Raw genomic sequence first — 115,471 nt, 5'->3', positions numbered from 1 at the left:
CACACACTCTCTCCTCAAACCATAGACAACTCGCCTACACCATAACCACTCCTCCGTCGCTTTGAAACTCTAGAAGGAAGCTATTTCTAGGGTTTGTTGAAAGCTGATCGCGTTCGTTTGCAGATTGTTTTCTCCATTACAAATTTGATATCTGTAAGTCTTGTGCCGTTATGATTTTTTTGTTGAATGGAAAGCCCCATGTTAGGTTCTTGTTAGATTTGTTGTTGTTTATACTCGTTTTATGTATTTTCTCCAATGAATATCGAACAAGTACTTTTCTTTTTAAAATAGTACATGATGATTTTTGATATATGGACTCCTTCGTTGATCAATTCAGGGTTTTTGGTTTTGGAATTTCCAAAATTGAAATCTTTATGTTGTTTGCTGAATTGTCGAATTTCAAATTTTTGATTTGTTAGATATACAATCTGATTAATCAATTATCCACTCCTTTTTGTTGAATGAAAGCCTCATGTTAGGTTATTAGATTTGTTGTTGTTTTTACTTGTTTTGTGCATTTTTTCATTGGACCAGGGCTTTTATTTTTGATATATTATATGATGATTTTTGATAAATGGGATCTTTCGTTGATGGCTTTTTGGTTTTGGAGTTTTTAAAATTGAAATCTTTATGCTGTTTGCTGGATTGTCTAATTTCATATTTTGATTTGTTAGATAATCTGATTAATCAATTATTTACTCTTATGTAATTGATTTTTACTCTCTTTTTCAATATTATAATTGTTATTGTATTTTGTTTAAAGTCATAGCTGATTTTTGCACAAACATAAAGGTATATATGTGTGTGTCTATATACACCTCGTGTATATACATATGCTATCATTGTATATATAAGCACATAATTTATATAGTTTGCAATGTTGTTCTCTGCCTCCACGGGCAAAACCTATCATAAGAATTTTTTTTGGCTATATAGACCGAAAGCACTAACAATAACACCCAATGCCAAACTCGTTTACTAAATCGATATAATTCTACACACAATAAGATACCAAGCAATTTTTACTAGTTAAGAATGCATCACAATTGAATTCAGGTGCACTTTGAGTCTTTCACACACTTCCTTCTCCCATTTGTTGTAGCTGGCTACAAAGGCCCTTCAGTTCCTTTTGATCTGGTAAAGGAAAAACTTGATATTATATAGAATTTGAAACATAAATAAAAGATTTGCAGGGATATAATATAAGTTATATAAAAAGTTGGTTTAGGTTACAATGTTATATGTTGTTATGGACTATTTTCCTACTATATAAAATATCAGTAGGTTCATAGCCAAATTGAAATAGTTGTCATAGCCAAATTAGGTTTAATTTTAGGTTCATTTTTTTTCACAGACCCTTGCTTTGATTTGGCATATTGAAAACTATCAATGAAACTTTCTCAATCATCAACAAAGTAGGGAAAGGCATTCACGCCGGATCAAAATATAGCAATTTGCAATGCTTGGTTCAGCATCACCCAAGATCCAATTGTTGGCAACTCGTAATCACAAAGTAAGTTTTGGAATCGGATATTCTAAAATTATCTTGATCACAACAACGACGAAAATGGTAGAATTCTATCCAATCTCGTTGGGGCATAATCATGAAGTGTTGCGGTAAATATAGTGGGTGCCTCAGACAAATTGAAAATAGGCAACAAAGTGTAATCAATGAAACAGATAAGGTGAGATTTCTACTTTTCTTGTTAGTTGTAATTTTAATATTTATACATCTAATTTCGTTTCATATCATTTTCTAGGTTTTTCAAGGAAAAAGTTTGTATTATGCAAATGAGAAAAAATATTTTTCTTTGGATCACTGTTGGGTGATCTTGGAACATGCCATTAAGTGGGAAGATTGGAGATCCTTCAAAAAGCCAAAGTCTCCTACAATGACCCCATATTCCTCTTCCCCATTTTCCTCTTCCGCATCCCAAATTCCCGAGACGCCCATTTTTCTTAATTTCGATCAAGATCCAACCGAAAAATTTGTTGACTCCCCAAGAACCAAAATGCCTAGTGGAAGGAAAGCTGTAAAAGAAGCACGTAGGAAAAACAAGATAGCAGATACTTTAGACACTCGTTTTTGTGATTTGATGGAAAAATTTAACGAAAATACAACTAAGGGTAGAATGAAGAAGTTCGAAATAGAAGAAAGAAAAGTTAAAGTAATTGAGCAAATGTATCAAATGGGACAAGAAGAGAAAGAAACCAAGGAAAAAGAGAGAGATGATAAGATTATGATGATGGACCTTTCCAACATGGACCCTCAGGCGAAAGTTTATTACTAGCGGCGCAAGAATGAGATTCTTGCCAAACTACAAGCACGCTTAACAAACTTTGATTATTATGCTCCTCTTCTCCCATTTCCACCATGAAGGACATGTGAAGATGTGATACACTTTTGTAACTAGTTGTCGCCGTTTTGTGTAAATGGGCTGTCAAAAACAAATCTTCGGATTTGGAGGGGATGTGTGGCCCTCTTTAGTATTCCTTTTGTGTAAATCAGAATTGTTTAGTGTTCATTTTGTATAAATCAGAATGGTTTAGTGTTCCTTTATTTCAGTCAGGGAAAAAAAAATAGTTAAGTCAGCTATGTTTAGTGTTCCTTTTGTCTAAATCAGAGCGGTTTATTTTGTTTTTTAATAATAATATAATCAAATATATAATACATATATATATATTCCTGAAAAAAAAATTAAAAATATATATATCATTTTGTTTTATCTCTCTTTTTTTCTTTATTTTTTTTGGGTCCTTTTTTGACAAGATATTTTAGATTTTTGCTTCTTTTTAATTATGTTTAATTTTAGTTTCCTTCTAATATCTACAACTTGACTTAGAATGTGACTAATATTAATATTACTGATGCAAATATGAATGATGGGAATGGTAGTTGAAAAAGAATAGTGGTTGTGTCAAAAAATAGCATTTTGCATGAAATGCACCATTGGAGTAGAATAGCTAAAATGTAGCATTTTGATACTGTAGCACCTGTCAAAATATAGATTTGACATGCGAAAATGGCTTTTACCATTAGAGATGCTCTGAAGGCGTGCATAATTTTGCACAACATGATCATTGAAAATGAGCATGATGACTCTTTAGATGACGAGTATGATGCACCCGAAATAGTGCATCCAATTGAAGTGCCGCGGGAGCCGACAGCCTTGTTTTCTGAGTTCCTCGCTTGTCATGGTATGATTTGATCTTCTGCAATCCATCACAGACTCCGCAATGATCTTATTGAAACATTTGTGATCATGACAAGTAGAGACTTGAAGAAGTGTGTTTCAGATGTCTTTTGTTTGGATCCTTGATTTATTAGTATGTGTGTTTTGTACACTAGGTAGTGTACAAGTGAGTTTGTATTTTTTTTTTATTATTATTATTTTTTTGTGAGTGTTTGTATTTTATTTAGCTTGTTTGCCTTATTAAAAATAAATAAAAATATTTGGCTTATTTAAACCTTTTCATTTGTCAAGTTCCATCATATTTTTATTTTTACTAATTTTATCTTTAAATTCTTATAGGATAATGCTTTATTTGAACTCTTGTTCTTCTTTCTCTTCTTCAGAGAACTAGGAGCAGAATCAAAATTTAAAATAGCAGTTAGTTGAGTGTAGGCTCTCATTTTCTCAGTAAAAAAAAAAAGAAAGACTCAAATTTTGAATTCTCATTCTTTTCCTCTCTTAAACACTTTCAAAGCAATCAAATAAGCCTAATTAGCCAAACCAAAAACAAAAATCAACACCATTAAAGATCATTATCACCATTTTTCAAGATTACTCCTATAGGTTTCAAGATTACACTGAATGGAAATTCTTTTTCTATAAAATCATGTGAGGTGGTATAAAAAAAGGTTTTTCCATATGTATGCACTGGAACATTGAACAGGAAATCATGCATATCCTTAAAAAAAAAAAAAAAAAAAAAAAAAAAAAAAAAAAAAAAAAAAAACAACCCATGGCATGCTTTAAGTAAAAATTGAGCTGCCTTAAAACATTGAACAGAAAATCATGTATATCCTACAAAGGAACACTAAACAACTGAAAGAGCATCCCTCTTTATAGCTGAAGACAACCAAGAGGGCCACACATCCCCTCCAAATCCAAAGATTTGTTTTTGACAGCTCGTTTATACAAAAGATCAGCAACTAACTACAAAAGTGAAATCACATCTTCAATGATAATAGCAGCATGATCAGAGTTGGGGATCAATTACATCACTGATTTACAGTCCCCCTCAAAATCTACCTTTATATAAACCCAACTAAATACAAGATTAATAACTTCTTGAAGAGCAAGGGCTTCAGTAGTCTCAACTTCACGTGTCCTTCATGGTGGAGATGGGGGAAGAGGAACATAATAATCAAAGTTTGTTGAGCGTGCTTGTAGTTTGGCAAGAATTTCATCCTTGCGCAGCTGGTAATAAACTTTCCCTTGATGGTCCATGTTGGAAAAGTCAATCATTATAATCTTGTCATCTCTTTCTTTTTTCTTTGGCTTCTTTCTTTTCTTGCTCCCTTTGATTCATTTGCTCCATTACTTTAACTTTTCTTTCTTCTATTTCAAACTTCTTCATTCTACTCTCAGTTGTATTTTAGTTAAATTTTTCCATCAAATCACAAAAACGAGTGTCTGAAGTATCTACTATCTTGTTTTTCCTACGTGCTTCTTTTGCAGCTTTCCTTCCACTAGGCCTTTTGGTTCTTAGGGAGTCAAATTTTTCAGGTCGATCTTGATCGGAATCGAGAGAAATAGGCGTCGCAGGAATTTGGGATGCAGAAAAGGAAAATGGGGAAGAGGAATATGGGGTCATTGCAGGACATTTTGGCTTTTTGGAGGATCCCCAATCTTTCCACTTAATGGCATGTTCCAAGATCGCTCAACAGTGATCCAAAGAAAAATGTTTCTTCTCATTTGCATAATACAAACTTTTTGCTTGAAAAATCTAGAAAATGATATAAAACAAAATTAGATGTATAAAAATTAAAATTACAACTAACAAGAAAAGTAGAAATCTCACCTTATCTGTTTCATTGATTCCACTTTGTTGCCTATTTTTAATTTGTCTGAGGCACCCACTATATTTACCGTAACACTTCATGATTATGCCCCAACGAGATTGGATAGAAACTTGTGTTCTACCATTTTCGTCGTTGCTATGATCAAGATAATTTGGAATATCCGATTCCAAAACTTACTTTATAAGTGCGAGTTACCAACAATTGGATCTTGGGTGATGCTCAACCAAGCATTGCAAATTGCTATATCTTGATTCGGCGTGAATGCCTTTCCCCGCTTTGTTGATGATTGAGAGACTTCCATTGATAGTTATCAATATGCCAAATCAAAGCAAGGGATTTGTGAACAAAAATAAACCTAAAATTAAACCTAATTTGGCTATTATAACTATTTCAATTTCCTTTATGTTTTTAGGAAGGAGAAGATTGAGGGATTGTGGCAAAGTTATCCCAAGAAAAGTGGTCCCAAAACTGCAAAAGATATTATATCTCAAAATTATACAGTAGTTTTTTTAGAATTTGCAGTATATATGATTGACGTATTTCAGATTTCTATAAAAATTATTCACATGAATTCAAGTACGAGTTGGGTGCTTGTCTGATGCCTAGATCTTATGAGACCAGAAGACTGGTAATAATTAGTAGGGTCCAAAAAATTGTGTATGGAGTATCAAGAACATATAATTATTTGTGGGTGAGTTATATATAAATGGGTTTACTTAACTAAATAAAATAAAATAAGTTAACCGGGAAATTTTTTTCTAAAAATGTATGAAGAATTATAAAAATTGCCTAGTATGTGCCTAAGTGATCCTTGTCACAATTATAGCAAATACAAAGGTAAAACATAAAACTAAATCTTTTTTAAAAAAATACATTCACATAATGGATGCTACTGAAAAGTCATTAAAACAAACAGAGAAAGAACTAACTAGAGTACATCGTTACAGAAAGAATTTCCTTAATGTATCTAAAAGGAACTTTAGCAGTGATATTAAATAAGTGTGAATATTCAACAAGCTACATTAATGTGAATGACATAGTTGTTTTCCTACTTTTTCTATGCAATTCACAACAAATTAAACCATCAAAACTATAAAATTATTCTATTCCATGTCTTTATAATTCCTAATGAACTAAAATTCAAATATATAGGTGTTTTGGGATATGCCGCATAATTAAACAGAAAACATACTACTTTCTTTACATTGATCAATATGATTTGATACTTAATTTTTTGGTAAGCAAGTACGATGAAAACAATATGCTCCAAATTTCAGGCCCCCTAAAAAAAGGTGCAAGATAACAAGAGACAAAGTATCAACTAATATTATATTATCCCCAAACATCTGAATTATTGAAAATTACCTGCTGCAGATATTCTTCAACGCTTGTTGCCTCGGCAGGGAAGACATCCTCGAATGTCGTCTACAAGAAGCAAACAGAAAATGAGGACAAATAGTAAACATTAATGCACAGAGGACAAATTAAAAAGGGAAGAAGAAAAACAAACAAAAAAAACTTGTTCCTAGCATAAAAACTTAACATCTTCCTAATATCAAGCAAATTCAAAAACCCAATTCACCCAAATTTTCCCTCACGTATATTGCGATCATTTTAAAAAATAATAATATTAATGAATTAATTTTTCCATATATGTAAGCATTAATTGAGTAACTGAGTAACACAGAATCACTCCAACACAAAAAAGAAAAAGTATCTGAAAGAGAGCAAGTTTGGTGTGACACATATATACAGGTTGCCCATTTTCTTCTCTTTCTGTTGCACACAAAAATTAGATTAAGCTCCACATCTCTATCTACACACATATAGGGGAAGAGAAAATACTGGATGTCCCTTTTCTTCTCTTTCTATCACTGGTCACCGGTTTCTTCCCTTTCTATTCCTGCCGTTTTCTTCTCTCTCTCTGTTGCCCTAGAGAAATGGGAGCGAAATAGGAGTCGGTCCCTTCTATTTCTGTAGCCCTAGAGAAATAGCAATTGTTGTACTTTTCATGTACCACAACACTAATATTTATCAAAAAATATTTATATATGTACCACAACACTAGTAACCTATTTAACATAGTCTATAAATGTGAAGTATCAATAAAGGTCTAACAATAATGTATTTTCCAAGACAATTCATATAATCATTCATTTAAAGTAATACATGTATGTATAAACATAAATTAGCAGGAAATATCAGAAATACATTTAATGAGATCAAAATGTCAAATATATATAAACACTGTTAAACAATCCATTAAATATAATAATCATCATTGATTACATTCAAGACCCATTCTTTCAACATGTCCCATAAATGTCTTGGGTAGTAGTCCATTCGTTAATGGATCTGTAATCATAAGTTGTGTGCTTATATGTTAAATAAACACTCGTTGTTTCTAAACATTTTCTTTAATGATAAAATATTTCAACTTTATGTATTTAACAACTTTAGAATACCTATCATTTTTTCATGCAAGAATATCGACAATTGCGGGATAAATTTTCAGCAACCGAAAAAGGGTACCCATAACTCCTAATCCTGAAATAAATTTTGAAACCATAAATCATGAATTGTAACCTCGAAGCGTACTACAAATTCACTCTCCATAATAGACAAAGTAATAATAAAATACTTTGCACTTTTTCATTCATCCAGCCAAAAGGAACAAATAACCAATTGTGGATTAATTATCCACATATATATATATATATTTTTAAAAAATGTCTCTTTTAAGTGTGAGATTATCCTTTACCAACCTGCGTATTTATCAAATTTTGTAAAAAAATATATTATCTACCCCAATAATAAAGGATTACATTCAATTTCAAAGTAATTACTGGCATACATACATATTAACACATAAAATTAGTAAAAGATCACGTTTAATTTAAGAGTTAATTACCAAAATACACACTAATATACACATAAAGTAGTAAAGGGACATTCATTTTTGAAGGACATTCATTTTTGAATTTAAGTTGTAAAAGGGTCATATTCAATTTCGAATTTAATCACCAAGTTACTAAGGGCCCTAAGTTTGAATAGGCTAATTAAGGAGAGTATGGATTCGTGTAATCTAACTGGACCTAATGTTATTTTATTTTATTATTATTATTATTATTTGGGGCATATCACATGGGCCTGAAAATTTTGAGGCCCTCTAAGTGTTGAGGCCAAGGTGACTGCCTTGGTTGGGCCAGGCCGGCCTTGCCCACAGGCTACATATCTTATCTCCATCTCTTATATCGCACCTTTAGCCCACCGCTGGTTGGTTCTATTATCATAAAGCTGCTTCAAAATTGGCTTGATTTCAAGACGTAGAATCTATGTTGAATCACCATTTAGCGGGGCATCAAATCAAGTATAAGTATAACCAATTTCTAAAATACCACTTCCTCGTGAGTGAATTTATCTTGAATCGGAATCTTTTGGCTCAACTTTATCCCAGTTTTGCCGAGGGAGCAACCCGTTTTGTTGGTTGGATCACACCCTGTTCATCCTCTGGCATCACACTCTGTTCATCCTCTGGCGTTAAATAACGTGCGACAAAATTCATAAAAATTTAATAAGCAAACCCTTAGCCCCTTGCTTGTCGTCACAGCAACTCGAAAGATTACTTGCAACCACTCAAGCGCCTTGTACAGGTATTTATGGCGATGGAGAAAAATAGAGGTGGCCGACGATAAGGAAGAATAAGGAAGAACAATGTGAGAGAGAGAATCAGATTAAGGCTTCCGGATAGAGTAGTGAGAGAGAATCAGACTAAGTTTGATTTGGATCCAATACCCGAATAACCTCTCAAATATTTTATTTTTTATAATTGAAACATATCTAATCAAAGAAGGTAAAGCAGCAAAATGAAAGATACACTTCTCTTTTAAATTTTAATGATTTATTATAACAATTTTGTTTTTCAGGCCAAATCCTCCAACGTTTTCTTCAATACTAATATTGAATTACAAACATACCTATCTCAACCCCTTTTATTTTATTATTATTTTTTCATACCATATTTTATTGATTAGAGTGGAGGGTTCAAGTCCTCACAAGAGCAAAGTGAGTTGTGACTGTAAAAAAAAAAAAAAATAATAATCACTAATTTGTGAGAAGATAACAAACTTGTGTAGGGTAATTATTAATCCATTGGGTGTATTCCAAATGCAATAACAAAGTGACTTGCAAGTTGCAACTACTTTCATGGTTAAATACTACATGCTAACAAATCTCATGGAGTAATACTGCCAACAATGCCAAGTTACCTAAGAAATCATCGATAATGTATCTCGAGAACTATAATGCATCTCATGCAAATTTATCAAAAGCCGAATGCATGAATTTAATAAATGCCAGAATAAATAAGAGATAATTTAACTTATAGGGCATATAATCCCAACAATATTAACACACTTCACTTGCATCTGACTTGATGGTTACTACAAGTACAAACTAGGCTAGAAGACTTTGGCGCGACTCCTCGTCTTGCTGATTAAAACATAGATAAGACATGTCTCTGAGGCATTAGAGAGATTCCAGCAAAATTATCTCAAAGGCCATCAGCAGTTATTTTCTCTATGTATATGCATCAAAATTTAACCTCCTATAGAACATGATTTTATAAGCTGTGAATTGCCGTTTTTGGTACCGAGACGAATGTATGAATTTAGTGCAGTTCAAAAAATACAACACAGCGCCAGCTATCTGTATAGCATGAAGTACATAGAAATTATTCTTGTCACACACAATTCTTAGAATAGCTGTAAAAGGACATTATCTTTATAGCCAGCTTATTGATATGTGCTTCAACTTCTGGTTTCTCGAGGTGAGTTTCTGACTAGCCTATCAGGAAGAAACACAGGAAAGTCTGAATCTGCACGAGTCTTCGTTCCGGCACATGTATTTATTTGTTGAAAATACATAAATATAAACTACGTCGAGACAAGCTTTTTAACAGCATATTCTCACAATTTTGCTATTTGCTGACTGAAAGTCGGGTCAATGCAAACAACTACCTATAAGATTTTTTTCATCAAAACAATAATGTATTAGAAGAAAAACACAACAAATATATAAGAGTAAGAACATCCATGTTACATGGACTCTTCAAAAGTAGGTGAAGTACTCGTCTCGGACACACAATACTCGGACATGGGTATATATATGTGCCTGACACTTTTGGTTGGGCATGCACTTCAAAAATATATTCAATTGTTAAAATTTGTTTTATTATTTTTTAAAAATAAGTGAAATGCCTATATTGATGATTATGCACCAAACAGAAATTATTTTCTTCTAAAAAATAAATTAATTTAGCAGGATCCATGTGCCCTGTTTGAGGAGATGACACATATGACACTTGAATTCATACACGCACCAGACACAAATACCCGAGCCCATGTAACATAAAAGAACAAAAGGAGATATGATAGCCATGTCCAATATGTCACCTTGCCAATACTTTTGCCAGAATGGAGATACTCAACTGCATCTGCAACAGAATGAAGGCCGAGAAACCTTTTTGGGTCAATAGCAACCTGTTATATATACATGAGCAGGTTAGATATTCTAATATTGTATAAAGCCCAAGAAACTTTTTACTAGGAAAGATGACTAAAATGTAGTTGATTGGTGTCTGAGCAAATAAAGGAAGACAAAAATCTGTCTTCTTGAAAAATACAAGGTTTCTGCGCAATTTTATGTTTTACTAATTCACGATGAATTCTGTTTCATATTTACCTAATTGAGCTTGAGTAGCACGAAAGTATTTTGAAAAAGGGGACACACATTACCGTGGTATTAAATTAATGAGCCATACTATGAAAATTTGGGAGAGAGTGATTGAACAATGCCTAAGACAAGAGTCTGAAGTGTCAGAAAATTAATTTGGAATCATGCCGAAAAGGTCAACAATGAAGGCTATTTACTTATTGAGAAGACTAATGGAAAGATATAGAGAGAAGAAGAAAGATCTCCATATGGTTTTATTGATTTAGAGAAAGCCATTGATAGGATACCATGAGATCCAATATGGACGGTTTTAGAAAAGAAAGGAGTCAAATAAATTATATTGACAAAATAAAGGATATGTATTATGTTTGTGTGACTATAGTTAGACAATTGTAGAAGAAACAAGTGAATTTCTAATAACTATAGGATTACATCAAGGGTCGGCATTAAGCCCATACCTTTTTGCCTTAATTAAGGATGAGCTAACAAGACAAATTCAAGATGAGATTTCATGGTGTATGTTATTTGCTGATGGTATTGCTTTAATCAATGAGACAAGAGAAGGGGCAAGGTCAAATTGGAGGTTTAGGGGGAAGCTCTAGAATTAAAAGGGTTTAAGATAAGGAAAAAAATAAAGTGAATTTATGGAGTATAACTTTAGTAAGTCTAAAAATACAAATGAGGACGTGGGGAAGATCGAGAATCAAGAGGTGCAAAAAGGTGCACATTTTATTATTTAGGCTTAATTATTCATAATGAAGAGAAATTGAAGATGATGTTAATCATGGAACAAAAGGCATGATGGGCTAAATGGAGGAGTTCATCTAATATATTGTGTGACCGGTGTATCCCTTAAGATTGAAAGGGACTTGGAACAACTATTAGACCAGCCATACCTTATGGGACATAATGTTGGGCAGTTAGGAACAACATATGCTTTAAAGTGAGTGTGGCAGAAATGAGAATGTTGAGATGGATGTTAAGTAAGACTAGAGAGGATATAATTAGAAATGATCACATTTGTGAGATGGTTGGATTAGCACCAATTGAACATAAAATGAGAAAATTGGTTAAAATGGTTTGGACATGTACAATGAAGGCCTTTAAGTGTGCCAGTAAGGAAGAGTGACATAGTTCACATTGAGAGTCATACTAAGAAAGGAGGAAGACCAAAGTTAACGTGGGTAGAGCACGTAAATATGATAACATGTGGTTTGACTCAGGCCATGGCCTTAGATAGAGCTGAATGGAAAAGTACAATTCATGTAGCTGACACCAAGTAGTTGGGAAAAAAAGATTTGGCTTTTATTGTTGTTATTTAACTAATTGACATATTTGAAGAAATCAAGAAATGAACACGGCCATTTATTCTCTCCTTAAATTGTTCAAATGATATGAGGATTAATTTAAATCTAGTGTTATTTTTATACACCCTCAAAACTTTATGCAAAATTTGTCCTTTGCCAATTCAATTGTTAGATTATATACCTCTATCATGTTTGTCAATACCAAGTCAATATCTTATCAAGTATTTTATCCATGAATTCATATTTTTTCACTAAAAAATTATAAATAAACTCTAATTTTAAAATATTTTGATGAGGAAAGTTTCCAATTGATTTGAAGGTCCGATGCATGAAGGATGACAAGAATATTCAATTCAACATTAATTTGCCAAATGACGGAACTTAATGAATGATTGCATTCAATTTAATTGGGCGCGCGCGCGCGCGTATATATATATATATATATATATATATATATATATATATATATAATGATAAGATAACGAAATCAACTATTTGAAATTAGAGATACTTTAAATTTAAGTGGTATATATACATATAACTATATTTAGACTAGGATAAGAGAGTAGGACAGATGTTAGAATTGAGTTTCTTCAAAAACAACAGCAGCAACAACAATAATTATAAGAATAATAATAGCAATAACAATAACAACAACAAGAATAACAACTACAATAACAATAATAATTGTTAACTACCATCTACTCTAAAAGCTTAAGCTATTAGAGAGGGGTGTAACTTTAATATTTATTCCTCTAACATGTCACCTTACGTGTGGCCTTCTTTTGGTCCAACATGTGTTCCAAATTTAATTATCTTGGTGCAGGACATTATCTGCTCTGATACCACATTAACCACAATCTACTCTTAAAGCTTAAATTGTTAGAGATGGTGTAATTTTAATACTCAAATCCTCAAAAAATACACCAACAACAACAACCAAGCCTTTTCCCAATTATTTGGGAATGGGATTGGCTATACATGAATCCTATGTTTCCATTCCGCTCTATTTAAGGCCCTATGCTAGAGAGTACTCGAAACAAAAACAAAACCAAAAACAAAGGAGAGGGGGCTTCTAGAGAGAGGAATTCTTTTTTGATTTCACCTTCGAGGGCTGCAAGTACAAGAATTTATTTTGGGTTCGAATTTGAGGCAGGAGAAACACACTTTTCTTGTGCATAATATTTAAGTATGCCAATCATATTTTTTGTTCTTTTCTCCATATATATATATTTTTATTTCATTATAATAGGCTTATTGCATTCACATGGACAGTTTTCCTTGATTTTATATTATGCTTTTTATGAAAGAGTGTACTTATTGTGTTGTTCTCAAGTTTGAATGATGTCCCAAATTGAGGTGAAATTATTCATTGCAACCGTTGTGACGATGATGCGGTGCAACGGACGGCTACAAACACTCTACCAAAGCACATATATCAGCTTTTTGGTTCTATTGTAGGTCCACTTTGCTTTGGTGGAGTCTTTGTAGTCGTCTATTGCACCACGTCATCATTGCAACAGTTGCAATGAATAATTTCTCCAAATTGAGGGGAAAAAATGAAATTGAAATTGAGTCATGTAATTCGATTGAATATTGGCAGAATGCTTTAGAGTGATGGAATGTTGAGTGGTTGGAATGCCCACCACCTTTATGGGGGCACTAATTAGGGTGTCAACAATCCAGGAGTTAAGATAACTCAAACTGCATTGAGGTTGGAATCAGGACATGATATCATGTTTTTATAATTGAAATTAGCTTCAAACTATGCTGTGACTCATGAAATTTTTGTGTCACAACTCATTCATGATGCAAACTTGGCAGTTGGTGCTGGTGATTCCTTGTGTATTTGGATTTTGGACTAATGCTTTTATTTAAACGGTCACGTTTCATGAAAAAGTGACCTGCGACGCTCATATTCTTTATATCAAGTACAACAGAGAGAGGTGACTTCTTATTTTTCTTTCCTGGTTATTGATCTCTGTTGGAGAATATCTTATCATAGGCTAAAATCACTCCTATGATATTCTCATATCAAGATTCTGTCAAGGAGTAATTTAAGGAATGGTTCCTATAATAATATTCTCCAACAATCTCATTCTATTATTTTTCAGATTATGGCAAGGAGGCTATGAATGAAAAAATCCCCACTTGTCTCGACGATGACTTGACTCTATTCATCAATGTTGTTAACAACCATCTACTATAAACGCTTATGCACGTGTGGCCTCTCTTTTGGTCCAACACGTGTCTCAATTTTAATAATCAGGGTGATGTGAGGTTTGGACATAAGACCTTGCCTGCTTTAATAACATGTTCACAACCATCTACTCTAAAAGCTTAAGTAGTTAGAGAGGGTGTAACTTTTTATTTTTCCTAGTTGGTACTCACACACACCCCTCCAAGGAATTGTTTACCCAAAATTCTCTTCTTCTTTCCCAAAATTCTTTTTTGTACACTCTTTCGAAGAGGAGGGAAGAGGTTCGGATGTGGGTAAAAGGTGTGTGTGAGTGTTCTTGGCAATGAAAAAAAAAAAAGGAAGTAAATTTGCCTAAAGGGCAAATCGCCATCTCAGCTGTTTCCTTTATGACCTTTTCTTCTAATAGTTGGAGCTGTAGCCTGGCCAGCCTTAGAGGTTAGCAACATTATGCCAAGTATAACAGAAACCATGATTCAGGTTATTCACGCAAATCCAATGAATACCAGGTATAGATCAAACAGCTTCTGCTTATGAATCATATCAAATTAAATCAAATACAAGCATAATTTTGAATTTGACAACAAGTAGCAGCAAAATTGAACCAAAGTCGAGATTGAAATTAAGGAATTTCTCCAAAGATATTTCTAAACAGATTAAATAACAGGCTCAAGGGTAAACAGTGCATCTTTATTCTTATTGGAAAGAAATGCAAGCAGACAGATTTGACTGGTATTTAAAATAACAATAATTGTGGCAGAAACATCTTAGATTAGGAACAAACATTTACTAAAACAAACAAAAGAAAAAAAAAATACTCTTAATTATATAGGAAAATAAATATATTGATGAAATGATGTGGGTAGATGTATTACCTTAAGCTTTCCCAAGGAAAAAAGATGAAAAAGCCTGTCAAGATGCTGTTGCCATAGTTGACTATATTGTACCAAGAAAAAGCCAGCCTGAAAAGTATTATAGAAGCAGAAAAAGTTCCAATATCAAGTGTTTAAAGTTTTAAACCTCAAACAGAATTCATTGAAGACTGGCAACAGATTATTAACTAATGATTTAGGTGCATGGAGAGAGACTTGCGTTTAGGAGATATACGATATGTAATAGAACTAAACAGACTCTGAAAGACTGCAGCACATTATTAAATGATATCGGCTTTTTGAGTAGTGGACGCAGTATTAAACTGGATTCCCAATTGTTGCAAAATGGGTCTATTTAGCAGAAGCAACCATTAGTTCTTGCAAAGGGGAGGAATGTAGACCACTTCATCAACTTGAGGCATGGGCTGCAAAGGAGCAGACTGAAGAGGAGGTGCCGCATGTTGAGTTTGAAGAGCAGCAACCAAAGCTTAGAGTTAGTTTCTGAGCATTCCCACATCTTTAGTGAGTGAGTAAAAAGGGAGCCTGACTTGGAACTTCTTTGTTAGCCATGTCTCTGTTTCTTTGGAGATTTCTTGTGAGAATGGGACTATGAACTACTTGCGCTTGTCTCCGTCGAGCAATGGTGAAGAAGTAACCTGAAATTTATAGGGATTTTGCAGGGAAAATAAATGTAAAAAAAGAGTAACTTCGGGCAACTTGTAGATTGCCTACTATGAGAATTCTTCAAAAACTTTAAGCTCTTCCTCTCCAACACCAAGCTTTAGGACTTCTCTTCAATGGCTTCAACACCCCCAACTCTTTGTTCCTATGACTTTGTATGGGCTAGAATCCACAAGCTTTGGAAGAGTGAGCTCCAAAGAAGTCATAGAGAGAGAGAGAGACTAGGTCTTTCAAATGATGCATAAACCACACATATATATAGAGGGGGAGAGAGGGTGGACTGCCACACCACCCCCCCACCCCCCCAAACCCCTCCTCGTCTCATCCAACTTCCTTGCTTGCTCTCCAAGATAGACTAGGAATCGGATCTAGTTGGGCCTATCCAAAACTTGGTTCCAGTGGGCTTCTTAAAGGATTAGTCAATCCTTGACCCAACTAATTAGCCCATTAATTATTTTTCATTCCACTAAATAGAAATAGTTGCACTCCGAGTGATGAATAATGATATAATTGCCACAAGTGTTGAAATACAAGTTTGCCCCTCTATGCTAAATTATGATATTGGACAATTAATCCAATCACTGAATGAAATAGCATAGTAACATCTTGAGAATATATGCTCCAATGCCAATAAGTAATGATTACCCAAAATACTCAGATTTTAGAGCCTTGGGTCAACTGAAGTAAATCAAAGCAACCACTAACCAAAACAAGAGTCCATTGCTCTCCCAGGTTTAAGAGTTGAAAGATTCTTTATACAGAAGAGCTTACTCAAATGAATTTCTCTATGAGGTTCAGAGTGTCTGCTTCATCTTTTGAGGAGTTCTCTATGAGTTCCTCAGTATTGCTGCCGGTTCTTCTCCTAGAGCTAAGTTCTGTAGGAATGCTTTTGCTGCTATTATTTGGAATTTTTGGAAGGAAAGGAATTCAAGACTGCATGATGGACTGTATAGGGAGGCGAATCAGATTGCTATGGCTTCGGTCTTTGAGGCTGCTCTTGGCCTTGATTTCTGTCCATGACATTGTTGCCTTATGTTAGTCTTGCCTAATCTGTGTGGCATTTTTTTTATTTCATTTTTGCATTGGAAGTGGTTCCTTTTCGTGTTCCCTTCCTTATTTTGATGTAGTGGGAGGATATGCCTCTCCCGCCTCCTATTGTACTATAACCTTTGTTATTATATAAAATCCGCCCCATTCAGGGAAAAAAAAAAGTTCCTACTCAAATGGGATTCTAGATCACTAGCACCCACTTTGTCACTGCAAGTGAATACTACATCACCAACATACATTGCAAGAATAATACAACTATCACTATTCCATTCAACCACTGAATAATCTGGCATTTTGCACCTAATTCATAGGCAACAACTACAGCACAAAACCTCTTGAATGGTCTCTCCAACAGTAATACAAAAATAATAGAAAGTAAGTGCTTAAGCCAAGAATAATTCATTATCCATCATAGTCATCCTTATTTCATGGATTGAACAGTAATATCTTATCTGAAAGTACAATTTACTGCAAATAAATATATAATCTCCAACCATTACAGAGTGATACTTATTTCATGGATTGAAAAGTAGTACCTTATCTGAAATTACAATTAATTGTAAAATAAAGATATAATCTCCAGTAAAAATTATAATGAGTTTAAATATCTATCATAAACGTAAAATGGATAAAATGCTAGCCTATTACAGCACCAAATCAATTGAAAATAGTTAACATACCACAGTTTGGCTTTTTGCTAGAAGCTTCTCACATATCCCAGTATAATTTAATGGCTTCCATCCCTCCTCTCCTTGATACTGAAACACAAATTATTCGGTTCACCAATGGCAGGTCAAAGTTATAAATTGGGAAGCAAGCACACGCAACAAAAAGCAAACTGATGTATTGAATTAATATATAATTCTTTGATTTTCAAATTTTTCGTCGAATTTAGACTTCGGAATCAATAGGATAATTGCATATTTATAACAAAACACATTATCACAAGAGCGATCTTCAAACTTTGATGTGCATCCTCAATACTTGCGGTAAAAAATGTAGAACATGAGCAATTCTTTAAAAGTTGCGCGCAAGTTCTTTAATTCATAAATGAATATGGAATAAAATTATTGATATTCATGCAGAAAACCTAGCAGTTAAGTTGCTTAATAAAGATCCATCTGACATCGTGATCTTGCAAATACGCAAGTAATAAGGAAGTGATTTGATTCAAACTGAGGGTAAGAAGAAGATAAAGAAAGATGTTGAATGTGGTAACATGATGACACAATAACAATAGAGGTCTATAACTTTTTGAATGACATGTCCACAAATAGAGTGCAACATTGAGAAAGGATCTCCTCAGACCAACAAATAGGTGGCACTAATACATAGATTTTTTATGATATTAAAACCTTGGTTACATAACCACATAATGTCAAGCAATTGCCTAATATGCATGAAAATTTGAAAGCAGTAATAAGAGATGCTTTTCATATTTTGGTCTTAGAAATATGGTCCTGGATAGAGTTCAATGGTAAAACAGATTCTTGCATAGATTCCCAAGTGTGGAAGGATTTAAATATTAAAAGTTACACCCTCTCTAAGAGCTTAAGCTTTTGGAGTAGATGGTGGGAACATGGTATCAGAGCCAAAAATCTCGATTTCAAACCTCACCGTCACCCAAATTAAAAAATTAAAACACATGTTGCACCAAAAAGAAGACCACATGTGAGGGAGCATATGGAAGGATTTAAATATTAAAATTACACCATCACTAACAACTTAAACTTTTGGAGTAGATGGTGGTTAACACCAAACATTAGGGTTTTTGTGAACTTCAAATTTTTGTTAGATTCTGATAATGCACAAGTGGCATTACCTCACAGGACCTAACGAGAGTTTGAAATCTTGGATATTGTTGAAATATCTTTATTATTGTTATTATTTTTATTATTTTTATTAGCTGTTTTTAGCCTTTTATTAGATGTTTTATATAAGATCCCTATAATCATGGGACCACGTAGATAAGATCCCTGTAATCATTGGATCCCGTAGATAAGATCCCCATAATCATGGGATTACGTAGATTTTGGCATATTTTATGTCTTTCTTTGATTTGGTTTCCTTTCCTTGAACCATCTTCTTGTATATAAATATAGATATTGGCTCTCGGTTTGAGTAAGCCAAAATCCAAAATTTCTTCTTTTTGGTATTAGAGCAAAACAAAAACCTTCGCCTCCCCATCTTCCTCCCCAATGCTGCCACCTTCTCTCTCCCTCTCTCCATTTTCCCTCACCTCCGATGTACCTCCATCTCCTCCCAACCCTTGTGCCGGACCCCTCGAGTAACCCTCTGTTTTTAACTCCTTTTTTAGGAGAATTCCATTAGTTAAATATATATATATATATATATTATTTTTTTTTAATGATCCAAGGGTCCTTCTGGTGTTTTTTTTTTTTTCTTTCTGGGTTGCCGGTGTTTGTTCGGCAACATATTTGGAGGAAAGCGCCGATTTTTCCGGCCTTGTTTTTCTCTTTCCTCTTTCTTTGACGTGTGGACCAGCCTTAGTTTGGTACTATGAGTGATTCTAGTAGCCAAAAGGACACTTAATCTTCGGGCTGTGGCCGCACTGCCGCAGTAGTCAATACTATTGGTGGGTATTCTACTCCACAGATTGATGTCCCTCCTGCTTCAACTCCTCTTAGACCATCTTTTCAGGACTTCAAACAATTACAGTCCCAGATTGGTCAGCATCAGGAGCAGTTCGGAGCCTTATCTACCAGGGCCGACTCTTCTACTGCCACGACTACTATAGCTACAGGTACTCCTTCTGCTTGTCATGTTAAAGCGGGAAACCTACTTGGGTTCTGGATTTTGGAGCCAATGATCACATAACTGGTGAGTTGTCATTATTTTCTACTCCTACTCCCGTTACCCGTGTTAATCAGGTTGTTAGTCTAGCCGATGGGTCAACCACTATTCGTAGCAAAGGAAATGTTCATCTATCCCCTGATATTATTTTGCCTCTGTTCTTTATGTTTCTAACTTTGCACTTAATCTTCTATCTGTTAGCAAACTTGCCAAATCACTAAACTGTGTAGTGATTTTCTTTCCTCATTACTGTGTTTTAAAGGACATGTGTTCGAAGAGGATTTTTGGCAGGGGATATAAGCATGATGGCCTCTACTACTTTAGGGATCCTCCACTGACACCTCCTCCACTTGCTTCAAGCCTTCAAGCCTTTGTTCTTTCAGTTTCCAGGTCTTAGGAATTTTCTTTTCAGACTTTTTATGGCATGCTTGCCTTGGGTATGTAAACTTTCAGTATTTATGTCTACTTTTCCCTTCATTAATAACGGCTTATAAGGATAGTAAGTTTCAATGTGAGATTTGTGAGCTTTCTAAACATACTAGAACCAATTATATTTCTCATATGCATCGTGCACCTAGTATGTTTGATCTTATACATATTGATGTGTGGGGTCCTTCTCCTGTTATTGCCTTTTTGGGGCATCGTTATTATGTCACATTTTGTTTAATTTTGGATGCGGAAATAAGAAATGCAAATAGGAAAAGGGAAGAGAGAAATATAAAAAATATAGGCATATACATGGTTCGGCATTAAGGCCTACATCCATGGACAAAGAGTCACTAAGGGCTACATTTTTATTATTCAGATCTGTATATTGCTCGAGTACAAAGAGCCTATATATAGGCATGGTAAATATAAGAATATATGGAAGGTGTACAATAGTCAAATGAGGCACCATGATTGGTGGAGGATTTTGTTCCACCGTTACATAGAAATATTTATAATTGGAAGGAAATTGACCGGATCACTATGATTGATGGAGAATTTTGCTCCACAATTATATAGAAATATTTATATATTTCAACACTCCCACACAAGTTGGAGCATGAATATCATGAATGCCCAACTTGCTAAAGAAACGCCCTGAAAGATGATGAGAAGTTGTCTGGAACAAAGCCAGGAAATTGACCAGATCTTGCCGGCCAAGGAAAATAAACTAGAACTCGCTGGGAAAAATAGCCGGAACTAAGTCGGGAAAAGGCCGGAACAACACCGGTAAAAGACCAGAACAACGCCAGGAAATGACCGGAACAATGCCGGGAATAGCCGGAACAACATCGGGAAATGGCCGGAACAAAGCCGGGAAATGGCCGGAACTAAGCCGAGAAAAGGCTGGAACGTTGCCGGTAAAAAGCCGGAACAACGCCGGGAAATGGCCGGAAAAAGCCGAAACTACGCCAGGAAAGAAATGTGAAGACATAGAGAATATGATCCATAATAATAATTCCAATTCTCCCCCTCAAATTCTAAATGGGTTTACAAGAACAACTTGGCTCTGATACCATGTTAAATTTTGGATGCAGAAATAAGAAATGCAATTAGGAAAAAGGGAAGAGAGAAATATGGAAAACACAGGCATATACATGATTCGGTATTAAGGCTTACATCCATGAACAAAGAGCCACTAAGGGTTACATTTTTATTATTCAGATCTGTATATTGCTCGAGTATAAAGAGCCTATATATAGGCATGGTAAATATAAGAATATAAGGAAGGTGTACAATAGTCGAAGGAGGCACCATGATTGGTGGAGAATTTTGCTCCACAATTATATAGAAATATTTATATATTTCAACACATTCATTGATGATTATTCCCGTCACAAATGGGTATATATACTTAAAAAGAAATCTAAAATTTTTCCCTTGTCCACTCAATTCCTCCAAATGATCAAAACTTAATATAAAACTGTTTTTAGGAATATTAGGTCTGACAATGGTCGTGAATATGTTTCCAATGAGTTTCGGTCTCAACTTAACCAACAGGGTATTCTTCATCAGCTTACTTGCCCATATACCCCTGAATAGAATGGTGTTGTAGAGCGTAAAAACCGCTAACTAATGTCAGTTGTTCGATGTCTTTTAAGTGGTATGAATGTGCAAAAGTCATACTGGCACATGGCGGTTCTTATAGCTACTTTTCGCATTAATCATATCCCTAGTAAAGTCTTAAATGGTAAGGCCCCCTTACAAGTGCTTCAGCCTGATATTACTCTTTTTTCCATCATGCCTCGGGTATTTGGATGTACATGTTTTGTTCAGAATCGTAGCCCTTCTCGTACTGCACTTGATGATAAGGCCATTAAATGTATCTTTTTAGGATACTCTTCCATGTCAAAAGGTTGCCGGTGTTATGATCCAGTAAACAAACATATGTATCACTCTCTTGATGTCACCTTTCATGAGCATACCCCTTTTTATGGTTTTAACACTATCTTGCAGGAAACTTCTACTCTCGATCAAGAGGCTTCTCCTCTTACTCAACCTTTTCCTATTTTTCAAGAAGAGCTTTCTTTTGTGGTTTCCTTACCCCCTTTGCAAGTCTATTCACGCCGCCCTCGTGCTCCGCCACCACTGCCTTCATCCTCCTCAGAGTCAGGTTCAAGTACATCTCTTTCTCCTTTACATTGCCCTGACCTTGTTCCTATTCCTGAGTCTCGGTATCCCACTCGGGACCGCAAACCCCCTGCTTAATTTGGATTCGCTTATAGTACTGATCATCCTATTTCGCAGTATATCTCTTATGATGTTGGGTCTTATGGAGCCTTTCTAGGTAAACTTGATTCCATTTCTATTCCCAGAAAGTTGTCTGAGGCTCTTCGGAATTCCAATTGGATGTCTGCTATGAAGGTAGAAATGGATGCTTTGCAGCATAATGAAACGTGGGAGCTTGGTGGCCAAAGGGTTTACTCAGATTCCTGGCAAAGACTTTAATGATACCTTCGCTCTAGTGGCTAAATTGACCTCAGTTCGTTTGCTTGTCTGCTTGGCTGCCTCTTACAATTAGCCTCTTCATCAGCTTGATATGAAGAATGCTTTTCTTAACAGTGATCTTCTTGAGACTATTTACATGGATCCTCCACCTGGTTTTCGGGCTGAGGGGGAGTACGCTGGAAAGGTCTGTCGATTGCGAAAGTCTTTGTATGGATTCAAAACAATCTCCGAGAGCTTGGTTCAGTCACTTCAGCGATGTAATTCTATCCATGGAGTTTGTTAAATGCCATTCTGACCATAAATGTTTTATCCACCGTTCCTCCACTGGTCGATGTATCATTCTGCTTGTTTATGGTGATGATATCATTACTATTGGCAATGACATCCCTGGGATTACTCAAGTAAAGCTTCAATTGGTTAAAGCTTTTGATGTGAAAGACCTTGGGCAGCTCAGATATTTCTTAGGAATTGAGGTTACTAGATCTAAGAAGGGTATCTCCTTATCGTAAAGGAAGTATGTCTTTGGATCTTCTTCGAGACACGGGTATGCTTGGGTGTAAACCTGCTTCTACTCCTATGGTTCCTATTATGAAGATCTCAGCTAAGTTTGGAGATCTCCTTTCTGGTCCCTCGCAATATCAGCGCTTGGTAGGAAGATTGATTTATCTTACCAATGCCCGTCTTGATTTGGCTTTTGCGGTTAGTGTTGTGAGCCAAGTTTTTGCATGCTCCTCGTATAGCTCATATGGATGCGGTATATCATATTCTTAGATATCTCAAGTCCTGTCTTGGACTTGAAATATTTTATTCTTCTAACAAGCAGGTTGGGGGCTATCCTGTTTCAGTAATGCAGACTATATTGGGTCCAAGACTGACAGATGTTCCACATCTGGCTTCTGTACTTTCTATGGAGACCATCTTATATCCAGGAAAAGTAAGAAACAACCTGTAGTTTGGAGATCTTCAGCAGAGGCTGAGTATCGTGCCATGGCTCAAGGTACTTGTGAGATTCTTTGGCTTCGATCTTTCTTGGAGGAGCTAGGGCTAGGTGAAAAACAGTCCTCATACTTGTTTTGTGATAATAAGTCAGCCATCATGCTTGCTTCAGATTCTGTTCTTCCCGAGAGGACTAAACATATAAAGGTGAATATTCATTTTATCAGAGAAAAGGTTAATTTGGGAATTATCAAGCCGTGCTTTGTTCGTTCCTCTAATTAGTTAGCCGATTTGTTTATCAAATCTGTTGGTCCATCTTTGCTTCATTCCTCGATTACCAAGCTAGGCTTGATTGATATCTTCACTCCAGCTTGAGGGGTAGTGTTGAAATATCTTTATTATTATTATTAATTTTATTTTTATTAGTTGTTTTTAGCCTTTTATAAGGTGTTTTATGTAAGATCCCCGTAATCATGGGATCCTGTAGATAAGATCTCCGTAATCATGAGATCCCGTAGATAAAATCCTCACAATCATGGGATCACGTAAATTTTGGCATATTTTCTATCTTTCTTTGCTTTGGTTTCCTTTCTTTATACCCTTATTCTTGTATATAAATATAGATCTTGGCTCTCAGTTTGAGTAAGCCAAAACCCAAAATTTCTTCTTTTGATATAAACTATCAAGTAACTGCCAATCTTCATGATATTTACTGAAATAGTATTGATGGATATCATGAAATATCATTTATCTCCTTCAATACTCTTATAGCACATAAAATATGACAGTAATCCTGCATTCCACTAAAAAGGGTAGCAACTGGCAACTCCCAATTTATTTTGAACTTCCATTATTTAGTTTTTAATTGATTTTAGTGAAATGGTAAAAAAAGAGATTAAAAAAAAGAGTATCCTACAATTAATCCAATAGATCTATATGTAGGATGGCAGAAACAAGTTGCACAAAAAGATATTGGAATGACAATTCAGTTTTCCATGTTATGCAGGGAAGTAAATAAATAGATCCATACCAGAGGTCCATAGCTACTTATATCTTAAAATTATTCAATATGTTAACCACCCCCCCCAAAAAAAAGAAAAAAATCCCTTATAAGGGTGATCCATTAAAAAAGTTATCAAATGCAAACTGAGGATTATGATTGGTTCTTTTATTTTATTTTATTTTATTAGTAAGATAAGATTGTATTAGAAAAACGTTCAAAAGGGGAACGTATCCAAAAAGAAGCTACACAAGCCAAAAAGGCATTAGACTCTCAAAGAGTCCAAAACTCTACCATCTCCCCTATAGATTTACAATTTCTCCCCAAAACCCAACCGAAAAAAAAAAAAAAAAGCGAACAAAGAATAGAGAACTTCAATGCTCCAATACGAGTTTCCTTGCCATCAAAGGATCTACTATTCCTTATTGTCCATAAGCACCACCAAACACACAGAGGAGGTACCCTCCAAAAGCCGCGGACTTTGGCATCCACTGTACATCCTCTCCAAGCCTCAATCAAGATGATCAACTGCCTCCTCATCTCTCTTGCACATACAACACCAATTAACGACAATTTGTTTTCTTCGTCGCAGGTTGTCCAGAGTAAGGATCTTCCCTAGAACAACTGTCCATGCAAGAAAAGCCACCTCGAGGGGGGCCTGGGACTGCCATGCCACACAGCCTTCCATGAAAAAGAAGGTCCTGGACCATTCGTGAGGCACCTGTAGAGCAACCGCACCTCAAATCTCCCCTGCAGGGAGGAACCCAAACACAAAAATCAGCCTTCTCCCTTAATCTCCTTATGGTAAAGCAACTACAAGAACCCAAAAACATCACCCTACTTCGAATCCTGAAAATGCCTAAAAACTGAACATCCTAGGATGTCCTCCCGCTATCAAGCCGGTAGTAATCAACCACCAAGGCATCTCTATCGCGGCAATCCTAAAGAGGCTGGGATAAGTGCTAGCCAAAGAGTGATTCCCACACCAAATGTCCTTCCAGCATCGGATACCCCTGCCATCTCCTACTTTGAATGTGATGTGTTGAGAAAAATCATCCCACCCCTTCCAAAAACGCCAACTCCACCTGGGATCCTCACCTCCATGGAACACCAACCTCTCCTTAACTCACCATATCTGTAAACAATCACCATTCTCCAAAGTTTGTCTCTCTCCTCCCCAACAACAACAAAATAACCACTTTCCCAAAAGGGCTTTATTGAAAGGCTCCAGTCAACTAATGCCCAAACCTCCCAACTATATTCGTCTACAAACTTGGTCCCAACAAACCAAATGGTACTTAAACTCCTCCAAACCACCCCAAAGGAAATTCAGTTGAAGCTGCTAAATCCACCTAGCCACAGAATAAGGAATCTAAAAAAGAGAGAGAAAATAGGTAAGGAGGCTCGATAACGTGCTCTTCATCAAAATAACCCTCTCGTCTTCCGATAAATATTACTTCTTCCATCCTGCCAACTTCTTTTCAAACCTCTCCACCACGGGATCCCATCCACACACTTTCCTCGAAGGCGCCCCCAAAGGCAACCCTAGATACGAAATGGGCTGTCAAGCACCGACACGGCAGTGAAAGTCCTCGTACCGGTGTCGGACACGTGTCCGACACCCTTTTGAGCGTGTCCTGATTTTTAATTTTTTTTTTAATATATTGGATACGGAGCGACACGCCGGAGGACACGCCAGAGAGGAACAAGATGCAGAGGGTCGCGCTGGAGGACACGCCGGAGAGGAAGGAGATGAAGAGGAATATTGACGTGCGATGAAGATCTGTATAACAGTTGATGTGGGTATATGTCGAAATCATATATATATGATTATATATATATCAATTAAAAGAGAAAAGATTGTAAAGAAATAGCATGGATGAGAAAGGCCGCCAAAAGAAGGAAGCAGAGGCTCATAAACCAGTGAGATGAAGAGCTAAGGAAGGATTAAGATGGTGTGATGCAGAGGCATAGAGATCGCATCTTATTAGCGGACATACCGAGGCCAAAAAGACACGCTTCTTTAGGATCTGTTTGGCAACAAATAATGTGTTTTGTTGAATATATATATATATATATATATATATATATAGTATGCTAATGTAATTTAGGCCAAGAATCTTTAAAAAAATATATAATCTATGTGCCTAAACTAATTTAAATGTGTTTGGTTTATTATAAATATATAAGAAATTAAGCAAAAGTTAAGTTTTTTATAGATAATAAAAAATAATATTATTATTTTATTGCCGTATCCTTACCATATCCGTGTCCTATTTTTTTCAAATTTGCCGTATTGCCGTATCCGTGTTGTATCGTACCAGTGTCTTGTGTCCGTGTCCGTGCTTCATAGGAAATGGGAAAAGAGCCAACTCCGCACCCCAGAGTATCTGCAAGGGAGGAAATCTCAGGGACCTCCCTAACCGAAACCATGAGACTCTTCCACATATTCAGTTTCAAGCCTGCTTGAAACCATATCAAAACACATCTCAAATATCTCAACTGAGACTTATCAGCATCATAAAAAACTAAGGTATCATCAGCAAAAAACAGATGGGAAATCTCCAACTGTCTAGGCAAGACCTTCCTTACCATGAAACCTCTTAACATCCTCTCCAATCCATCCCGATTCGAAACATTAATCGAATCAAACTATAGGCCTCCAAGCAAAGGTCTCTAACTAGAGGTCTTCGTGAAGAACTTCTAAAAGAAAAATCAATTCCCCTACACACCTCCACCTTAGACAACACCTACCTATCGACCCTGATCCTGCCAATGTGATAACCTCTTCGATGGGCATTCGTGAGCCTATGAAATGCCTTTGTGTTTTTGTCACTCTCTTTAAGCCACAAGGCTCGAGATTTTTGTCTCCCAGAGATCTCCTCTGAAATAGCAATCTCAACAATCACTCTTCCCTCCTGCGTTTCAACGCCTCCTCAAGGTTCCCCAAACCCTGTAACTATTCAATCTCAACAATCTCCACCAAAGCTTTATTCTTCGTCGACTCCAAATTCTCGAAAATCCCCTTATTCCACCTCTTAATGTATTCCTTTAAAAGATGCAACTTCCCTACAATATTAAAGCTCGTATTGCCACTCACTTCATAGATCTGCCACTAAGAAGACACCTCTCCTTGAATCCTTCAACCCGAAGTCACGTGTTCTCAAATCTAAAAGGAGAACTCCTCCACAAACCATAACAATCCAACATAATCGGAATATGATCCAAAGTGGGTCTAGCCATTGCCACTTGAACCACATCCGAGAAACTCTCCTCCCAATCTCCATATAAGAGGAATCTAACAAGACGAGACAAAGTAGAAGAGTATCTAACACTGGACCACCTGAAAGAAGCTCCCACAAATGTTAAGTCAATTAAATGGGAATCATCAATAAGTCAAAAAATTGCTCCGTAGCCGGGGTCCACCTTCCTCCTGCTGACCTTTCCATCGGAGACCGAGTAAACATTGAAGTCTCTGCTAACACATCAAGGAAAAGGCCATCTACCCCAAACAGAGCCAAGCTCCTCCCAGAACAAATGACGCTCTCCATCCTTAACGAGGCCAAAAACACCAGAAAAAACCCAATGAAAGCCATCCTCCTCCATGGAGAATTTACCGAACACACAAAATGTCCTTATCCACATCTCCAGCTTGGACACCCATCCCTGTCCCACGTTGAGAGAATCCCTCCCGAAGAACCAATAGCATCCATCACTATCCAATCCACAAATCTCCCTCCCCAAAGACTCCCAACGACCCTCTTAGACATCGAGGCAAGCTTCATCTCCTCAAGACACACCCAGTGTTGTTAAAGGCGCGCCTAGGCTCGAGGCGCATGTCTATCGCTTGTTGTCATCCCAAACTCACTGATGTTTACTAGGTGCGCGCCTCGGTTGCTCCTCGTCCTATTTGTCAGGCGCGCCTCACTATTTTTTTTTTTTTTAAAATGATTATTCTATTTCTTAAGCCAAAAAAGGTACTTTTGGCAACTTAATAAAGTAATAAGAAAGCCTAAGCTTATGAGAGAAGGAACTTTTGTTCAAAAGAATAAACAAATAAGAAAGCCCAAGAGTCAAAAGTGTCAACCTAACATAGAAAGAGTGAGACTGTGAGACCAACGACAAAGCCCTAGTTGTAGAGACGAACGATGAGGCCATGCCAGTTCTTTCTTCTCCTCCTCTACTTCTCTCCCCTCTCATCTTTTCTTACTACTCTCTCTTCGTCTAGTTCTCTTCTCTCCGTCTTTTTCTTTTTTTTTTTAGGCTCTGTTTTTTTCTCCTTTTTCTTCACACTTTCTTTCTCTTCTCATCTACTTCTCTCACTTCATCTACTTTTTTTGTCTCTGCGTCTTTTTTTTTTGGGGCTATGTGTTTTTTTCCTTTTCTTGTTAACAGTTTTTTTTGTTTTGTTTTGTTAATAGATTTACTTTTTGTGCTCTGTTTTTCCATTCAAAAAAACAAATTCTGTTTTGCCTTTCAAGAAAACAAATGTGTTATGTTTGCTTATATAGTTGATGGATTTACCTTTTTTATATTTGATATTAATTTTTAAAATATTGATATGACTTATGAGATATGAATACTTTTATGGTAATTTAAAATTTCAATTGTGCGCCTTACTTCACTCAGGCGCGCGCCTAGGCTCCAAAGGACCTCTAGCGCCTTAGTGCGCCTTTAATAACACTGGACAACCCCCCCCCCCCCCCCCCCCCCCGGGCGGGGGGGGGCGAATCGCAATCGCACCACTTTCTCTTCTCTAGGTCATTTAGAGCACAAAAATTCCATGAAATGATGCGGAACATCATGGATGCACTAAAGAGTTCACCTTCCCCCTTCTACCTCTCCCTCCCCCCTCCACTCATCCCTTCGTAGTCAATATAAGAGATGAGAGTCCTAATCTCCGTCTCCCCTTTCTCCAAAGAGGTCTTTCTCTTTCCATCCACCTTCCAACTATTATTAATTGAATGAAAAAAAACCCACAACCTTATCACCCTCACCTTGTAAAGACTCTCCAACAAGGTTGCCCATTGGTGCAACATTCTCCTCCAACACCTCTTCCTATTGACCCCACCCTCCCCTCTCTCATCAAGAGAAACCTCCCCCTCTCTTCCCCTGATCCCATCATTGCCAAAGGAACAAGTAACAGTTATCCAAGTCTTTGCATCCTCCTTACGGCACAAAATCCCTGTCCCCACCTACAGCGTCACCAGGCACCCCTTCCCAATCAAAAACAAATGTTGATGGACCAATGCAAGCCACAGGAGTGCAAAAAGCTCCTTCTGAGTCGTCGTCATTCTCAATTGATCCAGCATCCACATAATTGTTCAACCCTTTCAATACCTTGTGTAAGCAAAGTTCTTTGACCAAAACAGAGAGTTTCATCACATTATATGAGTCGAACATCTCGTCCACCACACACCATAATCTCATTAACATCATCGTTGGTAAGAGAATCACCAGCAATGCATTCTAGGGCCCCTTTACATCTTAAATAATCTGACACCTCCCCACTTTCCTCCTCCGAACAGCCTTCAGTTACCCCTTCATTAACTGGTGATAGTGTTTGAACATCCGGTACCAAACCCACATCCATATCCCTCACTGAACTCCTCAACACCCCACAAGAAGGAGAAGTAGAAGAAGATGGTATAGAGTGAGAAGAAAATTGATCGGGTAAAAAAGGAGGCTTGCCAGGAACATGAGCAGCCCTACTTAGTTTGACCCACTTTGTTTCTCCTTTGAGTGCAGCGTCTGCCACGGGAAAACTTGCGAAGTTTCAGAAAAAATTAGCCATGGTCCCTCATTCTTCTCAAAGCAAGAATCCATCCTCAGTGTCTCTATATCTTCAGACTCAGAAAAATTGCTTTGCCGCTTGGACAGACTCTTCTGGTTCTTATAAACACGCTTTTGGGCCTGTAAGATGGATGGACCACGAAGGACTGGATCATTCTCCATGGCTTCCTGATAGGGCCATCACTTGACCCAATAAGAGAGACCTTACGAGAATTATTTGGGCCCCAACTAACCGCTCTGGACTGTGAACAAAAAATTGGGCCTTTAAAAACATCTTCAGACGTAGGCCCAACTCTTTTATGAAAGTCCAATTTTGACCCATTGAGAGAAGGCCCACAATCCACATATTTGAATTTTAAAGCCCCATCATGTGACTTCCCACCTGCAAAGCTAGCTATCTCCCACTTTAAACGGGAAAGCTTCCGATGCTTGATGCATGTAGTCTCCTTTTTGCTTCTTCCCACACTCTCCTCCCGCGCGTGAAAGTCCATTCATCCTTGTCCTTGACAACGATCATTCCTCTGAAACTTCGAATTGTGCTTTCCTCTACGCTCGTTGCGTCTCAACCACTCTTTTTCCGATATCAGCTTGTTTTCGTCCCTTCCGAACAAAGATTCAGGTTTAGGCACAAGAGAAGGTGCAATTTCTTCCATCAGCGCGACCTTGCCACCCATTTGTCTTCCACTATGATGTACACCGGAATCACCCCACCGTCGGCAACTGTGAGAACAACCCTCCCAGTATCAACAATCTCATACGACTCAACATCACGTAGCTTCCACACAAGTCGCCGATTGCTTCGAAAAGTTTCTGGCACCAGAGATGCAGAGGAAGACAATAAAGGATGATCCACCTTTTCTACTCTTCTTCTTCAGTCTCGAGCACCCAACTCTGAAACATTAGACATCAATGAACAACTTTGCTTCGCTTCACCCCAGACATTCTTTTGCAGATTTCAGCACCCTCTGTGCTTCGTTTTCCGAAGGCAATCTGAACAGGAGAAGACCGTCGGGCAGAGTAGAAACCCTAACCCAACTCAAAACCTTTCATATCTTCGTAGCCCATTCTTGGATTCTTTTAAGACCGCCCACATCTCTGTCAAATCTCCCAACCAAGCATGATTTCAGCACAGCCTCTCGAATCGTTGTGTTATGGTTGTCAACCCTAAACACATGCCCTTTGCTTGTCGCCATACTTTCAACCTCACCATTAACGGTAACACCTGGGAGTCTTGCCACATCCAGGAACGACCGCTTCTCACCCTCGAAATCTTTCATGGCTTCCATGAACAGATAAAGAAGCAAACCAGAAAAGAAAAAGAAATAGAGATCAGAGGACGCTGGAGTAGAGGACTCCGGCGTCTGAGAGTACACAGAGACGATTAGGAATAGAGAGAGAGCATTTTTTGGGGTTTCTTATGATTGGATCTGTTGAATCAGAATTTTATCTGACAATTGGATGCATAAACAACAGCAACTCCAATATTGAATATGAAACTAACTATGAATATATTAGGATGTAATTTACTTTTGACACACTGTTGTGAGAAGGCTTCATTGACTTGTAAAGAACTAAAGCTATTTTGTAAATAGGTAAAATTGTGTATAAAGATGAAGATTTATATGTAAAATTAGATCTGATCTTGATCAGATTTAATCAACATATTTCTAAAATTCATTCCACTGTAATGGAGTTGGGATTTGAAATAGCCACCTTAATTCCAATTACCAGATAGAATTAGAAACATTGTTTAACCCACGCACAACCAGAGTGATGCTAGAATTTATTTGCATTAAAAAAGACCAAGAAATAACACTGATAGACTAACATTGAAGATGACTGCAGTCGTGATGACAACTTAGAATGGAAATTCTCATACAAGATGCAAACTTAAATTTGATGCCTCTATCTAAAATGATCACAAACTTATCAGGGGCTTAGCTTAAGTGGTATCTCCTCCTCCTTCCAAAGGGGAGGTTGAGGGGTTGAGTCCCCAGCGAGACAATAATGGGCGTGTGTGTGTGTGACTTACTACCCAGGAGAAAGACCCAAAAAAAAAAAAAAAAAAAAAAAAACAAAACAAATCACTTATGAAATTATGAAAGGAAACAAACCAACAATAACACAACTATAGTGGAATATATCATTCATATTAGAAGCCCAAAAACCTGAGAAATCATCCCAATCACAACTAATCGCCCATAAACTGCCAATGCATTCAAGCACAAATCAAACATTTCACCACCAACAGACTCATATATGATATCAACACCTTTAGGGAACTCCTTCTTTAGAACCTGAAAAAAGAAAAAATTAAAATTTTAATTATGAGAAACTATATGGGAAAAAAATTGAATTTATCGCAGAGTTCATTGGGCAACTAAGACAATGGAGCATCCACTTTAACGTTTAAACAAGAAATTGGATAAACAAATAGAAAATAGAAGGTAAATGTAGATCTTTCACTAGACTTTTTTGTAGTATATGACAGTCATTAGAAGGCATGATCAAATAGAAAATCTAACTCATGTCAAGCCCATGCCATAAAATCAAATTGGAAATTTGACAGAAGCAAGTGCAAGATAAGAATCATATAGTCCTGCAAAATGTCCATGTCATATTATGGGAACACTACTAGACATATTATGGTATCATTGGAATAAATCAATAGAAAACTGTCACGCTTAAAATCAGAGTATTCTGGAGAGTAAATTAAAGCATATTAATAAAGGATTTTTTTTTTTTTTTCCTTTTTTTTTTAAAAAAAAAGAAATAAAGTGAGACTTCACTTATCCAATTTTGAATTTACTGTAACATAAAGAAATTCTAAAACGAGCCAAACTCCAGGTTCCAGCTTGTAACCTTTGTGACGTTGTGGCACGAATTTTGTTTCGGCCTGGGTCGTGTTGTGACTCGGTTTTGACCCGAAATGACCCGTTTTTATCTTGCAAGTCATGGACCCTGTTTAGTTCTCTCTTGTAGCTCGGGTATATAAGGGCGTTTAGGGTTTGGAGTGGGATAATGAGAGAACACTGAAAATCTCAGAAAAGAAAGTGGGAGAGAGAGCTAGGGGGTTTGGGACCTGAAAAATCTCCTGATTTTCGCATAGTGAAATCTTTTACCGGATCTTCATCGTGGACGTGGGCGTTGCTGAACCACGTAAATCTTTGTGTTCTTTGTGTGTGGCATATCTACTTTTCTGTCATGATTCTTGATTGTATTTTTGGTTCACGGTCTTTGTAGAAGAAACCTTTTTACTGAAATCAGTTCTAAACCTCGCAGTCATCATTGCCTGTCGCAATGGTAAAAGCTTGGACTGCCAAGCGTGAGGTCGTGGGTTCAAGTAATAGAGAAGCTACTCTGTGCAACATAACATCAAACGTTAGGTCTCTCTCTAGTCTTTCACTCCCAATACTGTAGATGGGACATAGACTGGGTAATGCACTTTAGTTCTGAACTTCACAAGGATCTCTCCAATTAATTGAGAGAGAGAGAGAGAGAGAGAGAGAGAGGTGTTGAACGCTGAAAGTCCAGTAAACTGAGGATCTCAAGCAGGGTGGATGAGTGAACTAGGTCTACGCCAGCATTAGCTATTATCTTTGTAGGATAAGGTGGTTTGTATGCAATAAAAAGAAAAGGGGTTCTGCAAAAGTTCAGCACACAAATGCAACCCTTCTTCAATAATTAATAACCAATGCAAATCACAATTGAGTTGTGATTCCCCAGGCAAATGACAGGAACCATACCCACACAAGGCTACATGATACGAAGACGTTGTAGGCCCCCTTTACTTCCACATAATTCTCAGAAAAAAAAAGACCATTCTGAACAAGAACATGATATTACATACACAGGATACCAAAAGTGAATATTCAGAAGTCCAATATGGAAAAGCTGTACTCCCATATAACATGCTTATCATGTGAAAATATCATAGACAAATCCTTGTGCAGGAAAACATCGTATAATGATGAGGAAAAGGGACAAGTGGTCAAACAGACCAAATATCATTATTTACTGTGTTAAAAATGATAAAAAAAACCTTATAAAGGCTTAGTCAGGAAAAAGGGACAATATGTGGGATTTGTTACGACAAACGCAGCGAACCAAGCAACAATTACAAAACACGACAGAAAAATAAACACACCACACAAAGAACACAAATATTTATACGTGGTTCAGCAAAGCCTACGTCCACGGTGGAGATTCAGTGAAAGCCTTCACCATGTGTAAAATCGAAAATTACAAGTTTCAGCCCTTCACTCTCTCTGTGTACGATTTTCAGTGTCTCTTGATGATCACACTCCAAATCCTAAGCACCCTTGTATATCAGGCTACAAGTGAGTACTAATTAGGGTCTACGACCCATGAGCAAAAACGGATCAAAAATTTTCCTTGGGGGGCAAGCCCTTGAACTAGTCGCAACGCGACCTGGCACCAAATTCGGGCCACAACATCACAGGATTATAAGGTACTATTAATTGAATCGAACTGAAGTAACAATAAAATAAGCATGTCCAAAATCAGCTTTAATTGAGCACACACAAAATATATTATCTTTCTAAGTTTAAATCAGGAAAAAGGACAACTACGTCATCAAAGATTTCCGTGAACTTCACAGTACCCATAGGTTTAACAGGCTGAAGTAGAGAGAACTCTATGTTCCTTTTTACATGTTTTAATTGTTAGAATTTTGACGGCCAAAATATTTATCTGAAATTTAAATATTATATTTTGAGGTGCCAATGAACATCTAAACACATCAAGAAAGCCGCAAAGCAAATAGAATCTATCTCAAGAGCTGGATTCACTTCTGCAGTCCTCCCCTCTCGGTCCGAAGAGAAGAGAGAGGAGACGAGCAGAAAATAGAGCAGAATAAAACAAGAGGATTGCTACACATACAGTTTTGATATCTTCCGCTTTATAGTCTATGACTCGATCAACTCCCAGATCTCTCAAAAGTTTAGCCTTTTCACCACCTCCACAAGTTGCAACCACTTTATTTCCAGCTATCTTTGCAAGCTGCACTTACCACGGTTCAAATTAGCAGAGTTCTCATCATAAATATGAGAGATTTGGAAAAAGAAAAAAAGAGAAAATTTTATGTTCAACCAAACATGACATGATTATATGAATAACACATAGAAAGAGAATTCTTAGGGGAAATATTGAACCCAAAATTGAGCCCCCATCCTCCTGATGGTGCCATCTAGCTCACTTGTATTGTCTTTATGTGGCTACCCGAGACCTGCGCTAGAATTTTGCCTCTGCGACGTATGTGTAGACCACTAGTAATGGGAAAAGCCAAACCCCATCATGTAGCCCACTGTTGCCTTTGGACCAGAGTAAATAAATAAATAAATAAGGAACAAGAAAAAGGTGAAACTACCATCAGCAGGATTTCCAGGACAATGTGCAATTCCGTTAATTGTTGCCAGTTCTGTGATGCAAGCACATTAGATATTGCTTGTCTGCAATCTTTATATATTAGAAAGTATAATTTGTTTCCACTTTCAACTTCAACAATAAGTAGATTGCAATCTAATTAGCCAGTGGATGACTTGCATGCTATTTTTTTTCCCTTTTCTATGTACTAATTCTAATTAGATTGTTTTTTCCCCAAAACCGGCAATGGTAGGAGCCTCATGCACTGGGCTAACCCATCCATTTTTCTTTTGTCTGTGCATACCACCAAGTTAGAGACAGCCAACTTGACTTTGACTAAAACTATTTGGTGGAAGAAAAGGATCAACGGTCATCTCATCATCAATTCCTAGATCAAGTTAAGTTATGATATGACCAACACTTGGCGTCTCATTGTGCAATCACGACAGGCTAGTGCATAAATGAATCATCAATGCGAGACTTTTAAGGAAACATATTACCCAAGGAATTGATCTCTATGCCAGTGAGTTCAAAATTATTAGGGTAGTCCAAGATTTAACCATGACAAAAGAACATATTGGTCAAACAAGAACAGAAGGTGTCAAAAGCGCTCAACAAAAAGACTGGAGTTACGGCTCATGGGGGGAAAGCATCCAGCAACTAAGGACCCAACAAGACTCGACCTGATTGCAGTACAAAAAAGTTTGAATAGGACAGGCTTAGGCCTCAAAGGTGGGATTAGTTCTAACACAACTGGACTTGACCAAGGAATCCATAAATGTGTTGTGCCATCCTTTCCCCATGGTAGAATGTAATATCTTTGTGTTGGCAACTTTTTTCCCTAGGTAAATCTAGTGTTTTCAAATTTTGAATGACATAAGTCGTGCATTGCAGCTTTTAATTATATTTATTGGTCAAAGTGTGTCTCGGTGAGTCAAACTGAGTGAAGCAAGAAGTTCAGATCTTCAAAACTGCAATGCGAAGGTAAGAAGATCTACAACAACATTTAAACTCACATCAAGGATGAACGCACTTAGACTTGGGTGAAAATGTTTTTAAACACAATTTTTAATTTTTTATGCTTTTAAGGACATTAAAAGAGTTTCTGAAAATATCACATTTAAAATGAATTTTGAATGGTGCAAGAGTGTTGCAATGGGAATTGCATTGGGACAACTTGTCCGGTAAGGTGTAAAGTTTTCTGAGAAAATGCACTGGTAGAATTTTTACATGCACCAGTACAGAGTGCTTTATAAAAGGTTAAATGTTTTCCAAATATTGCATAAGTTATTTTTCCAACAGTACAACTTACTCCACTAAGTTTTGCATCAGTACAGCTTATCTTTACACCGGCACAACTTTATGCAGGGTTTGCAAAGTAGTCTTTCCACTAGGAATATGCACAAATTTCCTAATCAGTTTCTAAATCTTTATGCATATCCCTGAGCATTTTGCACCAAGATATACAGTTTTTAACACTAGGGTTGCATGGAAAAACATAAGATACTAAAGAAGTTTTTCAAATATGCTCTTTTTTTCTCTAAGTTTATTAAACCAAGTGAGACGTGAGTTTTAACTTGGTTCTTCCCAAGTATTTTTCCTTTAATTCACTTACACACACGTGTATGGAGTTGAATTCTTTATTTTTGTATTTTGATATACCTAATCATGGATTTGTGAGAATAATGAAGAAGTTGCACTTCATAACCACTCTACAACAACTTGCAGAGACTTACACTCGTTTTGGGTGTAGCATATAATGAATGAAGAAGAGAAGTTGATCGTTGGGTGGTGATCATGTTGATGCAGATAGCAGTGGGCTTGTGGGCCTGGGATAGGAGTTTAGACTGACTGTAACATTGTAAGTCGGAGTAAATCAACAACTAGTGATTCTATGATTGGTTTTCCTGGGATGAATATCTCATAGTATTTCTTGTTTGGGTTTTCCACAAAAATATTTGATGTCTTGAAATTCTCTCTCTACTTTACTACTTTATATATCTGCATATTACTGTGTGGTTGATGGCTTAAAGTCCAAAATTGGCAATACTCAAGTAAATTTGGTGGGGGGGATTGTGGGGATATTTTTAAATTTTCATATTTACAAAATGAAATATACGAACCAGGTAGGGGTTATTGTTTCATAAGTAAAATTTCCATCTTGCCCAGGGAAAAAAATGAAATATAACAGAGTTGAGGGAGTTAAATGCCTTTGTCTTTGCTTTTAAGCATTAAAGCCAAGAGTGCGAAAAAGTGGTAAAAAGTAGATGGCATAATTTCACAGGCATATAAGCTGAACATAGATGGTGATTTTTAAGCACAGTACTCCCTAGGTAGTTACATGGTGTGAATATTAATTTGCCAAAGCACAAATGATTACGTAACTCGTGGGTAATGCTGGTACAATTGTAAATGATACATTATGTGTATAATTACATGGGATTACATTTGAGGATGAAATCAATTCTGAGAATGCATTGAACATGTTTAATGTTGATCGGATCAACTGCTTTGGAAACCTGCTAAAGAATTAGAAGGTTTTAAACCCAATAAAAAGTAATTACATGAGACCAAGGTGGAAATAAAATGTATTAGGATAAATTCAACTAAAAAGGTATAATTAAAGGGCTAATTATAATTTATTTGAAGTTAACTAAGTATAATTCTTGAATAACAAAATCTTAACAGCAATAACAGAAATTGAGAATAATCTACATACAGTTGAGATTATGTTGGACTGTCTAAGAGAGTCGGTGTGTCATACGACCTCCTTAAATTAGTCTGAACCACTTGAGATAGCAACTATACATTTGCACTGCTTATTAGGTGAGAGTCGAAGGAAAAGTCTGAGACTGACCTTGCGATGATTACCATGCTGGAGACATGGTCCAGGACCTACCTATTTGGGAGTGTATGATTGCATATTGATGACAAGAAAGACTAAGGTTACTCCAATCAATGTCGGAGACTAGATTTCTGAAGGAAAATTTAGAAAAATCCTGAAGAATTGTTTAGAAACTGATAACATCTCAAATTATACTGATTACAGCAGACAAGAGGGTTGTTCCATTTATAATAAAACTATTAATGACGTTTCACTTCTCTAAACTGACTTTTAGGCTCCCCACAGGGCATTAATAACAACTTCTACTATTCCCATGACATCCTCAGATTTCCCATACCGTAATTACTACTTAATAAACTTTAACTAGACATTTTTCAAGACACTAATGAGTAGACACTTTCTGAAACACCATAAATTATTTGCATCAAAAATAAAAATAACAATTAGTTAGATATTAATTATTATATGAAATCGGCAGTGACAATATATGAAACTTGATTAAGCAACTTGAGATAAGTTAAACTTGATTAGTATGCCTTTTATGAAATGCTTTTATATATGGAAAATAGGATAAGAATCTAAGATCAATTTGCTGAGCAATGAATCTGTGAGGAGTTTTTTGATGAGCTTGTGGGCTGACCCCTCTATACCTTTTCTGGTACTCATTGATTGGCATGGGATAGAGAGAGATGTGATGGACCAAAGCTCTATTCTAGAGATTGTTTCTTTGAGTGAGTTTTATTTGAGTGGCTTTTGTAGTACCATGCAACGAATACTAGTTAGTATTTATTTGGTTTATGTTAGTTTATATTGTGGACATGATTTTTGAGATGACGTCACTAGGGGCGATTTCACCATACTAGGGGCAATTTTGGGAGATTAGGTTTAGGGCTTGTTCTTGGCTGTGTATATGCTATGGGATGAAGTCCTTTCTTGAGGTTGCACGGCTGCCGAGGATTTCATTGGGGGGGAGTGTTAAGGCAGCAATCCCTCATCGAGGGCCATCATTGTATCTGGAAGAGGCGTAGTTGAAGGGAGAAGATTGATGTGGTTGTCCTGCTTGGTCGGACGTTTTGATAAAGAGGTTGGAGGTTGTGATTAAATTGAGGAGTGGGTGGCAAGGGCGTGGAATATGTCGTGTGGGGTGGGTGTGACGCCATTGTCGGACTCTCTTCTTCTGTTCAGGTTCCCATCTCCGGCGGAGGCGCAAAGGGTGTTGAAGGAAGGACGGCGACAATGGGGATCTGTTACACTGAGGATTGATGTATGGTCTTTAGGGTCGGTTGTTGTGATGTGCTCAAGGACAGAGGGCTTAAGCGAATTCGGCTGTTAGGGCTTCCGTTGCATCTCTAGTGTCAGGCACTTTTTGTTGAAGTGGGAGATTTATGTGGTGGATTTGTCAGTGCGGAGGCGGATGAAACGAGGGATGCTGAAAATGTCAGGATTACAGTGAAGGTTGGAACAAATTGCCCAAAATTTTTGTTTATACACAATAATAGGTTCTGCCACTGTAATGTTTCCAATTTTTATCATTTTCCATTTTCTGGAATTTTTTTATTTTTCGAAGGTATTTTCGTCTTTTATCGTTTTGCGTGTCGGACATCGTGGGGTGTGCCGGGTATATCAGAGTATTGATTGGGACATTTCCTTGGGTTCAGGACTCTTGGAAATACATTGGTTGCCATTTCGGCATTTTTCTGTTTTCAAGCAGGGAGGTCTGAGGTGGGACCCGCTATCGGGGTTGTTGTACACGGGGGTTGTGTCATGGGTCCACTGCATTTCATGCGTTGTTAATTTTGTGCATAAATTAATTGTTCAATATACTTATGTGTGGTTATGATTTAATTTGGGTATATATATATATATATATATATATATATATATATATATATATTATTGTAAAAGTAAGATTTCATTTATGTATGACCCGCCAATGATGCCTTAGCCATTATAATGGCCTTAAGGCCATTTTCTGGCCTTTGTATTTCTCTCTCTCCAGCTAATCTCTCTCCCTCTTTTTCTTATTTCCTTTTTCTTATTTTCTTTTCTACTAGCTTCAAAGCTTGATCCCTCTTTTGTCTTTGAGAATTGGGTTTAGCCACTTAAGGCAAAGTTGGAGAGCTCGTTGAGGCCGTCGTTTTGATCGGAGCCAATCTCCATTTGGCCACCAATTGGGAATTCAAAAATTGGGCATTTTTAGGGCTTTTTCACCAATTTGAGGTACGGGTGCTCTAATTCACAATTTCTTGGATTTCTTGTGAATTTTCCCTTTAATTTGACTCTAAGCATGCCTAATTTTAATTTTCTTGATTATGTTTGTTGTGGTTGTTGGTATTTAAGGTGATAAAGGCATGCTATGTGTTAAGTGAGCCTATAAATATGATTAAATTCTTTGTGGTGAAGAAGCATGCTTAGTGTTGATGTATTATATGGCCTATGATTTTAAATTGCTATAAAAAGTGATGTTGTAGTTATGAAAATAAATAATTTTATTTTATGCCTTGTGTATTTAAGTTGTTGGATTTGCGAATTGAAAGTATGTAAAATGCAATGATTTAGAAATATGAGAATGTGATATTGTGTGGAAATTCATGTTTTAAACATGCTTGAATGATGTGGATGATATGTATGAAATTTCTATATTGTCATGGCATTAAAGGATTTGCATAATTCATGCATTACCATTGGGAAAGAAAAGGGAAAAGTTGTTTTGAAAGCAAATGAAATTTTTTTTGAGAAAAATGTTTTAAAATAATGGTTTGTGAAAAACCCGGACGCCTAGGAGGTGCCTAGTGATCCGCGGCGTTAATGTGGTCTAGAAGGGACTAGGGAGAGACCCTAGCGTGGTTGAACTACCTAGGCCGGATACAACGCCTTGGAGTTGCCTTGTGGTCGTGGATAGTTAGCCAATCCTCCTCTCGTGACGCCTTAGAGTCGCCTTGGGTCGGATTGCACTAACGGTTTGGAAAGGTGAAACGGTATTATTTCGGAAATGGGGAGCGACATTGCATGGCATGGAATTTCATTAGCATATATTGCACACTTGGTAGTCGGATGACTTGTATACGTACTTGTTGATGTTATTATTGTTTTACTTGCTTCCCGAGGCATGATCCCGTTCACTTTTACTCTATTCTTATGTGGATTCACAAGGTCCTAAGAGGTGTGTCATAGACACTTCCTACTGAGCGGTTGGCTCACCCCATTTTATTATTAACATTTTTCAAGATACGGAAAGGAAGTGGCGGACGATGCTCCTCCATTGGTTTTGATGGGTTAGTGGACTGTTTGGACATACTTTGTAGCTATGATCTCATTTTATTATTATTATTTATTTATTTATTTATTTTCTTAGTTGAGACTCACACACACGGCCTCCACTGAGGTTTGAACCTCTGACCTCCCTTTGGAAAGTAGGAGCTTTGTACCACTAGGCCACAGGCCACAGGCCTGTTGGTTTATTATTATTATTATTTTTTATAAACCCTAGGATGACACGTATATTATGTATTAACATAGGAAAGGACGTTAGTGTCCTTAGTTGACCTTGGGTTCGGGTAAGGACCCGGTTAGCGATTCGGATCCTTGGGTTCGGGTCGTTACAGTTACAGAGTTTCGATTTGGGAAGAGGTATTGCCACAACTTGTTCCCACAACAGAAAGCTTAGAAGGCAATGATGGGGCTCATCTTATGACAGAGGAAGAGTGGTTCCAGATTCTTAGTTAAGGAGAGAAAAGGGGTGATTGAAATTCAAGAATGGTTAAAGGAAAGGGAGAGACAGAGAGCAGTGAGATGTGTGGGAGGAAGACGATGGGGGAGTCACGCGCCAGACAGGAGCGTTCGGAAGGAGTGGAGTAAGGATCCACTTGGAGAGTGTAGAGGAGCTTAACCAGATCGCATGCCCTTATCTTCAGCTGATGGGGTTGGGGATAAGGTTAGGTGGGCACGTGACCAAGATGCCATCTTCAAATGGGCTGGGGAAGGTGGTGGTTTGGGCCAGAGGTTGGTAGGGCAGGCTCAAGCTGAGCCCATGGTGAGAAGGAAGTTTGGGTTGAGGCCATCCAATGGGTGGACGGGCTAGGTGAGGGATGGAGAGAGGTACAGAGATGGGCTTACTCATGTGGGCCGAAAAAGAAGTTTGAATGATATGGGCTAGCTGTATGGGCCAAGGTTTGGGGGAGTGGGGGTGAAGTCAGATGGGCTACCTGGGGTTAATGAGTGTGGGCCTGTGGGGAGGTTCGTAGTGACGGGCTTGTTTGGAAAGGGGTGGCATTCATTATCAGTACTTTTTCAGTTTGAGGAAGATGGTTCGAAGTGGCGTTTTTCGGGAGTATATGGGCCTGTAGGTGATGTGGAGTGTAGAGAGATGTGGGAGGAACCGGGTACCATTAGAAGCAGATGGGGGGGTCCATGGTGTGTTGGGGGGGATTTTAATGCTGTCTTTAACACGAGTGAGAGATCTTCTAGGGGTGCGTGGGATGGAGCAATGGCTGACTTTTCTGAGTTTGTGGAAGCTAACAGGTTGTTGGATCTTCCCATGGTGGGAGGCGCATTTACATGGTCGAGTGGGCCGGATCCTCCTTTTTCTAGGCTGCATAGATTTCTAATTTCAGTGAAGATGGAGGAGAAATTTCCGGATGTGTCACAAGTGGCGTGTGTGCGGGCAATCTCTGATCATATTCCTATTTTGCTTGATTGTGGAGGGATTAGAGAGGTAAAACCCCTTTTAGATTTGAAAACATGTGGCTACGAGTGGATGACTTCAAACAAAGGGTTATGAACTGGTGGAGTGCTGATGATGTTAGAGGTAATCCAAGCTTTCAATTGGCAACTAAACTGAGATACTTAAAGGGAGGCATTAAGGTTTGGAACAAGGATGTGTTTGGTAAGTTGGAGTGGAGGAAAAATCAGCTACTTTTGGAAATTTCAGAGTTGGGTTGGAAGGAAGGTGCTGAGGGGATTTCAGTGTTGGAAAGGAGTAGAAGGGAGGAGTGCAAGGCTGAGTTTGAAGAGATTGCAGTGATGGAGGAAGTTTCATTGAGACAGAAGTCGAGAGCCCTGTGGCTTAAAGAAGGTGACTGAAATACTCAGTTTTTTTTACCGATTAGCTCATACTCATAGAAGAGGGAACAGCATTGGGAGGATAAGTTTTGATGGTGTCATGGCTGAAACTGAAGAGGAGATCCGGATAGGGTTTGTGGCATTTTATTAGGCGCTGTTCACAGAGTCTGTCTCTTGGAGGCCGGGGTAGGATGATATTGAGTTTGATACAATTTCTGATAAGGATAGAGTGGGTTTGGAGAGGCCGTTTGGGGAGTAGGAAGTGCTGGAAGCTCTTAGGAGCTGTGACGGAGATAAAGCTCCAGGGCCGGATGGGTTTACAATTGCGTTCTTCCAAAAGAATTGGGAGGTGGTGAGAGCAGATGTGATGAGAGTAATGCATGCTTTTTTCGAGGAATGTTGTTTTGAGAAGAGTTTGAATGCCACTTTCATTACTCTTATACCTAAGAAGGGTGGAGCGATTGAAGCTAAGGATTTCAGACCAATTAGTTTGGTGGGCTCTGTTTATAAGATTATTGCGAAGATTCTGGCTATTAGGTTAAGTGTTGGATGGGCATTTCGGAGTCTCAAAATGCGTTTGTTAGAGGAAGGCAAATTCTCAACCCGGTTCTTATTGCTAGTGAATGTATTGATACAAGAGTCAACAGTGGTGATCCAGGGATTGTGTGTAAATTGGGCATAAAAAAAGCATATGACCATGTGAATTGGGTTTTCTTATTGTATGTGTTGGAGAGGATGGGGTTTGGAACCAAATGGAGGGGGTGGATTCATCAATGTATTTCGACGGCTCGGTTTTCTATCTTAGTGAATGGGTCACCGGCAGGCTTCTTTACAAGTTCAAGAGGTTTATTGTAATGGAAGCCTTTAGTAGACTCATGAAAAGGGCAGACATACTGGGCTTTATTCAAGGTTTTTCGGTGGGGCGTGTGCTAAATCAGATTGTTACATCTCACTTGCTGTTTGCTGACGACACTATTGTTTTTTGTGATGCGAGTGTTACTCAAGTGAGACACTTGAGGTGTGTTTTGGCCTGTTTTCAAGTGGTTTTGGGGCTGAAGATTAATATTAGTAAGAGCGTGATGGTTTCAGTAGGGGATGTGGATCATATTCATGAGTTGGCAGCTATTTTGGGTTGCGGAGTGGAGGCTTTTCCATTTTCTTATTTGGGGCTGCCATTGGGTGCTTCCACGAGGAGAGTTGCCATTTGGGATCCAGTGGTGGAACGTTTTCATAAGAGATTATTTGGGTGGAAGAAGCAATACTTGTCGAAAGGGGGTAAACTTACATTGCTGAAGAGTACCCTTTCTAATCTACCTACATATTTCATGTCTTTGTTTCCAATCCATAGAACAATGATTAGTAGACTTAATAAGATTCAGGGGAACTTTTTGTGGGGGGGTGTAGGGGAGGAGTTTAAGTACCACCTTGTGAAATGGGAGAAAGTGTGCACCCCGATACAAAGAGGAGGCTTGGGGCTTCGCAGGTTGGAAATGTTTAACAAAGCTCTGTTAGGGAAATGGCTATGGAGATTTGGGTGCGAAAGGTCCGTGCTTTGGAGGCGTGTGATTGCTTGTCGGTTTGGGGAAGAGGAGGGAGGTTGGATGTCTAGAGGTGTGTCTTCATCAGCAGGTATGGGTTCATGGAAAGGTATTAGGAGGGGTTGGGAACTTGGGATGACTTCTCTAAGCGGATACGGTTTAGAGTTAGGAATGGTCGTTATGTGAGGTTTTGGACGGGTGTTTGGTGTGGGGAAGTGGTGTTGGCTTGTAGATTTCCTAGACTCTTTAGGATGGTTGAGGAGAAGCATGCGGTGGTGGCAGATTATTTTAGGCTAGAGAATGGGAGAGCTAGTTGGGATGTGAAATTTCGTAGAAATTTTAATGATTGGGAGTTGTTGTAGTTTACCGATTTAATGGGATTAATTTATAGTCAAGTGGTGGAGGGGGAAGGAAGGGATGAGATGGTGTGGATGGGGGATTCTAGAGGGGTGTTTAAGGTGAGGCTGTTTTATCAAAGTCTTACGAATTCGATAAGCAACGGTTTCCCTGGAAGGCTGTATGAAGGACTTCAGCTCCTCTGAAGGTGGCTTTTTTCACATGGACAGCAGTACTTGGCAGCATTATTACTCTTGACAATGTCAGAAAAAGATGCCAAATTACAGTTAATTGTTGTTGTATGTGTAAGAAGGCGGGAGAGTCGGTTAATCATCTATTGCTGCACTGTAAAGTGGCAGCAGATGTTTGGAGTTTGGTCCTGAATGTTTTAGGGGTAGACTGGGTGGTGTCAAGTAACACGATGGATGTGTTAAGAGGCTTGGCGAGGGAGACAAGTGGGAAGTTGGGTTAGGAAGGCGTGGAGGGTTCCACCGCTTTGTATTTGGTGGGGGTTGTGGCACGAGCGGAACAGGAGATCTTTCGAGGGAAAGGAGTCGCCGGTGTAGGTTATTAAGGCGAATATTTTGCATTCTCTTTGTTCTTGGGTTAATGGGAAAAATTGTCCATCTATAGATAGCTTTTTGGATTTTGTTGACAACTTATCATCATTGTAATGGCACATTTTGCGTATTTTGTTTGCTTTGTTAAGGGTTCGCTCCCCTCTGAGCGCTTTTGTTAATATATTTTTACTTATCAAAAATAATAATAATAATAATAATAATATTGTGGACATGATTTATTGGAATTTTTTTGTCAATTGATGAAATTCTTATTTGGATTTATTTTAGGTGGTTATTGATGTTGGAATAGAGCACCAAGTTTAGGTACATAGACTAGATGTTTCACTGTTTAAATTGGGGGTGTGACATCTTGTGTATTGGGCAATACATTACAAATAAGCAATCAGAAACTACCATAAAAAAGTTCTATTAATATTTAGAAAATAAACCTGGACTGCAAACTGTCCAGTCCCTCCTGCAGCAGCAGTGACGAGGACTACTTCTCCAGAAACCATTTGTGCTGCCTACAAGTTCCCAAAAAACCACGTTGTCAACCAACTATTATGTCCGATTGACACAGCATTTATGAAGCATATAGTGGAAAAAGCCAGATTTTTGTTGATAATAATGAAAGAGTCAAGATCAGAAAATACCACAACTGACAATATCTTGAACAAGTCCGATTTCTTTTAAAAAAAGTAATAAACCTTTTCTAGGGCAATTGATGCAGTAAGTCCAGATGTAAGCATGGCAACAACTTCAGGATCTGGTCTGGCAACAGGAAGTATGTGCTTTGAGGGAACCTAAATTATACAAAAGCCATAATAGATAAATTTAATAGTCCAGTGAATTATGATTAACTAGCAAATGGATATTGTGAACAAGGAAAATAAAAAGACAAAGCAAACTTTGTAAAAGACAAGAACCAGTATTTTTTATGTAGTGTACCATCGTGAATTCAGCATAACTTCCGAAAGTCATTAGTGCAACAGGAGTTCCAACTTTCAAGTTATCAACAGAATCGCCCACTGAAGCAATAATTCCAACAGCCTGAAATATAAGGAGAATGATTTAATGGGCAGAAAAAAGAAAAAAAAAAAAGAAAAGAAAAGAAAAAAAAACAGAGAGAGAGAGGGAGAGAGAAATTAATAATGATCACGAGAATTGATAAAATATAGTTCACCCGAATATTACAAAAATCATTTCAACTGAAATGTAAGAAAATATTCTGCACTAAAATTGCACACTAGTGCAAAAAATTATCAAAATTGCAAGTCGAACAAACTGCCCTGAAACTCATGTACTTTAAGTAGGCTTCTGACAAACATTTAAAAGTTCCAGAAGCAATGCTGATCAAAAGTTCACCATATGGTGACTACAGAATGCAAGATTAACTACAAATTTCTACAAGTAATATCCGCATCATGACACCATGTCACTCAAATTAGTATTTTCTCCTCACCTCGAAACCAGCATCAAATGGAAGAAGGGAGCCAAGGTCTTTGTTGTTGCCACTGAAATAACGTCCCGAACTAAAATTTACCTGTGCACAAAATGCTCATTATAGTAAACATTTTAAACTGAGAACAAATATGCTGGTCACCCTAGGAAGATGTTAATTCTTTCCGCTTGGATCACAAACCAATCTAGGTTGACCAGGCAATGGAAGCTCACGTCAGTAACAAAATGGTAAAAATATGCAAGGACAGATGCATGCAAAAATTTTGCACATAAAAAACAATTAATGAAAAAAGATAAATAAATAAAAAAGAAATACATGAACTTTGGGATCCTTTCTAATTCCATATTCTTCCCCCCAATTTATTTTCTCAAATTAGTTGCTATTTCTGCACATTCAGACTTTCCTCATCAAAAATTTAAAAATAAGTAAATAAACATTCACCTTCCTGCTGAGCTTTAAAGACTTCATAATCAAGTTGTCAATGCAACAATGTAAGCCGTGTGGTCAAAATGATTTTTATTTTATATTCATAGGTGGCTAGCTATAGTTGAGCCAAAAAAAATACGAGGGGATAAAGAGGAAGAGGGAGATATAACCAAGAAATGGGCTGCTTCAAGTTCAGACAATTATCTATAACAATGCAAAAGGCATACATTTCACCTCCAAATGGGAATCATTTCAACTCTTTTTGTGGTGGAGGTACCCAAAAGTAGGGAGAAAAATTGAATTCCATTAAACAGCTAGCAGCTTAAATATAAATTTGACTTCATTGAGAATCATATCAAAAATAGGAACTAAGAGTAACTTTAAATTAAATTCTGTTGAAGATTTACTGTTATTGGAGGAATCAGTGGAGGAAAATCCTCCAGTATTGATGTTGTTTCTTATTATTGAAGATTTATTGTTACTCGAGGAATTAGTGGAGAAAAATCTCACAGTATTGATGTTGTTTCCTATTTTCTCTCTTCCATTCTCATCACTTATTCTCCTATATAGAGAGAGTATAATAAAAGTGATGTAGCCATTTGGGTTTTGTGTGCCGTGGATGTAAGCCCTAGTGGTTGATCCACGTACGTCCTTGATTTGTGTTCTTCATACTTTATTTCTTTATTCAATTTTTAAATGGTATCAACGCAGGTTTATCATACCCTACTCTATACTCTACTCATCTCGAATCTTCGGATCAATTTGTCTCGGATCAACCCGTCTCAAATCTCCAAATCAACTCGTCTTGGATCTTTGAATAAACTGGTTTCATACTCTCGACAACTTCATATTTAGTTTCAAGTTGGATACTTGAGTTAAAATCTCCGTGTACCAACTTGAGGGGGGTGTTGGAGAATATCATAGGAGTGATTATAGCTTATGATAGAATATTGATTAGAGCAATTTATGGGATTGATTTTAGGAATCCTCCATCAATGTATTTTCCATATTTATCAATTGTATTCTTATAAATAGAGGTGCTAATTGTAAAAAAATATTAAGAGAGAATATAAAAAAAAATGATTTAGCCCTTTGGGCTTTGTGCGTTGTGTTCTTCATGTTTAATTTCTCTCTTCAATTTTTATTTCTTTCAACATGGTATCAGAGCAAGCAAGGTTTTGTGTTCATTTCTCTTTTCATCATAGCCATTTTTGGTTCTTGTCTTCGAATCCATTAATTTTACTGAGGTCGTCTTCTTACACATCTTCATCAATTGAGGCTACTGCTACTAGTCTTGAATCTTTGGATCCATTTTTATTGAGGTCATCTTATTGTACCTCTTCATCATTTGCACTTGCTGCTACTCGTCATCTCAGTGGCAAGTTGGGCATTTATGCCATTCATGCTCCAACTTGAGGGGGAGTGTTGAAGATTTACTGTTATTGGAGAAATCAGTGAAGGAAAATCCTCCAGTATTGATGTTGTTTCCTATTATTGAAGATTTATTGTTACCGGAGGAATTAGTGGAGAAAAATCTTCCAGTATTGATGTTGTTTCCTATTATTGAAGATTTATTGTTACTAGAGGAATTAGCGAAGAAAAATCTTTAGTATCGATGTCATTTCCTATTTTCTATCTCTTTCCATTCTCATCACTTCGTCTCCTATATAGAGGAGCCTCCACCATCGTATTGAGTAAAAAAAAAAAAGAGGGTATAATAAAAGTGATGTAGCCCTTTGGTCTTTGGGTGTCATTGATGTAAACCCTATTGGCTGAACCACGTATATCCTTGCCTCGCGTCCTTCATACTTTATTTCTTTATTCAATTTTAACAAATTCAAATTTCCTATAAGTTAAAAGTAACTTTATGGAGAAAGAATACAGTACAACCCCTCTAACTACCATCTACCTTGCACATAGGCAATCAAAAGGCCCCCCAATTACAATTGATTAATAAGAATGGGTTGTTCTGCACATACTTAAGGGTCCACATTGCTGTGGCTAGGATATCTATTCTGTCACTCAGTCAATCATCCAGCTACACCACTCAATTTAATCTAGTTTTATGCGGTTGATCAAAAAACAATACATTTTTTGAGATATTCAAGATACACGAAAGTGAACAAGATGTATGCAAATTCCAACAATCTATATTACTTCCAACAATAGAAAGAAATGAAAATCAATTCCAAGGGGAGCAACAAACTTACATCACTAGCATTAACACCAGCGTAAATGATCTTCACAAGGACATGATCTGGTTTAATTGGTAATCTCAATGGCATGCGCACTATGCTGGTAGCACTGCGGAACTTATGACTCATGGTGTGAACAACTCTAGTAAACAAAAATCAGTGTCAAGAAACATATTGGGACAATCAATTGACTTCTGAATAAACATGAACAATTGACAAGAGTAAATGCATTAAGTAGAAGAAGAAGCTGGCATAGATGCGTTCTTAAAAAATGATTGGGGTAGTTTCATGGGAATGAATAAATATGGAGAAAGTGAACAGGAGAAAAGGGAAGTATATGCTGAAGAAAAATATATTAGCTATGTATACAGCAAGACAGTGTAGCTTAGAATGAGTATTTTAAGAGCTTGTCGCAAAACTGACAGTGTAATGAACCATAAATCAGGGAAATGTAAACTGTTCACAAATTCTGGCTCCAATTCTCACTAAAAACAAATTTTATTTTTAAAAAAACAAAATTATCAAATTACTATTTTATTAAACAATAAAAACCTCCCAATCGAAAAGAAATTAGTGAAGCAAAAATCCAGAAACATATTGTGAAGTTGTGGCCTGATTTGGTGTCGGGCGACCCATTTTTGACTCGACGACTCGGAAAATTTTTGACCCATTTTTTCTTATAGGTCGTGGACCCTGTTTAGCACTCTCTTGTAGTCCGATATATAGAGGGCGTTTAGGGTTTGGAGTGGGATATTGAAATACCGAAAATAGCAGAAAAGAGAGTGAAAGCAAGAGCTAGGGTTTGGGGGCTGAAACTTGTAATCTCCAGATTTTCGCATAGTGAATTCTGGATCTTCACCGTTGACGTAGGCTTTGCCGAACTAAGTAAATCTTAGTGTTCTTTGTGTGTGGCATGTTTATTTTCTGTCGTGTTTCTTGATTGTTTCTCGGGCTAGCTCCATTTGTCATAACACATATCATTCAATTAGCTAACTCAACTAGAAGTATATCATTTGGTAGCAAGACATAATTAGTTATCTTTTACCTTCTCTTAGAGGTGAAATTTGATCAAACAGAACTTAAAGTAAGAGGCCAGGAGCCCCATGACGAGGTCATGGGATACGCAGAGAATTTTTTTATTTAAAAATAAATAAATAAATACATAAAAACTACTAAGAAGGGATAATAATTCTACAGTTGTTACACCATCTATTCCTATATGCTTTTAAAGCTGAAGAACCAAGAACCCAGCCCAATTATCTATTTCACTGTCAAATATTCTATTTTTACAATGTCACAAACTAGATCTAAAAGGGCATAAATACATCTTGTTAACAAATTTAACGGTGCAAAATAAACTACTAGATAGCATGTAATGAACAAAGTAAAAGATGCAATCACATCAAATAACACAACGATTTACATGGAATAGAAACACAGGACCATAGGCCAGGCAAATTCGATCAACTATAGAACAAGATATTTATGTTGATTATTTTAGTGTAAATATGCTGGAAAATTTCATTCCAAACCTTTCGAGTTGTATATTTTTATTTTTGAGTGAACGCGTTTGAAGGATGATGATACTCAAGTCAACTCAAGCCCAGCTGAATGAAGCCACACACTCAGGTAAAAGGTAATTATGTGTGTGAGGAAACAAAAATCTTTTTTGAGCTTATATATTCATTTTTCGAAGGGTTTCAAAAAACTTTGTTTGGTTAAAAGCTGATATTTTTATTGTTTTATAAAACTGGACAGAGAGTTCAATTTGCTGATATATTGGTTTATATAGACAGGTACTTAAGTCTAGTAGCCCCTATGCACCAGCACATCAGGAGGCAGCAAGCACAATATAATGGCACATTGGTCGTATGCACCAGTGCTTTGAGTTCGAAATTGTGTTGAACTTATAGTCTCAGGTCAAGTTAAATTTGGATTGCTATAGAACTTTGGGAAACGTGTTCCAATGATTTCTAAAGTCTTTTTCAATCAGAATTGACTCTCAGAAACCTATATGAACTTGTTTTTCAATATTGATGAATGAGAGTTGCATTTATTGAATACAAACAATATTTTTGAGAAAAAGTTGTTTCTCTTTAGCATTGTGCTATTTCACTCTCTTTCACACAGTGCTAAATTGTGTGTGAATTTTCATCAGATCGTAGCCATTACGCAAAATTCAGATTCATCATTTCATCAGAATCAATAGAAAACATTCACTAAAGAACAGATTGCTTTTAAGTCCACTAATGAAGGGGATCATAACATGATTGTGTTTGCATTGGAGTTGGAGAGCACTGAGCATTGGAGATAAAGCAATGGGAAGTGCTTTTGAAAGTACTGGGGTAAGAAACTTGAAACGTTCTGAAAGTAACTGCAATCCGTTGTACTCTTTTAACATCTTTCTATTTTTACTGTAATTGTTTTTATTTGCTTGATTGTGTGATTGATTAACAAAGGACTGAATAGATTAATTAAAATCAAGCAACTGAGCAAAAAGGACCAATTCATCCCCTCCCCCCCTCAGTCATTCAGAACAAGAATCTAATATGGTTTAAAATCATCTTCTACAAGTGCGCCACTCTCAATATAACCCTATGTATCATACTTTAAAACTCATATAACCACACAATTACCTCTGATCTAAACTCATGCTAGACATTCTATCTCAAACTCTATTGTCGTGATTAACGAAGTGGTTCACTAACACAATCCGGTTCTCAAACCATGATAAAACTACATTTCTAGCTGTCCTTCCAGGTTGCTGCTGTCTGATTTAAGTTTGATGAATATTGAAGATGAAAAGCAGCTCCAAAATTATTGCGCAACCATATGCAAAAAGTATGTTGAATAAAATGATGTATGCACTAAAAAAGATTTTTAACCCTGAAACACACAATGTGCATGCGTACACATATATATACATTATTCCAACTAAAGATTTAAAAAGAATTAGGCTGTTCTGGTTTTTTTTTTTTTTTTGATAAGTAAGATTTTATTAAAAACGCTCAAAAGGGGAGCGGAACCCAAAGAAACAAAAGGGCCAAAGGGCGCTTTAGACCTTCAGAGAGGCCAAAAAAATAATAATCTCCTCCGTAGATCTATAATCTCTCCCTGAAACCCAACAAAAAAGAGTAGAAATAACAGAGAACTTAAGCATAGAAACAAGCTTCTTTTTTCCATCAAAATATCTCCTATTTCTCTCGAGCCAAATACACCACCAAATACAAAGCGGCGTAGCCCTCCAAGCATCACGAATGGAAGCCCCCACAAAGACGCCTCTCCACTGGAGATTGGTGATAGCAATCCCTCTAAATTGGAAAAGGCATGAGAACCGAGGCCACCGGGTTAATGATCATTAAAACCACATGTTTAGCACCGTTTTCCTCACTCTCATATTCTTTTTTTAGGTAGGTAACCAATAACTGCCCCATGTGGGGCCTGAATCGCTCACCTTCCCTTTGGGAGGAAAGATAATACCACCTTGGTTGATGGCTAGGTGGTACATTGCCTAAATGATTACAAAATAGAGTAACTTTCTGAAAAATATTCCTTTTTTATTTCAATATTTGCAAAACCATCTAATTACCATTACCACCCTAAGATCCGGGCATCACATGAACACCACATAGCGAAAAAGTCCTCGCAGAAGGTAATCGATCTTCACTTATCAAAAATAAATAAATAAGTAAAAAAAGAAAAAAAAAAAAAAAAGAAACATGATTGACCAAAATGCCAATAAGTTTTGCACAAGCTACACGAATTATGAACCATTTAGCTTCAAGAAATTATGTTGTCAATCCTCAAATTCTGCAGATATAATGCTACATGAACCCTGCCTAGAGGGGTCCAAAAATTTACAGTTCTATTTAGAATTTATCAGAAAATTCTGTTGACATGTAATTCTGTTTAAATTTACATGTAATGAAAGACATACGTAACTTGTAATCATCATAGATCACATTAATTTTTTTTTTGATAAATAAAAGAATATTATTAAAAGACGCTTAAGAGGGGAGCGAATCCCAAGGAAATACAAAAGAGCACAAAGGCCTCAAGCCTTCAAAGAGGCCAAAAAATCAACAATTTCCTCCAACGATCTATGATCTCTCCCTGAAACCCAACAAAAAAGAGTGGAAATAATCGAGAATTTAAGCACCGAAATCAACACCGCCTTTCCTTCAAAGTATCTCCTATTCCTGTCAAGCCAAATACACCACCACACACAAAACGGCGTAGCTCTCACGCATCCTGACTGAGAGCCCCCACATGGCAACCTCTCCACATCTCAATCAACTCTCTAGTAGATCCTGGCATAACCCAATAAAACCCAAATAAGCCAAGCATCAAATCCCAACACTCTCTAGCCAAAGAGCATGAATAAGAAGGTGATCCACAAATTCCTCATCACGAAGACATATATAACAATGATTGACCACCACCTGGCTTCTCCTTCTGAAATTATCCTGGGTTAAGATCCTACCCAGAACCGAAGTCCACACAAAGAAAGCTACTTTGAGAGGAGCCTTAGAACACCAAACAGACTTCCAAGGAAAACGAACTCCAGGATCAAAAGAGAGGCACTTGAAGAAAGACCTCACCTCAAAACGCCCCTTGGAGTTTGCGACCCAAGACCAACAATCCGAATCCTCCACCACAATCCTCTGGCGATATATCATTTACACATGTTTTCTTTGTTCATTCTAAAGGGTCTAGTTATTTTGCAGACAACTTTAAGTTCACAGTTCACCAAGTATCCTATAATGAGTTCAGCACCAGCATTTTTCTTATTTACCTCAACATAGTCCAAAAAGCATGAAGGCCATTATCAAATGCTATTTCTACTTATACTGGTGCTAGGAGGAGAATACTAGAAACAAAACTAACTTTTGGCACATTATTATTTTACACAAGTAGCTACACTTAGATTCAAATATTGTGATCACAATAGTCAGCTTGAGGTTTTACCATTGTAGCATACAATGGCCCCTATACTTGGAAAATCATTAATAAGAAGGCCTTAAATTATGTTTCTAATTATGCCGGCGCTCTCAAAATCATCTCCTCATTTCATCTATATTCCGCTCTTTTCCCAGGCTCTTCAGGATTGCCATTGATAGACATGCCTTGGATTGCCATTGATAGACATGCCTTGGTTGCCGACTGTTATCGGCTTGATAGTGGAAGGATTACATGGGATGTGCGATTTCGGCGACATTTCCAAGATTGGGAGATGGATGATGTGTATGGACTTTTGAATCTTTCGTATAGGCAGGAGCTGGACGACAGAGGCCCCGACTCCAAGTGTTGGGTGCCTTCTTCTCAGGGAAGGTTTGAGGTTCGTTCTTTGTTCCTTTGTCTTTCCGGCTTCTTCGGGTCTAACTTCCCTTGGAAGACAGTGTGGCACTCAAAGGCTCATCTCAAAGTGGCTTTTTTTGTTTGGACTGCAGTTTGGGGCAAGATTATGACGATGGATAATCTAAGAAGGAGAAGACAGGTTAATTGGTGTTGTATGTGTAATAGGGACGGGGAGTCGGTGGATCATCTTCTCTTGCATTGCCCTGTGGCTTACGACCGTTGGAGCCTTATTTTTGGTTTGTTCGGCATCCATTGGGTCATGCCTCGACCTTCAAGGAGCTTGTTTGACGCTTGGAAAGGCTGTCTTGTGGGAGCCCATGCTCGGGATTTTTGGTGGTTGGTTCCGTTTTGTGTTTGGTGGTGTGTTTGGAAGGAGTGGAATATAAGATCTTTCGCCAGAGAGGAATCTTCCATTGGGACTTCGAAATTTCATATTATTAGTTCTTTTTTTAGTTGGGTTACGGGGAGAAATAGTAAATCTATAGAGGAGATTGTTGAGTTTTTGGGTTCCTTGGGTCCGTAGGACTTTTTCTTTGGCTTCGGCCTTGTATAGTGCCCGGTGTTGATCATAAGGGTTTATTCAAGGACAATCTAGATGTTTTGATGATAACAAACCATTAATTGTATTTAAGGACTAATGTTTACATTGAGTGTTATATAGATTATTCACATTCAAAGAATGACCTTAATGAAACTATAAAGATCATTCCAAGTATTCCATTATTCAAGATCACATCAATGAAAGAAATGGATACAAAGAAGAGTTGAAATTGCAAGAAACCATATGCAAAGTCCATCCAAAGATAGCTTGGACTACAATGAGCAAAAAAGCAACTCAAAGGAAGGAAGAAAGAATGAATACCTCAAAGCCTAAAGATCATTGACAAAACATGAAGAAAGGGGTAGATAGGATGGTGAGTGTTTAGGATTCAATGTCAAAATATTTATGAATCCATTTGAAGCTCGTCTCTATACGACCATGCATATCATATCATCATCCACATGCTCCTATATACATTAGCAATAGACCATGCACTTTATTCACATATAATTGACATATGAAATCTTTGCTAAAGAATGAGTTAGTTCAAGCTTGTATAAGCTTTGAAAGAACTCAACACTTAAGCTAAAATGCTAGGACCATGCACATCAATTACATCATTCACTTTAGTCTATAGAAAGTAGAGTCTAAGGCTTAGAACTTAATTACTCATCTCTAAAGCCTCAGTAAAGGACATTAGGACCCTAGTATGCACTTGATGAAAAGCTGTCTTTCTGGCTAAGTATGAAAAATGGCTAAGTATGAAAAATGGATTTTTGAAATAATAGTTATTTCAAAATAATTTTTCCCGGTAATTACTCCTTACACTTCAAATAGCCTAAACTAATTTTATGCGATTTTTCATCAATTCTACATAAGGATTCATTTTTACGAAAACTGTCGGAAATCCAAATTTGTACTAAAACAGAATTTTCACATTTTGATTTAGTTGGATTTCAATTTTCTTATATTTTTTATTGAATCCAAATGGGAGGTACTTCCTTATTTACATTGTAAACTTAAAGTAAATGGACATATAAATATTGTATGGACATTTACTTTAATGTTTTCAATATAAATAAGCTGTGTGCAGATGTCCTGCACTAAAAGTCCTATGCATAAGCTATCATCTGTCAAAACTGTCATTGCACTAGGTTTCACGTCGACCGGTTCTAACTTCACGTCGACCGGTATCTAGGCAGTACTGAATTTCAGGAACATAACTTTCACATCGACCGATTTGTACAGACGTCGACCAGTTTCTACTACGCATCGACTAGTTCCTGTCGAATCTGCAGATTTCAAACTGCAACGGCTCTTTGACCCTTTGACTTCATGGGACTTTACCATTATGCCCCCAAACGGCTATATTCTTCAATGGGGCTATAAATACACAATGTTTGGACATTGTAGGTATGCAAAAGAGCCAACAATTGAGAGACCTCATTAGGCATCAAAGAGAGCTTTTGTTCTCACATTTTCTCTTCATCTCTCTCATTCATTCATATACTATACTTGAGAGATTCAACCAAGGATTCAAAGAGCTTTTGCTCTATTCTATACTTGAAAGATCCTATTGAGTTCATAAGAGATTTTATTCTTCACTTATATCATCCTCTCTCATTCATATCATTCATAGAGTTTAAGCTTCACTTATATTCATCAGTACTCTAATTGTGAGCTAAAATTTTTACATCTATCTTTGACAGATTTCTTGTACTTCATTGTTCTTGTTACTATCTATTGTAAGGGTTGGTTTGACCCATCGGGTTGGTGTGACCCAAAGGAAGACTAAGGGAAGGTTGTTCTCTTAGCAAGGTGAAGCAAGGAGTTGCTTTATGTAAAGGTTTGCTCTCCACCCATAAGCAGAAGCCATAGTGGATTGGGAAGTCTCAAGAAGAGTCTTGAGCCGAGGAGTAGGAGTTTCCGAACCTCACAAAAACTGCCGTGTTATAGTTTGCAATTTCTCTTCCCTTATCTCTCTTATAATTGTGCTATTTAGTTACTTATTTCATATCTTTATAATTGCACAATTGTGTTAAGTACTTTGCTTGAAATTGCTTTTCTATATTGCGAAAATTGTCCATTGTTTGTCATTGACTCTATTCACCCTCCCTCTAGAGTCAATACTTGGGTAACACCCGGGATGCGTTCCCCTTTTGAATGCTTTCTAATATACTCTTATTTATCTCAAAAAAAAAAAAAAAAAAAAAAACCCTCGACTAAAACTTTCTTTTCCCAGGCAAAGGAAACAAGATCCTGCAACAAAATTTAGTACCACGTTGGTCCAAGAATATCCTAATGAAGTGTACCACTGTGCCCACTGTTCTAAATTGTTGCAGAGATTTTTCTGGTTAACATAAGTAAATTAAGCCATTACATTCATTCAATAAGCCAAAAGAACATGTGAATCCAACTCATAGCAATAAAAGTAAACAATTCTTCATCATAGTCTCACTAACTTAAATAATTATAGGCAATTATTGCAAGTTAATTCACAGAAAAACTTGTACTAAAATGTCCTACAACTGAATCATGAATTTGACAGATTTTACTCACAACTTTTCAAAGCTCTCAGGAATTTGGAGATTTAATGAAAATAGGAACGAAGATCGTCTCGCTTTTGAAGAATGCACCAAATATTTTGCTTCTTCCAACGGAGATGGCCAATACTCCATTCCCCTTCGCTTAGTGATCCATAAACATGATCCAGCTTTACTCTCATCACTGATAAGCTGAAAAGCCCCTGAAAAAATAATGATTAGACCATCCAAATTAGATAATATAGGTTCAGGTTGACTGACAATAAATATTTAATTGAAGTTTCACTAAAATCATGAAATATTAGTTGAAGTATGAAATTCGGGCTGCTAGACAGGGAGATAAGATTATTTAGAAATTCTATTCACTTATGCTCTCACAGAGCCTTCAGGACCGAGTTCAAATGAGTTGTAATATACATACAGAGAAGAACAGAGATTAGCTTAGGTTTTAATAGCTTTTAGAGATGACTTTGAGGGTCTTCGTAGCTCTATTCTTCATCTTAGTCCACTTCTTTCCTTTGATTCGGTGGTTAATGAAATGTTGGCTGAAGAAGTTTGTCTCAAAGCTGCCCCAGGAAAAAGACTTTTCCCGTTACCTAGTCAGACTGTCATAGTTGTCCCATCTAAGCCTCATGCTAGTACACAGAGCAGGCAACGTGCTAGAATTGGTATTGGTGAGTGTAGCTTTGGTCGATGGAAGGGTCACTGGAAGGCTTAGTGCCCTAAATTAATAAATAAAGCAATTCATGTACAACAACAGCAATCTTCAAAGAAAAAGGATCACTACACTCAGCACTTGCACCATCAAGGGATGTGTCATCTTCACCCACTCTCACATTGTCTTTGATTACTGAGCAGTTGCAGAAGCTTCTTTCCACCAATCAACCGAATGCTCTTACAGTCTCTCCCTTTGTAGGTTTGTCTTCTTCAACTTCTTCAGGTATATCTCGGACAACATGGGTTTTTGACTAAGGTGCCACGCACCATATGACAAGCATTTTTCTTTGTTCATATCGACTTTCTCTCCTCCATCATCTATTTCAATTTTGGTTGTCAAATAATTAATAGTATCTCTAGTCAGATTGAGGCAGTCAATAGCGTCTTGAAAAGTGCTTAGTCAAAGACTATTAAATAGTAATAATGGTATGAGAAGTCTGAAAATGTCATGGGAATAGTAGGAGTTGTCTATAATGCTCTTTGGATAGCCTAAAAGCAAGTCTAGGAAAAAGTTAGTGTTAATAATTTTGAGAAATTTTCAGAGTATAAACAGTTCTTCAGGCTTTTCCCAGCTTTCCCTTTAGAAATCTAGGCTCCAACAGTGATTGGAGTAACCCTACTCTTTCTTACTGTTGTAAGAAGACTTCTGTGTGTTTGTGTGACTTGTCTTTTTCTGTTTGCTTCAATAGCACACCATGTCATCGGCTGGGGTTGGGACAATTATTTCTCTTCATTGGTCTCTTTCGGGTGTCTTATTGCTTTCTTAAACTTACCTTGAAATTAATTTTTGTTAGTCAATTGTTTGATTCTGGATATTATATTCATTTCTCATCGACCAGTTGTGTTGCAGGATCCTCATTCCAGAAAGTTGACTGGGACAATCCAAAGAGAGGGTGGATTGTAAAGGAGCTCCTTGTTCCAGCTATAGTGGCTTCCTCTGTTGACTTGTCTTCTTTTCTCTTGAGTCCTCAGTCATCTACCTTTTATTCCTGGCATTCCTGTATTGGACATATTTCAAGTTCTTGTTTGCAGTATTTAGTCTCTACTGGTGTTCTGCATAACTTGCATAGTCTTACTTCTATGGCACCCTTTATGTGTAAGTGGAGCTCCATGTTCCAGCTATAGCTGCTTCCTCTGTTGACTTGTCTTCTTTTCGCCCGAGCACTCAGTCATCTACTTTTTATCTAAAGCATTCTTGTATTGGACATATATATATATATATATATATATATATATATATATATAATATTACATATATATATATCCGGTTTAGTGTTCTGGTTCATAATTCAGATTTGTGAAGTTTTTTTTTTTTTTTTTTTTTCCCCTAAATAGATACGTCGAGTTTTCTAATTAGGGACCGGTTCGGGTTGGGCTTCAAGTTGCCCTACACAATAAGCGTGGTCCAAAATGAAATCGGGTTCTTACTTTTCAACCCAAGCCCGGATAGAAATGCAATTTACACAGCCCAAGCCCGAAAATTTTCAGGCTGAGCTTGGGTTCGTCTCACCCAAGTTGCAGTCCCATACTAAAGAATAGAAAAAAATAGATTGTGCATACAATTTTTCAATTGTACAATTGAAAAGATGAGAACACAAAAAGTAAATAAAGCCCAAAGGCTAAGGGCCTGTTTGATATCACTATTCAGCGCTTAACATAGAACACGGTAAGCAAATTTTTAAAATTAGTGTGTTTGATAACATTTAGGTTACCACTTAAAATATTAAACAAGCCAAAATTTTAAGCGACACGGAACTTGCTTAACGCTTATCGTAGAAGACGGTAAGTGATTTTAGGCTTTAAAATATTTTGTTAATGACAATGTTACCCTCAAATATTATATTTTTAGGTTCTCCATCACTTGTTCTACTCTTGAAATTAAACGTATTGATGCTACTCTTGAAATTAAATGTATTGATGGACTTTCTATTTCCACTTTGCATTTCTATTCCCTTCCGATGGAGTTTTACTTTTAGTTTACTCAATTTCTCAAATGTTTCACTGTACTTTTCTTCTCAAATAATGTAAATATAAATAATATTCAACAAAATATAAATAAATAAATATATATATATATATACATATATATACTCTGCATGGTTCACTTAAGTTTATAAACAACAATCATGTAATGAAACCCTAACACCATTGTTATGGTGCAATTTTACTATATAAATAAAAATCGAATGATTTGTGTATGAATCCTAATCTCCTTCTCATAAATATTTCATTTTCATAAGTTATTCATTTTACATGTTGATTTTGAAATTTTTATGATAAGTTTTGACATTAATATCCATTGTTAAATTGATATATTTCTTTGGTGAAATTCATTATTTTACATATATGTTTATGTTTTAATATGGTATCTTTTATAATAATATTATGTGTAGAAGATATTCAAGGCAAAAATGTAATACATACAACATTCAGATTTCAGCTTTTGCATTAAACAATCTTAACGAATTCATCGCTTAAAATTAATACTATATCAAACAAGTTTACAAGTTAATATATTCAGCACTTAAAATTTCAGCGCTTAAAATTCAGTACTTGAAATTTTCAGTGCTTAATTTTCAGTTTTATCAAACAACACCTAACTAACTAAAAGAAAACGAAAATACACTACTACCCTTAAACATAAATAAGAAATATCTCTAACACAGACTAAGGGCAGACCTTAAATGGATCTAACAATCGAAGTGCCCTGTCCTTTTATCATTATTATTTTTGTTAAGGAAAGTTCCAAAAACAAGTTTATGCACTTGAAAAGGAATTTTTTAAAATCAAAACATGAAATGTCTGAAACCCTAATTGAATGAATGCGTAAAAACATGAACCCATTAAGGTGAGCGCGTATGAGTGTTGGATTTATCTTATTGCCCTTGATTGTAGCTTTAATTTCCAAATATACCGTTGGATAAGGTGTAACCACCTAACTTTTAAATCAACTATGTAAAAGTTAAAATAAAAGTATATATTCAAACTTTTGTAACGAAATTAGACAATCGAGGTCCTATTGACCTGATAGAATGTTAACAACCATCTACTCCAAAAACTTAAGCTGTTAGAGAAGGTGTAACTTTAATATTAAAATCCTTCAACACACCCCCTCATGTGTGGCCTTCTTTTGGTCCAACACATGTTTTTCAATTTTTAATTAGGGTGACCATGAGGTTTGACCTCGAGACCTTTGGCTCTGATACCATGTTAACAACCATCTACTCCAAAAGCTTGAGCTGTTAGAGAGGTTGAAACTTTAATATTAAAATCCTCCAACATAGAACGCGACCAAGTGAAACTTACTGAATTGGAGTTCCATTTTCAATTCAAACTCTCTTAACCCAATTCCTATGCCAATGACACACTCGGTGTTAAAGAGACCATGTTGATTCGATGGAGACTACTCGGTGAGCTTTCTAAATGGTTAGAAATACATGTGGGCTTAGAGATACACAAATACAAGATTCTGCCCATGTATGCAGGAACTTGGAGTGCAACTTGCTTGACAAAGATGTTAGTGCATGTACATATATGACCCACAATTTTTGAAATACTTCTTTCACAAACATGAAACAACAACTTTATATATATATATATATATATAGATGCAATAAGATAGATATCGTTAATACAACTCAGAGTGAACTTTTCCTTAATTAGGGGCATGATTACTGCTTTCATATTTTACACATGATGTATTTACCCAGACACACAATAGGTCCAGATTCATTTCTTGCACTGCATTCACCTACTACCTTCACCTAACAATTTCCTTATTTTATGTTGTTGAGAACATTATATATACCCATTGAAATCATCCTTTGGTATACGAAATAATATACAGTCAATTCTTCTCTCTCTAAAATTTAGCTTTCAACTTTCTACAATAGACATTGCTGTATAAAGGCCTTGCCAAAAAAAATGTAGAATAAAGACTTGAAATAAAAATGTACCTTTCACCACCATTTCCATGGGCACATAGCCCCCCATCAGATTAATAAATTTAGAACCCACTTTCGAGGCCAAATCAGTTTGAACAAACTGCAGGCAGAATAGTAAGTACATCAACAATAACAAAATACTGTTTCCGGCTTTGTGCAGTATCTTAATTGAGAAAAGCAGTAACAGATGCTTCGATTAGCATATAAAAGCTGTGAGTCATGTACAGGAAAACATATTGGAATAAGCTGCTACTAAAAGAGTATCAAATGAAATTGTGTGACTGCTAAACAAGCAAGAATGCCCTTGCATATTATAGTCAATACACGTACATTAAGCTAAAACTTCTAACATATACCAGAAGAAATTATAAGCAAGAAAAGGGGCGTGGAACCACTGTTAAAAGTTAAAAAATATGAGCGTTGCTAACAATACTGTTAGCATATATGATACCACGATTTATGGAATGACTTACCATAATAGCAGAGATTTGACTATGCAATAGAATATGTTGTGATTTGATTTTTTTTTTTTTTTTTATAAGTAAAATTTTATTAAAAACGCTCAAAAGGGGAGCGAAGCCCAGAGAAACAAAAGGAAAACAAAAGGGCCAAAGGGCGCCTTAGACCTTCAGAGAGGCCAAGAAAACAATAATTTCCTCCATAGAACTATAATCTCTCCCTAAAACCCAACAAAAAAGAGTAGAAATGACAGAGAACTTAAGCATAGAAACAGGTTTTTTTTTTCCGTCAAAATATCTCCTATTTCTCTCAAGCCAAATACACCACCAGATACAAAGCGGCGTAACCCTCCAAGCGTCCCTAATGCCAGCCCCAACAGAGACGCCTCTCCAAGCCTCAATCAACCCTCTAGAGGAAGAAGGCATGGCCCAATGGACCCCAAATATCGAAGCATCAAATCCCAACAATCTCTAGCCATGCTGCAATGTAAAAGGAGGTGATCAGTAGATTCCTCATTACATAAACACATGTAACAGTGATTGACCACCATCTGATTCCTCCTCCTCAGATTATCCTGGGTTAAAATCTTACCTAGAACAGAAGTCCAAGCAAAAAAGGCGACCTTGCGGAGAGCCTTGGACCGCCAAATAGACTTCCAAGGGAAAGGATCTCCATGACCAACTGAAAGACATCTGAAAAAGGACCTAACCTCAAAACGGCCATGCGGTTAGGAATCCAGAACCACCAATCCGATTCCCCAAAAGAAATCACTTAGCTATACAACAGCTCCAGAAAACGAGAAACATCCTCGATCTCCCAATCCTGAAAATGCCTCCTGAACTAAACATCCCAAGACAGTCTCCCGTTATCAAGATGATAACAATCAACAACCATGGCCTGTCGATGAGAAGCAATCCTGTAGAGCCGTGAGAACGCTAGAGCAAGAGGGAGTTCCCCACACCAGAGATCCTTCCAAAAACTGATCCTCCTTCCATCTTTAATACGAAAACGAACATGCTTGCAAAAGTCATCCCAACCTCTCCGAATGAAATGCCAAACTCCCACCCCCCTTGGACCACGCATCACCAGAGAGCACCACCCACCACGACTTTCCCCATATTTGCTAGCAATAACTTTCCTCCATAACCAATGCCTCTCGATCCCAAACCTCCAAAGCCATTTACCAAGGAGAGCCTTATTAAAAGGCAACAACCTCCGAAACCCTAAGCCTCCAAACCGAATTAGACGGCACACTTGATCCCACCGAACCAAATGAAACTTGAACTCTTCTCCTTTCCCTCCCCAAAGAAAATTGCACTGCAATCTTTCAATTCTCTCAGCCACTGAAAAAGGAATCTGAAACAGAGATAAGAAGTATGTAGGAAGGCTAGAAAGGGTGCTCTTAATCAGGGTAACCCGACCCCCCTTGGACAGGTACTGCTTTTTCCAACCCGCCAACCTCCTCTCGACTCTGTCCACAACCGGATCCCAGCTCCCCACGCATCTCGAAGGGGCACCCAAAAGTAATCCTAAATAAGAAATGGGAAAAGAGCCAGTGCAACATCCGAGGATCTGAGCAAACAACTCAATTTCTGGAACATCCCCAATAGGCACGAGAAGACTCTTACCAACATTAACCTTAAGGCCAGACACAACTTGAAACCAAATCAGAACGCATCTCAAAAACCTTAGATGGGACGCTTCCGCATCACAAAACACAATAGTGTCATCTGCAAACATCAAATGAGAAACCTTCAATTAACTAGCAGCATCCCTACCCACCCGAAAGCCTCTCAAAGAACCCAACTCCACAGCCCTCTTCAGCAATCTGCTAAGAGCCTCCATCACAAAAAGGAATAGGAAAGGGGAAAGTGGATCCCCTTGTCTAAAGCCCCTCGAGCTAGAGAAGAAACCTATCAGCACTTCATTCACAAGGACAGAGAAACGAGCGCTAGAGATGCAAAAAAGAATCCATCTCCTCCACCGCCCACCAAAACCCATCCTCTCTAAAAGGTAGAGAAGGAAACTCCAGCTCACATGATCGTATGCCTTTTCAATATCTAGCTTGCAAAGAACACCCAGAACACCACTGCTCAAGCGGGAATATGAGCATGTACTCTTTTTATCTATAAATATTAGAGCTTTGAATGAGTAATTCATCTCATCAAGTCTTTACATAATTCTCTCCTTTTTCTTCTTTTTATATTTCTACTTGGTATCAGAGCCAACACCTTTCCACACCTTTCAGCAGCCTTGCTACTTGTGCGACAGCCACCTTAGGCTGTTTGTGACATCGTGTGACGTTGCCTACACATGTTTTTCTGTGTTGCTGTTTTGTGATAAAAAAAAACAGGTATTTTTAAGTTTTAGAATTTCTTTTTAACTCTTCTAGGGTTGGGTAAATTGGGATAGTTGATCTCCAACACCTAGAAAGGCTTGGGTAAAAAAAAAATTAGTCTACAAAGAGGTTTCGGATATTAAGAAGGAGACTGTCTGGCTATATGTAAGCGGGCAACGCTCCTTAAAAAAGGTATGTATTTGGATTTTTCGAGAATGGTCTGAGGAGACATTGTTATTGTTTATGGTCTGAGGAGACCGTTTGACTTATTAACAGAATTTGTGATGTTTTTGGAGTTTTTTTATTGTCGTGTGACAGATTATGGCAAATTTAGGGTCCTTGACCGTTAATTCTCTTGGCTCAAGTTCTGTGGGTGGTGGTGCCATTTTTCCCACCAAACACATAAGAAAATCCAGGACTTCAAATCACCACAGTGAAGTTGGATGGTTCCAACTATTTGATTTGGGCACAGTCTGCCAAGATGTTCATTGGTGGCAAAGGCAAGATTGGCTATATTACTCGTTCTGAGAAAGAGCCAGTTAATTCAGAGATGGCATATCCACAGTGGTTTGTAGATAACGCTATGGTTATGTCTTGGCTAGTCAATTCGATGCAACCAAACATAGATGTTGGCTATATGTTTATGAAGACTGCTAAGAAGATTTGGGATTCAGTTCAACGCACTTATTCTCAGAGGCAGAATAATGCACGAATTTTTCAGCTGGGGCGAGATATCACCAAGATTTTTCAGGGTGACTTGAGAGTTCCAAGTTACATCACCAAGCTTCGTGCTATTTGGGAGGAGATGTCATATTATGATTCCTTCCACTCTTAGAAGGATCCAGATGATGCAATTTTATATGCAGGGATTGTGGAGAAGAATTGAGTGTTTCAGTTTCTTGCCGGGTTGAACGACGAGTTTGAGTATGCTCGTGTTCATTTATTGGGCTTATCTTCATTCCCTACTCCTGAGGATGCATACTCTATATGTTGTCAGATGAGAGCCGTCAGACTCATCCATTAGGTGTGGCTTCTATTGATCGTTTTGCTATGGCAGTTCGAGTTCCCAACCTTTCAAGAACTGCACCATCCCAGTCAGTTCAGAGCTCTACCATCGGTCCTCCTCTGGGACGACAACGTAAACGATGTGACCATTGCGGAAAAATTGGTCACATCAAATCTCGATGTTATGCTCTACATGGACGCCCACCGCAACAGAAACAACTGCCTCGATCCTTTGCACATTCTGTTTCACAACCAGTCTCGTTGTCAACTCCTGACAACTCTGTCTCTACATCTTATGCCACAGTTACCTTGACTCAAGCTGATTTGGACAAATTTAAGAAATTCTTCAACCAAATGGAGGCATTATCTCAGCCAACCTTCACTTATGCCCACTCAGGTACTATTGCGTCTACATATAGCGTATCTACATCTTCGACACCATGGATCATTAATTTTGGTGCTTCAGACCATATGACTAGTATGTCCTCACTCTTCCAATCTTATCGTATCTACTCTGGCTATCGCAAGGTATGCCTTGCGGATGGCTCTCCATCTTCCATTGCTGGAAAGGGTCACATATTAGTTACTCCATTAACTTTGTCAGATACAATTCATGTTCCACAGTGGACTACAAATCTTATTTTTGCTAGTAGCGTTACCAAACAATTAAATTGTAGTGTTACGTTCTTTCCATCTCATTGTATTTTTCAGCCTCTGGTATCGAAACGGACGATTGGCAATGGGCGTGAAGTGGACGGTCTATACTTGTTGGATGCTCCTTTGTCACCTCAAACACATTCGGCTTCATTTTCTAATATTGTTTCATTTAATAAAGCCCAGCTTATGCGTTGGCACATGCGTTTAAGACATATTTCTTTCGGTTATTTAAAACATTTATTTCCTTCCTTATTTTGTAACGTGGCAGTGTCAGATTTATCCTGTGACACATGTCATATGGCTAAACATGTTCATTCCAATTATCTTGCTAGTAGTAATAAATCTGCTTTAACACATTTTGATCTTGTTCATTTAGATGTGTGGGGTCTTTGCCCAGTTACTTCTAGTCTTGGATTTCGATATTTCATGTTGTTCATTGATGATCATAGTCGTGTTACATGGGTTTATCTTATGAAAACCAAAAATGAGGTATACACCATTTTTAAAATTTTTATAACAATGGTTCATACTCAATATGGTCGTACCATTAAAAAATTCAGATCTGACCAAGGTACAAAGTACACTTATGGGGAGGTACAACGGTTATGTACCGAATTTGGGATTGAGCATCAGATGGCTAATGTTAAAACTCCTCAATAAAATGGTCGTTCTGAGAGAAAGAATCGCCACATCCTTGACTTAGCCAGAGCAATCTGCATTGGCATGAAAGTGCCCCAGTCATTTTAGGGAGATGCAGTTCTTACAGCTGTTTACATCATTAATAGGACTCTTTCTAGGGTTCTTAACTTTGTAGCCCTACTCTGAATCTTACATCCCAATTCATCTCTTTTTTTTATTCCTCCAAGAGTCTTCGGATGTGTGTGCTTTGTTCAGCAGTTGGACAGACTCGTACAAAGCTTGACCCCAAGGCTTTATATCCATGGATGTTTCTTTCTTTGAGCATAGACCATACTATAGTAGTTCAGTTGGTTCTCAAAGTGAATGGTTCCCATTGAATATAATGGATGATTACCTTCTTCTGTCTTCAACTCTTCTACCGTTACCTGTTTCGTCTTCTATGATTCCTCCTCATGATACAACTTCAGCAGGGGAAATTGTTCCTTTTTCATAGGTTTATAGTCGGAGACAACAGGTACAAGCTTCTACTCCCACGATCGACTGCCCTGTTCCTTCGGCACCAGCTCCGACTTCTCAAGCCATTGTTTCCCTTGATGATCACCCCATTGCTCTTCGAAAGGGTAAACGTTCTTGTACATACCCTATTTCTAATTTTGTTTCTGATTATGCTTTCTCACCCTCCTATCGGAGTTTTCTTGTTTCTGTTGCCTCGGTTCCTCTTCCTTCTAGTGTTGCAGATGCACTAGCACAACCTTGATGGCGTGATGCTATGACAAAAGAACTACAAGCACTTGAGAAATATTAGACTTGGGACATGGTTTCGCTTCCTATTGGACGAAAGACTGTGGTTGTCGTTGGGAGTTTACAGTTAAGCATAATCCAGATGGGTCAGTTGCTCGTTACAAGGCCCGGTTGGTTGCCAACTTGCCAAGGGTTATGCTCAGACTTATGGCATAGATTATCAGGAGACTTTTGCCCCTGTTGCCAAGATGAATACCATCCGTGTATTATTTTCCGTTGCTGCAATTCAATCTTGACCTCTATTCCAGTTTGATGTCAAGAATGTCTTTCTCAATGGTGATTTGCAGGAGGAGGTGTACATGGTTCCTCCTCCGGGCTTTCGTTCTCCTGCTCATTCAGTCATTCTGGTATGGTATGTCGTCTTCGTCGTTCTTTGTATGGCCTCAAGCAGTCTCCTCGAGCTTGGTCTGATCGCTTTGGCACTGCCATGCTCAAGTTTGGTTTCCATCAAAGTGCAACTGATCATACCTTGTTTTTACGTCATTCAGGCGGTAAGACAGTTGCTCTCATTGTGTATGTCGATGATATTGTTCTTACCAGTGATGATACTATCGGAATTGCTGAGGTTAAGAGCTATCTTGGCCGTCAGTTTGAGATTAAGGATCTTGGTCCCCTACAGTACTTCTTGGGCATTGAAGTGGCTCGCTCCAAGGCTGGCATTTTCATCTCTCAACGCAAGTATGTTCTTAACTTGCTTTCTGCTTCTGGTCAACTTGGCGCTCGTCTTGCTGATACTCCGATTGAGCAGAATCATCGGTTGGCTGATTCTGAGGGGGAGTTGTTATCAGATGTTGGTCAGTATCAACGACTTGTGGGGAAGCTCATCTCTTTATCTATGACTCCGTGAGTATCGTGAGTCAATTCATGCACTCTCCTCGTGCCCCTCACCTTGATGCAGCTATTTGGATCCTTCGCTACTTAAAAGGGTGTCCAGTCCGTGGTATTTTGCTTGCCAATCATGGTCACTTACGTGTTGAGGCTTTGACAGATGCTGATTATGCAGGATTAATTTCAGATAGGAGGTCAACTTCGGGTTATTGTACCACTATTGGTGGTAACTTGGTTACTTAGCGCAATAAGAAGCAGGATGTTGTCTCTCGATATAGTGCAGAGGCAGAGTATAGGGCTATGGCTCTAGGGGTATGTGAGTTGCTACGGCTGAAAACCTTGATGACAGACTTGTGCCTTCCAGTGTCGCTTCCATTCTCACTCTACTGCGACAACAAGTCTGCGATTAGCATAGCAGCAAATCCCGTTCAACATGACAGGAAGCATATAAAGGTGGACCGTCACTTAATTCGAGAGAAGATCATCTCTGGTCAAATTTGCACTCCATTTGTCACAAGTTCTCAGCAGCTTGCAGGCATTCTTACAAAAGGCGTCAGCAAGATTGTGTTTGAGAATGCATTGTCCAAGTTGGGCGTTTCAGATATCCACACACCAACTTGAGGGGGAGTGTTAGTATATTTGATACCACGATTTGTGGAATGACTTACCATAATAGCAGAGATTTGACTATACTATAGAATATGTCATAGAATATGCTTTAGAATATGTTGTGATTTGATTTAGATTGATTTAGTTTCCTTTCTTGTAATATGAGCATGTGCTCTTTTTATCTATAAATACTAGAGCTTTGAATGAGTAATTCATCTCATTCAAGCCTTTACATAATTCTCTCATTTTTCTTCTTTTTATATTTCTACTAATACATAGATTATTTTTTATTTTTGAGTACCTAGAATTATACTTTCTGTCCTGAATTTGATCACTTATAGAGAAAAGGTTTTCAATTTAATTGTATCTAGAATCAATAACATAAGATGGTATTCCACAAGCATGCCAATCAGCTAAGCTGTCATGACAGATTTAAAATCCATGGCACAATTCTGACATTGGTTTACTGCAAGACGAAAGGTTATGAAAAAGCGGTGCTATATAACACTTCTGCATTACAATGCACCAATTTTAATGTTGATTCAGAATTTCACTATAGTTCCTCAAACAGGTTTACATTATTACTGAATCATCAATATTTCATATTAAAAGGTCATTACCTATGAATCCCACCTATACAAGATGGTAGCAGTGGTAGACTAGAAACTGTCACGATTGAATGTCCTTCAAAGCCAATTTGATTTGTAACTGACATTTGGTTTAATAAATTTGATTCAATTAGTACTTTACATACATATATGGTGACTGCTTTTATTGGTTAACTCATGAGTTGAATTAAGTGTCCACTGACTACGTAAGGATGATTTAGATGCATAGAGAGTCTCATGTATAGGATTATCAGAAATGTTGTTCACATTCAGTGATAGAATTGGTCATTCTATGTAGTAGAATGTAACACATTGGTTTCTATGAGATAGATTGGCTTATCTCAGTCATCTGAGTGGAAGACTCAAAACCATACGTGTTAGTGTGTATGACACATTGAACTGGATCACCGATAAATGAAAATTACAAAAGCCATCATAAGTAATTTCACTTATCAGTGCTATAGCGAATAACTCTTAATCCTGAGGGAATAATGGACTTTTGTCTTTATTCAGGATTACTTTGATTTACTTCAGTGGCCTTGAGGTTAACAAACTGTGTTTATTGTGTGATCCTTGAACATGGACACTGGAACATAAAATTCATTTTGAGAAAAATAATATATATTTAATAAATAAATGCATACTAAAACAATTTTATCAAAAATCTCTAGATTCAGATTTCTGTGATTAAACAAACCAAGTCAAAATATGGATTAATTGGTGATTGGATTGATGACATTATTTTATCCAAACACTAATTAGCATACGGGACTTGAAGTGCAGTTCTTTTCATAGCAAGGAGTTAGAGTAGGTCTAGGAGAAAGAGAGAAGATGGGCATCCAACCCTTCACGGTGGGTGTGTGGTTGTGTTATGCAAGACATCTCTCTCTCTCTCTCTCACTAAAAACCTAGGTTCCTATACTACTCTTTTGGAGACCACTCTTTTGGAAACTTTAAATTGGCACAAAAGAGGAAGGGATTATTGTGTCATGATATAATGAAATTTGTGAAATAAAACCCAGAGATAAGATATATATGTGAATTTTTTTTTTTTTTTTTTTTTTTTTTTTTTCCCGGTGTTTGGTAAAGGTCCTAAAAAAATTTCCAAAACAGAAGCATAAGTTATTTTTGTTAGGTTTTGATGAAATATTATGCTCAGAAAATATTTTAATTAGATTTTGGACAACCAAACACCAAAAAATAAAAAAATATATTTTTTTAAAAATAGTTTACATCTAAAGAAACGAATATAAGAATTCTTTTTAGTAGTAGGTTAATTTATCAGCAGGGTCATTTTTTTTAAGTACAAATAATAGTACAATAAAAGGAAAAAGTGAAAAATAGTGCAATATTAAAAGGAAGAAAAGTAACATGAACGAAGAATGGGGGAGGACGATAAGGGGAAGATAGAAGGGCTATGAAGCTATGAGCATGTGAATTGCACTCAACTTGCTACGCTTTAATGCATGTAACTGAAATCCTTTTTGAGAAAATTGAAGTTAATGATGTTATTTCATGTTTCTGTGTTGTTGTTAAGTCATTCATGTTCAATTAGGATCAGTCAATCTTCGTTCATAGGTGCTGGATCAAGGCTTGGAGCTTTTGGAGTCGAAATTTGCCTTTTTCCTGAGCATGGCGCATGGACTGCCAAGTTGGACCAGTCCATTAATTTTGGACCGGTCCAACACTAAATAAATTTGCCCGTGCAAGGGGCCAGTACAAAATGGGCTGGACCGGTCCAAGTGACCTGGGAGGTCCTTTTTGGTCATCTTCAGGCTGTTTTTCAAGGGACTTTCCTAGGAGATGTTTGGGGCTTGCGTAATGGTATTGTAGGGGTGTTTTTTTTTTTTTTTTTTTTTTTTTTTGATACATAAGCAATTCATTAAAAGCGTTCAAAAGGGGAACGCGTCCCTACAATACCACAAAAACCTGGGTACCCTAAGGTCCCAGGGAAGCCAAAAACTCAATAGTCTCCTCAGCAGAGGAACAAAACCTACTCGAACCACAAAAAAAGAGAGCTAATAACAAAAGATTTTAGAACAATGATAGAAGATTCCTCTCCTTCAAAGTATCTTCTATTCCACTCCCTCCACAGACACCACCAAAGACACAGAGGCGCCATCCTCCAGAACCCTCGAGCATGTGCTCCCACCCAACCCCCTCTCCAGGTGTCTATCAAACCTTTCGTAGATCTAGGCATAACCCAATAAACTCCAAATAAACCTAGCAAAAGGGTCCAACAATCAACCGCCACTGGATAATGCAAAAGAAGATGGTTAACCGACTCGCCATTGCACTTAAACATGCAACATCAATTCACCGTGATATGCTTTCTCTTTCTCAAATTATCCAGCGTCAAAATTTTACCCCACACAACCGTCCAAGCAAAGAAGGCCACTTTCAATGGGCGCCTTAGTTCGCCACACTGCCTTCCAAGGGAATAACACCCCACCTGAGTCTAAAAGGCATCCGAAGAAAGATCTCACGCTAAACATTCCCCTAGAAGATGGAATCCAAACAAGAGAATCCCTACCTCCTTTACGGATCACCTAGCTATACAACAACTCTACAAAACCAAACATATCATCCATCTCCCAATTCTGAAAAGATCGCTGAAAAAGCAAGTCCTAAACCGGTCCCCCGTTATCAAGGCGATAGCAGTCAACCACCAAGACATGCCTATTAGCCGCAATCCTAAAAAGTCTAGGGAAAGAGCATGCTAAAGTGCGGTCTCCACACCACACATCTTCCTAAAACCGAATCTCCCTACCATCATGAACTCTGAATCTAATATGCTTAAAAAACTCATTCCATCCCTTCCGAATGGCTTTCCAAACACCGACACCCCCCCCCCCCCCCTCTCTCTCTCTCCCCTCCCCTCCCCTCCCCAAAGCGACACAAGATCACCCTCCTCCATAATCTATCCCGCTCAATACCAAACCTCCACAACCACTTACCTAACAAGGCCCAACAGTAGCCTATTCCCAATTCCTCCAAACTTAACAGGCTTACACACCTGCTCCCAATGAATCAGATGATACTTAAACTCATCCCCCAAACATTCCCATAGAAAGTTCCTCTGAAGTCTTTCAATACAAACAGCAACCGAGGACGGAATCTGGAAAAGGGATAAAAAATATGTGGGAATGCTCGACAAAGTGCATTTCAACAAGGTAACCTTCTCCTGTTTGATAAATATTGCTTCTTCCACCCCGCAAGCCTCCTCTCTACTCCTCTCCACCACTGGATCCCAAACACCTAACCCCCAAAAGCAAACCCAGAAGAGATTGGAAAAGAACTAACTCCACAACCAAGAACAGAAGCTAATTCCTCAATCTCCGAAACCTCACCCACTGGAATCAAAGCGCTCTTCCCCACATTCACTTTCAAACCTGAGACTGCCTAAAAACAGATCAACACCGACCTCAAATATCTCATCTGAGACACCTCAGCCTCGCAAAAAACTAGAGTATCATTTGCAAATAACAAGTGAAAAATCTCCAGCTGATGCATATCATCCCTTCCCGCCCTAAAACCCTTGATGAAGCCCACCTCCACAGCCCTCCCCATCAATCTACTAAGCCCCTCCATCACAATGATGAACAGAAGCGAGGATAATGGATCTCCCAAACCTCGCGAACTACCAAAGAAACTAGTCGGGACCCCATTTACCAACACCAAGAATCCCGCTGAAGAAATGCAGAACTCAATCCAATTCCTCTATTTTTACCCATCCTTGCCATCAAGTAAAGCAGAAAACTTCAATTAACATAATCATAATCTTTCTCCACATCCAACTTACACAAGATCCCTGGAACCCACTCCTCAATCTATCATCCACACACTCCTTAGCAATAAGGACAGAATCCAAAATCTGACGCCATCCTATGAAAGCATTCTAAGATTCCGAAATAACCTCATCCAAGACCACCCTCAACCTCAAAAAAATAACTTTGGCTATTAGTTTATAAATGCATCCCAATAAACTAATAGGTCTAAAGTCCTTCACATTTACGGGTCCACCCTTCTTCAGAATGAGGGCTATAAACGATGCATTCAGGGATTTCTCAAATCACCCCCGAGTATGAAAAGCACGAAAAGTATCCATCACCTCGCCCCTGACCACGTCCCAACTCCCCAAAAGAAACCTCATAGTGAAACCATCCGGACCCGGAGCTTTATCCCCATTACAATTTCTTAACGCCTTCGGCACTTCCTCCTTAGAAAACGGAATCTCTAGACCCTCCCTGTTTGCCTCAGAAATCCTATCAAAATTAAGTCCATCCAGTCGGGGTCTCGTAGAAACAAGCTCCGTAAACAGTCTCTGATAGAATCGGGCAATCCCCCTGCAAACATCGTCCTCCCTACTTAAGGCCACCCCATCCACAGTAAGTCTCACTATGTGATTACCCCTCCTATAAGCATTAACCAACCTATGGAAAAACATAGTGTTCCAGTCCCCCTCCTTAAGCCATAATGCCCTGGATTTCTGTCTCCACGAAATCTCCTCCAACACAGCAATCTCACCCTAGCACGCCGCTCTCCTACTTCTCTACTCATCATCAATGTCACACATGTCTTCCCGGCGATCAATCTCTGCAATCTCCACCAAAGCCCTACTCTTCCTCCACTTGAGATTCCCGAAAACCTCCTTATTCCACCTTTTTATCTCCTCCTTCAACACCCCAAGCTTTCTAGCAAGAATAAAACTCGGATTCCCAGACACCATACTACCTTCCCACCAAGACTTCACATACCCTTGGAAATCATCCGCCCTAAGCCACATATTTTCCAAACGAAAAGGAGTGATTCTAGACCTTAACCCACCACAATCCAACACCAATGGAATATGATCTGATGTCAGTCTAGCCAAGGCTGCTTGAGTTACATCCGGAAACTTCTCCTCCCAATCTCCTGAAATAAGAAATCTATCCAGGCGTGAAAGGGTAGGGAACTCTCTGCCATAAACCCATGTGAAAGAAGCACCCTCCAAAGGCAAATCATGAAGATGTTGGCCATCAATGAATTCTGAAAATTGTACCATAGCCCGAGTCCATCTTCCTCCTATTGATCTCTCCAAAGGGGATCTAACCACATTAAAATCACCCCCACACACCATGGAAGACTCCACTGAGCCTTAACAAATCCCAACTCCTCCCAGAGAAGATGCCTCTCCCCATCATCCACTGGACCATACACACCCGAGAACAACCAATGAAACCCATCCTCTTCCATAATAAAACTGCAAGAAATGGAGAATCTCCCTCGCCATACATCCGCTTTTGACACCCATCTCTTATCCCACGTCACCAAGATACCCCCAGATGTCCCAACAGCATCCAACGCCTCCCATTCAATAAACCTCCCACCCCAAAGACTCCTAACCACCCTATCCGAAATGGACGCCATCTTCGTTTCCTGTAAGCATACCACATGAACACTCCACTTCCTCCCTGCCAATCTAACCACCTTTCTTTTGTCCGAATCATTAAGCACTCGGACATTCCACGAAATTATGCAGCACTTCATTAAAAACCAGTAGATAACCCTTCCCCTCTCCTTCTCCCTCTTCCCCTCTCACTACTCCTCTCCCTCCCCTTCCCATTCTTCCCCTCTCACTACTCCTCTCCCTCCCCGTCCCATTCTTCCCCTCATAATTAATACCAGAAATCAGGCCTCGGATCTCCCTTCCCCCTTTCCACGAGGATAATTCACACTCCCAACATCCTCCACATTCTTCCCCTCCACAATCAAATGCATCACCAAATGAGCCTGTTCCTCATTTGGCTGAAAAGATAGTCCCAACATACTACTCACATTATCAATGTTATCCATCATCCACTCCACCCCTCTGTCTTCACAACCTAATGCAGAGAACTCCCTCCCCCCGTCCGACCGTAATACACATAACGGTTACATCTCCAAATAAGTAGTATTCTCCCATGGAACCATCTCCATAGCATTCCTATCATTACCCCCTCCCTCCAATCTGTCACCACCGTCATCAGCTGAAACCTCAAACCCGTTGAAAGCCGAAGGTGAACCAAAATCCCCTTCAGAGTCATCCCCTACTGTTTCTGAGCCAAAATCCAGCAAACTATTCAATCCCTTCAACCCTTTGTACATTCTTAATTCCTTCACCAGTACTGACGCAGCCTCTTGACTTAACTAAAACTTTGAGTCACGTCCCACACACACCGTAACTCCATCCACACCCACCGGCGTACCATCACTAATACATTCTCCCTTAATATCTTGGGAGAAGAGCTCATCAAAATGTCAAGTGTGTGATTCCTCAAATGTCTTACCTCATCCTCTGTCTCTGCATCCAGCCCCATCCCCTCCAAATCCACCCCATTTCTCTCCAACTTCCGGTCAACCTCCCACCCCCCCCCAAAAACCAAAAATTACCTCCTCTAATACCCCACAAGAAGGAGTAGAAGAAGAAGGAGCAGAAAGAAGGCTCCGAGAGTTAGGGAAAAGAGACATACCGGGTTGGCTTTCCTGTGGGCAAACTCATTTCTTTCTCCTTTCATGACCAATGCCTCCCATCTCTAGCTGTGAGATCACCATCCTCATAAGAAGTGGATTGCAGAGACCGAAACGATTGTCTAAAGCCATATGCACATATCAACTCCCATGTTGAAACCTTTTCCCCTTACGACTACTATAAGAACTGCTCTAACCTAGTTCTCTTTCTCCGATCGCGTCCCAACTCTAATAAACAGGCTCTTATTAGGGCCCCAATACACAGCCCTATCTCTCTTCTACTCGATTAAGTTATTAGGCCCATACCCATCATTGGACTTGTGCTTCTGAACATAAGAACCAACTGACCTATTGCGCGGCCCATTAAGCGTCCCATCGGCCCAGCCCCATCCAAAACCTTATTTGTAATCTTCGAAACCATATCCCCTGCACGTGTACGCCTCCATTCCACCCCTTCCCCACTCGCCTTCCGCGCGTACATATCACTTCGTCCCTGACCTTGCTGCCATCCATCTTTCTCCAATCTAACCAAACTCGCCGAACGGACTGAACCAGCATCGGATCTACGAAACACACGTCCATTCTTCTCAAAATTCATAGATGCCACGGGTTTCGCCACCACAGAAGGAGCAATCTCCTCCGTCACTGAGATCTTGAAAGCCCAAGACCTGTCTTCAACGATCACGAACTCCAGGAAGACCCCACCATCGTCCACCATGATGACTATCCTTTCTGTCTTGCTCTCAGAGACCTCGACCTCCTTAAACCCACCACATAATTCCCCTATAGATTCAAAAAGCTTCTGGCACCAAAGATGGAGTAGAAGGCCAAACAACGCTATCCTTCTCTGCCTCGTCATTTTTCTCATCCCCAAGCACCCAACTCTGTAACACCATAAATCGATTAACAGCACTGCATCGCCCCAAGATTTTTTCCCCCATCTTAGCACCCTCTGCGCTTCCTTCTCCGATGGAAATCGAAACAGCAATAACCCATCTGGTAGATTAGAAACCCTAACCCCAAATCTGCCAAATCCTTGAAGCCCACTCCTCAATTCCTTCCAAGCTACCCACATCTCTGTCAAATCTCCCAACGAGGCAAGATTGAAGCGTCGTTTTACGGTGGATCATACCCTGCTCATCCACTCGAAGGACAAACCCTTTGTTTGTAAACATTCGCACCACATCTCCCTTCAACCCAATCGTGGCAGACTTGCTACATCCAAAAAAGTCCTCTTCATGACATAATATATGTATATATAAAATATATCCTCGATAATTGTGCCCTAAATCAAAATCGCCTAAAATCGCCATAAGTCTCCCTTGTAGGGGTGTTTTAAGGGTAGGATTAAGGGCGCCCGTAGATATGTTTGGGAGTTCACCTTTCTTTTATTACTTTCTTTTCAAACCAAACTGGGACGTGATTTATGTCGATTAAATTTATGCATCCGCTTGATTTTGATTTCGTTGAAGACTGATTTTGTAGGTGTTCATGAGAATGTGCAGATGGTTAGTGTTGTGTTGTGTTGTAAGGTTAAGACTTGGTTGGTTGGTCCTTGTGTGGGGTCGTTCCTTGTGCGCTTCCAATTACCATGAGGGTGATGACGGTTGACTATTCGGTTTTGGTCGTTACCTTTCCTCCCTTTTCCTTAGAGTTTTCCTTCTTCCTCAAGGTAAATGGGTATTTGTTTAACAACGTTTTAAAGTCTGTCTCCACTTTGTTTTGGGAATACTTCTCATAGGGGTTGAGCATGGTTGATTGCGAGTATTGCAAGTGCGATGCTTGGGATATTGTTGACCTTATGGGTTGTCAGGCATTTTATTGCTTCCGTTGTTTGAGGAGACTTACTAAAGAAGTTCGAGTCCAATGTTCATCTTATTTTCTTTCCTTTTTCTTGAGTACCGAGTCTTTGTGTTTGGGGATAATGGGACCATGGTTCATAGAATTGTTTAATCCCTTCTCGAGTGACGATGGTCGTTCTCTATGTGAGGAACGTGGGGTTTGTTGGTGATACGTGTGAGGAATGGTGTTTAGGGTAGTGTTGACCCTTAGGTGACGATGTTGGCTTTGGTGCTTTCGTTGGTCTTCAAAGTTGTTAAATGTTAGATTGAGTTGCATCCGCCGGGTTTGAGAACGACGTCTGAGGGTCAAATGAACCATTGCGTGTCTTCACTTGGTATCGGAGTACGACGCTATAATTCGAGTTGAGATCAGGTTCGGTTTTCCTTTTATTACTTCTTTTCATCGCGATCCGGATCTTTGGGATTTGGGGCGTGACAAAATATGTGATTAATCCCTCTCCCCCTCTATTCTCTTTTTTCCCTGTTATATAATTGTTAAAATTGGATGCGGAAATAAAAAATGGAAAGAGGAAAAGGGAAGAGAGAAATATGGAAACACAGGCATATACATGATTCGGCACTAAGGCCTACATCCACGGACAAAGAGCCACTAAGGGCTACATTTTTATTATTTAGATCTATATATTGCTCGAGTACAAGGAGCCTATATATAGGCATGGTAAAGATAAGAATACATGGAAGGTGTACAATAGTCAAAGGAGGCACCATGATTGGTGGAGGATTTTGCTCAACCGTTATATATAAATATTTATAATTGGAAGGAAATTGACCGGATCGCCATGATTGGTGGAGGATTTTGCTCCACAATTATATAGAAATGTTTATATATTTCAACACTGCCCTTCAAGTTGGAGCATGAATATCATGAATGGCCAACTTGCTAAAGAAACGCCTTGAAAGATGATGAAAAGGTGTCCGGAACAACGCCGGGAAAGGCCGAAACTAAGCCGGGAAATTGCCGGAACTAAGTCGGGAAATGGCCGGAACTACGCCGGGAAAAAGCCAGAACAACACCGGGAAATGGCCGGAACAACGCCGAGAAAGGAATGTGAAGACATAGAGAATATCCTCCATGATAGTAGTTCCAATACTCCCCCTCAAATTCTAGATGGGGTTACAAGAACAGCCTAGCTATGATACCATGTTAAAATTGGATGCGGAAATAAAACATGCAAATAGGAAAAAGGAAGAGAGAAATATGGAAAACACAGGCATATACATGGTTCGGCACTAAGGCCTACATCCATGGACAAAGAGCCACTAAGGGCTACATTTTTATTATTCAGATCTATATATTGCTTGAGTACAAGGAGCCTATATATAGGTATGGTAAAGATAAGAATAAATGGAAGGTGTGCAATAGTCAAAGGAGGCACCATGATTGGTGGAGGATTTTGCTCCACCGTTATATAGAAATATTTATAATTGGAAGGAAATTGACCGGATCACCATGATTGGTGGAGGATTTTGCTCCACAATTATATAGAAATATTTATATATTTCAACAATAATGATAGAAGAGAGAAAAAGATTGAAAGAATATCCCTCTTGGTTACTCTAGAAAGAACAAACAATTTTCAGATGGTAAATAATAGTGCTTGAACAATTGAAGGACAACAGTGACATTGAGTTTTTAAGTTTTATTATATTGGATTCAATAACACTAATGAAAGAGAATGCAATTATCTAGCAATAGCATGTTTTAGGCCTATTACTGTATAGATCTGCAAAATTAAGCTATTACTCAAAAACACAAAAATAATTGAGCATCAGCAATTAAAAGCCATCATGATGGACGTCATAAAAATGCATGCATTATGAACATAAAGTATGCTTTGCATCTTATAACGAAATATTTGACTCCACTCAAAATATATATATACATATATATTAATGTATGCATATGGGTGTTGTAGAATGAAAATGTTCAATCCAACTAAAGAAAGCCTTATTACAACTATTTGGGTTCGGCTATATGTATTTGATTTTCTATTCTGATTTATCTAGGATCACAACTTTAGTTAAGCAACAAGCTACCATATTTCTTGCATGTCTAAATCCAAGATAATTTTAGCCTTCTCTTCTTGTAACCTTATCCTTAATGCGGATCATGTCACTCTTCCTCACTATTGCAATTATTTTTCCTTGCTGCACATGACTAAGTCATCTTACTCGGTTATTTTAATTTAAATGGGCACCACTTCTACCATCTTATGTATTCGTCATCTAGGCTAACTTTAGTTAACCTACATGTGTATCCATGATTTAGTCTTTTCCTTTCCCTAGCCTTAACCATAATTTGGACCATCTCACTCTTCCTCATTGCTACAATTATTGTCTTCATTGCACTTGCACGTGACATATTCATGTTATCAGTTATTTTATCTCCAAAGGGTGTCACTTGTACTGTCTCACAGATGTATTCATTTCATTATTGTGTTGTATCCAAGATCATAACCTTTTAGTTAAAGCCTCATGCAGTCATATCTTCCTCCCTTAACCCAATTTAGTGTCAGTATTCTTTTTAGCCTTCTCTTCAATGTAAACCATGTCATCTTCCTCATTGCTGCAATTATTGGTCTTTACCACATATGACTAATTGGGTTCCACTTTACTATCTCACATAGTCACATATATATTCAGTTCCAATTTTTATCTAAAATCTAGCATATGCTCCATGGAATTTATCAAAAAAAAAAAAAAAAAAAAAGCATATGCTCCATGGGACAAATACCTCAGTCCTTTGTATCAATCATAAAAAATCACAATTCTAAAGGTCCAAATTTACCTCAGGACAAAGCACATTGATACGAATCCCTTGACGCTTGTAAGAAACAAGTGACCTGGTAAATAGAACAACTCCCCCTAAGAAAATATAATTCCATCAGATCTGAGAATTACATGAAGGAACAAACCAATAATATCTGCACATATATTTAGGTATCTTATGGGTGTGAAATACGTGAAGTAAGAAATGGCCAAAAAGAACATTAGAAAAGATTGAAGGTTAAAAAATAAATAAATTTAATGAATAAAAAACCAATAACATGGATTAGCTCAACGTAGCAAACCTTTGGAGGCAGAGTAGATAGGATCAGCATACATTGGATAGAGTCCTGAAGCAGACCCCATGCTTATGATTACACCAGGCTTTTGTGCAACTTGCATGGTTTGAATCTGCCATTAGCTTTAAATGATTATTCGACAACTACCAATAGAATGGCCAATTATAAGAAATATGATTATATTACCAAGAATAAGTAACATTCCTTATTCCAACAGGTACTCGGTATCTTTTTCTAGTTACAAGTGAATATTCTTTCAAAACTAAAGAAATTTCTTACAAACTAAAGAAAGTTTCAATTTGTTCCACATGCTTGATAACATAGGACATAGACCCAAAATTGATATTTAAATCATGAAAGCAAATTAACCAAGGAACCAATGCACCTTGGTGGAATGCAGGGGAGGGGGGGAACTTAGCCTTTACTCATGCTATTCTTTTGTTTTATGACATTTTTTTTTTTTTGATAAGTAAATTGAATTAAAAGCGTTCAAAAAGGGGAACGCCACCCAAACTATACAAAGACAAAACGGAGCCTATGAATTCAAAGAACTCATAAAGTCAACAATCTCCTCAAGAGAGGAGTAGTCTCTCCCCTGACCCCAACAAAACAAATTACAAATGATAGAAAATTTTAACACCCCAATGGAGGATTCCTTTCCTTCAAAAGATCTTCCATTACGCTCTCTCCAAAGGCTCCACCAAATACAAAAAGGGATCACCCTCCAAAAAACTCTGACCTGAGCCCCCACCCATTGGCCCCTCCACATATCTAACAACTCCCAAGATGTCCGAGGCATGACCCAATGAATACCAAACAGGCCAAACATCAAACTCCAACAATCATGAGCCACAGGACAGTGTAACAAAAGATGATCCACCGACTCCCCATTAATCTTGCAAAGACAACACCTATTAACAATGATATGTCTTCTCTTCCTCAAGTTGTCCAACGTCAAAATCTTACTCCAAGCTGCAGTCCACACAAAAAAGGCCACCCTAAGAGGCGCCTTAGACCTCCACACCGTCTTCCATGGGAATGAGGTACCATGAAAACCAGAAAGGCACACAAAAAAGGATCGGACCTGGAACATCCCCTGGGAAGAAGGCACCCAAATCAAAGAATCTGCCCCAGACCCCTCCACCTCCTGTCTGTAAAGAAGAGCCAAAAACCCAGTGACATCATCCAGCTCCCAATCCTGAAAAGCTCGCCGGAAACGCACATCCGAAGACAACCTTCCACTATCAAGGCGATAATAGTCAGCAACCATTGCATGTTTGTCAACAACAATCCTAAAAAGCTTGGGAAACAAAAGGGCCAAAGGCCTATCATCACACCATGGATCCTCCCAAAACCGGATAGTTCTTCCATCCCGAACTCTGAATCTAATATGTTTGGAAAAGGCATCCCACCCCTTACCAATGGCCCTCCACACCCCCACTCCGCCAACAGACCTGACTGATCCAGCTGACCACCCTCCTCTCTCCTCCCCAAAGCGACATGAGATAACCTTTCTCCATAATCTATGTCTTTCCTTACCAAATCTCCAAAGCCACTTACCAAGAAGAGCACAATTGAAAGTGGCCAATCTCCTAAAAGTAGATTTAACTTACAAAAACGAGGAAAAAATAAATCAGCTTACAAAACATTGTCCCAGCTATTTGGACTTAGCTGTGTGAATCATGTCTAGCCATTCTACTCTAAGGTTGAAGTAATCTCAAGAATGATTCATGTTCATAAGGGGGTCTAACAATGGTTTGACACTGGTTGCTGCCTGTCAACTATATAATGCGACACCTTTTTACAGGCTTGGAAACAGTAGTGAAAGAATAAGACACTACGCACAAACAAGTGGAGTTTAAAATGATAAATATAGGACCTAAAAAAATTTCAAGATAGAAATTACAGCTGGAAGGCATTAGTGGTACAAATACAGACCACTTAAGTGAAAGGAATAAAAAAACCTCAGGAGTCAGTTTCAATAAATAAAACATTTCTATGAGTGAACTAAATGAAAAAAGAATCTTTATAAGTAAATTAAGCTCAAGGCATGAGTAAAAAAATTATGGAATTACTGACATGACCCAGCTGATACCAATGCAAAGAGAGAACACACATCACATCACATGATAAAGAAAGAATAAGTTACTGATAAGAATATGAAGCACTACCACTCAGTGTAAAGAACTTTAATCCTCGCAACAAAAATAAGAAATTATGCAAAGTAATAGAAGAGCGCAACTCTCCCGGACCACTGCAATGATAACAATTAATTATCCATATTCCACTAAACTTTAGGAATGCGGAATGAAGCAGGGAAGTAAACAGAATTCCTGCACGGTCTAAGCTTCCCTTTTCTAACATAACTGAGAAAGATAGAAACCATGTTATTGACACAGGCCAACTACTAATGCATTAAAGATATTACTCCTAATTTGATGGTAAATTTTTCAATAGATTTGTTTCAAAGCAATACAAGGAAAGATAGGACAGTAAGTAGTTTGAATAAAATTATGATCCCAGATAGAGCAAAACAGCGAGATATGACTAGCGCAGCAGATCCAAAAAAAGTTAGGATTATACATTGTTAAGTTGAATTAAGTGCTACTTGAGTGGATGCCATTTTAATGAGTCTAGTATAAATGCCATTACCCAGTGTCGGCCCACCAATAAGGATGCTAGGAGGCTGGATTCAGCACAAATCTAAACTTAGCATTATTTACATAAAGTAAGACTCTAAACCAGTTATAACACCTGGTAATACCATTGCACCAAGCAATGGCACCTAAATAGAAGATGAACTATGAAAACCATATTAATATTGAAATTCAAGCATACCGCAAGGCGAGTGCAGTCAATAATTGCCATGAGGTTCACATTGATAGTGTGTCTCCATGAATCAGAACCATCAGTTTGATCCTTATAGAATGGCACAGGATTTCCAATGCCGGCATTGTTTATACAAATGTCCAGCCCTCCATAAGTGGCCAAATGCTTTTTAAAAGCACCAGTTAGTTCTCCTGTTCATACAAGAAAGAATAACCCACCAATTATAACCTATCAACTAATCAGAATTAGAATTTCAATATAGAAAGATTAGTGTCTGATAATGTAAATTATACATCATGCAAAATGTATACTACGCAATTATGTAAAGATATGCAACTTTTTTTAAAATAAACGACGGCAATAAATTTGGCGTCAAGCTCCTTGTTCTTCTGAAACTAAACAAATATATATGTGTAAATACCATATCCTTTATGATTTCCATGAACAAGAACAATAATGCTGGTGTCAAATTCATTGATTGAACCTCATATAATTTTTTTTTTTTGATAAGTTGGACTAGACTTCTTATACAAGAACAATAATGCTGGTGTCAAATTCCTTGATTGAACCTCAAGTAAAATTAATGAGCTCCAAAGTAGGATTAGACTTTTTATATTAGTATATTAGCAATTATTGACCATTGATCTTGATGTTAATATCATGAAGATGAGAACGTCGTAATAAATTTTAATCACTTGGTAGTATTGATAACTGAATAAGACACCACAGGAGTGAAATAATAATGTAAGTCTGTCATATGCCTAGAATATTTCCAACTATATATTACCTTACAGTTCCTTGACTCTCCAAAATCAAATAAGAAGAAGATTAGCTGAAAATTTTATGTAAAGGACACAATCCATGTAGAAATCAGCAGTTACACTTTATAAATTAAATGCAGAGATTCCAACATGATAATTTAAACAGATATTTTAGCCACTGATAATTCAACACCATAAGACTAGAAGTCACACTTGCATTTGGGTGTATCATGACCTCAACTGTGTCTATTGTGGGCATCATTTCAAAAAAAAAAATTGTCATAGAGAGGTTCCAAGTCTTTTGATTTATTATGAATTGGGTATTAGTGCTAAGCATATATAAAACATCGATAGGAAACTTTATCACTTATTGCAGGTACATTAATGGATTTCTTTTACAACTTGGATTTCTTTTACAACTTGGCTAAATTGAGTATTGGTAAAATTAGTTACAACACTATTTGAAGTCCATTATAGAAAGCAACTGATAAGAATTACTCTCTCTAGTCATGAAACCAGGAATTTACTTACTTGTATCAGTTACATCACATCTTATAAACATAGCAGATGGGAATTTCAAGACTGGATGGAACTTGGCATTCTCTTCTTCAACAAGGGATTTAACTTCCATTCCATTCTTTTCGGAGAAATCGACAATCGTAACAAATATTCCCTTCTCAGCAAGAGCCATACAAAGAGCTTTACCTACATGTGAACCACAACACCATGCACAATTGTAACATCCAACAGATATTCACAAAATTGAAACACAAAATATTCAGTACATCTTCTTTAGGACTTTCAACAAGATATTTTGATGCAAGAGTATTCATTAATTCGTAATGTAATCTAAAAATGACTACAAACAATGCTTGTTTGTTGTTGAGTGTTAAAACATCTAGTAAAGTCATATAAAGTCCACAACATCTAAGTCCTTCATATATAGATACCAAGAAGTTTGGAGAACAATTGAAATTAATTAGTCCATGAAAAAAGACGTATTTATGTGAAGTCATATACATTAAGAGACATGGCAAATGCTGTAACAAGTGAGACTATAACGTTTGAACAAAACATCTAAGTCCATGTCATTCAACTTGTCAAGGAATATCGAGATACAAGTGAAGACTAGTGACTGAAGATGAAACTACATGAAGAATCTCAAAAGGTCACTTCACAGAAAACTTTTGTTCAGCTAAGTGATCTGTGTTGTGAGTATAATTTTTTTTTCTGAGAAATCCTTTGTGTTTGATCAATCATTCTACCAATTCAAACTTATCCTTCAAGATCAAAGGAGGGCGGAGTATACAATCACTTGTGAAGAAGTCAGACAATTTAGGAAATGATTGCATTGAGTCATTGACACAACTGAGGATCATCTTACAGATTCAAGTGTAAGACTGAGACATCCACAACAACTGGGCTCGTTGGTGGCCAGTGATAACGAGGAAATTAGACTGAGGCCATTAATAACTGGGTTTTGACAAGTTTTTGTTCCAAGCAAAGAATTGTCACATGTGTTTCCTGCCCGGGTTTTTCACAAAAAAAATATTGTGTTTTACTTCCCCTATTCTCTATTTGTGTTTCTGCATTTGTATGCTGCGTGGAATTGATTGATTGAATCAATTAATCAAATTAGTAAGGTTTAAAATCAATCAAAAGGTTTAGAAAGAATGAAAAGACCAATCATCCACCTCTACTTATATGCATCGTGTCACAAACCAACTAATTTCCTTCCACATAGCACAAATCTCAGTTTCAACAGTTGCTAAGAAACAATTATGAAATCTTCTGTGTCTGCGCAATCTCTCATGCATAAAAGAATCGAAGCTTTTTTTATTGTCCATAAAATCGAAGGTGTCAAAGAGGCCAACCAAATCTTACATGGGATGAAGTAATTAAAAACGACTTAAAAATTTTAAATTTGAGAGAAGATATGGTGCATAATATGAAAGAATGGAAAAAGAAAATTCATGTGGCCGACCCCATCCATATGGGATAAAGGCAAGGATGATGCAGATGATGATGAGCATATCAAAAGAAGAATAGTATGATTTTATGAAGACATTGGCATCCCATGTCATGTTCTTTACATGGTTTAAAATATGCTACAAGAATAAATAAATTTCTTATTTTTCCGTAAGATATATAAATATTTTTGCTAAAAATACAACCACATGGCTTATTGGTACTTACAAGATTGTAGAGTCAATATATCCCCCTTTTACAAAAAACAGATTTAAAGTAAATTAATGAAGGAGGTGAAGATATTTCTAGAGATAAAGGAATATGAATAATTCTCGGTGTTTATTCTTCTCCTTGTGGAGGATTTAAATAGTACACAAATAATTACAAAGAAGGAAAGAAACAATTACAAAGAAGGAAAGAAATTAAAGACTAAAAATCAACTCCTATAACTATGCTAATCAGCACATGTACAGCTAATTATCTAGATATGTTAACAGTTATATAGTCAACAATACAGCTAATTATCTATATATGTAACACTCCACCTCAAGCCGGAGAATAGATGTCCCGGATTCTCAACTTGGCAAGGGAAGAATTGAACACTTTGCTAGAGACTCCCTTAGTCAAAATATCAGAAAGCTGATCCTCAGTCCTCACATAGGGTGTGCAAATCACACCTTCTGTTAACTTCTCTTTGATAAAGTGCCTGTCAATCTCAACATGTTTAGTCCGATCATGTTGCACAGGATTATGAGCAATGCTGATGGCTGCCTTATTATCACAATATAGCTTCATGGGACTTTGACAAACAATCCTCAATTCTCCCAATAGGATCTTCAACCATAATAATTCACACACAACGTGGGCCATAGCTCTGAATGCAGCCTCGGCACTAGACCTGGCCACAACCGATTGCTTCTTACTCCGCCAAGTAACTAGGTTGCCACCCACAAATGTGCAATATCCCGTAGTTGATCTTCGATCCGAAATAGAACCTGCTCAATCAGCATCTGTATAGGCCTCTACAGCAGAGTGATCATGTTTTGAAAACAAAAAACCCTTACCAAGTGCTGATTTCAAGTATTTAAGTATCCTCTCTACTGCCTGCATATGAACTTCACATGGCTCGTCCATGAATTGACTAACAACACTCACTGCATAAGCTATATCAGGTCATGTATGAGACAAATATATTAGTTTTCCAACCAACCTCTAATATCTCTCTCTGTGAACTGGTGTATCATCAGGCTGTTCACCCAATCTATGATTCTGTTTGATAGGAGTATCGACAGGCTTGCAGGCTAACATCCCTGTCTCAATTAAAAGATCAAGTATATACTTTCTCTCTGAAACAAAGATTCCCCACTTTGAACTAGCCACTTCAATACCTAGAAAATATTGCAAGACACCCAAGTCTTTAATTTCAAATTCCTTAGCCAAATGTACCTTTAGTCTCCTAATCTCCTCAATATCATCCCCGGTGATGATGATATCATCCACATAGACAATAACAACTGTAATTTTACCTCCTCGAGAGTGTCGAAGGAATAACGTATGATCTGCTTGACTAGGATGATATCCATGCTTCTGCATAGCTTATGAAAATCTACCAAACCATGCTCTAGGAGACTGTTTCAGGCTATATAATGATTTTCTTAGTCTGCATACTTTCCCCTAATTGGTACTTTCATCACTACCTAGAGCAGGGTCCATGTACACTTCCTCCTCTAGATTGCCATAGAGGAAAGCATACTTAACATCAAACTGTTGGAGAGTCCACTCTAGGTTAGCTGCTAAAGATAACAGGTATTCATTTTCACAACTGGAGCAAACGTCTCCTGATAGTCAATGCCATATGAGTATAGCCCTTTGCCACCAATCTTGCCTTGTATCGGTCAATCGACCCATCTGCCTTATGCTTTATGGTAAACACCCATTTGTAGCCAACAATTTTCTTCCCTTTCGGCAACTCCACTAACTCCCACGTAGAGCTCTTTCGGAGTGCTCTCAATTCTTCAACCATCGCCTCTTTCCACTTTGGATTGTCAAGTGCATCCTATAATTTTTTAGGAATAGATATAGAAGACAATTGATGGGGAAAAGCTTTAAAGGATGGCAAGAGACGATGAGAAGACATAAAGCTTGAATTAGGATATTTATATTTTGACTGACAAGTACGATGTGATTTTCTCAAGGCAATAGGCAATTCTAAGTCATTAACAACATTAGAATCATCTGAAGCATTAGGATCTACAGAACTATTATCAACAAAAGAGAATGGAGATTCAACGGACTCTACCTCAAGATTACCTGTTGTCGGGGCAGACTGATCATTTTGCTCGAGAGGTACATTTTCTCTTCTTAGATATACCAGCTCAAATGGAGACATATGATGACCTTTTAGAGGGAGAGTCAAAGAACCGCCTTCTGCTTTTTCATTTTTTCCATTTTTTTTTATTTTTTTCATTTTTTCCATTTTTTTCATTTGTTTCATTTCCACTCTCTAATTCAAACATAGGCACAATATAAGACTTTTCTTCACTACTCAAGGTCTCACCCTGAAGAGAAGTTGTCGAAGCACGACTAGAAAAATAGGCTTGTTCCTCATGAAAAGTAACATCCATGTAGACAAAGAATTTTTTGACGGAGGGTGATAACCCTTTTAACCCTTTTGAGTAGCAGAATTACCGAGAAAAATGCATTTAAGGGAATGAGGGTCAAGCTTACCATTATGGTGTACATGGAAAAAACTTCTACAACCAAAGACTCGAGGAGGAAGATGATTAACAGTGGCGAGCAAGAAGTAATGAAGACCTAAAGTGGAGTTTGGTATTGAAGAACTCTGGAAGGCATCCGATTGATCAAATAGGCTTCTGTGAGGACAGCCTCCCCCCAATATGACTTTGGTACTGTCATGGATAGAAGCAGAGAACGGGATACTTCAAGAAGATGACGATTGTTTTGTTCGACTACTCCATTCTGTTGAGGGATATTGATGCAAGAAGTTTGATGACTAATGCTATGGTTAGAAAAATAGGATTGGAGACCCGAATAAATGTACTCACCCCCAGTATCAGAGTGGAAGACTTTTATCTTTGAATTGTATTGTGTATGGATCATTTGATGAAAGGACTGAAAAATAGTGAAAACTTCACTTTTTTTCCTTCATCAGATAAACCCAAGTAACTCGGGAGTAGTCATCAATGAATGTGACAAACAATTTAGCACCTGACAAATTAGTCACACGAGAAGGGCCCCAAACATCACTATAAACAAGAGCAAAAGGAAATGCACTTTTATTAATACTTAATGGAAAAGGTACCCGATGATGTTTAGCAAGTTCACAAGTTTCACTGAAATTGAGAAACATCAACAACAGAAAATAAAGAAGGAAACAATTTTTTAAAATAATAAAATGACGGATGTCCTAAACGCTTGTGCCATAACCAAATGTCACAGGATGAACCAGTAGTGGATTGCAGAGCATGAACTGAGGATCCAAGAGATAGAGACCACCTCGTTCACTACCATGACCAATCCTCGCCCCCGTCCGGAGATCCTGAAATATACAATTGAGTGCCAAAAAAACATGACAGTATAGTTTAAGGTTTTAGTAAAGTTGACTGATAGACATCAGATTATTGGACAATCTAGGGACATGAAGAACATTGGAAAGGGACAAAGAATCAGAAAGAGTGACTAAACCTTCACCAGTCACAAGGGTTGGTGAACCATCAGCAGTTGTGACACAAGTTTTAATATGTGACGAATAACATGAGAAAAAAATGAGATGTAGAGGTCATGTGATCAGTTGCCCCTGTATCTATAACCCAACCCAAGATTCTGAGGAAGACTTACCGGATACACTAAAACAATGACCAAGGTTACCTGTGGACGTGGCTAAAGAACTGAACCCTTTAGTAGAGAGCAAACGTGCACACTCCTAAATCATTTGTTCCATCTAACCAAAAGAGAACTTAGCAGCAGATTGGTCACCGTTCTGATTACTGGAAGAGGTATAATGAGCCTTGGAGCTAGAATGACTCCCTTTCCGCCCTTACTGCCTTCTTCACCTTTGTCACCCTTTCTTCCCGGCTACCAAGGCGGATAACGATTGAGTTTAAAGCATTGTTCTCTCACATGTCTAGTCTGGTTACAATAATCACAAACCAAACAATCTTTGTCATCAGATTTAGTAGTTTTAGCGACATTACCAGATGCTGCAGTTAGTGGAGGATCGGGCTGATGTGCTAATGATACCCGAGGTAATTGACTTGTGGTAGAAACCAAAGCAGATCCTTCTAGAGAAGGTGGCATGAGTATAGCAGATCGTCGGAGGGCCTGAGTACACACATAAGCATAGGCCTCACGTAAAGAAGGAAACGGATCTTTTCCAAGCACCTGAGTCCTTGTTTGGTCCAGATCTAGGTCAAGACCAGCAAGAAACTCAAAAAACGCGCTCTTTTTCAATCCTCTTATTCAACAGAGTGATATCAATAGCACATTCCATTTCACAAGGTTGACAATAGTCGAGTTCTTGACACAAAGCTTGGAGGGCATTGTAATATCCCTCCAATGTCCTTCCCCATGAATACTACGCTGCAACTCATAAATTTGTGCCCCATTTCCTCCCACAGAAAAAGTCTGAGATACTGCATCCCAAATATCTTTAGCAGACTTGAGCCGCATATGCCCAAGACTAAGATCAGAGGTCATAGTTTGGAGGAGCCAGCAGCAGAGCATTGCATCTTCTGCAACCCAAGTCGTGAAAGTTGGGTCATTGATCGCAGGTCGGGGTTTTCCCCAGTCAAATCCCCCAACCGGCCTTTGCCGGTAATATATAGCTTCACAAAGTGTGACCAAGCCAGATAATTGGTGCCATCAAGTTTATGAGGCATTAACTGGACATTCATCAGATCTTGATGCGGGTTAGATGCGGTTGGAGGAATCATTAGAGTCTGAGAATCAATCTTAGAAGTCACAGAGGGTTTCAATCTTGTTTGCCATGAAGTCAAATAAGGATACCTAGTCTGTGGTGGTGGGTAAGGTTGTTGGTAGGTTATGGGGTAATAAAATAAATAAATAAATAAATAAACTAGTGTTTGGGTAATAAGATGTATTTGCATAAAACCCTAAAAGAAAAATAGGATTTTAAAATTCCTTTCTAGATGGCTCTAATACCATGAAGATATTTCTAGAGATAAAGGAATATGAATAATTCTCCGTGTTTATTCTTCTTCTCCTTGTGGAGGATTTAAATAGTACACAAATAATTACAAAGAATGAAAGGAATAATTACAAAGAAGGAAAGAAATTAAAGACTAAAAATCAGCTCCTGTAACTATGCTAATCAGCACCTTATCAGCACACGTATAGCTAATTATCTATATATGTTAACAGTTATATAGTCAACAATACAACTAATTATCTATATATGTCAACAAGAGGAGGGTTCGGTATTAGAAGATTATATGATAAGGATTCTAACCTTTAAATGTATTCTAGTTTGAACATATTTTACAAGGGAAGGACATGCTTTGGGTTGCTTGGTTTGAAAAGAAATATGCTTTTGTGGCCAATTATTGGAACTGCATTATTTGGCATTTGGAGATGTATGCTGCCACTGAGGGACTATATATTTATATATATATATATAAGTAAATTTTCTTTAAAGAGCACTCAAAAAGGGAGTGCATCGCAAAAAGAAGAGGCCACGAAGGACCAACAAGCCCGCTATACTATCGGCATATCTACAAAATCCACTATATCCCTCAAAGATTTACAATTCCAACCCTGTACGCATAACAATTAAGAACTAGGTATAGAAAATTTAAGCACCCATATCAGAACCTCTTCTCCATCAAAGGATCACAGGTTCATTCTCACCACAAGCCCTAGCAAACACAAACTGACGCCAACGTCCAAGCAGACTCGGCTCCGCACTATCTAACCTCTCCAAGCCTCCAGCAAATTTACGTAATCCTAAATGTAAGATCAAGATTGCTCTGTACCTTGCATCTAGTCATCCGATCTTGTAAAAGATCAAACCCAAATATGTTTTGTGATGGAAGAAGTAGAAAAGTTCAAATTTACATGGCATTTCTCTTCTTTCGCCATGTTTCATTTACTTATACGGAGTAATTATTATTGAATACTATTGTAAAGAATAATAAAATCATATGTTACACTTCTATGTAGCATTTTATGTTTTCAAGTCTGCATATCCACTTGTATCCAAGTTTTGGACAGACTTCGAGCCGAATCAAGGTATCCTAAGGTTTGGGATTTATGAAATTCTGATACTTACAACACATATTTGCCTATAAATGTATCCCAATACTTGTGGCATAGACATCCACAGCCATCCTTGATCACTAACAGAGTCCCATAACCCAACTGATTAAAAAGATACTCAATCTATGCGCAAATTCTATCTGACTCTGATACTTAAACAATTAAATCAATAATAAACTGTGTACATAATGAAGCAAAATTGATATATAAATAAGAGATATCACTTCTATTTGTATAAGACCCATAAAAGAAAAAGGCAACTGGAGGTTTACCGATTCCAGAGGCACCGCCAGTGACCAAAGCTGATAGACCTGGCTTAAGCTCCATTGTTTATGGTTTGATGATTGATCCTAGGTTCACAGGGGAGAGAGAATTATATTGAATGCGTCCTGGTGTCTACTACAATTTTTATTTTTTAACTTAATCCATTTTTATTTTCTCTTTTTTTGTCTTTGTCCATCTGTTTTGTTTCTTAAAGAATTTCCGTCGTTACATACGGAGCGGACGGCCTTGGTCGTTGTGCTTCTATAAAATGGATCCTATCGAGCATATCCTATGCGTTAGAGCAACCCATAGGTTGTTTTGCATCATTCCTTTAACTTAAAATATTCGGCACAATTGCTACGTGTTTTTACACTCATTTTGAAGATTAGTTTTTTTTATTGTGCGCTTATTTTTTTCATTTTATATTTTATTATATTATTATTTTTAAAAAAATAAAATAATTTTTTTAATTATTTATTTATTTTTTCCTAACAATTTTATTCTCAACAACTATAATGCCAACTCCTATTGTTATTTGTTCAGATTATATTGAATGTTTTCTTGTGTCTACCATTTTTATTTATTTTAACTTATCCATTTTTATTTTTTTTAACTTAATCCATTTTTATTTTTCTTTTTTGTCTTTGTCCATCTGTTTTGTTTCTTAAAAGGACTGAAAGAGAATTTCCCTCGTTACATATGGAGCGGACGGCCTTGGTATTTGTGCTTCCTTAAAATGGATCCTCTCAAGCAAATTCTTAAGGCTCAGTTTGGTAGAGTGGAAATAGGAGGAAAGGGAAGGAAATATGATGGAGGGTGACAAAAAAATTGTGTTTGGGTAAAATGGGTGGAAGGGAAGGAGAGGGAAGGGTTTGGAGGGTTATGTATAACCTTCTACAGTGATTTGTTTAACCTCCCAAAAATGGGAGGAAATGGAAGAAAATGAAAGGCAATGGTTGATGTAATATTTGTGATGCCAATTTTACCCTCAAAACAATATACATACAAGTTAGCAGTTGCAGAAAGAATGGAGAGACGACGGGCAACGGCTGGGAACGGCAAACCCAAACTGGAACAGTGGCGATGGAAACTTGAAAGATATGGGTTTTGATTTTCTGAACAATCTGATATACCGATACGGGTTTTGAATTTTTGATTCTTGCAGACAGAAAGATAAACTAAAATATATGGGTTTGGGATTCTTGCAGATAGAAAGATAAACTAAAATATATGGGTTTGGGTTTTGAACTTCTGAATCTTGTAGAGAGAGAGAGAGAGTTGAGAACGATCATAGAGATGGAGGCCGAGATTGGGGAAGCTGAAATGATTTGCCCTGGATCGGAATCTTCAAGAACGAAGGTCGCTACAGCTGGATCTGGATCGTCTAATTCTTTCTTGATTGACCTTCGTTCAAGAAAGAAATTTTTCTTTCCTTTTCTTGTGGTCCAGTTGCTGATATAGGAGAATATATATATATATATATATATATATATATATATATATATATATATATATATATAATAGAGATGGAGGCGAGACTGGGGAGCTGAAGATTTTCCCCTTTTTTTTTTGTTTTTTTCTTTTCTTGTACAGGTATAGGATACTATATATATATATCTTTTAAAATATAATAAGGGTATAATAGTAAATTTATTATTATCCTTCCCTTTCTTTTCCTTCATTGACCAACCAAACACAACGGAGGGTTAAAATTATCCTCTCCTTCCCTTCCCTTCCCTTTCCCTCTCCCTCATAACTAATTTTATCTTCCCCCTTCAAACCCACCATACCAAACATACCCTAAGTGTCTTTATGATAGGATCAGGATCCTCTCGGTAGAGTAAATGAATGGTAATAACTTAGGAAGGTTTAAATTTTTTATTTATTTTTATATACAATTTATGTATAGACATTGTTCACAAGTACATTGTCTCCTTCCCTGTCTTCCAAAATTGCCAACAACCTAATTGAAATTTAAAATTCAGTCTTTCTTCTCTTCCAAAGTATTGATATTTTGATTTGTTTCCAAAAAGAAGTAGAGTTCTATTTCTCCTTAACCGTGTTTTCATAAATTTCTTCTTATTTCTACCGGAGCACAAATACACAACAAGTTTGATTTCCAAGTTTATATTTTGTTTGCAAACAAATCCTCTAATTGACATAAGAAATCAATGGTAGAAAAAGAAAAATAAATATTAAGAAGGTAGGGATATAAGTGAACATTACCTAGACAAGGAAAGTAATCCTCTTTTATTATTATTATTATTATTATTATTATTATTATTTTGGTTAATGGGTAAATTTTTTGGGTTTAAAGTAGATACAAAGATTTACAGAGTTGTTTAGATTATGTTCTGAACTGGCAGGGTTCTTTGTGCTATTATTTGTGGATTTTTAAGTTTGTTTGAGAGCAGAAAAAATCACCAGAGTACATTAATAGCCGAAAAAAGGAATGTGATAAGATGGAAGATAGAGTTGCATAGTACATTATCTTCCCATATTTTAGGATTTGTTTGTTTAAGTGTTTATTTCTTTTTAACCCTACTAAATGTTATATATGTTGTAAGTAATGCCTAATAAATATTGGATACTAAATTTGTAATTATTATTATCCTTTGTGAATATTTGTCTTTAGAAAAATTTGTGTTAAATGTTATCATAATAAATGTTAGCATAATAAATGTTGTAAGTGAACATTTATATTGTATTAAATGTTAGCATAATAAATGTTGGAAAGTAATTTATCATTCCCCCCAGGGGCAAAGCGGCGTTGGTAGGGATCCAGGAAGTAAGTCCCTGAGATCTCGCTTTCGAATAGCACTCCTGACTTGAATGGTATGTGTGTCTTGTGGGACCGATACACGTGCTCTATGGAAAAAAAAAAAAAATTAGCTTTCATGATGGACGGTATTTGAGTTGAATTTAATTTAATTCTATTATAAGATAACAAAGTTAGGTTTTGTTTGGATTGGTTTGTGACCCACCAACTCATGAACCACTTCATTAAGCTGATTCAGAATTTTTTTGAGACATAGGGTTTATGAGCATGTTACACAATGACATTTTTCCCACCTAAATGATGGAATTTTTTTATAAATATGTCAAATAAGTACATTTACAAAGGAGGGAAACCCTCAAACTCTTCCAACCTTAGAGGGAAGGAAAACACCATGGACAGACCCCTAAAACTATCAGAATTAAATTATATCCTGGAGGCATACCATCAGGACATCCAATACATCCCAATATAATACACTTCACCAAACCAGTTGGTTCTCTAGCAATACCAAAATGCAATATGCAATTCCTCTCATTCCAGATGTAGTATAATGTAGTCGTGACCACAATATTTAGCAATTTGTTTCTGATAGTATCAATGGATAGCTGTTGCACCAAAGTTGTAACACAATTCTCAACATTCTGAAAAGTTGAATGCCACTTCCAAAGCTCCCCAAAACCACTCCAAACCTTCTTAGCAAAAATACATTGACAGAACACATGATATGTATATCTTCAGGCTTAACCTAACTAACTTCAAGCTTAGAAACCCTGCATATCTGCCAAGCAACTTTGAATGAGAACTATTTATTCTGCCATAACAGCTTGTCAAGACCACCTGTGATTGTGAACTTGCAGAAATATTGCTAAATTTCCTAGTTTGTTGGATTGAATTTGGATGAATCCTGGTTTAGACAATGACATTGTTAAGGATGAGTTGAAGGAAAATTGAGGCCACCTGTTTTAACAACTTTCCACTTTGAAAGAGGCTCAATGCAACTTTGCATACGTTACGTTTGATGATTCCCCTACTAAACTAGAAAAAGTGGGCATTGTATTCGTCTGGACCCAGGGCTTTATTTGGGTGTAAGAACAAAGCTAGGATGTGCTACTCTTACATTGGTCATACATATTAGCACAAGTTATAATTCGTATTACAAATTACATTGGTCAACATAATGTCTTCCAATTCATATTACAAAATTAATTTGTAAAAACATTGTACATTAAGGTTTTATTTGATATACTTGTTGTAGGGGTTCTTTTTTATTAGGTAATAAAATAGCAATAAAAAGAGATATCAGGAATACAAATACGAAGGAAAACAGAGGAGATGCTCAGTGTAGGAGGAGGAGAAGAAGACCAACTAACAAGATCAAGATGGTAGTAGGGCGAGTATACAGTATGACAGCTTTTCTTTTTGTTCGAGAGTTCATTCTTTCTTCATAGGACAGTGCCATTTATAAATCAAGATTCCATTGGTCATTATCCAATGGTCCCCTCTATGCATGGTTCCTCGCATGCATCACCCCCAATCCGGATTACGTGAGTAATCCTAAAGATTTAGGGGTCTGAAGGGTCTAATCCTTTCCTCGAGCCTTATCCCATGTTGCCATGTCACTTCTCCCCTAATCAGGGGCATTAAATGTTGCTTGGCCGTCGGTTGGTCAAGCCTGACACAGCATTAATTGTGATTTTAAGGTTTGCTGTCACAACATGTATAATCCCATCATCTTGTTAATTGGGCCTTGCCAAGAGGGAAGGCACCTCTTGACTTCTCATTCACCAATCCAAGATCCTCCTAAGTTTCCTAAACATGGATTTATATAACACAAAGATCCTACCTCATCTCGTGCTAAGGAGCTCCGATCTTTCAGAACAGCATCGTCTGGCGTAACACCAGGATTCGGGATATTCGAGAGTCGATCTCTCGAGACTTGATGGGCCTGGTGTGGCGCCAGGATTTGGAACGCTCGAAGATTAGCTTCTCAAGGCTTACTAGGCCCGGGGCGATGCCAGGGCTTAGAGCGTTCGAGATTTGATCTTTCGAGGCTTGAGGGCCCGGGGCGATGCCAGGGCTTAAACTGCTCAAGATTTGATCTTTCGAGGCTTGAGGGCCTAGAGCGATGCCAGGGTTTAAAGTGCTCGAGATTTGATCTTTCAAGGCTTGAGGGTCTGGAGCGATGCCAGGGCTTAAAGTGCTCGAGATTTGATCTTTCGAGGCTTGGGGCCTGGAGCGATGCCAGGGCTTAAAGTGCTAGAGATTTGATCTTTCGAGGCTTGAGGGCCTGGAGCGATGCCAGGGCTTAAAGTGCTCTAGATTTGATCTTTCGAGGCTTGAGGGTCTGGAGCGATGCCAGGGCTTAAAGTGCTCGAGATTTGATCTTTCGAGGCTTGGGGCCTGAAGCAATGCCAGGGCTTAAAGTGCTCGAGATTTGAACTTTTGAGGCTTGAGGGCCTGGAGTGATGCCAGGGCTTAAAGTGCTCGAGATTTGATCTTTCGAGGCTTAAGGGCCTGGAGCGATGCCAGGGCTTCGAGTGTTTGAGATTTTATCTTTCAAGGCTTGAGGGCCTAGGGCGATGCCAGGGCTTAAAGTGCTCAAGATTTGATCTTTCGAGGCTTTCGACTTTTCAACTTGCCACGAAGGGTTTAGATAGGGTTGTATTGACTTGTCAACGTGCCACATCAGCGTCTGATAAGTGACACCCACATTTTGCCCCCTGCACGTGCGACGATTCAAAATGAATTATTGCGCGTGCAAGACTAGGTTTCCAGGTCATTTATTGTTTCGAGGAGGCGGAAAAGACTCGAGCATGAAAGGTCGCCTCTAGTTATTAATGCGCCGTCTGTTGCCGATTTGATTTTTGGGGGTTCTCAAGGCAAGAGGGCTATTAAAAGGGAAACAGTGACGGAGTGAAGGGCTACTCGTGAAAAGGACTTAGAAAGTACAGAGATTACCTGAACTTCCATCGTCGTTGGAGAAGAAATCTCACGAAAGTTTAGAGTTCTTTGGTGCATTGTTTGCTTAGTGGAAGAGACTGCCATCATGGTTAGCAAGAAACAAGAGTTATGCAAGAAGGACTGCCCTCCGCCAAAGGTGCCAGCAGATTCGGAATGGCAACGGGCACCATATTTTGGAAAAAGTGACCTGTTTTGGCACCGGGCGAGCAAGGTTATGGTCACCGGCAAACCACTTGAAGTGGTCGAATTGATGGAGGAGGAAGTTGAAATGAACCTGGCTCCTCGCATCCCTGCGGATACCATCCTGGGACTTGGGGTGGAGCAAGGGCAATATCCATGGTCCAATGTGAACTTTAATAATCATATAAGTCCAGCCCATAGTTGGGAAAAATGGACGGACGCGATCCTTGCAAACCCGGAGTATGAGGCAATTTTGGATGCAGCGAGTTTAACACCGTGTATTAAGCTGTTTCGCCAAATACACATTCCTCGCGACACTGCAGGTTTATGGGAATTAACCTCGCAATGGAGCTCAAGCTCGCATACTTTCATTACTGCGTGGGGAGAGTTCACTCCTACGATTGAGGACGTGAGCTAGTTATTAGGCTTACCTTTTCAAGGGGTAGAAAATCCTGGCTCTTGGGAGTTCGTGCAAGCTGAAGAGACTTTGGCTCATGATCTCGAGACGGCACTGGAGAAATAAAGATTTTAAGTCACTGTGGGGCGCACAGGGTGTTTGCCATGCTGAGCGAAGCAAGGGTACACGTAAGGCCACTCTTAGGGCGTTGGTGCGATACTATTTTAAAGATTTCCCCATGACAAAAAAGAATCTCTCAGAGGAGGGAAGAAAAGGGATTCCAGGTCCCTGGGCTGATCATTCTTCCAGTCTCGCGGCCTACCTACTATGTTGGCTATCGAGATACCTATTGATGCTCCGCAGCCACGACTTGTGGATCTGGTGGTGAAGCTGGCGAGTGGTGTGAAAGTGGCCCTCGCACCTCTCTTTTTGGGAACATTATACCACCGTCTCGACATGGTGTGGGAAAACATGGGACGGTCAGTGGGGCGCTCTGTCCATTGCTTGTACGCGTCGACCATATTTCTACAAATGTTCCTGTACGAGAGGTTCCAATCTTATGCTCCCATCCCCGCGGACATGGCTGTGGACGAGGAGGTGGTGCGAGGCATGAGATGGCATGGTCGGTCACCACGAGGACGGCTAGGATATGCCTTGGACCAAAGCTTCCAATTCATCAGTCGCCCTTATGCGGTGGACTTGCCTGGGGCTAAAACTCTGCCCATGTATTTTGATGATAATGAGCACATTCCAGCGAGTGCTCATTGCTTGAATGCGAGTGAAGTGTTGGTGTTCTTGTTGATGAGCACCCCTGGCTACTTGCCCGCGATATGGGAAGGGGGCCAAATAGCAAAGACATATAAACCTCGCAGAGTCCCTTTGCAATTTGGTTACGATAGAGGGGTACCCTCGCAATACATCTTTGTGGAGGGCGAGGACTCTTACGAGAGTAGCTTCGCGAGGTTTGTAGCGGATTGATAAGCGCCGAATATTGAATATTCAAGCGCCTTTAGCTGCATTAGTTAAGTCCATTATTCGATTATTCTACATAAATTATCTTCATTTGCACGTTTTTATATATTTTCAGGTTCATTGGCCAAAAAGGAGCAAAAATGATGTTTTGTTCAATCTTTGAATAGCAATGTGCTCAAGGCTAAAGTTTTGGCAGCAGTGAAATCTGACTTTGCTCACCATTTTTGACCTATCAAACTCAAGAACTGGACTCTCATTAAAACATAATGTATTTAGAGCTTTGAATTAGCTTTCCAAATCTTCAAACGGTTCATCATTTGGAGTTCAGAGCAGAAAGTTATGGCTGTTTTGCCAAAGTAGTGCAAAGCAGGTCAAGAGGAAGGAGCATACTGGTCCAACTTCGAGCGCTCGAAGTGCTTAGTTAGAGCGCTCGAAGTATGGGCAGAATGCTCTCCGGGATCCATCACTTCAGCCCACTTGCACCTTGATTCCCTCATTTCTGATTTCTATTTTTATGGGTTGGTTGGAGATGTCTTTTGGTGGGGAGTTGAGACTTGTTTGGTAGGGTAAGATGTCTAGAAGTGGAGGGGAGCCACACATAACATATCATATCTCATCTTTGCAAGATTTTGGGAGAGAGAAAGAGGAGGAAAAGAGAGAGTTCTTGAAGCTACAACAAAGGAGCTCGAAAATGGAGGTTGCATCCAAGCTTCTTCCTTCTTTTAAAGCACCCATGAGTAACTAAACCTCCATCTAGGGAGGTGATGAGGCCCCTCCCTTGTAAGCATGTTCTAATTTAGGCTATATTTTGGGGATTAAAATGTATATTCTATGGTCTTTTCATAACCAAGAGCACTTCATTTCTTGTAATGAATGTTGATATATGTATGGATGATTTCTGTAAGTTGATTATTTTGCTTTAGATGATGTCTTATATTAATCATATTGCTTAAGTTTTCATGGTGAGAATGGAAGCAAGGTTATGAAATGGTTTAATGGCATGTTGATAAGGACTTTGATAGATCATTGCTTAGGTGAAACCTTTGATGATTTATGCTTATTTCTTACCTTCATGTGCTTCATCATTTTATCTAGGGCTTGATAGTCTTTCATTCAAGTAAATGTGGTTAAGCTACACCTTAGTTAGGTAGTCTAAACATGTTAACCTTTGATGGATCATGCTTACTTCAGATTTAATGAACTTCTTGAGGATATTATAGCAACCAAGTGTTGCTATGTATCATGACCATAATATATATTGTTTTCCCCCAATTTAGCTCTAATCTAGCATGTGTATAGGGATGGAGGCAAATTCACTTCCCTAGTCCTCTTTACTTGTATTTCATCTCCTTTAAGCTCTTGCAAACTTTTAATTTATGCACCTTAATTTCATAACTTAAGTGACAACCAACAAATCCTCTATGAATACCCCTATCATTCTAAAAAGACTCTAGACACTTAGGTTGCCATAGATTAGCGCAGTCCCAGTGGTTCGACTTACCCGACCAATAGCCCTATTTTACAATGATTCGTGCTATTGCGAAGGTTGATTTATAATTGTAATCGACTCAACCGATCACGGATCACATTGGGCTACTCCGCGAAGGAATTGGCGGTGTCTTCCTGCCAGGAAGAGGCAGGGTCCTGAGATGTACAGAGACGGCTCGCTCGCTATGGGCTATAGAGTTAGCGAGCTGGAAAGATTTTTGTCAGAGTCTTACCCATCGTGCAAAGGCGTTGGTGATTTATTCTGGGGACCATTCACTAAGGCCTCCAATAGCATTTGACAGGGGGGACCTCTGCAGCTTCGCGCCTGACCCTGCACCCACTGCAACGCAACAAGGGGAATCCTCTCAACCCGTCGCGGCACCACTAATCCTACCGTCGAGGCGGCCCCAGCGCCTGTCTGTAGGCGCAAGACGAGGGCAACTTCACGCACAAACCTTACCCCCCTAGCAAACGCGCAGCTGTAAGTGCTGCAAAGCCAGCCATTGCTAGCGTGAGGGAGGAGAGGGTAAGGCCTCCAGCGCCAAGTACATCTCGACCCACGGCCTCCACGAGCAGAATCCCACTCGTGGATGAACCAACTGAGAGTAAGGATACAACTACTTCTGAAGATGATGACGAATAGCCTCTCGTTGGAGAGCATGGCTCGATGGCTGCAGCCTTTGGGCCAAGGTAAGGGGGGGTCACGCATGCTTTACCGGGTGCGAGATGGTGGAATTGACGCCACTGTCCATGATATAAGCTCAGGCGAGGTACTAGCTTCTGACAGTGAATTTCCAAATTTACCTATTTTTTATTTTATAAAAGCCTTAGGTGAGAGTGCCCTATATTGTTATAGTCAGAAAGACATTTCAACGGGTGTGAGAGAGGAAGAAATGGAAGAGCTCGCGCTGGATGTCTCGCCTCTCATCACCATTCAAGACGTACCTGTGCACACGCATGCCGCTGAGGTAGTAGAAATGATGCGAGGGTACGTAAGTGCTACAGCGCTACCTAAAGCGAGCGCTGACATTGCCGAGGACAAAGTACTTCCCCAAGAGGGGGAGGATATGTCTCGAGACGATGCTCAAGTGAAGGCTGAGAATGGGTCAAGATCCCTAAACCCTGAGGTGACAAGTTGTTCAGGCGATGCTGCAGTTGGGTCACCCAGGGGTAAAAATGTAGAGGTGGCCCCACAAGGTAATATAGATACAATCTCGAGCTCGCCCATGGAGATGCGAGAACCCTCACAACCAAGAGATGAACAGATGGGAGAGCAAGTCTCTTCCGAAAGGCGCGAGGCCTCTGAGCGAGACCCCCAAGCCTTGCATTTAGAGACACAGGAGATAGAACAGGCCTCTCTGGTAAGCGAGGAGGTGTTGCAAGAGGAGAGGGTGCAAACTTCTCCTTTGACGGAGTTGCAACCTTCACCAGTCCTTCCGGTGCCACAAGCGGAGACAACTGTGGTAAATGCCACGGCTACCCCAGCGAGGCGGTCCACAGTTCCCACTATTGAGCAAACTACAACAGAAAGGACTCCTCCCCCTTTTGGCGAGCCAACCTGGGGGGCTGAGCAATATGCTGTGAGTGGCACAGGGCCACAAGCTGTTAGCGCGGAGGTGGAGTGGATGGGTATGCCATTCCCTCGCGCCTATGTACAATTCCTCGAGGCAGCCCTTGCATATCATCCCAAGGTTGTGTAATTTCTATCATCGCGCCATACATATGTGCGGCACTCAATGTACCTATGCCTTGGCAAAATTTTAGAGGTTTTTGCAGAAATCGAGCTGAATAAAACCAGTAAATTTCATTCAGGATAGCCAAGTTTAACAAAAGTAGGGCTTGAGCTAGACATTATTAATGGGGCTATGATCAGAGCCCTCGAGTATGCAATAACCACTATCACTAGATATCTTGACAATATAAGGGCCCTCCCAATTAGGTGAGAACTTGGGAGCTGAGAGGCTGCGCATAATGTGTGGAGCAGCTTTAAGAACGAGCTGGCCTGGTTGGAACTGTCAAGGTTGGACATGCTTGTTATATGCTCGCGCTATGTTGCGCTGGTACTGTTGGAGGTGCTGCAGGGCTACCTCGCGCCGCTCATCGAGGGTTTCCAACTCAATATCTCGTGACATGGGAACCCCGCTGCGTGAGGCGAATTGTGCCGCTGGGACTACAATATCAATGGGCAAAACAGCTTCTGTTCCATAGACGAGAGAGAACGGGGTTTAACCTGTGGAGCACTTGGCGGAAGTGCGATAAGCCCAGAGTACTAGAGGCAATTGCTCTACCCATGTGTTAGGCTTTTCTTCGAGCGTCCGACTTAAGATTCGAATGAGATTCTTGTTTGAAGCCTCTGCTTGGCCATTACCCTGTGGGTAATATGGCGATGAATGCTTATATTGGACATTGTACTGCCTGAACAATCGCTTGACTTTATGATTAATAAAAGGAGTACCATTGTTGGTGAGAAGGTAGTGAGGGATCCCGAAGCGGCAAATGATATTCTCTTGTATGAAAGCCGCGACGGCCCCACCGGTGGCATACTTAAGGGGGATCACCTCGATCCATTTAGTGAAGTACTATGTTGCAACAAGAATCCACATGTGACCTTGCACCGGTGGATGGATTGGCCCGATAAGATCCAGCCCCCTTGTGTGGAATGGCCAAGGGACTTCGATAGGATGGAGGGGTGTAGCTGGTGTATGGATCTGGTGATGATGATGTTGACAAGGTCGACATTTTTGTACATGAGACTTGGCATCGCGCTCCATAGTAGGCCAATAAATTCCCTTTTGTAACAAATACGCGAAAAGCTTGCGTGAGCCTTGATGCTCGAACTGGTGAGCCTCCTTAAGAGCTTCCATGGCGTCATTGCAAGATAAACATCGCAAATACATACCATTGAGGGTTCGACAAAAGTGTTCACCTTCTTGAATCTCGAATCGTGCGGACTTCCTCTTGAGATTTGCAGCAGCTTGTTTATCATCTGGAAGGGTACCATGTGCAAGGAAATCAATGAACGGGTGATGCTAATCAACCATCTCGAGAATATAAGATTCGGTCTCATCCATTACAGCCTGACATCGCGGGCAGGTGCGTTGCAAGGTATTGGCCTGAGCTGTCATATCTGGCCAAAAATAACCCTGACGCTGGAGGCGCCGGTACAACGCCAAAGGTGTAGCACAGTGCTGCTCGTGAGTTGCTATGAGAGCTGCCTCAGCATCTCGAGGGCCCAAACATCTGGCTAATGGTCGTCGTCCTACCATAAGCTTAAGAGTGTGGATTTTAAGGCGAGGGCCAAGAGTTTTACATTTATAGAAGCCACTACTACCTTCACTAAAAATATAGTTAGGGCGAGTAGGGATCGTCTCAAGGGATTGTGAGGATCGAACAAGGTCGTGGAATCGCTATTAGGGCTAGTAGGTCGAGTGATCAAACAATTGGTTGGTTGGTTGATTAGAGAGCAACTAAATTGAACTAAGTGATAACAAAAGAATGCAATTAAGAGTAAATAAGAGAGAGAGAGATCTTGGGGTTTAGAGATCACCACCAAGTAATGCATTTCTATACCATAGACAAGTGACTAATGAGGGCAAATGGTATGTTGCAATATTGGTATGTGTGTGTGTTTAGTTAATTCAACAAGCAAGGATGACTAGTTAAGCATGTATTGTCTAAACATCATGTGAAAGGCACAATATATCTAAGCAATGAAGCATATATTGTTTAAACAACATGTGAAAGGTACAATAGATCAAAACAAGTCATTAATCCTTTCATTAAGCTCACAATCCAAATACAACACAAGGTTAGAGACATATGCTACTTGCATTCAAAAGCTTGGATCATCAAACAACAAGCATGGATTGTCCTCCCATTTAACACTACACTACATCTACACTACTAGTATGAAAATAAACTAGGGGAGAGGCACAATCCATCAAGGAATAAGTATGAACCATCAAGAAAATCACAAGAGCATTACAGTAAGCACTATGTTTTGACAATCTCCAAATCTATAGTATTAATACACATAGACATACATCAATAACACAAAATCTAGAGATAAGCACATGAACATCTATTCTAGCATACATAGACATATGGATAGAATGAAATGATCAATTGGAAGCATTAAACCACATAAATTATTGAATAAACAAGATCTATATATATCAAAGTGTTAAAACATTAATTACAACACTAATCCCTCAATAATACACAAGATTAAGATATAGAAAGCATGCTTGGGGCTAACTCTAGCCCCAAGAGGATGTCTAGCCACTCATGATGATATTGCTCCAACCCTCAAGGGCTAACTCCATGGAAGAAATCTGCTCCTTGTTGATGAAGAACTCTAATGGTGTCTCTAGCCTCCTCCTCTTCTAAGCTTGCTCTCCAAGAGATGATATGAAAACGATATTAGCTCCCCCTTTGTAAAAAGCAATCCTTATCCTTATATAGATAGGTTAAATGACACCCAAAATGAGCTGGGGTTGTGCACACAATATTCCCTAATGATTGGATAAAGGACAACTTTCAATGAGATGGAAATTTAACTTTTTCGCACTAAAGGAAGTTCGATCGATCGAACCTTGGACTTGGATCGATTGAACTGGCTGAGATCCATCGAACTTAGGCTGGATCGATCCAACTGGTTAAGCTTTTTGGGAAAAGACAAATCCGAGATATTTTGGGAGGTATTTTTGGGAAAAGGACAAAAGTGGTTAGTGGGTGGTACAGCTATGGATAGGATCAATCATTTGGATAAGGACAAAAGTGTTCGATCGATCGAAGGGTGGTGTTGGATATATCGAACTTTGGACTTTTTACTTTTGGGCCAAGGCTTGGATCTATCTTGAAGTGCTGAGATTGATCAGTGTTCGATCGATCGAACCTTGAAGTTGGATCGATCGAACTTTGCTACTTCCCACCTTTGGCTTCATTTGCTTTTTTCTTTCTCCACTTTGCTCATTTCTTTGTTTAATCCCAGAATTGCTTCAATTAAGCTCTTATTTGGCTGAGTTAGCTTATTTTTGGGATAAGTGCCTGAAAATGGAAATAATACGAAATCAATCTAAAACGGTTAAGTAAGATAGATAAAGGTGCTAGAATGCCTAAGCTTAAGGGGTTTAAATACGCATTTTTTAGCGCTCATCAGCTAACGTTCCGCATGGCAAATGGAAGTAAAGTAGTCCCTGTAAGAGCTGGAATGATTTCAATTGTGTGAGAGGTAGTGACCCTGTCCGCTGTTTGAACTGACTAATGATTGGGGCTCGCCGATCATTGTCCGGAACAGTTTGGGCTAGGAAAAACTTAGCGATGATAGCTGGACCAATGCGTTTTCTGATCCGGATCTCAGTCATATCATCTGTAATGGTCAGCTTCGAAGCTAACGTGGCGAGTGTAATACCCATAGTTTTCAAAAGGATAAGATTGGAATTTAAAATTTATTTTATTTGCAATTTTAATTTGATTTTGTGGATATGTGCTTAGGTGTTAAATTTTGAATTTACATAGTGGTTTGGTTTAATTAATTGTTTTATTTAAATGGTTTGTTTTCTTTAATTAGGTTTATTTGAATTAATTAATTGTTTAATTGTAGTTTTTATTTCTTTAATTGAATTAAATTCGCTTTTAATTGTTTAAATGCTTTGTTATTTTATTTGAATGAGTTAATTAGGTTTACATTATTAATATATTTAATTGTAGGGTTTTATATTACGTTAACTAAGGCCGACTAGGATTAGGGTTTAATTTTTCCATTATGGATTAGGATTGGGCTTAGGGTTTCTTAGTGCCTATATATATACTGTTATGTGTCTTCAAAGGGTTTAGAACCCTATACACGTACAACATAATATAGAGAGCAAACAGAGAGGTTGTGAGAAACAGACAGAACAACTTTGGTGAGGGCTTGGCCGTGGCTTGAAGAACAGACATAGTAGAAGGGAAGATTGAGCCCTACGAGACTGAACAGTGAATTGGACGTCGTTGGAGAGCTTAGGAAGATGGTGACATGGTTTTGAATCCAAAACTATAAAGGCAAGTTCTTTCCTTTCTCTCTCCCGTTGCCTGTGTTTTGTGCATCCTTAGAGAGTCTCTAAAGTTTTAATTGGTTATTAAAATTGAATCTTAGATGCTTATTATATGTTATATCAATTTTCTGTATGCGTAAATTTACTTTGTTACAGTCCATGCAAGTTTGGTTTGGTTTGATTACAATGTTTGCTCTTCCTAAGCATGTTTGATCGGGGAATGTTCTAAGGTTTTATTTAATGAAAACTGACTTAAGTAAGAGTATGGGATGGTTCTGGACTCACTTAGGACTCCTAGTAACAATTTTAAAAACAAACAGAGGGAGTGGAAGTGGCCGGTGTTGGAGCAGATGGTTAGAAAACGAGGCTGGAGGAGAATAGAGGCTCAGAGGAATGAAGAGCCAGCTCTTGGAATTGAAGAGCCAGCTCCCATCATTCAAGAGCCGGCTCCAAGAAGGCATGGAGCTGGCTCCATGCTTGCAAGAGCCTGCTCTTGCATTCTAAGAGCAGGCTCTATCCTATTTTCTCCTATTTTAACGTATATTTTGTTTTTTGGGTGCACTATGTGGACGATTCTTGAGTTTGGAACTGTGTGGGAAGTATACTAAGATGATTAACATACAACCTAGGTATTGTTATAAGCTCTCAGTGCATAAGAGATGCAATTATGCAAGTGGAATAGGAAGCAAAGGAGAAGGCTCAAAGGAAGAAAGAGAAGGCTCTAGAATGTGGAGCCTGCTCTAGGTGGTTTAGAGCCTTCTCCAGTTTTTTAGAGAAGGCTCTAGGTGGTTTAGAGCCTTCTCTAGTTTTTTTAGGGAAGGCTCTAGGTGGTTTAGAGCCTTCTCCAATTTTTTAGAGAAGGCTCTTTTCAATAGTACACATTCTGAGTATTTTTTTCCTACGAACTGTTTGATACTTTGGAGCATGGGAACGATTCTGTTGATTCTGGGGTTTCATAGAAGAATTAGAAGGCTGGTTTTGGGTGTTATTAAATCCTTAAATTGAGTAAGGTTGACCTTTAAGTGAATGGAATTAACAGTGCCTATTTTTAACAATTGTGCGTACGGTTAACGGCTGGAAGGAGATTTATTGTCTAGTTTTAATTTGACAATTTAAGGTGCTATATCATGATTCCAAATTAAGTTTTAAATACATGGTGAAGTCTTTTAATTAACAAATTGGACTTGGGGCATAGTGTATGGCTTCATGTTAAAGGAAAACAGAATACGAGTATAGAACTTAGTACGCTGTTACCGGATGGAAGGAACTAAATTGCTTAAATTAATTTAGCAATTGTTTGGACTATAACATGATTATAAAACTTATTTAAATGCATGATAGAGTTGTTGATTTATAAAAACTGATCTATGCATGCTCTGGATGCTGGTTGTTGAACTATTAAACCATTTCTTGCAATTACATGGTTTGGATCTTGGATTTAAATTGCTGAAGCTTTAATCACTTTTCTGCAATGATACGGATATTTGGTTTTGGACCGTAAATTACTTGCTTATTATTTATATGTTGTAATTTACATGGATATGAAGGATTGTATGTACCAGTATGGGACGGTGACATACTAGGTATGGTTTAACTCAAAACGTTAATTCCTACCTTATGGATTTTAATTGGTGAACAGCTTTACCTGTTCTATTAATTATATGGATTTTGTGGATTGTATGCACCAGTATGGGACGATGGCATACTAGGGACAGACTGATTCCAAATACTCAGTCCTACCTATTTTGGAATAAGGGTACGAATTATAAAAACATAATTCTCCTTATATTTAAGTCTGTGCAGTTGAATAAGCTGAACGACTTATTGGATCTCTTATATAAGTCTGTGCGGTTGAATAAGGTGAACGATTTATTGGATTTCCTATGGATGAATATGAATGGATTTTAAATATATAATTATGATATCGCGATTTGAGCTTGAGTCTCATAGTCAACGGTTAGGGTGCATATATGCAGTAAGATGCGTAACTAGCTATGTTGGTTGAGGTATACCCTGTTAGGTTTAGGTAGTCATGCCCACTCAGGTGCATATTGCATGTTGCCTTCTATTCAGGTTGAGACCCTCAGCATAGTTTAGTGAGAGTCCTGTAGTGTGGATATATATTTATCTATTATGGACTATATAGATATGGTTGGGACATCTAGGATGTATCAGCGTATTGGGTTTCTATTTGGATTGTAGTTAGGATAGAACTTGTTCGTGGGCCTGACCCACTATTATTTTTCAGGTAACGGACGGTTCCAGGTCTTAGAGCTTGTTCATGCTGAGCAGAGACGACTACTCATTTTACCGACGACGTAGGAGGTTTCTTCATGGTTTAGTAGTGGACTTCTTTGCAGTTGTTCACTTTCCAGTATTGGTTTTGATTAGGGGTCCACAAGATGGATTCCCGAGTTGTATTGGAATTGGAAAAGTTGGATGTATCAGATTAATACTTTATTTATAAAATTTTATTTTGAGGTTTTCAGTTTTGGGTTATCATTCTAGTTTCTTTTTAGCAGTTTTATTTATTCATGTTTCCTTAATTGTATTCTGTGTTCGATTATTGCTAATTGATTTGATATCCTTGGGTAATCGGGTGTGGGTCTGGCCAACCCGCATCCGGAAATCCGGGGGTATCACAGTGAGGGCATCTGGGTACCTGTTATTGGAATGAGGTACATGCAAGAAACAAATGAAGGAGAATCTCGTGAGGAGCTTTTGAATAGTGGTATGATAAGATGCGAGCGAAGGCTCGCGTATAGCATACTCGCCCGTTACCTGTTTAACAACCAACTTAGAATCCCCGCACACACATAAGCGTGAGATGCCTTTGTCGAGGGCTGTGAAGGGGCCAAGAATGAGTGCTTCATACTCAGCTTCATTGTTAGAACAACGAAAGGCCAGCTTGAAAGCCGCAGTAACCTGTTGAGTTGGTGAGGTGAGAACAATGCCTGCCCCTCCACCCGTGCTAGTGGAATACCCATCAAAAGCTAGTTTCCATTCACCGTGACTGTCTGCAATGGCAGCCACCTGGAGCTCGTCAAGGGGCAGTGCTTCATCGAGGGGCTCGTGCCTCTGTTCGGGGAACTGCGCGAGTAAATCTACTAAAGCTTGGCTCTTAATACCCTGCGATGCATAACAGGTAATGTCAAACTCCGAAAGAGCTAAAAGCCATCGCGACGCCTTCCCTGAGATGATTGGCTTAAAGAGGAGGTGCCGATACGGGTCACACTTTGTGATCAAATGGATGCGATGAGCCATGAAGTAATGTATAAACTTCTGTACAGCGAAAACATGGGCGAGGCAGTGACGCTCGATGGCTGAATAGTGAGCCTCAGCCTCGTGTACAAGGCGACTGAGATAATATACTGGTCGTTCTTGCCCGTCGACTGTTTGAGCGAGAAGGGCCCCAATAGACTTGTCAGTTGAAGTGAGATAGAGAAGCAAATGCTGCTCCCTAACAGGTGGGTGCATGGTGGTCGAGGAGGCAAGAATGGTCTTGATCTTCTCAAAGGCTGTTTGATGAGCCGTTGTCCAAAGGAATTTGGCATTGCCTTTGATCAAAGTGCTAAAAGGATGAGAGACTTCGGCGAGAGCTGGTGTGAACCTACGCAAATACGAAACTTTGCCCAAGATGATCAGCACCATCTTTAACACGAGAAGGGATGTCGAGTGAAACCATTCTGACAATATCTTTTAAGAACTCTTTGGCAATTTGGATCTGTCGTTCACCTTCATTAAAATCTGCATAGTAACAACGAATGGTGGTGATGAAGAGTCTGCGTCCATCACAACAGTACAAAATGGGTTCTAGATTGTTGATCCTCTAGTTTGATTGATGAGAACATCTTTACATAAAGAATCCTCAAAACAAGTGAGGAAAACAGAGAATGAAAAACAGATATCCAAAACCGTTTGGGAGCTTTGGTTTAAATAGACTTACAAAAGTTAAACAGTATCCGAGAAGATAAGAAGGAATCTTTTCTTTTACTGTTTGACAAGGTGTGTCGGCAACTTTCACTGTTAATGAATAGTGTGTCGGCAACTTTCGGCTACTTTAGCTTTTGGGTAAAGTAGACTAGACATTCTTCTGTCGTGTGCTGGATCAGGCTGCAGTCGATTGGAGAAGAGTGTCGGTTACCCTTCCATGGCATTGATGATATTATGGAGTTCATATTCATCAAGAGGAGGGGTACTGGCAGGTGATTGGGCATCTGCAATGTCCCATTCAAGATTAAGATGATCAGCACCATCTTTAACACGAGAAGGGATGTCGAGTGAAACCATTCTGACAATATCTTTTAAGAACTCTTTGGCAATTTGGATCTGTCGTTCACCTTCATTAAAATCTGCATAGTAACAACGAATGGTGGTGATGAAGAGTCTGCGTCCATCACAACAGTACAAAATGGGTTCCTGGTGGTAATATGATCCGTCAAGAACTCGTCTAGCAGTGTCTTGTAGGTGTAAGAAACTGTGAATCTCAAAAGAATAAGGATCAATGCTGGCAGCAAGTTCCTCAGAATTTATTAATTTGTGATGCTCATAATCATCGTCTTCGTTGCCGGTGAATTTGAGAAACCATATCTGGTAAGGTTGGAAGAATCGAGTTTTTTCGAAACTTCCAATTGAACTGGAAATCCAGAAAGTCAGGTGTCGACTGTAGTGCCATCGTTGACTGATTTTATAAATCATAGATCTTATCATGGCTGGGAAATTCTGGTATGAATCATGAGAGGAAAAGGTAAGTTTATTAACTAATCCCCAGTCAACCGGATCCATGGACCATTCAAGGCCTGGGATGATGAAGAAGTCAAGTTTAAGAACCTTTTTTCCATTATAAAGAGTATCAAAGGTATTGATATCTTCATGATAGGTGGTATAATATGTTTTTATTATAGCATAATGATTTTCAATTTGTCGGTAAATAAACCGAAAAACATCTGGAGGCAAGATTTCTCTGGCTTTTTCAAGGAGACAAATACGGTTGATTTTGGCAAACGTATTCGCAGGAAACTCTTGTTCTCCTATTAACTGGGCAAGTTTAAGAAAACAATTTATTTGAGAAAGAGAAAAATCTTTTTCCCAGTCAATAGAAAGACAGCTTTGTATGCAGAGCTGTTTAAGCTCAGTCGTCATAGCTGTTTGTTCAGCCATGAGAGCAGCAAGAGAACTCAGATGTTGTCTGAATTTTTTATTAGCACCGAGTTTATGTGCTTTCCAAACAGTATTGAGTTCATTGTACAAATTGTTTGGAAGACCAGGATCATAGAAATTGTTAATTTCTAAAATATCTGGGTTTTTTGAAAACATTTTATTAGAGGCTTGGCCCACATTATAGAAAACTGTTTGGGCTTCTATAAGTGTGTCATAAGCTTTAAAGCAAGAACCACTAAAGGAACGGAGCTGTTTGTGACAGTCGGTCCAATTCTCATAGATACCAGGCTGGTGACCTGCAAAAACCACGAACCATTTTTGTGGTTGTGATGGAGATGGTTTGGAAATTGCCTTTTTAGCAATAGTGATCCAACCGTCTTTATCTGGCGTTGGCTTAGGAAACTCATCCATCTGTTAGAAGGAGAGAAGAAATATCGTTGTTAGATACTTCTGGAGGTCTGCTTAAGAAATCTGCAAGAAAATTGTTAGTTCCTTTGATATGTTCAATAGCAAAAGAATATTGAGCAATAACATTATACCATTTTAAGCGACGACCATCTAAGCAATTTCGTTTATTGATCAGAAAGTCTTTAACAGCTTGATTGTCTGTTCTAATAATAAAATCTTCTGGAGCAAGATATATATGGAATCTTTTTATTGCTAATTTTATAGCCAGAAGTTCTTTTTCATAGATAATATAATTCTGTTCATTTGGTTTAAATTTACCAGAATTGTATCCACAAATAAGTTCTTCTTTTTGAAG

General features: G+C 38.3%; 1 protein-coding gene across 1 annotated transcript; it reads right to left on the bottom strand.

The window, feature by feature from the left end:
* Positions 1-9,373: 9,373 nt before the first annotated feature.
* On the bottom strand, positions 9,374-95,018 carry LOC132300732 (uncharacterized). The gene is made up of 18 exons (XM_059797941.1): positions 94,742-95,018; positions 86,739-86,912; positions 85,456-85,637; positions 82,624-82,729; positions 82,341-82,417; positions 63,270-63,357; positions 58,613-58,799; positions 50,170-50,296; positions 47,534-47,614; positions 47,020-47,121; positions 46,779-46,874; positions 46,521-46,595; positions 35,249-35,368; positions 32,515-32,643; positions 17,550-17,627; positions 15,142-15,228; positions 10,483-10,569; positions 9,374-10,047 (listed from the first exon to the last, which is right to left on the bottom strand). Exons 1-18 carry the CDS (start codon positions 94,794-94,796, stop codon positions 9,997-9,999), a joined length of 1,902 nt encoding a protein of 633 aa, XP_059653924.1. The 5' UTR covers positions 94,797-95,018; the 3' UTR covers positions 9,374-9,996.
* Positions 95,019-115,471: the final 20,453 nt, after the last annotated feature.

This window comes from Cornus florida, unplaced genomic scaffold, assembly GCF_030987335.1.
Source record: "Cornus florida cultivar Cherokee Brave unplaced genomic scaffold, ASM3098733v1 CherokeeBrave_3.0.0_Hap2_Chr03, whole genome shotgun sequence".
Lineage (NCBI taxonomy): Eukaryota > Viridiplantae > Streptophyta > Magnoliopsida > Cornales > Cornaceae > Cornus > Cornus florida.
Note: the sequence above shows the minus strand (reverse complement) of the source record. Positions and strands in the feature narration are given on the sequence as shown.

What these genes read in the sequence shown, in the direction of transcription:
- LOC132300732 (XM_059797941.1), bottom strand. Translation starts at nt 94,796, where the DNA reads ATGGAGCTTAAGCCAGGTCTATCAGCTTTGGTCACTGGCGGTGCCTCT. An exon ending in GTTATGCTGAATTCACGATG is followed by an intron (nt 46,875 to 47,019) that starts GTACACTACATA and finishes TGTATAATTTAG; the next exon opens with GTTCCCTCAAAGCACATACT. An exon ending in TGATTGGGATGATTTCTCAG is followed by an intron (nt 17,628 to 32,514) that starts GTTTTTGGGCTT and finishes TTTGTGTTTCAG; the next exon opens with TATCAAGGAGAGGAGGGATG.